General features: G+C 45.0%; 3 protein-coding genes across 7 annotated transcripts; 2 read left to right on the plus strand and 1 right to left on the minus strand.

Moving 5' to 3' along the window:
- Positions 1 to 1,785: 1,785 nt before the first annotated feature.
- On the plus strand, positions 1,786 to 107,915 carry LOC119656933 (chloride intracellular channel exc-4). 4 transcript variants are annotated; one of them, XM_038063627.1, is made up of 8 exons: positions 1,786 to 2,224; positions 94,510 to 94,611; positions 100,833 to 100,997; positions 101,069 to 101,311; positions 101,381 to 101,491; positions 101,657 to 101,680; positions 101,833 to 101,850; positions 107,150 to 107,915. In XM_038063627.1, exons 1-8 carry the CDS (start codon positions 2,153 to 2,155, stop codon positions 107,225 to 107,227), a joined length of 813 nt encoding a protein of 270 aa, XP_037919555.1. In that variant the 5' UTR covers positions 1,786 to 2,152; the 3' UTR covers positions 107,228 to 107,915. The 4 variants fall into 4 exon arrangements, with proteins under 4 accessions (XP_037919555.1, XP_037919557.1, XP_037919558.1 ...); XM_038063629.1 differs by lacking the exon at positions 101,833 to 101,850; XM_038063630.1 differs by lacking the exon at positions 101,657 to 101,680 and having other exon boundaries at positions 107,150 to 107,273.
- Positions 107,916 to 115,017: 7,102 nt separating this feature from the next.
- On the plus strand, positions 115,018 to 116,751 carry LOC119656976 (nucleoside diphosphate-linked moiety X motif 8). The gene is made up of 2 exons (XM_038063710.1): positions 115,018 to 115,387; positions 116,279 to 116,751. Exons 1-2 carry the CDS (start codon positions 115,099 to 115,101, stop codon positions 116,698 to 116,700), a joined length of 711 nt encoding a protein of 236 aa, XP_037919638.1. The 5' UTR covers positions 115,018 to 115,098; the 3' UTR covers positions 116,701 to 116,751.
- Positions 116,752 to 123,295: 6,544 nt separating this feature from the next.
- LOC119657692 (vacuolar protein sorting-associated protein 18 homolog) lies at positions 123,296 to 133,563 on the minus strand. Of its 2 annotated transcripts, XM_038064724.1 has the most exons (8): positions 133,188 to 133,563; positions 126,194 to 126,516; positions 126,067 to 126,114; positions 125,823 to 125,978; positions 125,600 to 125,761; positions 124,141 to 125,539; positions 123,914 to 124,065; positions 123,296 to 123,837 (listed from the first exon to the last, which is right to left on the minus strand). In XM_038064724.1, the coding sequence occupies exons 1-8, from the start codon at positions 133,444 to 133,446 to the stop codon at positions 123,370 to 123,372; spliced, it is 2,967 nt and encodes a 988-aa protein (XP_037920652.1). In that variant the 5' UTR covers positions 133,447 to 133,563; the 3' UTR covers positions 123,296 to 123,369. The 2 variants fall into 2 exon arrangements, with proteins under 2 accessions (XP_037920652.1, XP_037920653.1); XM_038064725.1 differs by lacking the exon at positions 126,067 to 126,114.
- Between the last annotated feature and the right edge of the window lie 10,616 nt (positions 133,564 to 144,179).

Consider the following 144,179-nt stretch of genomic DNA (forward strand, 5'->3'; position numbering starts at 1 on the left):
CTGGCTTGTGTATTCAGAATATTGCCGTGGACGAAAACCGATCTGGAAAATGTCCAGTGAGGATGCGGACTACTAGACCAAATTCAGAGTGCATCATCTAAACTTTGCCGTGGAGCGGATTAGGCTGCCTCGTGACATCGGAAATAGGGGCGTGGTTGACGAGGCGGCATAACATGACCGTCAAATCGACTTCGCTGCGATTTTACTTTTAGAGCAAAGAGCAGGCGAGTTCCTTGCAAGCGGTTGTTTCTAAGGCTGTGGGCTGACTCCACTTACCTTGAAGGATGAAGTGGGGTGAGGTGAGGACCAGGAACGGATCGATGAATAGTAGTCGAAGGTAATGCATGGTAAACATGTGAGTTGTCTTTGGTAATCATTTGTTGATTAACGTTTGTCGAACAGATGGCTTTGTGCTGGGGATTTTATGTGTACCATTCAGGATGGCGTGGTCACCACCCGAGCTTAAAAAGACTGGGTGGAGGGCAACCAGTGCAGAATATGTGGTTCGGGGTTAGAGACGTTGGACCATCTCATTTCTGGCTGCACGGTTATGGCATCGATGCAATACACGAACAGGCATAACTCTGTATGTAAGGTGATCCATCAAAACCTTGCATACAAGCATGAGCTGATCACGGGAACATGTCCGTTTTACTGATAGGAGCCGCAAGCAGTTCTGCTTACAGCATGTATTGGGACCGGTAAGTTCTAAGTGATGACCACATACCACACAACAAGCCTGACATCTTGTTAGTTGACAAGACGGGTCGCTCCGCGTATATAACTGATGTTGTTATCCCCCATAACAGCAACATTGAATGGAAATACGTGGTGAAGAAGGTGTACTATGAGCCACTGACTCGGGAAATCGAAAAAAATTTGGCGTCTCGAGCCGGTGCTTGTGAGAGTCCTGGGACTCTCACACAGTCTGGTTCAAACCATGCAGAAATATATCATTCTGCATACGTACTCGATATTGCGGGAAGTTCTTGACGGATTACCTAACCTAACCTACTATTGGCTACCACCACTAGCGCCTCTTTATATTTTAATTAGGTAGGATCGTCCGAGACTAAGTGCTTGGCACTTAGTGCTAGTATCAGGTAAAATTCGGTATCTGCCGAGATTGTGACAACTCGAACAACTCGATAATAATAATCGTTGGCGCAATAATCCATATTGGATCAGGGCCTTAAGGTGTGCTAGAGCACTTCATTCAATACCGTAACGGTACACTCAGGATTACAGGAGGCAATATGGACAACATTGCGCTGGCCCGAGATTATTATCTTGATTTGACTCAGGTATTCATTCACAGCTGAGTCGACTGGTATCCGACGTCAAATCACGGTACAAATCCCACTGCCACCAGGGAGATTTGAACCGCGACCTTCCGTACGGCAACCTTGTGCTCTAAATACTCAGCTATCCGGACACTTGTGGCCATTTAGATTAAATTTTTACTTGCTTTACTTATCTAAGAATCTGTAAATGGTCAAAAATGAAGGAATTTTTAAAGCCTAAAAAATCTGAGTTATCCAAGATTTCAATTTCCTGATAGATAATTTAACAGAAAGGGATATGGCCACTTTAAGTTTTTACCATCTACAAACGACTAAAATCATTTTAAATAAATCTGTTAATTAGGTTCCTCCAAAATAGTCTTCAAAATTCCCGCTCCGCTCTCCATTCCAAACTCGACGCCATTTTTAATTCATTTCACCAACGCTCATTTGCACTGCACAACAACACGTTCCGTTTCCAGAACATTCCGTAGCGAATTGCCCAGAGATTCCGTCAGTTGAAGGAAAGTCGTCGATTTGTTCGTTTGTGATTTTGGTTGCTTGGCTCGTTCGCTGAATTGTTTTCTGCCGTCGTCACTCGGTCGGTTCTCGTGACTTGTGTGCCGCGTTCAGAAGAAGTTTCCCCAAGTGTCGCCGTCGCCGCGAAGAACACAACGGAAAACCTCACTTTCACCTCAAGGTGCTGTTGTCCAGTTGCAGGAGTAGCTGCGAGTTGTGCATTTTCTGCTGTGGGCGGTCGAGTCCCGGTCGTTGTTGTTTTGCCGAGGAGAACGGGTTCGAGAAGTGCCTTAGAAGCTCGCGAGACGTGAGATCAGTTCGTTCGGCTCCAGTTTGAGACTCCAGTGAGAATGTCTGAGGATAACCAACAAGAAAATGGCACGGCCAATGGCGATGTTCCAGAAATCGAGCTGATCATCAAGGTAGGCGGCTGTTTGTGATTTTGGTAGGATTAACTGAGGTACGGGCGTGGAATTGGTAGTTTCAGGACGAGCGGTGGACGCGTGCGGGGTCAGTTTAACGAAAAATAGCAGGAGCGGCACGTTACCGCATGACCTTGGCGTTTTGCTAAGTTTTCTTTACAAGTTTCCAGTCGATGCCTAACGAAATGCAATTCGAGTCGCCAGTGCTCGAGTGGAGCTGCATGCATTATCGGCGCTACGCTGTTTTCCGCTCTACCCGAAGAACTTTGTGCCGCGTGTGGTGGGGGTGGCAGTAGGCGCCCGCAAGTAGTTGCTGTTGCGTTTTCGTTACGCAATTTTCGCCTGACGATGCTCGGCGCGACCCAAGTGCCCGAGTTCGGCTTCAAATTCGAGCGCTTGGCCAGATGCTGGAAATGGGGGAGCACGTCACAGTCTCGGACTAGCAAAGTTGGCTGAAACCCGGACTGGGTTTGGCGAGAGGCGGCGGAAGGCACCGCGGCATCACCGCGCCTTGACGATGCGTCATCAGCAGGTCTGGTCGCAACGGCAAACCTTCTGTCGCCGTCGTCGGTTATGGGATTGGGCCCGTTCTCGCAGCAATTCTCACAATTCACACGAGCGATCGTAGATAGTGTCCACACGATGTTATTGTGAATGGCTCCCAGTTGGACAGGTTCTCAGACCGACGACCTGCATATTGGATTAGGCGTCCGGCGGTGGTGTTGGACGGGAGTCTAATAAGTTCGGGAAAACCTTTCTGAGGACACCCCGTGCGCAACACCTGTTCTGGGATGATACGTGACAGGTGGTTTCTGGAAGTTCGTGGCAGTGATGACTTCTTCCGGGGAAGAAGGTTCCTTGTCCGTACAGTGCCCTTGATACCTGCAGACCCGCACTTTTCGAATGCGGATGGTAACATTTTATGCTCTTGCGTTGCACCACACAAAATATTTAGTAATGACGCCAACAAGAAAAGATACTTTCCGGTTTCCATTCAGTTACTACGTGGGTATGGCTTACAAAACTGCGGACGTTTTGTTGTCGGTGGCTCGCGACCCTATTTGAGGTGCTACGTTTCTCATGGATCGGTGCATGCCTTTTCTTTCATGCGAGACGTATGCACACTTTCTCCGCGTTTAGGGGCTTATGTTTGTTTCGTCCTTGGTAGTGCTTTGCTCAACTTTGAGGCTGAAGTGCTTTAAACGCTACTCAAACAAAAACTCATCTATTTTGACGCGTGTTTGAGGGTAATCTGTCTGTTGTTGGCAATCAGCATTCATGTTGCATCGTCCGAGACGGCCTGCAACAGCAGTTACTGAAGAAAATTTCTACTTATTGAAGAAGGTGTTGCTCGAAACTCACCATTTGAGATAGCTTTTGCAAGAACTCTTTAGATCTCACAAATAAGTTTGGCGTGTGGGATTTTTACCCACTAAAACCACCCCCGACTTCCTCTCTGCCCCGCGGAACCACCATAAGGTATTACATCACGGGGCGGAGTCAGCTCACTCTAGCTTAATCCCATTTCTTCTATACGCGGCGCACGTGACCACGCTTTTCTCCTTTCCTCTGTCTTTCGCAATTTATCTTGAATAGATGCGACCATGAAGTTGACCGCATTCCAATTCTCTTGATGTGCTAGCATTTTCGGCACCAGATTTTCTGGTACCAGCACCTCTCCTAGAGTCTCCTCTAGGTTCCTCCTTTCTTCCACAAATCTCGGACAGTGGAAGAATACATGCTCTGGGTCCTCTGGGACTCCATCGCAATTTGGACAGTCGGGTGAGGTCTCCAATTTAAACCTGTGAAGGTATTGGAGATATCCTCCATGTCCCGCGAGAAACTGGGTGAGATTATAATTAATCTCACCGTGTTGTCTCTCCAACCACTCCTTGATGGCAGAAATAAGTCTGTGAGTCCACCGACCCTTTCCCGAGTGTTAACACCGCTCTTGCCATCTATTTATGGATCTCTCCCTCTCAGCGTTCTTCGTCTGCGATAAGGGCGAGATTGGCTTCGCATGGTATATATTCGCCATCTCATCTGCCAAGATGTCAATCGGCATCATTCCAGAGATGACGAATGCTGCATCATCTGAGACAGTCCTGAAGGCAGAGCATACCCTCAGAGCTGTCCTCCTGTAAACTGCATTCAGTTTGCTAGTGATTGAGGTCACCACCCTGGCTATAAGCAACCTAGAGGTATGCCGTGGCCCTCCCACATTCGGCATCATCCTCGCCAGGGCCATACTAACAGTGGATGATTTATCACAAACATACTGTACGTGTTACTTATAGCTGAGCTTCCTGTCTATCACCACCCCCAAATATTTGATCATTGGCTTGGGAGTGATGATATGATTCCCGATTCTAACACAGGCGTAATTTCTCTTCCGGCGCTTCGTGATGAGGACCGCTTCTGTTTTTTCCTCCGCAAGCGTCAAATCAGAGCTCTCCAACCAGAATTTGACAGCACTGATTGCCTCACTTGAGTATAACTCAGCATCTTCAAGATGCTTTGCGACAACAACCAGTGCTATGTCGTCAGCGTAACCCACCACTGTGGCTTCCTCCGGAAGGGGAAGATTAAGTACATCGTTGTACATGATGTTCCACAGTAGTGGGCCCAATACGGAGCCCTGTGGGACACCCGCGGAAACAACATACTCCTGGGGTCCGTCATCAGTGTCATACCAGAGCCTCCTTTCAGTTAAGTAACTATCGACGATAGCAGCGAGATAGGCGGGAATACCAACCTTCGCTAGGGATTTGCGTATTAGATTCCAATTGGCCGAATTGAATGCATTTTTCACGTTCAGGGTTACTACCACGTAATATTTGCTGGTACTACCCTTTCCGTGAATTGCATCTTCGGCCAAGCCAGTAACCAATTTGATGGCATCAATGGTTTATGTCCGCTTCTGAGCAGAGCTCCTTAAAGCATTTCGCCTTGCTTCGTTGGATGGCGAGCTTGAGGGTTTTGCGGGCTGCCTTATAGGCGCACTCTTTCTGCCCCTGATCGACTCTACCTACCGCCCTCTGAGCCGCTCTTCTGGCTCGATGACAGGCTTATCGAAGGCCGGTCAGTTTATCATACCACCAGTAGTTTGGTCTTCTACTGGGGAATGAGCACCTCCTAGGCATAGACGCGTCACATGTTTTGGCGATGCATTGAGCCAGATGGACGGCTCTTTCCGTAGAGGCGCCTGCTTTATCAGCTTGATCTAACCACACCTGTGTGAAGGTCTGCTCATCCGAAGATTTGCAGACCAGCCTGAAACCTTTTTCGGTTCCGGGCATGGTAGCTCTTTGCCCTGTGGCTCGACACATGTCTCGAAGAAGATTCAAAGAAAATTGCCTGGTGATCGCTGTGGGTGTAGCGTTCGCTGACGCACCAGGGAAAGGCTGATAAAGGTCAGGTCTACAACCGAGCCTGACCCCCCTTTCTGAAAGGTGTTTACAGCACCTTCGTTAGCCAAAACCATGTCCATCTGCGCAAAAGCCTCTAATAGACTGCGCCCCTTAGCATTTGATTCTCTGCTACCTCACTCTAGGGCCCAAGCATTGAAATCACCAGCAATCACCTTTGGACTTCGTCGTGGTCCGTCCGTCGAACGTGGTCTGCTCAAGTAAATCCTGAGCGACCCTGCAATGATTGAGGTTTATTTGAATAAACCTCATTTTGTCATTGCAGTGAGCGCCTTCCTAAATTCCGGACATTTGCCACTTCCGGTTATCCTGTCCCTCTTTTGCTTCGCACAATAGGCATTTGGGGTCCCTATTGCACTCTCTGGCAATATGGCCTTTCTCCCCACACCTTCTGCATCGATCGGACCGATCAATGCTGCTGGTGCATGCCTTCGCGAAGTGCCCAAACATGAGGCATTTAAAGCACCTCTTTAGTGAAGTTTGCTCCCTTAAACGGCAGACAACCCATCCAATCCGAACCCTTCCGGCAGATAACAACATCTGCGCTGCCTCCGCTGGCACTCGTATGGTGGCCGTTTGAGTGCCACCATAGGCTTTCCGTAGACCGACAACAGACTCCTCTGTAAGTTCTTTCAACTTGAATTGTTCCTTCAGAGCAGTGTAAATTTCTCCTTTCGATTAACTTCATCGAGATCCTTACATTGTATATAGATCTCATGTTTTTGGGCACGCATTGCGGCATTCTTCCCAAGTAAGTTTTTCACTTGAGTTCGAAAGTCATCAGTTTTGCCACCGCTGGATCTTTTCAACTCGAACATGAGATCCCCTTTCTGGGTTCTTCGGATTCTGTTCACATATCCGCTCATATCTTTTAGGTCGTGATCAGCTTTGACCTTTTTGAGTATCTCCGCGTAGGACAGATTACCCTTACTGGAGATAACAATCGCATCTGGACGAGTTCGCACTTTTGCTTTTCGTTTCGCTTTTTTGTTGGTAACTTTAGTCCATCCATCGTTTTCGTTCGTTTTGGGCTTCGCAACGCTAGTCGAGTTTCCTAGATTCGCTGTATGCTTTCCTCCTTCTGAGCTGTTGGTGTTGATTTTCAGGATGTCCTGTCCGCCTTTTTTTCTCTTAGACGTCTGCTGATTATTTAAAGGATCGCCCTCTTTTTCACGTACTCGCTTATTTCGCTGGGATTCGATGGTAGTACGGTTAGGCGTCACTTGGGTCGCTTGTGATACTGTTGGCACAGCGGGGTTCGGCGTGTTCTTATTATTCTTTTCCTCCATCTGTGATCTATTATAGAGGACTCTAATAGCCCTAAGCATATTCTTTATGGCTTGGTGCACGTCGTGCTTGTCCTTGATAAACTCGGACAGCTCAACTATTTTTGCCCCAAGCTGGGTGAAGGGTAATTCCTCCGGATCGGGACTCTGTCTGTCTGTCCGTCCGTCTGTCTGTCCGTCACACGCATTTTTCTCGGAGACGGTTGTAGCGATTGACACCGAATTAGGTAGAAAGGTGGGAATTGTGAACGCTCATGCATATAGTGAGTTACATCCTTGTACGACGAATTTAAGGGGGGGTCCTCATACATGCAAAAGGAGGGTGTACATTTTTTTTTTCATCAAATATAGTCATGTGGGGTATCAAACAAAAGGTCTCGGTTAGTACTTTTCGAAGCCGGTCTTAGTTTTGACTTTTGTTGAAAAGGTGGAGAGTGCGGGGGGTTGAAAGTGGTCATTTTATTAACGAATCCATTCTCAGGAACTACCTAACCGAAAAATCTGAAAAAAATCAGGGGGCTGCCACTATATGGTGCCTAGGCTCCGAAATACCCTCCATATGGATACCTGTTCAAATAAAGTTAATAATAGTATATTACTATAATTTTTAGTAATTGACAGGAAAACCCACCTTAAGTTCACCCTAGAATCACAGAATTTTGCAACAATGTAGGCTAGGTATGGAGCATGATCCTGCCAAATTTAGTGAAAATCGCACTATTACTAACAAAGTTATATAGGTCGAAACTGTCGCTCCTCTGCAAATTCAAGACTATGAATGTCAATATCACTTGAAAGTGGCTATTTTCACATAATATATGCATATTTTACGTGCTACATGCTAATGGGAGAAATGCACACTCAAATCTCTTTATAAAAGAAACACAAAACCTTTCATACCTGAAGCGTCTAGCTTCCGGTTTCCCGACTTGTTTATATTTGATGTTGGTTAAATTGTTGGCATTTGCTAATGATATTAAACTCAGGGTGTGAAGCGTATGAGGTTGACTATTTCAATTCAGTGCTTTCCATCAAATGATTTATTTAAATTACTTTCTAAAAAATAGATGCCAATAGAATCTTTAACTATGTGACACGGAACTGTCATGCTCATCGCTCCTCACATCTTCTTCTTTTTCTTCAGCCTTCATTTCACAAGCGGGGTCGGCTCGTCGTGATCGGTTTTGTCATTTTATTTTATCAAATGCCAGATCAGGATGTAATCACGAGACTTTCAAATCCCCATCCTGTGTATCATGCGACCATTGTTTTGGCCGGCTTTTTGGTTGCTTACCATTGACTTCGATGTTCTTACCAATATTGGTTGTTGAATTCTCGTTAGCGTGAATTACGTGACCACACCGTCGAAAATGCCTCTCTTGCAGTTTTTCCACGATCGGTGCAAACCCATATCGATCGCGGATATTCTCATTTCAGACGTAATCAAAACGTGTCACGCCACCAGTGCAATGCAACATCTTCGTCCCCATTACTGCAAGACGCCGTTCATTGTCCTTTATAGTCGGCGAACACTCAGAACTATAGAGAGCGGCAGACGGACGGCATTACAGTAAATTTTAGATTTGGGACGTGCGCTGATACGTCGATCACAAAGAATACCAGTTGGGGAATGCCACTTCATCCAGGTTGCGTTAATGTGTGAAATAATTTCATTACGCAGTCCTCCATTGGCAGATAGCATTGACTCGAGGTATTTAAATCGCTGTGTTCCGGCAATGGCAGTAACCTGCTTTTCGAGATATTTAAATCGCTGAGTTCTCGCAATGGCAGTAACGTGCCCTTCGAGGTATTTAAATCGCTCAGTTCTGGCAATGGCAGTAACCTGCTCAGAACTGAACGATTTCAATATCTCGGGTCAATGCTATAAGTCAATGGAGAACTACGTTATGCTCCTCACATAGGGAAACACAAAACCTTTTATACCTGAAGCGCTCAGTTTCCGGTTTCCCGACTTGTTTATATGGTAGTTTAATGATCAGCGTCTGGTTACGAAACCTACTAAGGGTCTCATGTTCTTCTTAAGTCCTTGCGTCTTGGCGTAAACCTCTCTTCTGAGCGAACTTGACATTGAGTGACCTAATATCAAATGCTAAACCGCCATTTTTTGAAAGTATTCTTCTTCTTTTCTATATGAAATATACGTAGGCATCATTTTACCAAGGGATGAGGCCAGTTTTACAGTCTGTTACATAAGAGCGTGGTCACTGTTTTATTTAACAGTGACAACAATTGATTTTTCGAAAATTCGCAAATTTATTGATAATTTGGTTGTCAATACTCAATGCAAATACCTCAGTAGCAAGTCCAATCTCCTGCATTGTCAATTATGGCCTGGCACCGTCGGGGCATACTTTCCACTAGTTTTTCTGCATATTCTAACGGAAAAGACCTCCAAATTTTCCGAATTTGTCGAGAAAGTTGATGTAAATTACATGGCTTGCGTCTGCGAAGCTGCATTTTCATCAGAGCCCACACATTTTCCATGGGATTTGCTAGACCGGTGATCCGGTGACTGAGATGGCCAATCTAAAGTGACAACTCCGTTTTGCGCCTTCCACTCGCTACACGCTCGACTCCGATGTTTCGGATCGTTGTCCTCTTGAAGGATCCAGCTTTCATTTTTCTTGATATACCATTGCTTAGCAGATGGTAACAAAGCCTTTTGATATATTTTATTCATTTTTTCGGCATTTAAATTCTCGGTAAATAAGGACAAAGTACCGAAATCTTTGTTTGAGAAGCACCTCCAAACATGGACCTTGACGGGGTGTTTAACAGTCCGTTGAAGCATCCTACTGGTGGAGGTTGTCCAGGCGTGTTTGATGCTTGGAAATGCCCAGAAGGAGGATTCATCAGAAAAAATTACGTTGCTCCAATCGCCGCCCAAGTTTTCCTTCGCCCATTCCACTCTTTTTTCAACGTGTTTTGCACTCAACATTGGTTTTTCCAAAATACTGCGATATTTCAGTTTATTGGCAAGCAAGTGCCTGCGAATCGTTCCGTAAGATATGTCAACACCTTTTGCTTTCAATTTCACAGCAGCTCAACGTAAAGTCAAAGTTGGATCTTTCGAGAACAATGCGAGAATCTTTTTTCGTCTTTTTTTGAGACTTTGCTTGCACTTCCGCGATCAGGAAAATCATCAACGTTACCGACCTTTTTATAGCGATTTATCCACTTGCTAACGAACTGCTTCGACTTTCTCATATTTCGCAGCAGCAGTTTGCGTTAATTTGGCTCCTTTTTCATGCAAACATAGAAAAATTGCCTCAAAGCGAGAGGCGTAGACAGCACTCATTTCGAAAAACCACTCAATTGAAGACTAAATTTGACAGAGAGCTGACTTTTTACAAAAAGCATGAAGGACTGAGGTGCCCTCTATGTAATAGAGAAATGTCCAACACAAACAAATGAGAGGGCCGACAAGTCATTATGCGATGCCAAACATGCCTCGGTTACTGAAATCATTTCAAAATCTATTTAGCGGCTAAGATTCCCAGGAATTATAATTTCTTTGTGTGTTGGGGTCACCCAATTTATCATGAAAGATCGTCTGAAAAGTTTTTCAAGTGTAATTGATTCCGTTCATTAAAGGCACGAAGGCCCCAATACAGTGGCTCGAAATTACAGCACGTTCAGCGGACAATCCTCACTTGCGCCCGTAGCTCTCATTTCCATTGAAGACGCAAAATCGTGAAAAGCTTTACTGCAACAATGACTGTCATAATAATCACATTCGGACGAATGAAAACAACAAATCATCTTGGGTCTAAATTTAAGCAGATGAAAATCGCAACTTTCTACTTTTTCCCACGACCTCAAGCTACACTGCCGCTGCCAACTGACAAGGAAATTCAAAATAAGAATAAAAGATATTCATTGGAAATAAATTCAGCCATACATGTCTGGGGAAAATGGCCTCATATTTTTGACTCGTGCAATTGAATTTCGCAGGAATGAGCCACTGAGTGAGTCCCCAGTTGTTTCTGCCAAGAATTGAGGATCCATGGTTCCGCTGGCAATAATAATAATAATAATTTGCTGCTTTGGTCGATGATGCTGTTGCTCAGCAAAACAGGTGGCGGTAAATCTTTTTATTTTCGGAAAATTTCCATTTCCTCTGTGCGGTTGCCTATTTGAAAATAGGAAAATCATGTTTACACTAAGAACGATATGTTTTGTTTAATCCATCAGTTTCCTCCGAAGATTTTCATCTGCTGCGCATGTGGATCGCTTAGTGGGATGATTGTGGAGAGCGAATGTTTGGAGTGGGTTGTTTTTAGAGGCGGCCTTGGAAGAAGGTCAATCTGTTTTCAAGATGTGAATTTGAAAATGATTTATACCCTTCTTGGCAATCTGATGAATTGCAGGCTTATTCTGACGTAACTTTTATCTATAATTAAAAATCGATTTGGAAATTCATCAGAAATTTAATTGAATTTTGGAGATCTACAGTAATTAATTGATAAAAGAAGTTGGGATTGGTCAATATAAAGCGAATAGATAAGGACATCAATGGGATTTCACTTCAATTATTTGGATCTACTGGAAGCTGGATTGATTGATTTGATTTATTTTCAGAAGTTCGAAATGTCGTAGTGTGTTTTTTCGAGAAAGCATCGGTAAAAGTTGAATTTCCAGCTCCACCCGGTTTCAGTGTTCAATTCCGAGAGGAGAGAAGATGAGGAGGATATGTAGAAGAAAGATGAAGCTCCTTCTTGCGGATTGCGGCGATTCTTCCTTAAAAAGCCACATCGTCTCAAAGTAAGCCCCATTTTTCATATCCTATCGACAGGGTCTAATCCTTGCCTCTATCTCGCAAAGGTAAAACTGGTTATGATGGGAGAAGCGGGAGGGTCTCCCTCTTTGGAATTTGAAATTTAAGTATATTCTCTACTTCCAAGTCTTTCAACATTGCATCTGGTATTAAGTATTCTTCCAGGTGCCTCGACCTATTTTGCAAAAATGTCGTACACTGTCCCAGAACGTGTATAGAGGTTTCAACACACTCCGCACAGAACCTGCAGGCAGTGTCCGTAGATATCCCTAGCTTCCCTAGGTGATAGTTCAGCCGACAATGACCAGTGAGAATTCCCACTATGATTCGGAGGTTCTTTTCGGTGAGGTTTAAGCAATCCTTTGTACGCATGGGTTCGTATCCCCCAATAAGCACCCTGGACTGCTCCATCCCTGGTAGGCCCGCCCAATATAGTTCCCTCAACCGTTTCTCTTCGTTTCTTAGATTCATAGCCATGAAACCGTTTCCGACTCCACAGAAGGGTTCTGGCCCGTGTAAAGGCATCCCTGCTCCCTTCTTGGCTAGTTCATCCGCTGCCTCATTGCCTTCCAACCCAGCATGGCCTGGAACCCAAAGTATCCAGACCTTGTTGGACGAGCCGAGTGTATTCAGTCTCTCAAGGCACTCCCATACCAGTTTAGAGTTCACCTGGTTGGACCTAAGTGCCTTGATCGCTGCTTGGCTATCGGTAAGAATAGCTATGTTCTGCCCCCTGTAGTTCCTTTGCAGATTAAAGGAGGCACATTTGTCTATGGCGTAAATTTCCGCCTGGAATATGCTAGTGTACCTGCCCATTGGCTCAAAGTACATTTTCCTTGGACCAATGACACCGGCACCCGCTCCCTCTGCTGTGAGGGATCCGTCAGTGTACCAAGTAATCAGTTGCTGGTTTAAGCCGTATGTCGCAGCCACGCTCTCTCAGTTTGCCTTGTTACTCCAACGTGTTTCAAACTTCTTATCGAAGTGAAACCTCGTTGTCATGTTGTCCCTCGGTATCATTAATTCGGGATACCGCCTAGAAAGGATATCAATCTTCCTTCGATTTAGGCAGCTCCCCGCTTCACTCATGCCATCCTGAATATTGATCTCCTTGCCTGCATCTGTATGTGCAGATGGAGAGGAGTCAATCCCAGAAAGACCTCCAGGGATGCCGTTGGGCATGTCCTCATTGCCCCACAGATACAAACGCAAGCCAGCCTTTGGAGCTTATGTAATTCCCTGGCTTGTGTGCTGAGTTGGGTTCTTTCTGCCCAGATTACCGCTCCATAGGTAATCATTGGCCTTACTATTGCAGTATATATCCAAAGTAGTATTTTCGGGCTGCAACCCCATTTTTTTCCTGCTATGGATCTGCAAGTCATCAGAGCCCTCGTGGCTTTCCGACAAGGGTTTCCGACATGTGTCTTCCAGCGTAATTTTTGGTCTAGCGTGATTCCCAAATATTTGACCTCTGTTTCTCGTTTCACCTCCATATCATGTAATGTTATGGCTTTGAGGTGATCCAGCTTACGCCTCCTAGTGAATGGTACTATGGTGGTTTTGGTTGGGTTGATCCGCAGTCCCACCTTCCTGCACCAGGCACTAGTAACCCTTAATCCAGTTTGGATTCTATCACATAGGGTATCTTCATATTTGCCCCTACAGATTAGAACAATGTCGTCCGCGTAGCCCTGGACTTGTATTCCAGTATTTGTTAACACGTCCAGGAGTTCATCCACTACCATACTCCACATCAGCGGCGATAGTACTCCACCCTGTGGACAGCCTTGAGTGGTGTTCATGATAATAGAATTTGCACCTGTTTGTACCTCTATTTGTCTGCTTTCTAGCATTTTGCCCATCCAGAGTGCCAGGGTGTTTCCCACTCCTTTGCGCCTCAGGGCATCCTGTATCTCTGTGTGCGATGTGTTGTCGAATGCTCCTTCGATATCCAAAAACGCGCACAGTGCAATTTCTTTTGTTTCTATGGCGTCCCGTAGTACCTCTGTCAGCTGATACAGAGCAGTTTCAGTTGACCTTCCTGCCCGATAAGCGTGTTGACAGTGATGTAAGGGATTACGCTTTAGAACGTTAGTTCTAATATAGTTGTCTATGACCTTCTCCACCGTTTTGAGTACGAACGATGTTAGGCAGATTGGTCTGAAAGATTTAGGGTGAAAAGGATCCTTTTTACCCGCTTTCGGAATAAAGACCACTTTTGCCCTTCTCCATGCCCTTGGTATGTAACCCAGTGCTATGCTCCCCCTTGCCACCCTCAGAAGAGACTCTAAGATAATTCCTAGGCCTCTCTGGATAAGTGCTGGGAAAATGCCATCTGCTCCGGGAGATTTCATTCGTTGAAAGGTTCCCACTGCCCATCTTGGTCTAGCTTCTGAGCATACCTCTTTTGCTAGTTTCCAGCTCTCTTTCCTTCCCCTTTTATTCGTTGTTGGGGTGTCAGGCAGATTATTGTCGCCTTCCGCCGAGGGTAGGACCCCGGGAAATGAGTTCTGAGAAGCAGGTGTACCCTGTCCTCCTCATTCTCGGTGAATGTCCCATCTTCCTTTTTCAAGCAGACAGAGGATATTCCCCCGTCTTTGGCTACAGCCTTGTACAGCCTGGTTGCTTCTGTGATCTGTTCAATCCCTTCACAGAATTCCCTAAAACTGTTCCGTTTCGCTTCCCTGATGGCGTTGCTATACGCAGTCAGTGCATTTTTATACCTCCGCCAGTCCTCGGTTCGTTTTGCCCGGTTAAAGAGTTTTCGTACCTCCGTTCTCATTCTGGCTAAGTTCCTGTTCCACCATGGTACATCCCTTGATGACTTGACTGTCTTGGCCGGACAGCTGGCCTCATATGCGTCGATGACGATTGTGTTGAGGTCTTCCACCACCGTTTCTAATTCTAATTCGCTTCTGATGTCACCGCTCCCTTGAAGGTGGGCAATGTTGTTGCTCAGGTGCATTGTGTAGGATTCCCAATCCGTTCTCTTGGGATTCCTTATTATTCTTTTTATTTCGGAGTTACCCTCAATGTCGAATCTGATTATCCTGTGATCAGACATTGAGGGTTCATCCGACACCCTGCAATTCCTGACCATCCCATTCATTAGGGTATTTCCTAAAGTTATATCTAGTACCTCTTGTTTGGTGCTGGTCACCAATGTTGGAGTGTTCCCTACGTTGTATATTTCTAACTTATTACTAAGAATAAATTCGAGACAGTACTCACCTCTACGATTAGTGTCACTGCTTCCCCACACTTCGTGGTGGGCGTTGGCATCGCAGCCGAGAAGAAGTGGTAACACCCTCTCCTCGCAATACTCCGTCAGCTTTGCGACTTGTTCCGGTGGAGCCCGGCTCTCGTCTCCTGGAAAGTATCCCGATTCTACAACTACCTCTCGAGTGCTCCTCCCGGCTTCCAATGAGACTTGGATAGCCACAAGGTCCCCGGTTAAGAACTCTGAAAGACATATGTATTTTAAATTACGTTTGAGAATTATGCAAGCTCTTGGTTTTTCACAAGAGGAGTCCCAAATTACCTGCATGTCTCCTCCTTGCAGACCGCGAATCTGCCCCCGGTACACCCAGGGCTCCTGAGCCAGCACTATTCCAATGTTCTCCTTGGAATTTACCCTTGCAATCACTGCAGATGCAGCTCTCGCATGGTGGAGGTTTATCTGGGCTATCCTAGTGCTGGCCATTGGCTCCGTTATTGTTTGGAGCTCTTCTCCACTGTCGGAGTGTCACCCTCCTCCTCCGACATGGCGCTTTCCTGCGCGTCGCTGTCCATTCCGAGCCCTAGGAGTCCTAGGTCTAGGTCGTCCAGCTTCTGCTCTTCACTGGGCAGCAGGTCTATTTCCCTCGTTGATCCCGTTTTTTCCGCCTCTATGGCTTCCGTGACTTCTTCAGGGACATCGGTAAGTTTTCCACCCGATGCCTCCTCCGAGGTCTCTTTCCTTGGCTTTTCCTTGTACACATGCACGGGTATGTTGCCAAATCGGTAGTTGATATGACAACTCCGACGTTTAATTGCCTCTAGGGATCGGTCATCTACCCCGATCGTGAGGAGTTTACCCCTTCCCTCCACCTTGCTTCTGAAGACTCTCCATAGTCGAGTATGGAGATCTTCGTTCTGAGCAATTAGGAGTCGCATAAGGTCTTCTGTTACTATTGCCGCGGCCTTTGGGAGAAAAACTGTCACCATGTGGGCTCCTGGTATATCATCTCCAGCACATGTTGACAGTTCCACCTCTTCCCAGCCTGGCAAGCTAGGAATTATGGTTCTAACCCATTCTGCGGTACCTTCCGTCGCGCTGTTCACCAGTATAAGGCCTGGTCGAAAGCGTATCCCGGTGAACACCAGTTTCGACGTCCAACCCTTGATCATCTGCTTGACGACAAGTTCTTCAATGATTTCCTGTTCCTCCCGAGTGAGTATTTGCTCGGGAAACCTTTTTGGCAGTATGGCCAGTCGAATGCCCTTAACCGCACTAGCATAGCTAATGCCGGGCTTCCTGGGTCCTGCTTTCACTCCTGACCTGCCCGGGTTTTCTCCTCCCTTGGGTTCAGGTCTGGGTTTTTTGGGAGCATTCCCTTCATGCGGGCTGATCTCTGCTGCTCCCCGCTTTCTCGGCTCCGGTAGAGTGGCTTAGGTCTGTCCTAAGCTGCTGCTGCATCTAAGTATAATTTCAAAGGAATTTAGAGCCGAAATCGAGAGTTCGTTAGATTTTCATTTTGCCTTGGCTGGAGGACGCGGAAGGATTGACACTGATGACATTTTCTTGTTCTCTCACTGAATCATGATTAAATGGCTGTGGATTTGCCAAAAAGGAGACAAGCAGCGTTAGATAGTATATAACCGGCAATAAAATCAAGGTTCTCAGTCTGACCGGTATGTGTATTCTCTCTATTGGCACTAATGGGGAGAATATTAAGGACGTCAATTAGTTTTGTGTTTCTGTCGACTGTGGTATCGAACTTGATGTTGCTTGACTTATCAACTAAATCGACCATCGTGTTTTTTTCCGAAGCCTGGAAGTGCAAGTATCTGAGCAACAACATCAAGTTAAGGCCGTTCCGCTCCAATGTTCTCCCTGTGCTTTTATATGGGAGTAGTACATGGAAGGCTGCTCACCACTGCTATTCATGTCTGGGTTTATAACCCGACAATACTCTGGGCTGAGACAATAACAAACAAACTTAGGCGAACGGGATACCCTTGGACGTGATTATGAGAAGGTGGAAGTAGCGATGGATAAGTCAAACATACATAGGTCTCATGCAGTGAAATTGGCTTTCCTGAGATGGCCGGCACGTGGAAAGCTCTGCGGAACAGTGCAGGAAGACGAGCAGGTTTCTCGGAAAGTGCTGGAGGGAATTGAAGGGCATCATCGTTGCCACGTGTAACTATATAACTAATTCCATCTCTCTGTCTTCTGCTTGACGCATAAAAAAAATCCATATAATGCTGCTCTGAGGGCCTAACATCACGTTTAGGAAATTTTCCCGTGTGCTGTCTGCTGACATCTCATATTAAAAATTAATTATCGACAGTCTAAGTTGATCATGTTTGCAATGTGTGAATTGCTTGGAGTTCGAAAATAGAGTTATCGCAACTTTCGGCACGTTGGTATGGAATGCAATCAAAACAATCAGATATTATCTACTCTAGTTGGAATTTTTCATTTGATTGAAATATTGCCCTGAATATGCGTGTATGCAGGTAGTAAATGGAAGGCTTATAAATTGGTGTTGTATGAGGAAATAATCGGCGGTTGATAAGACATTTTACAAGCCAAAGGTTTACCGCTTTAGAAGAACACTCGTGGGCGTAGATATTTTTTTATCAATGTTTGTGTACGACCTCTAAAATGCTTTATCTATTGCCTTGAAATTTGATTGATTGGTGGTAATTTTTTATCCGGTATCTAATTTGGAAAATATTAAAGCTCCCCCTTCAAAGCAAATAGTCAAATCCACATAGTTCTGACATATTGCATACCATTCTGTCTTCTCAGTCACGGCTGTCCCCAATACGGTGTCGTAAACGGCCGCATGATGCTTTCAAGGTTACTGTAATAAATTTGCTTTGCAATTCACTTCGTAAGGACGTCTAATTATTGGACAGCTTTGTACATCACCTAAGCAGTTTGAAACCCAATCCGCATTTGTAACTTTGCTTTTCCATGGCATATTTTCAGAAATGGGAGTAAAAACGGAGATAAAGCGGGCTGTTATTCCGCTTCCTCCTTATACGACCGTTGTTACAATTAAGCGCTTCTTTGGGGCTTTCGCAGAAAAGTCACTCGAGGTAGTCACTGCAAGGGATCATATCCTTTTTCGATGCTCCTCCTGTCTCAGATATTCATGAGGCGCGGCTTTTGGGGTTCCAACCTCCCCTTGACATTCTCAAGCCGTCAAGTCACAGGCTCGCATCTTCAGAGCAGCTAGAAATCTCACTGAGGTCCCCAAAGAATGGTTTACCCAGTGTCCGCAGCCTGACTCGAGCCAGAGCTGGGCAATTGCAGAGAAAGTGCATGAGGGTTTCCCTTCCTTCTCCGCAGCTTCGGCAATGCGAGTTGTAGGGTAAGCCGAGCCTAGCGGCATGGTCCCCTATGGGCCAGTGCCCCGTGCAGACCGCCGTAATCTTGAATGCATTTGCACGCGTCTGGCACAGGAGCTCTCGTGATCGGGCTATGTTATAAGCGGGCCAAATTCTCCTTGATTTGGCACAGCTTGTAAGCCTTCGCCATCTCAGGCCCGCGGCTGCTAGGTAGTGCGAGTAGACTCGGCCCCCAACAGCCGCCAGCGGAACACCGACTGTATTCCCCGAGGGACTGTCAAGAGCAGAGCCTTGCCTGGCCAATCCGTCAACCCGCTCATTCTCCTCTATGTTCCCATGCCCGGGAACCCAGAGGAGAGTGACCTTTAGCGTGCCGCCCAGACGGTTGAGCGCGTCTCTGCACTGCCCCACCAACCGGGAAGATGTCGTCGTTGAGTGCAATGCCTTGATGGCCGCTTGGCTGTCGGTCAGAATGGCTATGTTACGCTTGGGGTTCGAATGACACTCCAGCCATCGACAGATTTCTTATATCGCCAGTACTTCCGCCTGGAATACACTGGTGAAATCTGGGAGACCATACGACTTGGATACACCGTGTGTATTCGAGAAAACCCCCGCGCCGACCATCTTTAATCCGTCCGTAAAGAATACCGTGTCATAGTCTTGCAACACGCCGCCGGTCTTCCACTTTCACCTGGTTGGAAGGTCCACAGCAAAGTTTCTCGTGAAGTTCAGCTTGCGTGTAACATAGTCCATGGGGGATGCTCAGATTTCTCGAGGTATTTCATCTAGGATGTTGTTGTGGCCGTAGGACTTCGCTACCCATATTTGATGTGGAGGTCTAAGGGGAGGAGATGCAGGAGTAAATTGAGAGCATCTGCCGGGCAGGACTGCAGAGCCCCCGTTGCACCTGCACACGCGGTTCTTTGAATCCTATTAAGCTTCGTTCTATTGTATTTCTTCTTCAAAGCCTGCCACCATACAATAGATCCGTACGTCAGGATCGGACGCACTACAGCGGTGTACATCCAGAGAACCATCCTCGGTCGGAGATCCCATTTCTTCGCAAAGGTTCTCTTACAGGCATAGAAGGCTATACAGGCCTTCTTAACCCTCAGTTCTATATTCAACCTCCAATTTAGCTTAGGATCCAGGATTACACCCAGATACTTTACATTAGAGGAAAGAACCGATCTTTGTTCTTTCAGCCGTGGTAGATGGAATTCAGGTATCCTTGTCTTGGTGGTGAACAGCATCAGTTGCGTTTTGGTTGGGTTTATGCTGAGTCCGCATCTTGCGGCCCACAGGCACACCTTTCGCAACGCTCCTTCCATGATGTCGCTCATAATGGACAGAAACATCCTTGATACTAATATCACCAAGTCGTCGGCATACGCCACCACCTTCACCCCGCTGCTGTCTAATGTACGTAAAATTTTGTCCATTACTATTAACCAGAGCACCGGTGAGATAGCACCACCCTGGGGCGTGCCTCTGTTCACAACTCTGGTCAAGTGGTTGCCTCCCAGATCGGACTGGATTATCCTGGTACTCAGCATGGATATAATCCATTGCGTGAGATACCCCTCCAATCCAATGCCGGTCAAGGCTTCCTTGATGGCGTTGGTACTGACGTTGTTGAAAGCTCCTTTTATATCCAAGAAGGCAGCAAGGGTATACTGCCTGTACTGCAATTACCTCGTGGAGGGCGGTTTCTGTGGATTTTCCTTTGAGGTAGGCATGCTGGGACTTAGAGAAAGGCGTTCTCTCCATAATCGTCCTTAAGTGTTCTAGGGTCTTCAGCACGAAAGAGGTTAGGCTGATTGGCCGAAAGTCCTTCGCAGACTCATGACCGCGCCTGCCCGCTTTCGGTATGAAAACCACCCGTGCGCGCCTCCAGGACTGCGGTACGTATCCTAAAGTGATGCAGCTCCGGTAAATCTCAACAAGCGACGGCACAACCCTTTCCTGCTGCTTCTGTAGCATGACTGGCATTATGCCATCTGGGCCTGGAGATTTGTATGCGGAGAAGCTGTTTATAGCCCAGCCGATCCTATCCCTGGTAATTACCGATTTGATAGTCTCGCACAGCTGGGGTTGCCGCAAACCCTCCAAGCGAGGTTCTGACTCACAGTTCTCCTCGCTGGGGGGAAAGTGCAGCTCCAAGGTGTCACTAGAAGATTCCGTCCAGGAGCCTTCCGACTTTTTAAGGAAGGATGGATTCTTATGTTCCTTGGACAGAATCTTATTGAGCCTCGCGGATTCACTAGTGCTTTCAATGTTCTGACAATAGTCTAGCCAAGACCTGATGGTCCTGATGGCCGACTTGTACTTCTTTAGGCAGTCCTTGTATGGCTGCCAGTATTTTTGCCTGTAGCAGATGTTGAAAATTTCTCTGGTCAGCTTCCTGAAACTAGAGAGATCTTCGTTCCACCACGGTGGCAGGGTCTTTTTGCTGTACTTAGCAGGGCACGAGACTTTGAAGGCGGTATCAAAAGCCTTCTCCAGAGCCCCGACCTTTGACTCCAGTTCGTCTGTCGTGCCAATCCTACCGATTTGCGTTAGAGTTTGTTCTTAATTACCTGACCAAACTTTCTCCAGTCGATCCTCCTGGGGTCTCTAAAGAGCTTGAGCCGAGAAAGTCCTTAGAGAACTGGTCCATGCAAGCTATTACGTGGAACCCACGGACCACCTGAGATGAATCAAAGTGGGGAGTGAGTCCCGGGTGCTTGCCTCCGGTCTCCACGAGATGTTCATAGGCAATGCCCGATAGCCTAGCCTCAACACTGGTCCACACCTCCAGCGTTAGTTTGCCGCTAGCAGAATTGTCATCCGCCAGCGCCACACGTAAGTGACTCCTGGCCACGTCGCTGAAGGGCTTCGCAGTACATGGCCCGCCGGCTGACTGTTGCTGTACAATTTCCTCCGTATGTTGCTTGGCGTCTGCGCTCTTGCCCACTCTGCTCCGCTTCTTATCTTGTTCGACCTCGTCTTGAAATCGGTTCCGTTTTAGAGCGATGGGCTTCGCTTTCTGCTCGTCAGCCCGGCGTTTGCTGTTGTATTCATTAACAATCGCCTGGTATTTAGCGAGGTCTTTTTCATCTCGCTCGTCGACAGTACCGGCCTCCTTATTCTTGGAAATCTTGAGAGAATATGCATGGCCTTCTGGTACTGGCTCTTGAGCAGGACACCCGTGGACCTTCGCTTCTTAGCCGGTTTCCGGCGACCGACATTCTTGTCGATTTTCGCTTTCGAGGGATCCCCCGACGCTGAGGGCTTCGGGTCAGGATTACTATGTCTGGTACTCGCTACACCCAGCTTGACGGCAGTGGGTTCCAGGCTGGAAGCCACTAGTCCGTCTGACGCCTCGCTCCGGGAGCTCTTTGCGGTTGGTTTCAGCACAACGGTGCTACGGCTGGCACCGAGTGTACTGCTCTCGACGGCCACTGTCTCCTGGCTGGAGGCCAGCAGCTCGTCCTCCGATGATGCGCCTGGCATCATCGCCTCCTCTTCTATCGTCGTTTTAGTTTTTTTGTTAATTGAGTCCATGTCTTGGTCCCACGAGTAGTCCGGGAAGAATGTCCACCCTGGCTGGCCCGGCCACCAGGGTAAGGGTCTTATTTGAAACTGAAGGTGCCCAAGGTATTCAGAGTTCGCATACTAAAGACCAAGCTCTCCATTGGCCACGCAGCCCTCGGCGTATGCTGTTCCACCTTGGCTTGGGGTCCTATTAGCACCTTCTCCGGTGCAGGGAGGACAATCCCAGGGCTGTTGCTTCAGTCCATCCCCCCGCCAGATCTACTTGCCCCTAACACATGACCAGCAGACAAGCAGATTCTCGTCAGTTGGGTGGGCCTACTCCCAGCCCGGCCCTACACACTCTTGGCCCGCCCGGAGACGGTTTCCAGCGGCCACCACGCGGAGGTTGTGTGAGGACTTGCCGAATTATGCAACTTTAACCTGGAGCATAATCAGACCAGGCCGCCGTCGCAAAGATAATAGCTAAAATAATATTCGGACGCATCAAAGAATACCAACGATTGACAGAGAGCAAGCTGGTTTTCGCTCCGGATTCTACTGAATTCACCACATCAATATGCCATGGATCATTTTGAAGTAGTGCGCAGAATTTGGATGTGTGCTTCATCTGTTTTTCATCGATCTGGCGTGCTCTGTGTAACTAATAGCTATTATCAGAGCGACATATGATGGTACAAAATGTCACTAGATAAAATCTTAGAGGATTTTGAGGTCCAAAACGCTCCAGGGTTGCATCTTTTAACCGATATAATTTCTACTTGTTATCGGTGACGTTCTTCATAGTATCTTGCCCGGACGATATGAAGGAGTTCAATGGACTATGATACCTGGACTACGCTGATGGCATCTGTCTGCTCTCTCTCCAGATCAGGGACCTTGGCTCGCAGTGGCAGTAGATAGGTCACACGTTAAGAAGGGGCATTGCTGGTTACACCATGCAGTGGATATCACTCTCTCAAGATAGTCGACAGGTGGGTCTAAGGGGGCACTTCGCACAGAAAGCGATTCCTAGTTTCAGAGTTTTCTCGCGGGCCAGATGTAAGATGAGAGTTTTTTCTACGGTTCGCTACCACAACCTCTAATCAAGAAGCAGCAACTGACGAGAATTTGACCTCTCAGAAATTGTGATCTAGATGTCTATGATTCCGATTTCAACCTTCTAAGCCCAAGCCTATATTTAGAAAATAACTTGCAAAGGTTGAGTTGGGGAAACGGTTGGCATATAAGCGCGTGCGCATTTATACATACAAAAGTATATTCGACACATGACACATCCCAACACAATGATATTTCCTTATCAGGTCTCGCTGTTTCGCTGATCAGTTTTTCAGATATGAAACCCACAATTGTACAATTGGAAATTCATCATTTTCTCCCAACGTGTGTTCGTTGATAAAGCTAAATGAAAAAGCGATAAATAGGACGACAATCGACACATTTTACGAGTATATGCGGCATTATTTCGCCAGTTTCTTTGAGGAATGTCAAAATGAAACGCCAAACATATTTTAATCGCGATAACAAGAAACAGAAAATATTTTTATTTGGCTCATTATGTCATACACCTGGCCAGGTTGGGGTTACTAATACCACGTACTTTCAGTATCAGAACGTGGAAAGCAGATTGTAGATAGGTAAATAAATGGAAGAGCGAATGTGCGCTATACTCGTTATGTATGCTTCCATATATGGGAGGCTTACTATCATATAATGAATCTGGAAGATGATAGTATCTAGTCCAGGTAGTAAAAGGCGGGAAGTACTGTCATATTTCACTAAACTATCAAATTACTTCCAAACATATTCCAGCTTATTTTTTGAATTAAAAAGTCTTTTCTAAGGAAGTCTCCATCCCACTGTAGTAGAGACTACGAGATTAGATACTAACTCTTTTGAAAACAGATAAAAGATGAAGGCATGTCATATTGTGTAAGATATTCGAGTTCACTACGGCATGCGACATGCGACAGAACAATAAGGAAATCTAGTAGTACCAGTAGTAAAAAATGCGTGGTAAGTTCAACAGCGTATCATCATAATATCTTTTTGTCGTAGTAACCGTTTTTTTTTAATGAACAGTTGAGTCACGTATGCACCTGCTTCGTATCTGAAATGTAAATAGGAAGATTGTATAAAAGCACAACCATATTCTACTAAAAATAGATTATTCTAATCATACTTTCAATGACATTACGGCGCATCTATATATTTGCGCAAACAATCTTAGATGAACTGTCACTTTCTCTCTCAGAGTCTAGTGGAATTATTTTGTTTAGTTTGGTACTAATATCTTAATCCGAAGAGTAAAGATAGATGTTTAAAGGGAATTATTTATTGAGATTTATCATGGATTTAGTATTTATCGGAGCTCAATGTAAGTGGTCACGTGCTGCATCAAAGTAAATATGCATTTTGTCAGTGTTACTTTCTCTTATCGTGATCGCTTAAATCCTTCATGCTGCCTTAGCTAGGGACCGTGGATTAGTTCAATGGAGGATGTCATTTTTTCTTAAACATATTGACTTGCTGATGACATCTGCTCACTCTCTCATCGAGCCATGAATCTTGTCGAATGGTTTTGAATTTGGAGAAAGATGCAAGTGGATTTGGGTTGAAGATAAACACCAACAAAATCAAGATCCTCAATTTGTTTGATCATGGCACCCTTCCAGCTGAATTTTGAATGCGTCATTTAATTTCTAGGATGCGTTGTTTCTGTCGGTGGTGACACTGAATCCGCTTTCGCCGCTCTGTATAAAAGCTAGAAATGCTGGTACCTAAATACCAACATCAAATTGACGCTGTTCCGGACCAATGTTCTCTATATGTCGTTATATGGGAATGACACATAGAAAGTGCTACCACTGTTACTCGGAAGCTCCAGGAACTCATGCTTGGGTCGTGAGTTGTGTCGACGAGCTATTCTCATCTGAATTTGTTAAATTAAAGATATCGTTAAGGTAATTATTGGCTAGATACTCGTGGACCTGTTGACGTGAAGGCGGAAGTTGCAGTGTATAGATCACGCAGAAAGAGTGACCACTCCAGTCTCGGTCATGCTATGCAATGGAATCCCTATAATTGGATGTTAATGTTGAAGGAAAAGTGTGTAACTCATCGAAAAATCTTAGATGGAGCTAAAACACTTTGCCAAAAACGGACAACGATGACCCATAGCTACGGTTGAAGTGTTATGCTCCACAAAGGGTTTATGGCTACCACATAAAGTGCAAGTTGTGGTATGAGAGTTACAAGTATGGAGTGTAGTGCTAGGAGACTTAAGCGTCTACTTTTTTTTTAAATAGTTAAATTTGGTATATATGTGGTTTGTTTTTGTTAAAAGACAACACTAGAAATGTTTTTCACTCGTCTAACTTTCAGACATTTTTCGTAGTGAATCAGGCTGTATTTCGTCAATAACGTGCCGAATGTTGGTTCTCAAGTTCTAAAATGTTTTTGTTTTGTTGGCGTATGCATGGGACTTCACATATCCTCGCAGAAAATAAACTAAATCAGTGAAGTCATAAAAAGGAAATGGTCAGCGAACAGGTCCATTACTTCCAAATGGTTCACTTTTTCAAACTTATTGACATTCATACTTTAAAGCGAAGTCTTAGCTGCGATCTAGGGTTTATTTCAATATCCTAGCTCACAGTTTTTGAGTTATTGCGTTTTAGTGTTTTAAAGACGATTTAAAAAAATAAAATGAAAAACTTGTGGCAGCTAAAGGGTTGAAAATCGAAAAAATACTTCATAGCTAATAGGGATTCCTGTTTTTTCAATGACAATCCCTACGTGGCTCATTGGACACAAATCAATGGGTTAAAGCTCAAATTGTTCTCCCATGTAGGATATTCATTAGATTTAGTCCCCAGCGGTTATCATTTGCTTCCTAACCCAGACAAGTGGCACGGAGGTAGAAAATTTGGGGACAACATGGAAGTTACCAATGCTATGAATGCGCATTTTGAGGAACTTTATCTTTCATACTAGAAAAATGTTACCGCTGCATATGAGCTCGTTATAGAAAATATGTGTTCATGGAGATCATATTGAAAAACAAAATGAGAAAAACTCACAAAAAAACTATTTTTCTATGTCAGCCCGGGGATTTTTTCCCTGCCTTCGGTATAATAATCGTTGGCGTAACAATCCATATTGGATCAGGGCCTTGAAGTGTGTTAGAGCACTTCATTTAAGGCCGAAACGGCAAGTATACTGTAGGAGGCAATGTAGTCAGCATTGCGCTCGTCCGAAACTATTACCTTGATTTGACTCTGGTACTCATTAACAGCTGAGTCGACTGGTATCCGACACTGGTGGAGATGCTGGGCAATGATCCCAGTACCTCTCACACGCCCTCGGGATGTTCCACTCAAATTATCTGGGATAGACTTCTTGCACATCGAAGTTTTCAAAATGCAAATGCTAGAAAGCGGTTGACCGTGTGCACACGAATTCATTTGGTATACTCTACTTCAACATTTAGTACCAGAAGAACTCGTGCACTGGATTCAATTGTTCTACTACGATCCGAGAAGTAAAGCTCAAAGTGTGTGGCGAGTGGGACAAAATCGCTTCGTGTCTCTGTTGGTGTTCATCAAAGAAACGCTCTCTCATCACTCCTCTGTGTTCTTGTTATGGACACCGTCACACGGGACATCCAACGTCCAGCGCCCTATATACTGCTCTATACAGATGTTTTCCTAGCGTCTCATAGCAAACATGATTTTGAGCAACTTGTCCAAAAATGAAATGATCGCCTCGTGCAGCACGGTCTCAGATTGAATCTGAATAAAACTGACTTTTTGACGACCGATCGACATGAAGAAGGCACAATGACTGCCAGTGAAAGTAATCTGCCCAGAACTAAGCGATTTAAATATCTCGGGTTAATTTTTTTTTTTTTTTGGGTAGGGTAGATGAATGCGTTTACGCACAGAGTGTTGGACTCCTGCAACAGCACGCTGGCGGACTACCAACTAAACACCTCCCTGTCATCAGAGAACTAGCCTGGAACCGTTTGACACATTACTTCGGGCTAGCCCTCCCGCTCTCCCGGCTTTGGGAGCCTTCAAGTCAGGGAATTCCTTTCACCAACGAGAGGGGACGGGAGGAAGGGAGTTGTTGTTAGTTCAGAGAACCCCTTACCGTCCGATCCCTCTGCCGGTCGAGTTCAATCTTCTTCGTAGTAAGAAAAGCCCGAACATAATGCGCAATACGATTCCAGCTGCCAGCGCTCTTCAGCATCTCTCTGATAATGTTGTCTGGAGAGAGCTTCCCTGTGTCTGCATAAAGCTGCTGGCGGAGGTCGTCCCACTTCTCGCAAGAGAAAAAGGTGTATTCAGCGTCATCCGCCACTCTATTGCAGAACACACAATCAAGAGATCGCGCCTTCCCAACCTTGTGCAGGTAAGACTGAAAACCTCCATGCCCACTTAGAAGTTGGGTAAGGAAGTAATCAATCTCACCGTGCTTTCTGTTCAACCATGGGTCTAATTTGTCGATGAGCCGCGCAGTCCACTTGCCCCTTGGCTCATTTTACCAAGGAAGTTGCCACTCGCTAAGGGTGCGTTGACGTTCTTCACGGGCAACCACTTCTCTTAAGTTTTCGCCCTTACGGCGATAGATAGCTTTGCGCTCCTTGGCAAGGAGGGCAACGGAGATCACTCCCGCAATCACCATCATAGCCGGTTCGGAGACGGTGTGATAAGCAGACGCCACTCACAAAGCTCCCCGCCTCTGCACTTGGGTGAGGCATATACGATGCACCTCCTTGTTAAGGGCATCAGCCTATACCTCCGCACCATAGAGAAGAACGGACTGCGTTGCTCCCATGAGGAGACGTCTCCTAGCATTAAACCAAGGTATTTAATCGCTGGTTTTGACTCTATAGTCAACTCGGGTCGGGATTCTCCTTCTGGTCAGGATGACTACTTCGGTTTTTTCCAGCGCAAGGTTGAAACCGTGAGCAGTCATCCATCCGCTTACCCGTCGCATCAATATGCCAAGTCTGCTTTGCGCCTGTTCAACAGTGCGTCCGGCAACAAGTGCCGCAACGTCGTATGCATAACCGACCAGGCGCGACTCTTCGGGCATATCGAGTCTCAGCAGACTATCGTAGGAAGCGTTCCAGAGGTGCGGCCCTAGGATGGATCCCTGCGCTACTCCCGATGTGATTTCCATCCTCCTCTGGCCCTATAGCGTCTCATAGAACAGGGAGCGGTCTTTCAGATAATCCCTCAATATCCGCAAGAGATAGCTTGGCACGTGAAAGGAGTTCTCTAGTGTACCTAGCATATCTGTCCATCTTACGGAATTGAAGGCATTTCTGACATCAAGCGTTATGTAGAGCACTATCCGTCGAGATCGGCGGCTGTGTGCCCCGGCTCGATTAAACGCATCTACGACCTCCATAATAGCATCCACTGTAGATTTCCCTGTTCTAAACCCGAACTGCCTTGCGGATAAGTCGCCGGCAGCACGGATCGCTTCAGCGAGTCTACCCCTGATGAGCTTCTCGAGCACTTTTCCGGCCGTGTCAAGCATACACAGCGGTCGGTATGCAGACGGGAGCTCCGGGTCTCCTTTACCCTTACTGATCAACGCGAGTCTGGCCACTTTCCTGCGACAAGGAAAAATGCCCTCCTTCAAGCACGCGTTGAACGCTTCGAGCAGCAACTCTGGCCGTTGGCGGAACACCAGTTTGTAAACTTCTGCCGAGATGCCATCAGGACCTGGCGCCTTCCTGTTTTTCATAGTGAGAACCGCTTCTTCGAGTTCTCCCATTGTGAAAAGGGGGCAATCCACGACGCTTTCCGCGCTATTTACATCAACCCGTATAGGGTGTCTGGGGAACAATGCCCGCACAATGCGGTCCATCTGATCGGTGCTCAATATGCAGGGCTTCCGCAGAGCCCCGATTTTCCGAGTGACAAGCTTATAGCCAAGTCCCCACGGGTCATCATTCACCTCATTAACAAGATTTTGCCAGCCGCGAGCTTTGCTTTTATTTATAGCGCTGCGGAGTCTCCTTTTTGCTGATCTATATTGTGCCTTTATGGCACATGCCTCCTCGTTGGCGTACAAACGTTGTGCCAAACGGCGGAGCTTATGACACTCCTTCCGTAGGTCGGCAATTTCCGCCGTCCACCAGTACATAGAAGGCTTGTCGCGCCTGGGGCTTCTCCGGGGCATGGAAGCCTCACACGCCGCCGTTATCAGATTCATCACTGAATTTACGACGGTGTCAGCTGCGACACCACCACCCCCCGGAGTGCCCCCCAGCGCGGCCCTACCTGCTCCAAGAGGTTCGACGAACCTTCCGATGTTCACCCTCGCGAGATTCCACACGCAGGGGGAACGTCGTGTTGGTGCTCACCGGCAAGTAGCGTCAAACACTCCGAACGCAATGTACTGATGATCACTTGTCGAGAAGTCTTCTAGGACTCGCCACCCGTCCACCGATGATGCCAGAGATTCCGACGCAAAAGTGATGTCAGGAATGCTTCCTTCACAACCTGGGCGCCGAAACGTTGCCGTGGATCCGGTGTTTAAAATTACGAGCCCGGTTCTCGCCGCCATTTCCAGAATCCGTTTCCCTCTGGAGTCTGATTGAAGCATGCCCCATTCAAGAGCCCTGGCATTAAAATCACCGCCAACCAGCATTCGTCCCTCCGTGCTCGAAACGGCGTCCTCCAGAGCATCAAGCCGGCGCTGAAAGTCCGGAATCGACTCATTCGTCGTCAGGTAAACGCTAAAAAACGTTATCCCTAAACACCGGATCCAGACAAATCCGTCCCCCCGGCCTTCGGCAAGAACACGAAGTCGAACGTCGTCCCGAATATCTCGGGTTAATGCTATTAGTCAACGGAGAACTGCGTTATGAAATTGCTTCACGCATTAACGCAACCTGGATGAAGTGGCGTTCCACAATTGTTGGTCTTTGTGATTGACGTATCAAGGCGCGTCTCAAATCTAAAATTTACCGCAATGTCGTCCGTCCTATCTCTCTCTATGGTTCTGAGTGTTGGCCGACTATAAAAGATAATGAACGGCGTCTTGCGGTAATGGAGACGAAGATGTTGCGTTGGACTAGTGGTGTGACACGTTTTGATCACATCCGAAATGAGGATATCCACGATCGTTATGGGGTTGCACCGATCATGGAAGAATTGCGAGAGAGGCGTCTTCGATGTTATGGTCACGCTAACGAGAATTCACTTGGCAAGATTGGTCTGAACATCGAAGTCGATGGTAAACGACCAAAAGCCCGGCTGAAACAACGGTGGCTTGATACGCTAGATGGGGATTTAAAAGCCTAGAGTTTGCACCCAGATCAGGCATTCGATAGAGCCAAATGGTGAAACCGATCAAGACGAGCCGACCCCGCTTGCAAACAGGGCAACGGCTGAAGAAAAAGAAGATTTTCTCTTTTTTGCGTACGTCCAGCCATGTGACTATAACCCTTCTTGTCCATATATTTCGAATCCATATCAGTACAAAAACTCTGGAAAATGAAAATTGTACAAAATTGGAGCGTTTCGACACTGAACGTAATCAATGGATTTCCTATTACACAATAGAAAGGCACACACACATTAAAAAATGAAAGAAATAAATCCCTTATAAGAATCTATATCTGGAAAAGGTTCAGCGCGACCGCGAGTATTTTAGAATAGTGAGATATTTTCTTCTTCTTGGGAAATTTGGGAGCGAATTTAATTGGGTAATTAACGGGGAGACTATTCTAGCTGAAAGCTAAATGCTGAAAGAATCTTAACATTGGTACTATTTGCAAACGAAATCTGCACATACAGATGCAGGCAAGGAGGGCAATATTCAGGATGGCCGGGAGTATTAGTGAGACGGGGAGCTGCCTAAACCTAAAATTCATAGTCTTCCTAGGCGGTATTCTGAATTACTTATGCCAAGGGATAACATGACAACGAGGTTTCACTTCGATAAGAAGTTTGAATCACGTTGGAGTAACAAGGCAAACTGGGAGAGCGTGGCTGGGACATACGGCTTAAATCAGCAACTGATTACTTGGTACATTGACGGATCCCTCACAGCAGAGGGAGCGGGTGCCGGTGTCATTGGTCCAAGGAAAATGTAGTTGGAGCCGATGGTTAGGTACACTAGCATATTCCAGGCGGAAATATACGCCATAGATAGATGTGCCTTCTTTAATCTCCAAAGGAATTACAGGGGGCAGAACATTGTTATTCTGACTGACAGCCAAGCACTGGTCACTTGGACCAAACAGGTGAACTCTAAACTCGTATGGGTATGCCTTGAGATACCGAATACGCTCGGCTCGTTCAACAAGGTCTGGATACTCTGGGTTCCAGACCATGTTGGGTTGGAAGGCAATGAGGCAGCGGACGAACTAGCCAAGAGGAGAGCAGGGACGCCTTTACACGGGCCAGAACTCTTCTGTGGAATCGAGATCGGTTTCATGGCTACGACATTAAAAAATTAACAGGAACGGTTGAGGGAACTATACTGGGGGGGGCCTACCAGGAATGGAGCAGTCCAGATTGCTTATTGGGGGCATAAAGCATTGCATTGCAAACCTCACCAAAAAGAACATCCGGATCATAGTGGGAATTCTCACTGCGCACTGTCGGCTGAACTATCTCCTAAGGAAGCTAGGGATATCTACGGACACTTCCTGCAAGTTCTGTGCGGAGTGTGATGAAACCTCTATACAAGTTCTGGGACAGTGACATTTCATTCACATCTTTTTAGGATCAGTATCTGTTACTCATCGAATCGCAGTCACTTTTACTATCAAATGTACTTGTAAATTTATTGTCAATGAACACGTGAGTCACGAGTTCGCAATTGACTATGCGGTCGAAGAACCATTTATGTCTGGAATAAGTGATTATTCCATTGTTGAAATTTATTCTATTCCATACTTGGTCATCCGATGCCTGTATTATCATTTTTGGCTTTCGACATGAAAACTTCGATTTTCGCGGCACATCATTATCAGCAGCACAATAACTAAGGCCATGTAATCAATTGTTGGGGAGCGTTCTCGCTTTTTGATGCGCACTTTTAATTGCCGTTTATCAGCGGGGTCCGCTCTGTTATTACTCAAATTAAACAAAGTAGATAATTTCCGATAAGACCTATTATTCTCGCAATGAATGATTGGGTCTGTGTTTACGGTGGTTGTATTAATAAATGATATTCTACTTAGAGTTGATGAATAACAATGTTAATTTCTAATTTCCAATTGCCGCAATTTTTCTCTACTTTCAGGTAAATTAAATGTTTCGGGTGATGGTTTACAAATTTGTCATGCATAGAGAGAAGATATGTTGAGCGCGATCGATAAGTAAGTCATGTAGTCACGTAATTTTCTTAGCGCTTATTTCCCTGGAAATGATGTCAAGCATTACTGACGTCATTTTTTATGATCACCTTTATTGTAGTCAAAAACACATGTTTGTATGTAAGCCTGCGTACAGACGTAAAATACGATATTGCCAATATATGTTGGTGGCTAATAAAAGTTATTGGAATTTTATTGAAACAAATGGCCCTGCCTTTGACAAACCTTGAAGACAACGACAGTAACACGATTGTACGGTGCTTGGGTATTTTGACTAAGCAACAGGTCTTTGGGTCTTATAATGTCATTTTCCACTTCCGGATAATCTGTCTGGGACAATGGATCATAACGTGCTCCGGGTCCTCGAGTGTAGCACCGCATTCAGGACAGTTGGGAGACTCGTCCATCTCGAAGCGATGAAAGTACTTCCTATAGCCACCGTGTCCCGTAAGGAACTGTGTCAGGTGGTAATTCAATTCTCCGTGCTTTCGGTTGACCCATTTCTCGATACACGGGATCAATGTATGGGTCCACCTGCCCTTGTCGGAGTTATCCCATCGTTGTTTCCACTTGCCACACAACTCTCTCCTGATGGCTTTTCGGAAATTCGCATTCATCTCGGCTGGATTTGGCTTCCGTTTTTCGTAGAGCCAGTGTGCCTCGCTCGCTAGAAGATCTATAGGGATCATTCCTGCGATAATACACATTGCCTCCGTCGACGCCGTCCTAAATGCGCTGCGCACCCTTAGCGCAATTGGTCGGTATGCCGAACATATCTTCCTCCGGTTGACAGCGTGGTTCAACGCTCCCGCCCAGACGGGGGCCGCGTATAGCAGGATTGACCTCACCACTCCCGCGATGAGTAGCCTGCGACTATACTTCGGCCCTCCCAGGGGCATCATCCTTGCAAGGGATGAGCTGGCATTTGCTGCCTTCTCTCGCGCATAATCCAAGTGTCCCTTGAAACTCAGCTTGGCATCGATCATCACCCCCAGGTATTTGACAACCGATTTTGAGACGACCTCACGATTACCAACCTGGATGGTAACCGTGTTGTTCTTCCTACGGTTGGTAATGAGGACCGCCTCCGTCTTTTCGTCCGCCAGGTCCAGCTTGGCCATTCGTAACCATGACCATGGTATGAATGGCTTCATTTGCATAAAGCTCCACGTCCTCGGGATGCTTTGCAATTGGAACTACCGCCAAGCCGTCCGCAAAACCAATCAGCGTTGTCTCTTCCGGCACACGAAGGCCAAGCATTCCGTCGTACATTATGTTCCACAGCAGCGGTCCCAATACAGAACCTTGAGGCGCACCTGCTGTCACAATGTACTCCTTCGGCCCGTCGTCCGTCTCGTACAAGAGAAGTCTGTCCGAAAAGTTACTCTCGATGAGCCGAGCCAAGTAGCTAGGAACACCCAGTTTGGCCAAAGCGCCCTTAATCCAGCCCCAGTTGGCTGAGTTAAAAGCATTTTTGACGTCCAGCGTCACCACAGCACAGCATTTGCCCATGGCCATTGCATTTCGAGCCAATTCCACGACCTTTGCTACTGCATCGACCGTAGAACGGGCTCGCCGAAACCCATATTGCCGCTCTGAAAGACCACCCGCAAGCTCGATGAACGGGAGCAGCCTGTTGTATATCACTCTCCAACATCTTCCCCATGGTGTCTAAGAGACAAGTAGGGCGGTATGAAGAGGGCACGCTGGGTGGTTTTCGGGGCTTCGGTAGCAAGACCAGCTTCTGCCTCTTCCACTGGGCGGGAAACACTGCTTCCGCCATGCACGATTCGAATGTGCTTGCGAATCACATTGATCTGGCCTTGACCGCCACCTTCAGAGCCCTGTTCGGAATTCCGTCCAATCCCGGAGCCTTGCTGTCCCCAATACATCTGCAGATTTCCCAAAGTTCCTCTTCGGTAACATCAGGGATCGAGAAGACGTCCTGCTGAGCTGCCAGTTGGGGTTCTCTTTCGTCCTGCTCCTGCTGCGGGAAAAGAGTTGTAATTATTTGCAACAAGAGCCGTGGGCATGTCACCTGAGGTGATTTTCGCCCGCGGATCTTCTTCATTACAACTTGGTAGGCTGTACCCCACGGATTCGTATTAGCCTCCATGCAGAGCTTCTGGTAGCATTCCCGCTTGCTTCTCCGAATGGTCTTCTTAAGGTTGCTTCGCAGATCCCTGTATTCCTCCTCACGCTCCTGGTGCTCCGGCCTTCCTCTTGTCCTGTGGGAAAGTCTCCTCGCTCGGAGACAAGGGGATCTCAAGGCAGCGATCTCCGTGTTCCACCAGTAGTTTGGCCTCTTGCCGTGGTGCAAACGTCGTCGTGGCATCGTAGCGTCGCATGCTTCGGTTACACGCTGAGACAGCTGTGTGACCCTTTCCACCGCTGTTCCATCTGGATCATGGGCTCCCTCCAATGCGGCCGCCGAAAGCTCCGACAGACCAGCCAACCGCCTTAGCCTTTCCACCTCCAGAGCGTCGTTGACTGCTTCCCCGGTTCCCAATGCGGAGGAAGATGGCCTGGTGGTCACTGTGGGTGTAGTGCTCACTCACTTGCCAAGCCATCTCCCTCACCAGTGAAGTGCTAACAAATGTCAGGTCAACGATCGAAACCGACTCTCTTCCTCGAAAGGTGGGCACGCATCCAACGTTGTGGCCAGCACGATGTGTCCAGCTCCGCAAATGACTCCAACAGAATTTGACCTCTGGTGTTCGTCGATCGGCTTCCCCACCCCAGGACCCACGCGTTGAAATCGCACGCAATTATTTTAGGGCTGCGCTCTAGCGTCCAACACCAAACTGTCTAACAACTCGTCATATTGTGCTAAGGTTGCACTAGGAGGAGCGTAGCAGCTGTAAATATGGACACCGTTGACCTTCGTCCTTATAAAACCAGCTGCCGGGGGGGGGGGGGGGACTTCCTGAATGGCCTGTCTTCCGCACGCCCAGATTGCGGCGTTGCCAGACGCATCCACCGCCCAAGTCGCACCGCCGTAGTTTCTGTACCGCTCGCAAATAACCGCGACATCGACATTCGACTCTCGAATGGTTTGCGAGAGCAGGTCCTGAGCTGCCTCATAGTGATTGAGATTGATTTGTATCAATCTCATTTGCCTGTGCGGTTCAGCTCCCTCCTATATACCGGACATCTGCTGCTTCCCGCAATATGCCGGCCGTCCACGCCCTCTTTCCCACTACATAACATACACCGTGGATCTCCGGTGCAATCTTTGATGAGGTGGCCCTCTTCCCCACACCTCCTGCAACTCCTCGACCTATCATGCTGGCTAGTGCATGCCGCCGCAAAATGGCCGAAATCGAAGCATCTGAAGCATCTCTTTAGAGATATTTGCTCCCTGAGCCTGCACACGACCCAACCTACTCTTATCTTGCCCGCGGTAATTAACTTAATTGCTGATTCCGCCGGCGAACTAATAATAGCGGTCTGTGTGCCACCATATGCCTTCTTCATCCTTTTATGGCACTCTGGGCTATATCGCCAAGGTTCAACTGCTGCTTTAGCGCAGCACAGATGTCCTCCCGTGAGGTGACTTCATCTAGGTCCTTGCATTCAACCACTATCTCCTGTTCCCGAGCTCTTACCTCAACTTCCTCTCCAAGTACACTTTCCACCTTCCCGCGGAAGTTATCGGCCGACTTGTCGGCGGATTTACTTAACTCCAGCATCAGATCTCTGTGTTCGCCTGATACGGCTCACACTATCCCCCAAATCCTTCAATTCCGGGTCTGACTTCACCTTTCGGAGGATGTCGGCATAGGACATATTTCCCTTCTTGGAAATAATTATTATTTCCGGGCGGAGCTACTTTTTGTCCTTTTTCCTCTTGTTGCTCACCTTAGTCCATTGTTCGGGCCTCCGGGCGTTGGTTTCTTCCACTTTTGTAGGTGTTGTGGCTGCAATCGTGAGGTTCGCTGGTACCGTCTCTAGCTCGTTTTCCTGTCTTCCCGCCTGCTTTATCACGGGGAGGCGTCACCTGCGTTTCCCTTGTGACCTTGCCAATCGACCAGTTGCTTCAGTCCTTTCCTGGGATTTCCCCTTTTCACTAAATGGTCATATAGCTCTCATCCGTTTGATTAGTAGAGATGGTGAATTATTCATTATATAACAAGCCAAGCTTTCGTTATTTTGTCAACTAAAAAATTTCGGCCCCTGACTCAAAGGGAGGCGAACGTTCTGTAGTCTAGCCACTCATTTGCTTTTGGCTTCATATTTTCTGAAATATTGAGTATTAGACTCTAGCTTTATGTGTATATTCTCAGTTATATTAAGAATCGATTGATGCAAAAAATCCATTCTTTTTAATCTCGTAAGGCAGACTCCCCCCTTAATCCCTCCCTGCTACATTTTGCCCATTTTTGAGGGCATGGAGGGTTCCGTTAGAAATGATTTTTTTCTTTAAACACCCCAATCGCGCAGAAGAGGTGTATTTGCCATTTTAACAGGGGCATGAACCTTGAGAAAATGCTGCGTTTCGACAACCAGGTAACCAAAATCGAACTTGAGATTAAGGTTAATAAAATAAAAGTTATGATCAGACGATTTTTGATTCTCCTGTTGGTATTGATCACCTCAACAATGCAAGGGTCGTCCAGTAAGTCCAATACGTCCGCTCGTAGTATCAAGAAGTTTTTGCTTTCATAAAAATGATCTTCAAAGATACGATCGAGGCAAAAAAATTTGCTCAAAATAATGTAGTTCGCTCATTTAACACTCAAATTTCAAAAGTTCAGCGCTGAAATTGATTAAACTTGTATCTTCAGTGATTCCCAAAAATGACTACATATATAGTGACTCTGAAAACCAACCACGCTTCATTTATGCAACATTGACAGAGGTTAACTTTTCGATGCAGGTTTTTGGTATGCCCTTTTGACGCCTCTTCCTTACTTTCCGCCTTTCCAGCAACCTCTTTAAGATTTCCTGTAAGTGTTCTATGGGGTCGAGGTTTGGGGATTGGGAGGATCACTTATTATTATCAAAGTACGCTGTTGTTGTTTTGGCAGTTTGCATACGGTCGTTCTCTTGCTTGAAAAAAATATCTGAAAAATTCACATCCAACGCAGCATCCTCAGCAGGTCACAAATCGGAACACAATCGTCCTACCTTTTGACATCGTTCCCGTTATCAACGAACCTCCACTTCCAGCTGCTGCTCTATACCCTGGTACTTCATTCACCAGTGGGCCCGGCTCAAAGGCGGCCTCCCCACCAAAATAGCTGTTTATCTCCAGGCTAGCGTTCGCTGTCAACAATTTCTTAGCACCTTTTTCAATATACTGTTCGATCTCTTCTCCTTTTATGTCTCTTCTTCTCCTACTTGTCAGCGTTTTTACCCAACTTGGTTCACGATGAATATCCTTAATATCATCCGCCTGAAACATATATTGCGAAAGAAGTTTCGAGCTTCTAAGAATGATGAAAATCTTGATCACTTCAAGGCTATGTGCTCCACTGGGAAGTCCATGATTAACGTGCATAAAAAATATTTGTTGAGCGTCGCGACTGCCTTTGCCCGCGGTGATTTGAAACCTCTTTGGTCCCACACTTGCTTTTCCCGTAACTCCACCCAATCTCTCTCTTCTTTCATCAGTTTTGCTAACCCCACTGTCAACTCCCCACAACAATCTCGCGACCTTCTTTGTTCTTATTTCTATTCCGTGTTTACCTCATTGACCATTGCACCCTCTTCGCTTCTTCTAGATGCAGACTGCTCCGAATCTCTGGCCATTCCTCCCGTTACGCCTTCCTTGGTTGAGTTCCACATTGGTAAGCTTGACACCAATGTCGGATCTGGTCTCAATGGGCTTCCTAATCTCTTCCTTCTAGCTGTAAACAACACATCTGTATAATCTTCAAAAAAGTCTCGAAGAATGTTATTTTCCTCATCTCTGGAAAGAGGCCTCCTTATCCTCAAGAGCAGAGACCCTTCTCTAGCTGTGAATTATCTACCACCCATATCTCTTTGCTCCTCCTGCTCCGAAATCCTTGAGAAATACCAGATCGACTGGCTAGCCACAGACTGTAATCACTTCATTGTCAAAGAACAGCATGGTTCCGTGAAACATCGATCTTCTGCTTCAAACCTTTGCCAATTTCGTTGCTAAATGCTTCAATTCACGGCGGGTGATACACGCTAGTTATCATCTCCTTCTGCCTCTCATATCATTCCTGCAGAGTTTCTTTCCATGGTTACTCATCTCGTTTCTTCTCCCCTTCCTCTGGTATTCCCCCAAGGCTCTATACTTGGCTCCCCACTATTCTCGTTTTTAATCAATGATCTCTACTCTTACCTCACCTGCCCGTGTTTGCTTTACGTAGATGATCTTAAATGATTTGCCTATGTTGTGTGTTCTCTTGTAAATTAATATTGATGCTTTAGTCTGTTGGTCCTTGGTTGACTAGTCACTAGATGTGAGCAAATGCCACTGGATGTGCTATTCATTTAAACTCTCCTCAACATCCTTTTCCTACTCTCTTGATAGACAACCCCTTTCACTACTGACCTTTCAAGATCTGGGTGTAATGTCCAATGACAAACTTCGTTGAAATCTTCAATCGAGCTTCCAAAATATCGACTTTACCTCAATCCAACCTTCCTTAACGCTTTTCTTTTCAACTCCCTTGTCAGAAACATCCTTGAATGTTGGTGTGCATACTGGTCCCTCTTCTGCAACCGTGGCTGTCGCGTACAACGTAAATTCACCTGGCCTCTCTTTTACAAAGAGACCTTCAGAGTTCATACAACTCATGGTTGTACCGGATGCGCTATCCATCACGGTCGCGAACTGCCCCAGAAATCCGCCGAAGGACTTTTTTTTCGAATGTGTTTGGCAAATTTTCGGAAGTTTGGGTTAGGGTCCAGGTTTTGGACCACTGGTCGTATGATGATTTTGTATACGCAGAGCTCCGTGTTTCTGTGCACATGCTTCGATTGCATTATGAGAAGGACCAAGAAGAAAGTCTTATTCGCTACCTGTATCTGTCGCTTGAGCTCGTCAGTCGTCCTTTGACAGGCCCAGGACCCAGGTATATAAAGCTGTCTACGAATTCGATGTTGAGGTCCCCTAAGTTGATTGCATCATTATTTTTGTTTTGTCCTCATTGATACGTAGTCTAACTACTTTCACAGCGGTTTGCAGAAGTTCCTTTGCGTCGGTGAGTTTTCGACACATGATATTGATGTCATTTACGTACGCTAACAATTGTGTCGACTTAATTAGTAGCGTCGACTGGTGTTGGTATCCATTGTTCGGATAGTGTATTCGAGAGCTAGGTTCAAAAGCGTCGCCAGTCCGCCGCCCTGCATCAAACCCGTACATGCTTCGAACGGATTAGTCAACCTGTTCTGAATCCTATTTATTTTCGTCAGTCTTATTAGTTTAGCTGGTATACCTAATTGCAACATTATGTTGTGCAGTACTCCACGATCAATACTGTCGTATGCCTGCTTGAAGTCGACAAAGATTTGTTTGTTGCAATTTTAAAATTTCGTCGTACATTATATCCACAGGAGAGAACCGAGTATTGATCCTTGTGGAACCCCGCAAGTTGTTCTATGCGTTTTAGGTTCATCGTGCGAAGCGTAACGCCATGGCCTCTACTGTCTATCTGAGGGACCACCAATTCAAAAAGTTTCCCAGCTCTATATAATAGGTATAAGGCCGAAGGATAACTCAAAGGTTTATTTGGCCTCGGGATTAGGACAAGCTTCTGTTTCCTCCACTTTTCCGGGAAAATCCCTTCTCTAGAGCAACTCGTAAATGTTTCAGCGACCCACTTTGGAACTATTTTCACGGCTACAATCACAGCTTTATTCGGAATGCCATCTAAGCCTGGGCTTTATTTTCGACAGTCTTCTTTGTGGCTTCCAGGATTACTTCAGTGGTTACCTAGGGAGCTTCATTGGAGTCTATCTGGATGTGGGCAGGTTCGATTCGTTTGAAACTTGTGGAAAGAGGGTACCAATTATATTTCGCAGCAAATCAGGGTTGGTGACCGGAGGCGAGCGTTTACCCTTGATTGACCCCATAAATGCCTTGTCTGCACCTCTCCATGGGTCGGAGTCAACTTACTTGCATAACTTCTTGAATTGTTCAGTTTTACTTCTGGAGTTGCCTGCTTGCAGTTCTTTCCTCGCCTTCTTATATCGGTTGAGCAATTCTACACACCCAGGCCGGTTTTAGCTACATTGACTGTGTCTCCTGGCTTTAAGACAAACTTAGCGAAGTTCATCGATATCGGCATTTCACCAGAAGTTGGGTATTCATTTCTTGAGTGCATGTGGCGTGGCATGGTGGCAACGTCACATGCTTTTTGTATTCTTTCAAAAAGCTGCGTCACCTTTTCTTCTGCGTTTCCCATCAGCGTCGTTTCCTGCAGAAGTATTTCCTCGAACATTTGCTTGTCAAGTTTCTTGGATGTTAAACCCGCTACTGCAGTTTTCTTGATACGTTTTGCTGCTGTCCTACGCTCCATTTAGAAGATGATACCCTGATGGTCGCTGTATGCATATTTCTCGCTCACCTGCCACTGGAGATCCTTAGATAATGTGTCGCTAATAAACGTATGATCTATCACCGATCCCATGTCCCGTCTCTAAAAGTATTGACGCCGCCAGTATTTGACAGAACGACATTTAAACGTGAAAATACTTCGAACAATATGTCGCCTTCATTTATGCAACATTGGCAGACAGACATTCCAGTAACCTCTTTAAGATTTCCCGTAAGTGTTCTATGGGGTCGAGGTTTGGGGATTGGGAGGATCATTTATTATTATCAAAGTACGCTGTTGTTGTTTTGGCAGTATGCATAGGGTCGTTCTCTTGCTTGAAAAAAAAAAATATCCGAAACATTCACATCCAACGCAGCCTTCTCAGCAGCTCACAAATCGGAACACATCTGTACCACCTTTTAACATCGTTTCCGTCACCAACGAAGCTCCACTTCCCGCCGTTGCTCCACACTCCTCCTGGTACTTCATCCCCTCGTCCCAGTCGACCCGACTAGAAGGTGGCATCCCCAACAAAGGAGCTGTTTTATCTCCAGGTTAACGTTCGCAACTTCTACGGACGAGGTACTGAAGTATATTAAGAGAAAAGTTAGTTTACTTTTATCTTTTTCCTGTGTCATATTGACGAAGGATATCACACTAACCGCGACTTTCAAGGTCACTTATCCTCTTAAAGTGAACATCATCGGCAATCCTTCTTTCTGGTAGGTTCATCAAGCCATACAAGCGCACCAATTTGCGGGTAAATTTCAGGATAGCCCGCCTGCCTCGCCGATCAATGTAACTAAATTCGTGTTTACTGTCTGTCTGTTCTATTAAAATGTTAGGGTTATAAGAACCAAGCTGGGGTCTCCAATTTATCCGCGCTGGCTCAGCAACACCATGTTATCTGTATCTTCGGAAACTGGCTGGGCGATGCCGTATTAAACTCGCTGCGAGTGAGACTGGGATGCATAACGTAAATCCACTGGCGGTGGGGTCCTAACTCCAGTGGGCCGAACTCGTATCCTCCTTTTCTGGCTTTCCTTAGGACCCTCCATATCTCCGCGCCCAACTCCCGTTCATTGTATCTTGTATATACGTCCTCTGCGCTTGCCCTTCTCACCTGTACGAAGAATTGTTTAACAGTTTGTCGGAACTCCTCACTGTCAAATTCTGTTCCCCTCTTTTCTTATTTTGCAGAGAATTTAACCATCCAATCGGAAAGCATTGGGGGAACTGGATTCAGTTCTCCCAATAACTCTTCCAATGCTCTGTGCTCCCCATGTTCATTGTTTCCCCATATATCTAATCGAATTAGTCTATGAGCTGCTCTCACTGCAGTGCTCTGAATAAATAAATCCAAGGCCTGCAAACTGAATAATGCATTCAGAGCTGCGCCGGATGTCGTGTTCATAGCACCGGTGGTATCCAGACATACAGTTTTTTGCAGTGTGGCTAGTTTACAGTGAAAACTCTTTTGGTTCACCTTAATCCCACACTACGGATGCATAAGCGAACATAGGCCTAATAATAGCAACATATATCCACATTACTACCGGAAGGCCAAAGTCCCCATAGCGTGGCAAAGGTCCGTCCTACACAGCCCATAAGCTTCGAGAGCTCATTTCATCTTTATCTTTACATGTTTGTTCCAAAGAAGTTTCTAGTCTAGATTAACTCTCAGATTCTTCGGAGAGTTGAAGGGTTGTACCCCTCATCTCTGGAAGGCAAAGACCATTCAATTTTCTTCCTTTTTGTAAATAATATCATTGTGGTTTTACTGAAAGTTTGGGATTTTACTGAAAGTTTATTGACAGATTTTGCAGTTCGCACATTAGTGAGTTGATCAGCATACTCCACAGAATTGGCGACAGCCCGCCTCCTTGAGGGAGCCTTTTGTTACTTCCGTTGTTAGGTGACGATCAACATCCACTTCAGCACTTAGCAATCTCTGCGCAGCATAGTGTTGATTTAGTTTATTAGAGTTTCGTCAACACCATGCTCTCTGGCGGCATCACTGAGGTTTTCAAAGGGCGCATAGTCAAACCGCCCATTCAGTGTCCACGAACACCCCCATCACGTATTCGTCTTTCAGAATTGCGTCCTCTATCTTTGAAAGCAAAGAATGAAGAGCAGACGCACGGGACACTCCACGTTGGTAACCATGTTGGTTTTCATTTAGTTGGTAGGACCTTAGCGCCTTCTCGCGAATGTGACGCTCAATCAGTCTCTTCAGACATTTTAGCGAAAATGATGTTAAGCCGATTTGTCTTATGTTCTTTCATCATCATCATCATCAACGGCGCAACAACCGGTATCCGGTCTAGGCCTGCCTTAATAAGGAACTCCAGATATCCCGGTTTTGCGCCGAGGTCCACCAATTCGATATCCCTAAAAGCTGTCTGGCGTCCTGGCCCACGCCATCGCTCCATCTTAGGCAGGGTCTGCCTCGTCTTCTTTTCCTACCATAGATATTGCCCTTATAGACTTTCCGGGTGGGATCATCTTCATCCATACGAATTAAGTGACCCGCCCACCGTAACCTATTGAGCCGGATTTTATCCACAACCGGACGGTCATGGTATCGCTCATAGATTTCGTCATTGTGTAGGCTACGGAATCGTCCATCCTCATGTAGGGGGCCAAAAATTCTTCGGAGGATTCTTCTCTCGAACGCGGCCAAGAGTTCGCAATTTTTCTTGCTAAGAACCCAAGTTTCCGAGGAATACATGAGGACTGGCAAGATCATAGTCTTGTACAGTAAGAGCTTTGACCCTATGGTGAGACGTTTCGAGCGGAACAGTCTTTGTAAGCTGAAGTAGGCTCTGTTGGCTGACAACAACCGTGCGCGGATTTCATCATCGTAGTTGTTATCGGTTGTGATTTTCGACCCTAGATAGGAGAAATTGTCAACGGTCTCAAAGTTGTATTCCCCTATCCTTATTCTTGTTCGTGCTTGTGTTTGACCAGTGCGGTTTGATGTTGGTTGATTCGTCTTCGGTGCTGACGTTGCCACCATGTATTTTGTCTTGCCTTCATTGATGTGCAGCCCAAGATCTCGCGCCGCCTGCTCGATCTGGATGAAGGCAGTTTGAACGTCTCGGGTGGTTCTTCCCATGATGTCGATATCGTCAGCATAGGCCAGTAGTTGGGTGGACTTGAAGAGGATCGTACCTCTTGCATTCACCTCAGCATCACGGATCACCTTCTCGAGGGCCAGGTTAAAGAGGACGCATGATAGCGCATCCCCTTGTCGTAGACCGTTGTTGATGTCAAATGGTCTTGAGAGTGATCCTGCTGCTTTTATCTGGCCTCGCACATTGGTCAGGGTCAGCCTAGTCAGTCTTATTAATTTCGTCGGGATACCGAATTCCCTCATGGCCGTGTACAGTTTTACCCTGGCTATGCTATCATAGGCGGCTTTAAAGTCGATGAACAGATGGTGCAACTGTTATGTTCTTTGGATTTGAATAGTCATCTTTCCCAGGCTTTGGTATGAAGACTACCTTTACCTTCTGCCAAGAGGAAGGCATGTAGCCCAGAGCAAGACATCCTTGAAATGTATTTCTTAGAAGTTGTTCTAAGTGCTCTATACCCTCCTTTAGCATCGCTGGGTAGATGCCAACCATGCCAGGTACTTTGAAGTGTTCAAATGATAGTATAGCAACTCTCGCCTTTTCGTTGGTAACAACCGCTCTCGCAGTGTTCCGAATTCTCCTTGCAACACCTTGTGTTGAAGAGTTTGCAGAAACCGCCAATTCACTTTTTCCCACTTCTGAGACCTGTTCTCCCGGGCGGGTTCTTCTAAGAGAGTCTGTATAGACTCAACTTTGGAGTTCGTGCAAGTCCCATCCCGCTTTCTAGGAGAGTCCAACTTGGTCGACTCATCCTTATTAAGGACTCTGCAAAGCCTAGAAGTCTCCCATTCACCTTCTAGTTCCTCACAGTATGCTCTAAAAGAGTGTCGTTTCGACCGTTTTACGAGACTCTTATATTCACGCTGTGAGCTCCAGAAATTTAACCAGTGCTTTTGCAAGCACGATTTAGAAGTCGTCTGGTTGATTTCCTAAGTCTTTGCAGTTCTCGGTTCCACTATAGCCTCGGGAAATAGGACAAGCCTCTTCAAAGCACTCTAAAAGTGTGCGATTCAGAGTTTCCAATTGATCTTAGTAGCCTAGCGAACTCAACTCGCCAAGACATTAGCTAAACTTTGTCCAATCCGTTTTCCTAGGATTCCGTCTTTGTATTACAGGTGGTTCGCCTGCAATAGACATTCTAAGTAACGGTGATCTGAGACTGAGACTTCATCTAGCTCTCGCCAGTTTTTAATCAACTCTAACAACTTTGAAGTGCAGATGGTTAAGTCAATTACTTCACTTCGATAACTATTTTACTTGACTTTTTCTTGGCCCCACGAACGTAGGAGCGTACACTACTTTTGCGATCATCACAACCTATTAAAATTTCAAGGCCACTTGGTTGAGCATACACTACCAGATCTCTTAGTTCTTGCGTCGGCGGACGACACAAATCATAGGGTAAGTAAGCAGAGGCAACTAGGACGTTTTTCCTCTTACCAACCTGGTATTGTAAGGTGACGGTCCTGGGAATAGAATTGTCTCAGAATGGTTGCCTCTAACAATTTTGACATCAGAATGCGGTCTCGAGGATCTTTCATCGAAGAAGACCCTAGTTCTCTTGGCTGATCCAATAACACAGATTTTGTTAAGACGAACTCATGGCTATATATAAGGGCAATCCTATAACTTTGCCAGCCTTGCCGCCAGTAGATAGGAAGAAGCTTTGGCATGCTGCAGTTTGATTTGATTTACTGTTATGTTTGTAGCCATAAGTACAGTCTAATATGAAAACCGCCGCTAACTGAAAAGTCTGCTGCGTTCAATGTGGATCTCACTGGGCTTACCAGTTTGTCCTCACCTTCCGCCGAAAGTTCCACTTTCTTGCGGCCGATTTCTCTTGATAGCGCCATACTTGGTGATGTAGCAACGTTCATGTCCTTAATTTCCAAGAAACTTCGCCTTCTTTTGCAGTGCCTTCCGCTGTCGTCGGCTAGGATTCTTCCCAGGTTCGCGGTGTCCGGTATCATACCGGCGTTAGACCAGTTGCGTCCATATCACCAGCTTTCTTTTCTTTCGTTTTTCCTGATACAGGTGAAGGAGAAAATTCTGACAGGCAAGCCTGTAGTCCTTTCTCTTTAGCGGCTAAAGTTTCCTTCTGCCGAGCCTTCTTCTCCCGTATTTTGGAAGAGTTAGGCAACAGTGTCACCGACAGGCCAGTCGTAGTCAGGTTTCCAGGTTCTCTCATTGATGTACTATCCTTTCTGGCTGACCGTGTCCTAGACATCGGGTGTAGGTTTTCCAATGAAGAGGATAGCCTGTCTTCCACGGATTTCTTCGTGGGGGAACATGAATTTGGTGAAGCCTCCAAAATCCGTGTCTCGGCCACGACCTGATTTGTCTAAGTGGGTGGATTCGAAGTTTGACTTCTTATCACTTGAAGAGTTACAATTCTTTGTTTCCATCATCATGTCTCTTTGAACACCCTTAGTGTAGTAGTAAGCTACCACAGGCTCCCTCACCACGACAAGGTGGTGTCCGAGGGGAGGCTCAATAGGGTAGTTTCATAAAAAGAAGCATCATATCTCCAATGAGATAAGGCGTTTATCTTAAAATTATTTAAACAACTCAAACCTTTTTTACGAGAATAATCTAGTTTTTCCTTTCCTTTCCTTTTTAAGGTTTTGTGTAAATGCAAAACCTTATCAAAATCGGTTTGCTGTCTGCCTGTCTCTCCGTCACACGCATTTTTCTCGGAGACGGTTATAGCGATTGACATCAAATTTGGTAGAAAGGTGGGAACTATGAACGCTCACGCCTAGTGAGTTACATCCTTTTACATCGAATTGAAGGGGTGGGGTCCCAATACATGCAAAAAAAAAGGGGGGGGCTATACATTTGTTTTTCACCAAATATAGCCATGTAGGGTATCAAATTGAAGGTCTCGGTTAGTACTTTTCGAAATCACTCTTAGTTTTGACATTTGTTGGAAAGGTGGGGAGTGCAGTGCAGGAATAGTCTTTGTGCTTGTCTTCCTGCCCTAGGCTTATCATTTGCACAGGGTTAAGTGTGAAAATATTGAAAATAAAGGCGAAAAGAAACACAGAGATGTGTGGATATATACGGTATATACTTTGAGGAGAGGGGAACTTATACCAACATGGATGATATTGAAATGTCTATGCATATTAAAGCGAGAGAAAGATGAGGTCATGGATCATGGTCATGTCAACGAATTTGAGGTGAAGATTAGATGATTTATTGTGAAGATGATGCTTAACTAATGGCGACTGACTTTAGCTTTTAATTTTTTTTTTTTTTTTTTTTCAAAATGAAGGATGGATATATTTATAGCAAACAAGAACATCTGCATATGAATAGGGAGAATCAAATATTTCTAAAAAAAAATTGCCTAAATATGCAAATTGCAAATTCCATCTTATGGAAACTGTTCATGGCAATTTATTAAAAAAATCCCGCATTATACCTTCAAGACTTGTCTCCAAGCGGTCCCATGTATCGTTCATCTCCAACCAAATCTCCTCAACCCATTCATTGCATATGTTACTTCTGCCGGTTATTCAACTTTCTTCGAAAATTTCTCCGCATGTTTACCTTTCGCATCAATAACGTTGACGTTCATGTGTTCTTGTTGCTTTGATTAACATATGTGGTTTGTTAGTTGAGTAACCATCGTGGATGATGGCTACTACGACAAACCGAGAGAGTGGAAAAAATTACTTGGGTACCCAACCAGCCAACCATACTGACATGCATACACAGTCACCTGTTTCGACCAGTTTTTCTTTTTTCATGCTTCTGCCTCTTGATTTTCCCTTCCTCTTACCGGACTAACTTCTGAATGTTACTCAGAAAGTTGAACCAGTTTTGCACAAGTCGGAATAGCTGGTGCTGCATGCTCCTGTGCCGAAGATACATTTGGAAAGAATTCTAGCGATAAATGCTGGTCAGGTTGTTAGTTAGGAGCAAGTTAACTGCATTTGTATTGTGGTGTTGCACGGATATCAGAAGGTTATTATGCTATTGAGCATCTGTAATTTTACCACATTGTACCCGTGATTTTCTGCCTTTGATGGAAGACGCGGGGAAACTGGGTAAGAAGCAATTGGGAACTCTGAGCTATTAACGTACGATTGGCATTCTTCAATTTGAGACCTGCAATCTGTGGCGATAACGAAATAATTAGAAATGTGAGCATGTTTCAGCGAAATAACTTTTGTTCGAATCATTGTAAAATGAGAAAGTGGAAAATATTACATTTTCATAGACGTAATTGGAAATTGACTTCTCCCTTTTGCTCGTTGGACTGGTGGATTAGTTCCAATGAAGGCAAGTCGAAAACTTGGATACGTTGGAGAGGAATTGAAATGTTTAAGTCGTAAAATCAAATTACTTCAAATCTAACTGAATCCCAGTTAACTGATGGTTTCAGCCTATAGGAAAAGCTGGTGGCTATATATAACACTTTAAGTAGAGGTATCTGAGAATACTCCCCTACATGAATTATGCAAAATGATATTGTTTAACGTATGTAATCAAACGATATTTGGTGGCAAAATAAACCCATTTTTCATGTACTAATATTGATAACATCTGCACCAAAGTTTCCATTTACATCGCTCTAAAAAAAATCGAGAGTTTCTCATGGAATTTTCAAAGTTTTGGACAACTTTGTTATCATTGATAGACACGGGGTAGCTTCCTCCAAACTACAATTTTTAGTTTTCAATGTAAATATATATTTCGGGAGCAAACTTACCCCCTTATCAGTAAAAAGCCACTCTAAGAAGGAAACTTGTTCCCGAAATATATATATATATATTGAAAACTAAAAATTGTAGGTTAGAGGAAGCTACCCCGTGTATATCAATTTTAGGCTAGACTAAAAATAACAGACAAAAATCTAATTTCTTTGTTATCATGCTCTTTGGAATAATAATAATAATCGATCGTGCAATGGTCGAATTTGGATTTAGGGTTTGAAGCGTCATTTCTATATCGTAAGCGTACGATGGAATTCTGTTTAGCCACCATTGAATTCGATCGAGATTCTTACCTTGATTTGACTTAACTATTCACCACTGAGCCGACTAATGTCCGACATCCACCTTATGATTAGAATAAATTGAGAAAATCTATATTAGGCGAAGATGGCTTTACGGTTTTTTATTAGGGCAGAGGCAGATCGTCAGACGCTGCCTCACCTCTGTCCTGGGAGCAGTGTGACCAAAGCGGGTCGCAGATGGTGAATGCTCATTTATATAATTCACAAAACACGACATGACTGCGAATTATATTGAGCGGTGAGACAGCGTCGTTGGGGGCCCTATATCTATTAGGAGACGTCTCCTTTTGCGAGCAACGCAGTCGATTGCGCCGTTCATAGATAATTTAGATCCATGGCTGAACCGAATGCACGGTGATATTGATTACTTCCTTACCGAACTTCTAAGCGGGCATGGAGGTTTTAAGTCGTACGTGCACAAGACTGGGAAAGCGCGACTTCCTGATTGTGCGTTCTGCAATGAACTGGCAGATGACGCTGAATACACTTTTTCCTCTTCCGAAAGGTGGGACGGTTTTCGTCAGCAGTTTTGTGCAGATGCAGCTCTCTCCAGACAACATTGTCAGAGAGATGCTGAAGAGCACTGGCAACTGGAGTCGTGTTGCGAATTATGTTCGGGCTTTTCTTATTGCGAAGAAGATTGAACTCGACCGGGAGAGGATCGGATGGCAAAGGAATCTCTGAACTAACAACTCCCTTCCTCCTCTCCTCTCCTGTTAGTAAAAGGGATTTCCTGACTTGAAGGCTCCTAAAGCCCGGAGAGCGGGAGGGCTAGCCCGAAGTAATGGCAAGAGGCAAGAAGGCAAGAACCATCAGCTGCCGACGCACTGAACTCCCACCGACACATCTGGCGACCTGTCAAATGTTCAGATTCGGAAGAAGAGGCGACCAAAACATCATCTAATGTAGACGAAACAGAAGTTTAACTTTTGACGGACAGAATGGATGAATCTCTGAAATGTCTCCCATTCACTGACAAACTGCCGTGTTTTCACGACTTTGGATCTGGCCAAGGCGTATCACCAAATCTCTGTTGGTCCTAAAGACGGTCCTGAAAACGGCTATTTGCACACTTTCCAGACTCTTCGAGTTCGCCAGGATGACATTTGGCTTATGCAACGTTGCGTAGACTTTTCAGAGATTCATCGACTCTGTCTTACGAAATTTAAACTTCTGTTTCGTCTACATGGATGATGTTTTGGTCGCTTCTTCTTCCAAATTTGAGCATTTGGACCATCTCGAGTGCATTTTTCAATGTCTCCTTTAGGCCGTGGTCGTTCTAAACTTTGTAAAAAGAAAATTCCTACAGAAGCAGGTCGAATTTCTCGGCCACATGATCAGCCCTGACGGAATTCCAGCAGACCCAGACAGGGTTGAAGCGATCAAAAATTTTCCAACTTGTCGACCTGTTTCGTTCCCCTCCTAACGCAGATAGCGGCTTGTCATGGTTGTCGATCCAGTGAATCAATCATCGATAATAGCGCCGCCACAACAGTGAATCTGAAAGTTTATTGAACAACCTGGTACATATTTACTAGTGAAGTAGATTGATTGTGTGATACTACGAAAAAATGGTAGTTCCTTGGTTTTGTACGCCTTTTAAATAAAAAAACAGCAGTGAAATGTTTCTTCCAGGGAATTGTTTCTTCAGATTCAAATGTGACAGCTTTACTAGTGAAGGGTGCATCAGTGTACCTAAGACATATCCGCAAATCATATCATACACTTATTTAGATATTCTTTGGTAAGGAAGGAAGGAACGTCGTTATAGAGGCTACGGAATTGTCCATCCTCATCTAGGGTGCCAAAAATTCTTCGGGGGATTCTTCTCTTGAACGCGGCCAAAATTTCACAATTTTTTTTTTTACTAAGAACCCAGGTCTCCGAGGAATACATAAGGACTGGCAAGATCATAATCTTGTACAGTACAGTGCAGCCCGATATCTCGCGCCGATTACCGTCTGCTCGATCTATATGAAGGTAGACTGGTTGACGGGTTGTTGTTCTCCCCATAATGTCAATATCGTTAGCGTAGGCCAGTAGTTGTGTGGACTTGAATAGGATGGTCCTCTCGCATATTCACATCTGTATCACGAATCACTTTCTCCAGGGCCAGGTTAAAGAGGACGTATGATAGGGAATCTCTCGTCTTAGACCGTTGTTGATGTTGAATCGTCTCGAAAGACATCCTACTGCTTTTATCTGGTCTCGCACATTGGTCAGGGTCAGCGTAGTCAATCTCATCAATTTTGTCGGGATATCGAATTCTCTCAAAGCCGTGTTTTACCCTGGTTATGCTGTCATAGGCGGCTCTGTTGTTGATTTGCCTGGAGTGAAGCCTCTTTGGTATGGGCCAATGATGCTCTGGGCGTATGGCCTATCCGATCTAGCAAGATAACGGAGAATATCTTATAGTAACGTGATACCTCTATAATTGCTGCATTGCATAATATCCTCCTTTTTATGTATGCGAGAGTTAAGTCCTTGAGAGGTTCTGGAAGACTTAATCCCACGATCTTCTTAGGACACGGATTGATTTTGTGACCACAACCATAGCCCCGCTGAGACAAGCAACAACGGTACCAGTCTATACCAAGTGCATGGCTTAGCATTCATACTGGTGGATGCAGGACCTACCTAAATCTCTACGGCACTCGTGTTGAAACGCAACACCACGCCGAGGCCCGAAGGTCTCTTCTTGCTTGAACATAACCAGAACCCCCATGAAACCCCAATAGGGGGTCAATCGCAAACAATCGAGCTGTACTCACATACAACGAGGGTTCACCCGAAGTATGTGACTCCAGGGGCTTTCCCGGTTCCCATGGTCCCAGTATACCCCTGGTAAGGTTTCGTGACCAAATTACCACTTCAGATGAGTCCCCGTGCAGACTCGGGTCTGATCGCCCTGATTAGGCCTTTAGAGCATTCGCCTACTGCATCATGGCCGGCAAGCCAAAGTGAGTACAGCGTCTCCCGGTGCCATCACTATGGAGGTTCTCCTCGGCCACTTGGTTTTGGTTTGGCTTTCTGACCGCCACCTCTGAGCACCTATATATGGGACATAGTTATAATGCCCCGTTGTCAGTCGTCTGGCATTGATTTTCTGTCCCACACTGAGCACCAGTTGGTGAACCACTTGATGTAGTTGGTCGCCTCCATATTTAACCAACTCGGCTGTAATTCCATGGGATCCTGGTGACTTATGGTTTTTAAGCTGATAGATTGCACGGACTGTTTCTTCTATGCTTTGTGGTGGCAGTATTTGCCCGTCGTCTTCATTTGGCGGGACCTCCAACTCGCCGATATTTTGGCTGTTGAGCAGTTCATCAGAATACTCAACCCATCGCTCCAATATGCCTATTCTGTTGAAAATCAGATTTCCCTCTTTGTCTAGGCAGGATGAGCATCGAGGTGTATAAGGCCTCATCCTGCTGACTTGTTGGTAAAACTTGCGTGCCTGGTGCGGTTGCTCCCTGTACTATTCCAGTTCACAGATCTCTTGGTTCTCCCAGGCTTCCTTTTTCGTCTGTGAAGTCGCTTCTTCGTGTACGGGCTCCGTCCCTACTTAACTGTTGAAATCTCCATGTATGATTTTGATATCATGCTTGGGACAGGCTTCGAGGGTCCGGTCAACTGCTTCGTAGAAGGTATCCTTTTTCGGCTCTGCAGTCTCCTTTGTAGAGGAGTCAACGTTTATTTTTGAATTTGGCTTCTGTTGCTTCTTAATGTCGGTTTTCCGTATAGGGTTGTAAGCCCTATCCAACCCTGCACCTGGAGGACCAGTTGGTACAATTTGTCCCGTTTTTAGGCGCGGAGACTCCCCTCCATCCTTCTCCGCCTGCAGTTTTTCATTAGAAAGAACTCCCTGCGATCATCACGTGGAGGTGGAGACAGGGTTTGATACTAGAGCTGTTGGTGTTGGTTCAACAAGCATTTCCCAGATTTTATACTCCATCGTGGGTACCAATCCATGTTTCGTCCTGGGACCTAAACTACCGCCAACATCCATCCCTTACCACAATATTACTTGGATTAGATCTTCATTTCAACAAACGTTGTTTACTTTCTTACCTTGATTTCACTTCCTCCCTTTGAATCATCGATGTACTGTTGCCCTATGTCGTGTTAGAAATAATGCTTGATTCATCTATCAGATAACATTACCTATCTCTTCCGTTGTAGGGCGAAAATTCAGAATGAAATCATGACTATTTTTCTAGTTTTTCTTTCCACTTCAACGAAAACATGGAGATAATGAAAAGAACAAATCGAGGATATAAGATTTGCGTTGAGCGAGTGGCTCAGAAATGGCGTAAGCCTAAAGAAATGTATAGAATATGCGCTGATCAATGGCGTGTTTCAGATACTTCCATAATTGTGATTTTAGTGAGTCACTTCACGCATTTAACGAGTAGAGAATATTTCAGATGTCTCATGCGAAAACTGAAGCTGCAAATACCGAAAAGCATAAGCAAATGAATGATGCATTCCTATTCGTAGTAGGGATGGTGTCACCAAGTCACTTGACCTATAGTTGATTTGTATTAACAGAATAAGCTTACAAGAAAGATACGTGGAGAGGAGAAAGTAAGATCAATTGGTCGTAATTGTTCGTTAATCCGTTCCCAAGTGGGAGCGTTTTCAAGTAAACAAGAAACAAGATACAAGTATACCGTATGAAAGATTCTTTGATGAGGTCATTCTCCGAAGGTGTTTTGATAAGCGTACACATGTCCATTTATAGATACTTCCATTCATTTTGATCAGAGATTACAGACTTAGATTGGATATTGCGCATCTTGAATGTGTAGCTGATTTTAGAAATAACTGAATGAATAGCCCGAAAATACGCGGACCGATCGGCATGTCCTAAATTAAACCTGTTTACTATCGATAAAACTTAAATAGCGTCTCGTTTATTATTATAAAAAATTTGTTATGGAAGTTGCCGGAACGGTATGGGGCGAGCGTTTTTCAGCCCCGATAAAAGCTCAGACATGAACTTCTTTAATGGCGAAATCTTTATAGCTTTTATTATATTGTCTCAAAAGAAGTTGACGGATGTATCTATAAAACAATTTGCTTTACAAGAAATAACTTTCAGAATTCGAGATTTACCAAGAACGAACAGTATCGACTATGCCTACTACATAAGAGCAAAAAAGTATCATCCTCAAGAAAATAACTACATTTGTGAATAACAAATTGATAAAGGTAGCGTTGCTGTGGCTCAAGTAATTATCTTTTTCTTTCTCGAATAGTTAGCATGGTTGCAATAAACCTTGTATTTGAGCAGAAGCAATTAAATATTTAAAATAGTCACTCGGGAAACCGGTTAGGGATGGCATCATTTCTACATGTTCGCATGGACAAGTGATGTAATTTTAGGTTTTCACTAATATTCATATGGAAATGTTTACAACTCTTTCAGAAATTTGACCCAAATACGAACATAGATATTCGATTAAGCTGTAAGTTTTGAGTCTTGCTTAAGATATTACAGGTTTCTGCTAATTGTATTGCAATAAATAAAATGCAATATTCATAAGTTACCTCGATCTTGTCTCTCTGTAGAGCTTCAATATATCCTTACCCTGACTCAAAAGATTCAACAAAAATAGATCTAAAATCAAGGAATCATTGCCTTTTTTTTCAAATCATCATCATCAACGGCGCAACAACGGGTAGGCCTGCCTTAATAAGGAACTCCAGACATCCCGGTTTTGTGCCGAGGTTCACCAATTCGATATCCCCAAAAGCTGTCTGGCGTCCTGACCTACGCCATCGTTCCATCTCAGGCAGGGTCTGCCTCGTCTTCTTTTTCTACCATAGATATTGCCTTTATAGACTATCCGGGTTGGATCATCTCCATCCATACGGATTAAGTGACCCGCCCACCGTAACCTATTGAGTCGGATTTTATCCACAACCGGACGGTCATGGTATCGCTCATAGGTTTCGTCGTTATGTAGGCTACGGAATCGTCGATCCTCATGTAGGGGGCCAAAAATTCTTCGGAAGATTCTTCTCTCGAGCGCGGCCAAGAGTTTGCAAATTTTTTTGCTAAGAACCCAAGTCTCCGAGGAATACATAAGGACTGGCAAGATCATTGTCTTGTACAGTGGGAGCTTTGACCCTATGGTGAGACGTTTCGAGCGGAACAGTTTTTGTAAGCTGAAATAGGCTCTGTTGGCTGACAACAACCGTGCGCGAATTTCACCATCGTAACTGTTATCAGTTGTAATTTTCGACCCTAGATAGGAGAAATTGTCAACGGTCTCAAAGTTGTATTCTCCTATCCTTATTCTTGTTCGTGTTTGTGTTTGACAAGTGCGGTTTGATGTTGTTGGTTGATTCGTCTTCGGTGCTGACGTTGCCACCATATATTTTGTCTTGCCTTCATTAATGTGTAGTCCAAGATCTCGCGCCAATTACCGCCTGCTCAATCTGGATGAAGACAGTTTGTACGTCTCGGGTCGTTCTTCCCATGATGTCGAAATCGTCAGCATGGGCCAGTAGTTGGGTGGACGTAAAGATGATCGTACCTCTTGCATTTACCTCAACATCACGGATCACTTTCTCGAAGGCCAGGTTAAAGAGGATGCATGATAAGGCATCCCCTTGTCTTAAACCGTCGTTGATGTCGAATGGTCATATCTGGCCTCGCACATTGGTCAAGGTCAGTCTAGTCAGTCTTATTAATTTCGCCGGGATACCGGATTCTCTCATGGCCATGTACAGTTTTACCCTGGCTATGCTATCATAGGCGGCTTTAAAATCGATGAATAGACGGTGCAACTGTTGTCCATATTCTAACAGTTTTTCCATCGCTTGCCGCAGAGAGAAAATCTGATCTGTTGTTGATTTGCCTGGAGTGAAGCCTCTTTGGTATGGGCCAATGATGTTCTGGGCGTATGGGGCTATCCGACCTAGCAAGATAGCGGAGAATATTTTATAGATGGTACTCAGCAACGTGATACCTCTCTAATTGCTGGACTGTGTGATATCCGGATCCCTCACAGTAGAGGGAGCGGGTGCCGGTGTCATTGGTCCAAGGAAAATGTACTTTGAGCCAATGTGCAGGTACACTAGCATATTCCAGGCGGACAAATACGCCATAGACACATGTGCCCCCTTTAATCTGCAAAGGAACTACAGGGGGCAGAACATAGCTATTCTTACCGATAGCCAAGCAGCGATCAAGGCACTTAGGTCCAACCAGGTGAACTCTAAACTAGTATGGGAATGTCTTGAGAGACTGAATACACTCGGCTCGTCCAACAAGGTCTGGATACTTTCGGTTCCAGGCCATGCTGGATTGGAAGGCAACGAGGCAGCGGATGAACTAGCCAAGAAGGGAGCAGGGATGCCTTTACACGGGCCAGAACCCTTCTGTGGAATCGGAAACGGTTTCATGGCTATGAATCTAAGAAATGAAGAGAAACGGTTGAGGGAACTATATTGGGCGGGCCTACTAGGGATGGAGCATTCCAGGGTGCTTATTGGGGGATACGAACCCATGCGTACAAAGGATTGCTTAAACCTCAACAAAAAGAACTTCCGAATCATAGTGGGAATTCTCACTGGTCATTGTCGGCTGAACTATCACCTAGGGAAGCTAGGGATATCTACGGACACTGCCTGCAGGTTTTGTGAGGAGGATGACAAAACCTCTATACACGTCCTGGGATTGTGTCCGGCACTTGTGTAAAGTAGGTCGAGACATCTGAGAGAACACTTAATACCAGATGCAAAGCTGAAACATCATTCAGGCCTGCTTGATATACTATGATCAATAGCTACACTATAACCAGTAAAAGGGACACAATAGTTCTTCAAGGACGCGGTGCGACTTTTCCTTAACAGAATAATAATAAGCCAGGAGTGATGATCGTTCCGAATATCACTCACTCCGTAATAAGGAAGGGTAAAGTGGAACTTAGTGACAAGGCGAAGCGTGCTAGAAAGACGCTTAAAATGCAGTCCTCCCCGCAAAGTAATGCTTTGCGGCGGTTTTATAGCAAAGGACAAACAATAGAACAATAAATAACCAATATGGACGAAGGCAGAAAGTGTAAACTTACGGTGCAGGAGCTTGAAGCCCCAGCAATGGTGACTTTTGAGAGTGGCAAGTAGGCTACCAGTCGTCGATATTTCTAGACTGCAGTACCTCGGTGATGGCCGGCTTGGCCACCGTGACATCTAATGGCTTAGAAAAGGAGGTATTTCAATTCAGTATATTGCAAGCTCGTCATCCATAAAAAAAACACGTCACAAGCCATATTGACATCAGCCGCATCCGAGCGTAAGGGGTTACAAATTTCAAATGCATGAAATCTCTATCCAGTGCCAGGACTTTTAATGCAGAAATCTTCATTCCATTAGCAGAGTAGTTGTACAACCTTCAGGTGGCATCCATTGTAGGGCCCAAAAACGCATATCTCTACACACAGACGGCGATCACCTTACTACTATCAGAAGCAGCGCACAAGCTGCTCGACGTCGGAAAGGTCCGTATTAGGTGGATAGTCTGTTGCTTTAGAAAGCGGATCTCTTTCAAGAGGTGCTTCAAAGGCCTCTGGTATGGACATCTCGCGAGGGCATGATGCAGACGGTGTGTGGAAAAGGGTCATATTGAACGGGTATGTGATATTGATCTGCACCCTGCCGAAGGATGCAAGTGTTCTAAGTTCAAAAAGACGCTAATGAAAGTAAGCCTTCTAATGTGGTTTTCTCCCTTAAGGATTTCAAAATTGGCTGCTATGCCTTGAGCTTGAGAAGTAGGTCGATTCCGGAATGATCACTTTTGTTGGGGGGTAAATCTTGAGACCATTCAGTTCTTGGTACGGTGGCTTGTTGTTTGATTACGGCCTAGTTTTAGGTTTCTCCTCCAGTTCCTCAAAAGATCTTCTTTACCGAGCTAGAAAAAGAACCGTCATAAGGTGTTTTGCCAAAAATTCATGAGCTCTCAGTGCTGAATTGACTAGGACGTTGTCGTCATTGAGAAACTAGACGCAACTATATCTTTTTGGCTTTTTTTTCACAGATGATGATGTTCGTTAGACATGAGAGAACTTGACATTTTTTTTTTTCTTGAAGACCAGCCTAACCATCGGGGCGACTATATCATCGTTTGTCATAACTGTAAGCCCATGATTCATTGCCTGTTATGATCTTTGACAAGAAGTGTGCGTCTTTTTCTGAACAAACAGTCACCATTACATTTTTCGGATGGAGGCTCGGTTCCGCGTATGCTTCAGTGGCTCATCAGCATCTAGCCATTGTGCTGATCGGCGACGATTGTCGTATAATATTCACTTCTCATCACATGTCACTATTCTGTGCAAAAAGGGATCGCTTCTGTTGCTGGAGAGTAAAAAACTGCAAATTTCCATTCGAAGCGCCATGTTTTGCTTCTTAAGGGCTTGCGGTACCGATTTGTCGAGGTTTTTCACCTTTCCAATTTGTTGCAAGTGCCGGGAAACTGTCGAATAGTGTACGCGTTTCTCTGCAATGTCTCTCACAGACTGACATGTGTCGGATTCGGCTAGCAAAGGCAGCTCGTCGTTATCAATCGATGGTCCTGGATGTCCACGTGGCTCACTTTGAAGGTTTACGTCGCTGACCGGAATTTTTCGAATCATCGCCGTGTGGTTCGTTCGCTTACCGTATCATCTCCAAATGCGTTGTTAATGTTCCTGGTCGCCTCCGCTGCTTTATGACCCAGTTTGAACTCATACAGAAGAAGTGTACAGTCTTCGCTCTTTTCCATCCTTTTTTCCTTTTCATTCACTGTTATCACAATGATGGTCAAAACTGGAATGACTCCTTGATTAAATGTAGGAGTATTTATACTTCATTATCCGACACTAACAGCGCCAACTGATGGTGGTTTGATACAGCAAAATCGCAACTAACTTCACTTTATTGTCAAATCGGCCATTTCATATGCAACAACCTAATGATATGGTAAGTTACAACATGTTTCTTTAATTTCCTGGGTATTAACGGGTTCGTTATAGAACGTAGATCCAGCAGGTTGTAGTACACTGAGTTGCCAAGAGATAGCGTTTTGCACAATTGAGCTGATCCATCCGACCGTTGAAAACTGCGTAATCGGATCCGTCGATTTAGAACATGGAATGACAGATACGCTAGGTCCTGTGTCAAGAAAATACAACTGGATGAACACGTCTGACACAAACAAGCGGACTTTGTTGCATAGATTGCTGTTTGCCGAATCCAGTGCCTGTCTTAAGGCTCCAACTGGTGAACCGATGATGGCGTCGTGAACGATCAATATGGCAGGAATCGCTTTTTGGTTGTTGCTGCTGTCGGAGACGGTGAATTTGAGTACGCAACTCTTCAATTTCTTGCGTTGCTAAGGGCTTTACGGGTGGTGATAAGGACGGCGAAATTTTCGCGACGTGGTCAGAAAACGGGAAATTCCACTTTCCGCAATTCGGTCCGCGATTTTGGCCAATTCAGATAAATTGTTCTAACTATAGACCGCCAGGATGGACTGCACTCGTGAGGGCCAACGATATAGCCAAAGTGACTAGACGACACTGTCAGATATCCCATTTGTCTTCATCTGCATCCCTTGAAGCACCTGTGCAGGTTTCTGATCGCCGATCCCGAATGCAGTGAGGAGCTCGCGGATTTTTGCCTCTTCAGACGGCGCCTAGATAGAAATGAACCTGCTTTTGACGTCAATGTATGTCTGCATCAAGCTCACTAATTTTTTTGTCAAATTTTACGCGATAGGCGCGAAATCGGGCTTCCAGCCGAGTAAACCACAGACTAAGGCGCGACTTCCAAAGGTTAAAGCATTTAACTGTGCACTGCTTACCGCGCTGTTGTATTATTGACAGCCTTGTTGTTCCGATGGGCAACGGCGTCTGTAAACAAATTTTGGGTCGCCATGTTGTTTTTGAGAGCGTTGCTTAATACTACTTACTCGATCTTCCGTGCACCTATTGCTGAAATAACTGGGTTTACCAATATGTAGGCCAGTGAAACGGCGTTGGCGTAGCTGAGGTGTTGCTGGAAATTACCGCATTTAACGCGGTATAGCGGGCGTGTAGTTGAACGCTCGCCTCCAGCGCTGAAGCAGAAGAGAATTGGTTCCTACTTTTTATGTTGGTACAAGTGTCAAAACTTGCTGAGGAGAACGACTTGGAGCTGGCGGCCAGTCCCTGCACAACCATACAATACAATGGGGTCTAATGGTTCCGTTGGCATACAATAGGTCAGCAAATTGGAGTTCAAGCCCCTAATATTGATACTAATAGTTCATAGTTCTTGTATGAGGTATGTTGTGAAGCAATTGATCAAACCACATTAATAAAGTGGCCGTTTTGAAATGTTCTTTGAAAAATGTAATTCATTATACTTTAGATGGGCTGGACGTCCCCTTTAGTGAACCTAGGAGCGGGCATTTGTAACCTGACGTTCCTAATCCCGTAGTAGCGTTGGCACCCAGTTTATTCTTGAACCTCCTTAATATCCAGTTCCGGGAAAATAATATGTAGTAAGAACGTTTCCGAATGGGTGTTTTTTTTAGCTCTGTTACCTAGAATCCAAGTGTTGATGCTAAGGTTGTTCTGGATATAAAACTATTCCTTATTACCATTGCAATCCTCTGCTTCAAGAGGAAGAAAGCACAATGATAGCTCACAGGTCCTCGTTAGAGTAAACCGTACACTGCCACACATCGTTCACGGATCACTTCCTGAGCCAACGGTTTGATGCCTTGCCAAAAAACGCTCCTTCCAGTTAGAAGAAGTTCCTTCCTAAGCTCGTAAGGTGATACAAGATCTATCCATCGGCTTTAATAGCCTTGTCTGCCAATGAAGAAATGAATGTTTCTACACACAGACGGCGATCATCCTACTACTATCTAAAGGTCCGTATTAGACGGATAGTCTGTCGCTTTAGTAAGCAGATCTCTTTCAAGAGGTTCTTCAAAGGCCTCTTATGTGGACATCTGGCGTGGCATGATGCAGACGGTGTACGGAAAAAGGTCAAATTAATCGGGTATGTGATATTGATCTGTATGCGGTACAATGGAAAGGAGGGCCTAGATATCAAGCATTCTGCTGAAGACGTCTAGTGTTCTAAGCTCAAAAAGGTGATAATGAAAATTAGCCTTCTAATGTGGTTTTCTCTCTTAAGGATTTCTGAGTTGCCTGCCATGTCTTGAGCTTGAGAAGAAAGTCGATTCCGGGATAACTCCTTTTTGTCGAGGGTAAATCTTGAGACCAGTTAGCTCTTGAACGGTGGTCGCATTTTTAGGTTTCTCCTCCAGTACCTCAGAAGACCTTCCTTTCCGAGATCCCCTGCTTGAAGAAGAAGAACTGTCATAGAGTGTTTCGTCAAAAACTCATGAGCTCTTAGCGCTGAATTGGCTAAGGTGTTGTCGTCATTGAGAAATTAGACGCAATTATATCCTTTTAGCTTTTTGTCACAGATGATGATGTTCCTTAGACGTTTGAGAACTTCAATGAAGCAAGTCTTTGATTGTAGGGCCTTCGAGGAAGTACTCGCTATGAAAACTGTATTGAACTTGACAAGTTTTTTTGGGTCTTGAAGATGTTTCTCCTACCCATCGGGACGATGGGTATCATCGTTTGTCATAACTGTAAGTCCATGATTCATCGCCTGTTATGATCTTTGTCAAGAAGTTTGCATTTTCGTCTGAACGATCAGGCAGTTCCCGGCAAATTTGGACACGATTAGCATTTCGGTGTTTCGTAATGAGGCATGACAGGAACTTCGTAGTGACACCAGTGCGTCTTCAATTTTCAAATTATATCGTTTTCTCCAGTAAGCTCTCCAATGGTAAGACGTCAATTCAGCCGCATCGGGGGGTTGATTTTCGTTGTCGTCAGTTGACGTGAAGAGACGTCTAGGGTGCTTATCACCTTAAATCGACTGTCAACCCTCAAAACGGTAATGCCATTTGAAGTAAATAGTACCCAAGTAAGAAGTAATATTATCATTGGCCAGATATCTGCAATCGTCAGCTTATCTTGGCAATATCAAGCCGATTTCCCTGGTTTTTTTTTTCAACAGATCTCGTAGCTGGAATGTTCATTCAACCAGGCAAACTGTCATTAGACTGTTCGATTGTGATGAACTGTGAAACCATCCATCGATCTTTATATCCATCAAATCACTCAACTGTGATTAAATGAAAACCTGCTGCCATTGAGGCAACCAAGTCGAAAAGAAGGAGAATAAACCTATTATTGCAAGACACTTAGCATTCATTGAAAATGCCACCCACTCACTCTCTTTAAGTTCGCTTGGCCGTGAAAAAAATTCAGTGCTAAACAAATAGTTGAAGCCATAATTAAAAACACGTTTTTGCTCATATCGTGTAGTCGCTATTACGCGGAAGTAGACGTGCGCGAAATTGTCTATGGTCTCGCGGATTTCGGCAAAGAAAAAATCAAATTTCCACGATGAGCTCATCGCAGCCTGGCCTATGTATTTACACCATTAATCACCGTAAACAAACAGTGGATAATATGAAAATTATTTAACTATCGTAACATGAACCCGATATAATTTCGATTACGCGCATTTGTAGTCAATGAACTCATGGTTTTCAATGTTTCCCGCGCCAACCGCAATCAGATACATATTTATAATTGTTTAAACAATAAATTGCGGCGTTCTTTTAATAACGCTCATTAATTTTTGAAATTAAGTCATCGGTGGTTTTCGCACGAATTTATATGCGTAGATAATTTTCTTTCCATTTCCTCGCATTTCAATTCTACAAATTTTCGAAAGCAAAAGTCGTTAGCTAAGCGCTCAACAGTTTGAAATTGGAAAGGGGGGAAAACTGTGATGGCATTTCCACGGTCTAGTTAGTGAGATGCAATCATTGCAGACGACCCGTGTTCACATAACTTTAAATGCAGGCGACAGTGTCGCACTAATGAGAAAAGCGAAACGAGTTTGAGTTGCTTCATATGGGAAATGTTGGGAAAATGTTAGAGAAAATAAATTCCGTCCAATTGATCGACAGGAAAAAGAATGAATTAAGCTCTCGGCGTAATAAAATGGAAAACGTTCGTGGTGCATACAATTTTCTGCGGAACAGTCGGGGGACGCTATTGGAAGAGTAGCCCCATAGTTGGGCATGGTATACTAACACTTACAGGTTAATATGTAGTAAGGGAAGGGCTAACATATTTGTTGGGGCAGTAGCAAATGCAATCCAAGAGGAGAGAAGATATTTGATTTCATCACTTCAGCTGGTCTTATGACTGCAAACGTAGGGTGCGCCCCTACGTTTGTGGGACCGAGAAGAAGCGAAGTAATTGACCTAACAATTTGTACCCCAAAATTGTTAGAGTTGATTACACACTGGCGAGTGCTAGACGAGGTCTCACTATCAGATCACCGATATCTAGAATTCAATCTGACTATTGCGGCCGAACAGTCAGCAGTACAAAGACGGAACCCTAGGAAAACGGATTGGGCAAAGTTCAATGAACTTCTTGGCAATAAAGTACAGTTCCCTAGGCGACTAAGGACTCCTTTGGTGCTGGAAGATGAATTGAAAACTCTGAACGGCACACTTTTAGAGTGCTATGAAGGCTTGTCCTATTTCCCGAGGCCAAAGCGGTAAAACGGTTCCTTGGTGGAACCGAGAACTGCAAAAACTCAGGAAATCAACCAGGCGACTTCTAAATCGTGCTTGCAAAAGTAACAAGGACGAAGACTGGTTCAATTTCGGGAACTCACAACGTCAGGGCTGCAGCTGGAGTCGCGGCCTTGAGTCGGCTAATGGCGAATGTCGGAGGCCCTATATCAACTAGGAGACGTCTCCTCATGGGAGCAACGCAGTCCGTTCTTCTCTATGGTGCGGAGGTATGGGCTGATGCTCTTGACAACGAGGTGCATCGTAAACGCCTCGCTCAAGTGCAGAGGCGGGGAGCTTTGCGAGTGGCGTCTGCTTATCGCACCGTCTCCGAACCGGCTGTGGTGGTGATTGCGGGAGTGATCCTTGCCAAGGAGCGCAAAGCTATTTATCGCCGTAAGGGCGAAAACTTATGAGAAGTGGTTGCCCGTGAAGAATGTCAACGCACCCTTAGCGAGTGGCAATTTTCTTGGCAAAATAAGCCAAGGGGCAAGTGGACCGCGCGACTCATCGACAAATTAGACCCATGGTTGAACAGAACGCATGGTGAGATTGATTACTTCCTTACCCAACTTCTAAGTGGGCATGGAGGTTTTCAGTCTTACCTGCACAGGATCGGGAAGGCGCGATCTCCTGATTGTGTGTTCTGCAATGGAGTGCGGATGACGCTGAACACACCTTTTTCTCTTGCGAGAGGTGGGACGGCCTCCTACAGCAGCTTTATGCAGACGCAGGGGAGCTCTCTCCAGACAACATTGTCAGAGAGATGCTGAAGAGCGCTGGCAGCTGGAATCGTATTGCGCATTATGTTCGGGCTCTTCTTACTACGAAGAAGATTGAACTCGACCGGCAGAGGGATCGGACGGTAAGGGGTTCCCTGAACTAACAACTCCCTTCCTCCCCTCCCATCCCGTTGGTGAAGGGAATTCCCTGACTTGAAGGCTCCCAAAGCCGGGAGAGCGGGAGGGCTAGCCCGAAGTAATGTGTCAAACGGTTCCAGGCTAGTTCTCTGATGACAGGGAGGTGTTTAGTTGGTAGTCCGCCAGCGTGCTGTCCAACACTCTGTGCGTAACGCGTAACGCATTCACCTACCCTACTCCCAAAAAAAACCTGATCGGAAACGATACCGTACAGGCCAGATACCCGTGTACTTTTTGATCAGAAGGCGGAATTGATAGGTCACATATTGGGAAAGGCCAAAGTCTCCGTCGCGGGATTAGCCATGCAATGGAATTTACTACTCCGGAGATAGATGAGTGGGTTGTTCTAGAGGTACCTGGCGTAGAATATTTTGGGAATAGTGTATAAATCTCCAAAAGTCGTGAAGGAAGTTGAAGCTAATTGCCAAAAATCGATAGCGACAGGTATGAAGGAATACGAGCACCACTACGATCGAAGTTGATCAAATATAAGTGTTGATTATGACGGATAGGTTTTTCCATTATTATCGGATTGAATTTGTGGGTGCTTGCTTCGGCCACCTACTGTTGAGGGAACAGAAAAAAGCCGAATAATGGATCTTTGTCTTTTATGTCGATATTGGGTGGATTCGTTTGGTCCCTACACTACCCTCTTTTGAATATTGAGGTTGCGGTGCAATGTCGTCGTGCAGGAGGGCATGTTCTTGCGGCCCTCGGTGAACTTGGATCGGAAGGTGACATGCCGTTGATTCTTCAGCGATTCTGGCGCGATTGCTTAGTAGTTGGTGGTGTAGTTGACGGAGGAGGCAGCAACGATATGTGTTGAGTCGGTTCAACCTCTTCTGAAGCGACAAATGCAGCTCTCAATCTCTCTGTTGAAATGTTGATTTGTTTGATCTCCACTTGGAACACTATCGGGGATAATCGTCTTACCAAATGGTACGGTCGTGTGTATGGTTGGACCAGCGAATTTCGGACAGCGTCGACTCGAACAAAAACATGCGAGCAAACTGCCAGGCTTCCTGCCGTGGTGGTTGGCTGGTAGTGGCTGGATATCTCGCATATGTTCACGTAATTTGGCTACGAATTCGTGAGGGTCAATGGATACGTCGTTGTCGTCGAAGAATTCTCCAGGCAGAGTAATTGTTGTTCCATAGAGAAGTTCTGCGCAATTTCGTCCAACATTGGGTTTAAAAACGGTTCGCAGTCCTAACAAAACGGTAGGCAAGATTTCGGTCCACGGTTCTCATGGGACATTATGGCTGCTTTCGAGAAACGGTGGTGTCGTTCGATTATTCCGTTCGACGCTAGATGGTACAGAAACGTTCGCTTGCGTCTGCACCCAAGTAACTCAGTAAAGGCGCTGAAGAACGCAGACTCGAATTGCCTGCCTTGATCTGATGTCACGATCTCTGAAGCTCCATATCGCGCTATGCAGTTTGTGTAGAAGGCGTTCGCCACAGTCTCAACTGTTTGATTTGGCTTCCGGCCAATGATAGAACCTGTTAATAATTGTAAGGCAATAGCGATGGGCTTGAGACGGAGGAAGAGGTCCTACGATGTCGTTGTGGACTTGTGATCTTTGACCCGTGTCGACAAACGGCTGAGCTGTGTTTTGAACGTATCGAATGACTTTGCATGCAATCTCGAAACGGTTTGTGTAGCCATTCATGCGCGTGTAGCATGCCTGCCTACACACACCGTTTCCAGATTGCATGCAGAGTGGCGTGTGCAAATCAAAAACCTTTCTACGGAGTAATGTTGGGGCGAACGCTCTGTTGATTCCAAGCGGCGTGTCGTACATAATATCTTCACCGATGGGTTTTAATACTAGCGACATCATGTTGCTGCGCCGCAACTGTCATACCTCCGGGTCCACGGCTGTTTCTCTACAAATTCAATAATATCGAAGGCGGTTTGTAAGTTGACATCGACTGCGCGTTATAGTGAGGCTCGTGAGGTCCCCGAAACGAGACTCCTTTAGAGCGTACTGTGAGGAACTGGAAGGCGAAAGAGAGACTTCAAGGCTGTGAAGAATCCTCAAAAGGGATGAGTCGGCCAAGTTGGATTCTCTTAGAAAACCCGACGGTACTTTCACGAGCTCCAGACTGGACTCAGTACAGACCCTCCTGGAAGTACACCACCCGGGAGAACGGGTGAGAGAAGTGGTAGGGGGAGAGTTGACGGTTCTTGCAACCCCTTCAACACGCAAGCGTTGCAAGGGGAACTGGAACACTGCGAAAGCGGTTGTTACCCATGAAAAGGTGAGAGCTGCCGTACTGTCCTTTGAACATTTCAAAGCACCTGGCATGGATGGCATCTATCCGGCAATACTAAAGGAGGGTATGGAGTATTTAGAGCGACCTCTAAGAAATATTTTCGAGGATGTCTTGCTCTGGGCTACGTGCCTTCTTCTTGGCAACAGGTCAAGGTAGTTTTCATACCGAAACCTGGGAAAGATTACTATTCTAATCCAAAGAACTTCAGACAGATCAGCTTGACTTCATTCTTGCTGAAAGGTTTGGAGAGACTGGTGGAGCCTCACATTCGTGGAAACGCACTTAGGTCATACCCAATTGGTGAAAACCAACATGCTTACCAACGTGGAAAGTCCTGTGAGTCTGCTCTTCATTCTTTGGTCACAAAGATAGAGGATGCAACTTTGAATGGTGAGTACGCGATGGGGGTGTTCGTGGACATTGAAGGGGCTTTTGACTGTGCGCCTTTTCAAAACCTTTGTGATGCCGCCAGAGCGCATGGTGTTGATGATGTTTTAATTAAGTGGATCCATGCTATGCTAACGCAAAGACTGTTGTGCGCTGAGGTAGGGGTCGATCGCTACCTGACTACGGAAGCAACGAAGGGCTGCCCCCAAGGAGTTGTGCTTTCGCCGCTTCTGTGGAGTATGCTGATCGACTCACTCCTATGCGAACTGCAAAATTTGCCAAAACACGCTCAAGCTTATGCTGATGACGTGGCTGTACTTGCTGTTGACCGGGATCCTGGTACGGTGTGTAGGAATATATAGCGTGCCGTTGATTTGATAGACAGCTGGTGCCTTAGACATGGTTTGTCAGTTAATCCAAATAAAACCACAATGGTTTTATTCACAAAAAGGAGAAAACTGGATGGACTTTGTCTCCCTGAGATGAGGGGTACTACCCTTCAACTCTCCGAAGAAGTGAAATATCTGGGAGTCACTCTAGATAAAAAACTTCTTTGGAACAAACATGTAGAGGTAAAGATGAAACGAGCTCTCACAGCTTATGGGCTGTGCAGACGGACCTTTGCCTCGACATGGGGACTCAGGCCTCATGTGGTAATGTGGATATACGTTGCCATCATTAGGCCGATGTTCGTATATGCATCCGTAGTGTGGTGGGTTAAGGTGAGACAAAAAGGTTTTCACCGTAAACTAGCCGCACTGCAAAGAACTGTTTGTCTGGGTATCACTGGTGCCGTGAGCACGACATCCGGCGCAGCTCTGAATGCACTACTCAATTTGCAGCCACTGGATATATTTATTCAAAGCGCTGCAATGAGAGCAGCTCATAGGCTAATTCGATTAGATCTATGGGAAAACAACGGACGTGGGGGGCACAGAGCATTGGAAGAGTTACTGGGAGGACTGAATCCATTTCCTTACAATGCCTTCAAGCCTTTCAAGCCGAAGTTTATGCGGTCCTAAGGGTGGCAAACTGGGTGATTGACGAGCGGTTGAAGGGCAGGCGCATCGCAATCTGCAGTGACAGTCAAGCTGCACTGAGGGCATTGAGCAGTCCTTTGGTCACCTCGAAAATCGTTCAGGAATGCAGAAACCATTTGAACTCTATGTCTAGAATCAATACGGTGGAACTACTCTGGGTACCTGGTCACTGTGGCATAGAGGGAAATGAAATCTCGGACGCTTTAGCGAAAGAGGGGCCAATCTCCCCTATGCCGGGACCGGAGCCAGCAATTGGGGTATCAGTAGCATTGGCTAAATCTGTTTTCAAAAACTAGGAACAAGTTTCCCATAATGACAGGTGGCAGAGCCTAAATGCTGCTCGACACACCAAACTTTTCCTGCCAGAACCCAACATACGTACCACAAAGTTTATCCTGTCGAAAAGCAGGAGGACCTGCAGGTGTATTGTGGGCATTCTGACAGGCCATAATTCACTAGCTGGGCATATGTTCAGAATAGGAATTACCGAAGATGATACGTGTCTCTCCTGTAATGAGGAAGCGGAATCCACGGAGCATTTCCTATGTGAATGCCCCGCCTATGGACGCATCAGGCATCAGATCTTTGGTGCCGATGTCCTCCAATTGCGACGGGTAGCATCACATCCACTAACGGAAATCCTGCGATACGTTAACGAATCCGGAATATTCCGTTAGACGGGGGTGGCGAGTACAATGGACCAACACGGCCTGAGTGCTCAGAAGCTGTAGCTTCTCCCCCACCATACACACACCCACACACACACACACACAAGGGGAGGGCTTAAAATTCAATGGCACCTGAGTTACATAAGGGTCACATACTACAACCGAAAAACCATTACCGTGATATATTGGGTTTGGAAAAAAATGTCGTATTTGTGATCGAAACTTGACGCTTTATTTAACATGCTTAGAATTATCCGATTTAAGTCACATATGCGCCATTTTGTTCGCAAACTTGTTGCCATTTAGAAGGCAACTTCATTATCCTCCCCTTATAAAATCCCCCTTCCTTATTTGCAAAAAACTCAGATAGCCAGTTTTCGCAAGCCTCTTTTGAGGCCAACTTAGTAGCACCAAGAGCGTTTTGCATGGACCGGAAGAGATGGTAATCACTTGGTGCCAGGTTCGGACTATACGGTGGGTGCGATAGGACATCCCATCCGAGCTCCCGTAGCTTCTGGCGGGTCATCAAAGATGTGTGAGGCCGAGCGTTGCCCTGGTGGAACACAACACCATTCCTATTGACCAATTCTGGCCGCTTTTGGTCAATCGTCTGCTTCAAACGGTCGAGTTGCTCACAGTAGAGGACCGAATTGAGGGTCTGGCCATAGTTGAGCAGTTCATAGTGGATGATTCCCTCCCAACCAAATCAAACCAAACACAGAGCAAAACCTTCTTGGCTGTCAATTCGGGCTTGGCGATGGTTTGGGCCGGCTCGCCGCGCTTCGACCACGATCTTTTTCGCTTGAGGTTGTCGTACGTGATCCACTTTTCATCATCAGTCACCATCCGCTTCAAAAATGGGTTGAATTCGTTCCGTTCCAGCTGTGCATCGCAGGCGTTGATTCGGTCCAAGATATTTTTTTCCGTCAACTCGTGCGGCACCCAAACATCCAGCTTATTTTGGAATCCAATCTTCTGCAAATGGTTCCAAACGGCTTTATAATCTATACCCAGTTTCTGGCCAAGCGAGCGAATGCTCACATGCCGGTCTACTTGGATGATTTCGACGATTTTATCGGTTTCTACGACGATTGGCTTACCAGTACGGGGTGTATCTTCGACATCCACTACACCAGAACGAAATCGATCGAACCAACGCTGTGCTGTGCTACAGTATCGGGCCCATAAACTTCACAAATCTTTTCGGCCGCCTTTGCTGCTTTTTCACCTCTCAGGTAGTAAAAATGTAAAATCTGACGAATTCCTTGCTTGGTGGACTCCATCTTTGACGCGGTATAATCTGAGGCTGAATCATACGATCATAAAACTGCCAAAGAGACACTTGTAGCACAGATTGTCGGCTTCAAATCGCCGTATAGCATGACCCGATGCGATAAGTACAACACAAGATATGTTTAAGTGTCGCCATCTATTGACAAAATACGACATTTCGTTTTCCCCAACCCAATATATCCAACCAGAAATTGCAATTTGTTCCTCTAAATTTCATAAAGCAAAGTTCAATCTGAATCACTCGAAATTCTGAGGCTACAACAACTACTGAAATATCACGCACAATAGTCGTAAGTTGTGTTTGGATATGGGGGATTTTTCTATGATGAAATTCACGATAGTGAATTGTGATAACGATTTTCTCTATCAAGCTTGGAAGTCTGAGGGCCTGGCCTCTTCTAGGAGGTTCTTTGGGGATCCACATTTTAATTGCAAACTTATTTAGTCACTACTGGAGCAATGAGTCAGTAAAATGGGTTGAAAGGGTTGACGAAAGGAACAGTAAGACCAAATCTTTTTTCAGAAGTCCAGATAAACGTCGTGTCCATCACAGAAATAAACATCCTCAGAGTAAGGAAGCTTTTTGAGGAATACTAGCACCTCGCTGTTGGCGAAATTCTTTTATGGGGGTTAACGACGGTTTTCCCATTAAACGCGAAGCAAAGAATAGTCAATATCTTTTATCTTTATACCTGCAATGGATTATTATTATTATTGTTCAGGATAATGAGGGATCCTAAGTCCCCATCCATTTGATGTTGGACCGTGCCAAATGGAGAGCAGCTTACTCTCATCCTTTTTTTGGTCCATGGACCCCTCATTTGAGACATTGCACCCAAGCGTTTAAAAATAGGGAGTAACGGTTTCGTCCAGGGCAGAAGCAACTCATCAGGCGCTGCCTCACCTCTGCTCTACTTTATTTATTACAAAGAGACTTACGCTAATGTATCCCGGACCGGTCTTTGCTGTTTGTCGCGTGTGTGTTTGTTGCTCGAAAGAGAAGGACACGTAGGCGACATTCGAGGTAAAAGACACGTCAAGGCTTACCCGATGATGATGATAGGACCACCGGGGAAGGTACGATTCGGAGATCAGTCGCGCTGGTCGCCACAGTACTCCCCTGCTAGTGATGAAAACGCGGAAACAAAGTGAGAATAATGCTGTTCTCAATTGAATCCTGCCTGGTAGGACCCCCTGTCCAGATCGACGTGGTTGCTGTTGTCCACCTTGCTCATCTTGGAATTGTGGCTCGACGGCTTGGGGTTGGTGGATCCGTGGTAAGACCATGTTATGCGCCTTGTGATTGTTGCTTTTGGTGAAAATGAAAACAGGCTTGAGTCGATCTATCGAGACGGTCATACTGTTGCCTCGAATGTTAAATACACACGCTTTCTCGGATCGGCTAACTACTGCGTACGATCTGTATCTGTAAGGAATTTCTTACAGCATCGTGTCGGACAAAGACATGCGACGATGGTTTCAAATTATTGAAAATGATCGGTGTCGTAGTTGATTGAAATGCAGGGGAGGGGGGGTCCTTGAAGAACGACGTTTGGTCTTCGGATTTATTCTATGAACTTAGCAATTCATCTGGTAGCCGAATGGGCGGCTCGGATACCCAATAGTACCGTTGACAGTACTCGCGCCCATTGCTCGTCCTGATGGCTACGAATGATGGCTTTCAGTTGACGGTGCGGCTATTTGCTTCGGGATGCCAAGCTGTCATACCGATACGATTCGTGCCTGCCAATCGATTCAGCGCTTGGTGAAGACGTAATTCAAATTGCCTACCTTGGTCAGCTGTGATTCGCAGTGGTATACTCGGCTTCCTGGTCTGGCATTGGGAAGGCTTCCCGTCGACGCTCGTTACGCAATATTGCATTCCTTCCGAATGCGTGTTCGAAACGTGAAGAGGGTTAGATATTGCCTTCTATTTGTAGTCTAGCCTAAAATTGGTAGACCTTACTCCAAACTACAATTTTTATTTTTCAGTGTAGATATATATTTCGGGAGCAACTTACCCTCTCCATCAGGACAAAGCCAGCTTTATACTAATGAAGGGGGCAAGTTGCTCCCGAAATATATATCTACACTGGATTGTAGTGAAGCGGGTTGTTGAAAAGTGCTCGTCGGGGATTTCATGTGTCTCGAGACCTTCGATGGTTGACAAAGAACGCAAGCTTGTCCATTTTCGACATTCAGTTTTGATGCGTCGCCAAATAAAACGCTGCATTGCTAATTTGACTGTTGACCTCGCTTCAGGATGAGACAATTTATGTACCAGAGTGAAAGCTTGTTTCCGAAAATCGCGGTTGAGACACTTTGGTTGACGTGTCGCAGTAGATATCCACCTCGTCTCCTGGTATAGGCACACGTTCGAGCTTCGTGGCAGTTCGGCGTTCGATGAGTGCCTTGAGGTCCCTGTCGACAAGTTCAGCTGCGACGAGCGTGGAATAATTTCTATTGTCCTGACCCGCGATAGCCTTTCGGCAATAGTATTTTCCATACCAGAGACGTACTGGATGTCGGTGCTGTTTTATCCGATGAAATGAAGGTGCCTAGATTGGCGAGGAGAAGATGTGTCAACCTTCCTGGCGAATGCGAAGGTGAGCGGATTATAGTCGGTGAAAATAGTAAACTGCTGACCCTCCAACATATGCTTGAAGTTCTTAATGGCGCTGTAGACGGCAAATAGTTCTCTGTCGAAACCGCTGTAGTTTAAGTTTGGTTGGACTCAACTTTTTCAAGAAAGAGCATAGTGGCTCCCATATGTCTCCGTTACATTGTTGAAAAGCGATAGTTGATGTTCGCGCTGACTTTATCCGGTGACGGGACGATTCAGGCGCTTGAAATTAAATAGCCGGGAAAATAGACCTGCGATTTACCGAACTCACACTTCGGCAGATTGGCGACTACGCGATATTGAAAGCAGAACTGCAATCGCTCGAACGACTTTTTAAGGTGGTGTGGTGTCCTTGGCTGATTGAAGTGGTGAGCACGTCGATATATGCGTAGGATGCCGTCGATGAACCCCTTGAACTTCTGCGCGGCGTTTATGAGATCAAAGCTAGCTCAAGAATGGAAATTCGAAGAGACTGAAAGGCGTAGTAATGGCCGCCTTCGGAAGCAACGGGCACTTAGTTGTACGCGCGACCCAGTCCTAGACCACTTTAATGCTCGAACTGTCGTATTTGAGGCCGCGCAAAGTGGCGTTTGTCGTTTTATCGGTCAACTAACTAGGTGTTGACTAACAATCCGTAAAGGAACAGAAAGTTTACACTAATAATAGGCTGGTTCACGTCCGCGGTGACAGAGTTCCCGGGAAAAAGCCGCCGTAGACCGAGGTCGAGTGTAAGGACGACTGTTCCGAAAGTATTTATTATGGAGTTACTCGCCGTCGATAGTTTGTATCTTGACAATTCTGCTGCACTTTGTTGTGCGGCAACGAAAACGTCATGGTATCAGCAATAGTCACTCGTTTGAGATCGTGATCGTGATCATGATCGCGGGCGCGAATGACTACGGTTTCTCGACCCCGATCGTGTTTCGTTTTTCCAAGATGTCCTGTTTTATCGTCGTGATTTCTTGGCGGAGGTCGAGCGTGAGCTTGGCTATCAGCGACGCAATGATGGCTTCCGTGCCCGAAGGTTCGATGCACTTGGCTGGTTTAATTAATCTTGATCGAACTCATCAGACGCTGCCTCACTTCTGCCCTGAGAGCAGTGTGATCGAAAGGGGCAACAGGTGGAAAACGCTCCTTTATATAATCGTAAAAACACGACAAGGTTGCGAATTATATTGAAGGTGCCAATAGCTTGGGACTAAGCTAGGCTAAAGCTAGGTCATTGTTTAGGATATGGGGATCCTAACTCCACATCCACATGATGTAGGACAGGACCAAATGGAAACCAACTTACTCCCACGTTTTTTGGTCCAGGGACACCTCGTTTGGAGCATAGTACCCAAGCATTCAAAAAACAAAAAGGACTAACGGTTTCGTCCAGGGCAGAAGCAACTCTTCAGACGCTGCCTCACCTTTCTTAGAATTGACCATTTATTCGATTTCTGTGGTTTCGAAAAAAAATTCAACCCCGGAGGGACGGTGCCACACTCCTCCCGGGGGGACATGTAACTAGGCGCTATATAACTTGTTTCCTGTGCCACCCTCTACCTTCCCACCCACCCTTGTCTATAGATAGTGACGTTGCTACAGGCCAATGAGGGAAGACATTTGATGATATCTATGTTCTACAATAAGTACTCCTTGCTTTATAATTTGCAAGATTGGTTTCGAACATTTTCAATTTTGTGGAGAAACTAAAATATTTTCAGTTTACAGTTCATCATTCCATGATACGATATTACCCTTGAAATGAATAGTTATTTTTAGAAAACCATTATACGATGCAACCAAAAACAATGCCAATTAGACATGCAAATGCTATTAAAATGAGTTAACATAGCTGTACGAATGCATGACTATCGCGGGAACAAAGTAATGTATCTTAATGTGAATTTATTGAATAGTATTAATACATATGTAAATTTTGAACAGTTTAAGCTTAGCAGTAAAAGATGAATTGACGCATCGCCACGAAGTTGGATGACCCCTGATGAGCTACGAATCTACGTTAATCTTTATAGCAACTACTTTTTAGGGAGTATCGAGCTATGAGTTGTCTGAGCTTATAATTGCTCGTTTAAGATATATGTGAATGAAATTTCAAAGATTATCTTTTTTTATATCAGAGGATATTAATTCATATGACTGCGATTACTGGAAATTTTGTCACTCTTTTCCTTACCGATTTGAAAAAATTAAGGATCTTGTTTGCCTCTGTACAACACCTTTAATCATTTTTGTTGAGGATGCTGGGAGTCCTGAGTCCGCACTCACTTGGTGATGGACCGGACCACTTGGGAAGCACACTAACATCGTGTGCTCTTTTCAAATCTTAACGATTATCTCTTATTCCACTCCCTGGGAAAGGTCTTGGATAACCAAGATTTCCGTACGGGTTGAAGTAGTAGATCTGCAGTAACTGCAAGTGAAGCGATAAATAACTATGCGGGGAGACCGTCAAACTTTACCCCATTTGCGTATATTGATGGCCGAAATGATTTTTGTTCGCGACCCAATGCTCATTGACTTTTTCAGGCGCGTTAATCATTATATCTGCCGTTCAGTCAGCAAGACTGCTCTCTCGCTGTCGAGTGACAGGTCGATCATACAAGCGGTCGACGTTGCAGCTCCCCAACCCTGCCAGAAGTCGCAACACGCAACCAAACGTAAGCGACCATCATATGCTAATCCCATTCGAGGCTGATGTCAGTGCCTTACTTCACACATTAAGGAGACAACTTCTAAATATACTGCTGATCGCGAAGTGGTCCATCTGATTGCCCGTACAACGTCGGTCAGTGTAAACCTAACTGACCTTTTGGCAGGCTCTGTGCTCGAACAATTTTCCGCCAATAATGTGGTAGTGGAGGTTGCAGAAATTGGTCGCCAAGACCATGTTTCCCCATCACAAGCCGGAGGAAAGTGTTAGCAGATTCCACCTTGGCATTCAGGTCACCCATCACGATCACAATGTCGCCTTTAGAAAGCTTCCACTGAACTGCGTTTAATTGCTCGTAGAAAGCTTCGTTCTTTACTACATCGGAAAAAGTCCCCGTTGGTGTGAAGTATTGTACAATTGTGATGCTCCTTAACCTGGGCCGAAATCTTGTAGTTAGAAGTCTGTCAGAAGTTGGCTCCCAGGTCAAGAGAAACCAGATGCAACCCGTCACCGGATTCGCGTCTGCTACCACTTGGCTTTCCAGAGTACGAAAGCACATTGCCCTAAGTGTGGCAAGAGTTAAAGGAGTACTCTCAAGAATCCCACCACCTTACTTAACTTAGGCCCGAATATCCAGTTTATATCGCTGGAACTTCCGTTCAAGTTAGAGAAAGCGAGCATTCTGAGGACCCCACTACAGTTTTTGAGGAGCGTGTGCACATTCCAGAAAAAATCATAGTCCGTTTTCAATAGCTAAAGATTGTTGTCGTGAGGTCAGTCCACATCTGATGTGTTGTTGACGTTTCGGTAGGAATAAAGTTCCAAAATTGGCTGGCTACTGGCTCACAATTTCTATCCCTTTTAGTCGTCTCTTACAACAAGCAGGGAGGACTTTGATTGTATTCTTGAGCTTGAGCTTTGTTAGTAATAGTGCTATTTCCACCAAACTTCGTAGGATCAGGCTTTATAGTATAGCGGAATAGGACCACCTAGGATGTTCTATGATGAACTTAAGGGGGGGGGGGGGTTAGAATCAGTTACTAAAAATTGTAGTAATATATTATTGTTACCTGTATTTGGAGAGATATCAACATGGAATCCGTGAAAAAAATACCACTTTCCAGCCCCCGCCCTCCTTCCTTTTCCATTAGATGTTAGGCCAGCAGTACTAATCTAATTTACTATCTCACACGACTATATTTGGCGAAAAAAAATGTACACCCCTCTTTTGCATGTATGAAGACCCGTTACGTTTCACATAGATCGATGTAACACGCTGGATGCGTGGGCGTTTATAGTCCCCTCCTTCCCATCAAATTTCGTGTCAATCGGTACAATCGTTTCTAAGAAAAATCCGCGTAACGGACAGACAGACAGATCGACCGACAGATGGACAGACACCTCTTGTGAAGAGTTGCCAGATCTCCCATTAGGTGCGACCCCAGGTGGCGGATAGGAGCATACCTATTGAAGTGGAAATATGTGTTCATGTACTTTCTTTTCTGTCTGACCATGGGCTATTGTTTGCTCATCTCTGTGCGTGGACCAAAATGGCTATGGGAAAGATACTCAGAAAATAAAATCAACACGGAAGATGAGAAAAAGAGACAACTTACGATGCAAAGGCTCGGAACCCTAGTATCGGCGGCTTTTGTAAGTGGGCAAGCGGACTCCCGGTCGTCGATATCCCTCGACCGCAGTGCCTCGGTGGTGGACAACCTGGTCACCGTGGTCATTCTACTTATTCTACAAGTGATTTAGAATTGGAGAAGCTAAACCTTGCCGAGAACAACAATAACGGAGGCAGAAAATGATGAATGAGCACGATAAATATTACGATTAAAGGTGCGTTAAGAAGGAGTAATCCGACCAAGACTCATAGAGAACAGAGCATTAACCCGAAGGAACTGCCTTTCAAGCAGCTTGGAGCGAAAATATTTGAGCTATCCGAGTTCACTAGAAACAAGCACAACGTGCAGCAAGCTATTAAAAACATGGCGAGAACCATTAGGAATCCCTACAGTAGTCACGGAAGGCAGAAACGGGTCCGGAGGATAAGCCGATACCTGTCGTTCCAACAGTGTCAGAGACGATCAAAGTGACACCGAACCGTAGTGTAAGCGACCTGCCAGAAGAGAAAAAAGTCCGAAAGAAGGACGGTGTCCTTCTAGGGAATCAGTAGGCGCCAAAGAGGAAAAAAGTACACTAGCACTTCCGAAGAACGGAACTAAAAGCACGGAGGGTAAAAAAACCTGTGCCCCAAATGCAAAGGAAATGGTGGATGGATGAAGATCGTTAATAAAAAGGCGAAGAAGAAAGGAGAGGTGCGAATTAGTCCAGAGGCAATTGTTATCTCCACTAAGGGCAATTTGTCGTACGCGGAAATTCTAAAAATGGTGAAGTCTGACCCCGAACTATAAGAGATGAGTGGAAATTTCAACAAGGTCCGCAGGATCCAGAAAGGCGATCTCATGTTTGACTGACAGTTTCGTCCAGGGCAGAGGCAACTCATCAGACACTGCCTCACCTCTGCCCTGCCCTTCAAATGAAATCCGTCATAAGTTCAGATCTAAACTAGGCCAAAGTGAATTTTTTGTTGAGGATGCTGGGAGTCTAATGAGTTGCCTCTGCCCTGGACGAAACCGTCAGTCAACCTTTCCGTTCTTTTTTGAAAACTTGGGTCTTTAACCCAAAAAAGAGGAGTACATGGACCACAAAAGAGGAAGTAAGTTGCTTCCCAAGTGGTCCGGTCCATCACCAAGTGGGTGCCGACTCAGGACTTCCCAGCATTCTCAACAAAAAATTTACTTCGGCCTAGTTTAGGTCTGAACTTATGACGGATTTCATTCAAGGGCAGGGCAGAGGTGAGGCAGTATCTGATGAGTTGCCTCTGTCCTGGACGAAACCGTCAGTCAACTTTTTCGGTCATCTTTAATTATTCGCACATTCAGTTCCAGTTAATTCAAACGTCAGATTCATGTCATGCCTTATTTAATGAAAAACCTTATACTTGTAACATAAAACCATTTTCGGAATCTCGACACTGTTCTCAGTTCTAGTATTACGTAAGCTTAGGTCTGAAAGTCATAAATTATTATCCTCATTGTATAACAAGTAGCATTCTGAATTCAATTAAAGTTGCGTCTTTCTGTGGTTTGTTTTTAAATCAAAATGATCCACAGCTGACAGTGAAACTTCAAGGTGAGACGTATATTTTAATATATTAAAAGTTTTATTTATCGGGGAGTTTTTATATTCTAAATTTGGATTCGAAGTTTATCTTATTTACGATAATGTTAAAAAGAGTTTATTAATTTACTATGGGAAATAAATGTTAATTTTCGTATTTATAAACTCAGATTCCTTCAATGGCGTACAGAGGAAAAAAAAGAAAATATATATAGGCATAAATTTCAGTGTTTTTTTTTAAATATACTTCACAGAATTTCTTGAATAAAATGTCTGGAAATATGTGGAATATTTACACAAGGTGGTATTTGCTCAAGCGCAAGTTTCCATTAGAAATAAAAAATAAATTTCATCATCAACGGCGCAACAACCGGTATCCGGTCTAGGCCTGCCTTAATAAGGAACTCCAGATATCCTGGTTTTGCGCCGAGGCCCACCAATTCTTGACCCAACTCGGCAGCCTTCTGCTCCTTGAACAGAATGTTGTTGGTCTCGAGGTGCGCATGAATCCTTCAACTAATAATGGACGGTAAGCAAGTAATCAGTCTTGTGTCTGCGGGGTCCTGCACCGTATCCTTTTTTGGGACTACGTAGGCAATTCCTGCAGTGAGGAAGGGGGGAAATTCCTCCGGCCAACTAATGACCTGATTTTCTATGTGTCAACCGACTGTGTACGCTGGTAAATTTCTTATACCAGAAATTCTGCACCCGATCCAGACCAGGGCCTTTCCAGTTCCTCGAGCTGTTTATGGCTCATTGAACTTCCTCTTCGGTAACATCCGCAAAATTCATAGCAGGTGTATTATAGCATGGCGGGTGGTTTCGACTGTGATCCACGCAGCATGTTGGGTGGGTAATCCTCAAAGTCCACCCCAATACTCTTTCGTCTCCTTCACTAAAAACTGCACTGTCTGGATGCTCTGTTGGGATTCGTTGACTGATCTGAAAAAACTCCGCTGGTTCCTCGCGTACGCTGCATTCTAGATACGTCTGGAATGACTTTCGCCATATCGTCGCAACCGACTGTATATGACTGAAAGTTTCTGCTTTAGTATGTTCAGAATTGGGGGACGATATAGTTCTGGTAAACCTTCTGCCCTTTATTCTTCACCCGTCTGCTGGCATTGCTGGAGCTGAATTGAGTCACCCTAACAATTTCCTGCCTTAGTAAGTCACGCCGACGTTCCAGATGAATTCTCCATGTTGGATCTCTTCAGTCACTCAAACCAACAACGTGAAAACGAATCTTCTGACGGTGCAATTTGACAGCCGCAACTGCACCACAATACACAAGGGATTGTAGTTGCAGCAGCGACATATCAGCACATAATCGAGATGCAATCCCATCATTGATTTGAGATAGAATTCTCGGAGTTGCTGGAGATGCATAGAGTCTGGGAATACCTGGTCTATGCAAAGGATCCATTTCTGAGATTTTTATACACGCTCCTTGGAATTTGCTCCCGAACCTCAGCGGAAACCTCGGTTGGACGATGGAGAAGAGTACTTTGGCGAATACTACAACTGTTACCTGCAGTGCGGCGTTGTGTTGTTGATGCTGCCGCCTTTGTCTGCATCGACCCTTGGTCACCAGTTTTCGCGATGACGTCAAGTCGAAAAGGTTCCCTGGCCGGGATTGTGTTGCTGCCGGTAATAGAGCGGTCCTGGTCTGTGTCTCACTGCACAATCACGTGCGCGAAATGCTCGATGAATCACTGGTGCAACAATTGCTCCCGCCGTTATCTCGTAGTAGGAGCGGATGATGAAGAGGTTCATTTCCTCAGTCCACTTCAGTGAAGTGGTCGTCACAGATTGTGGCGAAACAGTTGGTCGTCGTGACGCCTAGACGTTGAACTGCCCAACGAATAGCGGTTTCGTGTCCGTCACGAGAGCCTGATCCCTTCTTCTCGTTTGATAGATTTGAATTTTATACCAAACTCCCAGGTGTGGTGATGTTAGCTTCCTCAGTGAGTAATCTGCAAGACTGCATAGTTCCTGCACTTTCCTTATCTGGTCCCTGAGCACGATGGCGACTGAAATTATCTATCTCACCTCCTTTCACAATCTGAGTTGGGACCGGCTACGGTGGAGTTTTATGTTATTATAGGTACAATGCATGTGGATTGGCAAGATCACTGTCTTGGACAGTAAGAGCTTTGGCCCTGTGGTGAGACGTTTTGAAAGGACAATTGTAATTTGTAAGCTGAAATGGCGGCCAACAGATCACTTTTTCCAGGATCAGATTAAAGAGGAGAGCGTATCGCCTTAAACCGTTATTAATGTTGATTGGTCTCGAGAGTGATCCTGCTGCTTTTATGTGGCCTCGCACATTGGTCAAATTCAGCTTAATTAGTTTTAACAAAAAAAGACAAAAAGTTGATAGACGGTTTCGTCCAGGGCAGAGGCAACTCATCAGACGCTGCCTCACCTCTGCCCTGGGAGCAGCGTGACCGAAAGCGACGATCAATGGAAAATGCTCCACTTGCTCCCCAAGTGGTTCGGTCCGTCACTACGTGGGTGCGGACCTAGGACTCCCAGCATCCCTCAACAAAAAATATTATTTAGTTTTGACAATTTCGTCAAGATATCGAATTTTCTAATGGCCTTGTACAATTTTACCCTGGCTATGCTATCATAGGCGGCCTTGAAATTGATAAAAAATAAAAATAAAAATATTCCAACAGCAGGAAAAATTTGATTTGTTGCTGATTTGCCTGAAGTGAAGCAGGATTGCAGTGAATACCTTGTAAATGGTACTCAGCAACATAATACCTCTATAATTGCTACACTGCGTGATATCTCCGTTTTTATGTATGAGACAGATAATCCCTAACACAGAATTTTTGACGACCGGTCTCCGTGAAACAGGCACTATCACTGATAATAGCAGTGACCTGTCCAGAACTAAGCGATTTAAATATCTCGGGTCGATGCTATTAGCCAATGGAGAACAGTCTTATGAAATTGCTTCACGCATTAGCGCAACCTGGATGAAATCGCGTTCCACAATTGGTGTTCTTTGTGATTGATGTATTAACTGAAGTCCCAAATCTAAAATTGACCGCAATGTCGCTCACCCATTCATCCTCTATGGTTCTGCGCGTGGCCGACTATAAAAGGCAATGAACGGCGGTTCGCAGTAATGGCGACGAAAATCATATCCGAAATGATGACATCCACGATTAATGTGCGTCTTTGATGGTATGGTCACGTAATTCACGCGAAGGAGAATTCACTTGTCAAGATTGGTCTGAACATCGAAGTCGATGATAAGTGACGAAATGGCCGGCCGAAACAACGGAGGCGTGGTACGCTGGACGGTGATTTGAAAGCCCCGTAACTACATCCAGATCAGGTCTTTGGCAGAACGAAATAACACAACTGATCAAGAGGAGCCGACCCCTCTTGTGAAAGGGACAAAGGCTAGAGAAAAAGTAGTGTAGGAATTGTCAACCCTATTCGACACCCAAACTGCAGGACCAGTTGGTACAATTTATTGAGTTTTTAGGCGCGGAAGACTTGCCTTCATCTTTCTCCGTTTGTAGTTTTTCGTTAGGAAAGAACTCCCGGCGATTATCAAATGAAGGTGGAGATATGGTTTGGCGGTAGAGCTGTTGGTGTTGGTTCAGCAGGCGTTTCCCAGGTTTTATGCTCCATTGTCTACACCAATCTACGCTTCGCCGTGGGGCCTAAACTACGCTTTCATAGCCTTTTGCAGTACACTCCCAGCATATTCTGCTTTCAAAATATAAATAAAAGAAAAACTCGGATTTCGGAAAACCGTCACACAGGAAAACCTTAATGGCGTGTAGATGCCGGTGAGACCATATATTTTTAAAATATGCGGGACCGTATGAGCGGTGTGGCAAAGGATATAATGTACCTTCAGTATTGACCGTCCTACATTCCTCTAAAGGCACTGTTGTTACATGATCAATTTTCCGAAAAATAGACGACTGTTTATTTCGTAGTGCTTCGAGACGTCTGTACAGGGGCCTACTGCCTAGTTTCCGGCTCACACGCATAGATTCATGATTGTTATAGTTTTTTTCGCATCTGTTGATGCTCCGCCCTATATTCCTTACATAGGTACCTGTTTAGCACCAATTGACCTGAGGAGGAAATTGTTGAGATCCTCTGAGACCCTTTTCCCCCTTCTATGATTATGAAATATTAGTGGTGGAAACAAAGCCTAAGGGGTGTCTCAATCTCACAGTATGTCTTATGCCGTTTTTGCATGATTCGTTTTTACAGGACAACAATGTTTGCCGAAATGACACCTGATTTTGGTCAAACTTCGCAACTTTTTTTTGTTTAATGAACGGGGACCACGACTAAATTCGGTGTACCAGCTTTTTATAGTGTCAAAGGATGGGACATCCTTCATCGTCAAAGGTGAGAATAAGTTCATCGATGCACCCTTATCTTGATAATGCAAGTCGAAATTCGTGATAATTCATTGCACGAAAATTTCCATGAACTAATTCCATTTTTTGCTGAGGCACAATTTTCAAGGGACTGCAAACAAACCGCGTTTAAATAACAAGACGTCCTGAAGAAGGCCATGGTGACAAAAGTATTGTCAAAGCTCAAAACATAAGCCAGGGGGGTCTATGTTGAATATTTCTGCAATAAATCTAGTTTTCATGTAATAATTCTAGAAAGAGATTAGGCCAATTATCTCGCTCATTCACGTCTGTAATCTCGAATATTTCAATTCCACTAATAATTTTTTAATTCGCAAAGAAAAACAATAATTACGTATTCATAGCATAACAGTATTCCCATCGGAATCATAAGTTTCGTGTTAAAATTATTAGCGACTCACCGCTAAAATTCCTCCAATAACAAGAAAGTGTTATCATGGTTCGCTCTATCTGCGCAGCTAGCCACCGAGTGAAAATTAAAAATATATCGCATTCTTCAGATTCCCCATCAGAAAAAAAATTAGTTCGAAGTTCTATATCGTTTTCGAAGTCTGATTCAGCTTAGCATTCATAACGAGTGTGAGTTGAATCGATAACGTTGCAGTCCAGTTTTTACCTCTATTTTATATTCTTTGCAGATACGTATTTTGATTTCTTTTCTGAAATGTTTTTGAATAAAGAGTGCACATTTCTCCCCTAAGCACACTGTGGCCTGCATAGAAATTTTAAAACTGTAATGCACTCACATTTTATTGCAATCATGGCACAGTATTTTCTGTTTTATCTTTTATGGACCCAAAATGGTGCCCCAGGATCGATTTTTTTAGTTTTGGGAATATCCAAAGGCTCACGCTACTACATCAATCGAATGAAGTTGAATAAGGTCGAAATTTTAACGAACGTAAGTTAGAGATCTGTCAAAACTCATTCTCGTCCATAATCGCATTGACTCGTTTGAATACTTGACATTTCGAGTTGATGCTTCCAACATCTCACTTCTCACTTGCCTACATCACTTTGCAAAAGCAAATTTCGAATGACATTTCCTACGACATCTGTTTGACACTTCCTACGCTAAATTCGTTTTTTTACTGCATTTTCCGTTTTTAACGCAAGTTTAACGAAACTCTCGGAGGGAACATTTCACGACATACGTCCAATATAGACAGCCACATTTCATTCTTGTTGAGGGATTTAGTGTAAGGCAGCTGAAGACTTTAGCATATGAGAACTCTTTTAACATATTACGATACTTATTTGTCTTAACTGACGTTTTGTGTTTTATTGACGTGACTTAAACAATCAATCACGACAATGTGGTATGTACATATGTACTTGTATATTGCGTGCCATGCGTTGAAATTCAAAGAGTGCCAAACTGAACCCGGTCAATTACACTTAGTTGCTTTTCTCCATCCATCACATGGACGCCATAAACAGTTGTGCAATACCACATACTCGCAACCACGAGACCGCGCACACATACACGGCACTAACATCAGGCCTAATGGGCGGCATTTTTCTCGCGCATTTGCCGTAGATGGTTAAACATGCGCAATGATTTTTCTCTATCATAAAATTTCGAGCAATGCACTGGGAGTTTAATTTTCGTGCAGTCTTCTTGATTCGTGAGAGCATAATCGCAATGCAAAATTCAAATGCTGGATTTTAGCGTCCAAGAGGATTATTTAATGCGTATGCGTATATAAAGCGGAAATTACTTAGTCGGTCAGAAATCACGACAATCTGGAGAAAACTATTTTGTTGCAGCCACTTTGTGTCGGGTTCATTTATTTATTGTGTTTTGTAGCATCTTCATATCTAAAGATCACCCTGATTCGTCAGATTTATCTTCCCATTGTTGATATTTATTTTTTTGAAGACAAGATAAGATTCAGTGCGTCGTCGACCACAACACACCTCTTCATTTTCAATCTAAAATTCATCTGAAATTTCCGTTTTTAGTATTCCTAATATTTTCCACTGTCTTCAAATTTCGTGTTCCCGGTATGGGTTCCGAAAATTTTGCGTATTAGCACTTCCACACAGCGTAAAATGGAAAAATGTGCAAATCGACAAACAAGCCGGGATTCTCCATTGTCTGCCCGAGAAGGAAAATGGAACAAAACCGTAAAGTCTTTGTCTCTTTTTTTGATTTTTCACGTGCTAAGTTCAAGAAGAGGGGCGCATGTACCAAAAAAATTGGGAGCAGATTTTCTTTCCTTTGGTCCGGTTTAACATCTTCCTGAGGGCAGTAAAATGCAATGCAACATTGGAACAGATACCATGGAAGCGATCAAATCTTCATTCCAAAAGCGAGTAAAAATATCGTTTTCACCGTAAATCTATTAGACCAATTAGTTGATGAGCTCTTAGGAGAGTTAACAAATACTGAAATAAAGGTCCAGAGTAACCCTGACGATTCAGGGTAATTTAACTTCCATACATATTCTGAGATAATACCCGATGCAAACCGGGTTAATACACCTGAAAGAATACTTAATACCAGACGCAATCTGACCATATTCAATTCCTCTGTCCACTCTTTAATTTGTTTATCACGGGCACTTGAAATGTTCACTTCCAATGCCAAAAATCGATGCCACATCAAAATTGCCTATAACGAAATCAAAGGAAAAGTAAATCTTCGAACTGGCCTGAAAGTATTCCTTTTCCTCAAACGGCGCTGACATACTCAGGAACCGATGTTCAAGAATGCACGCGTGGCCAGTTATGAATCCACTACGAGGAAAACTTCCCTGCACACAATGCTTATCAATACTACCATCAAGCGGATTGCCATTCCAAAGGGTTCTAAGTCTTCCGCTAATACCACTGTCGCCGCCGCGAGTAAATCCAATGGGGACGCGGGATTTTGATTCCTTCACAGATCACTTAGGAGACCACCTAATTTTGTTTTTACCTTCGACCTTGACCTCTCAATGTCGACTGGGACAATAGCTAAAGCGGCTTCGGCGTCCTTTACAATTTGTATGCCTCGAAAAAATTTTGTTACAATATTAAAGTTCATTTGCATTCGCATGTCGCCTTAGTCAGAAATAAACGTTAGGATTGCATTTCGCAATATGCAACATGATTTCGAATTAAATATAACCAACCAACTAGAAAGATGAACGAACATTTTTAAAGTTTTCTGTGAAACAAAATCTTATTAGAATCAATTCAATGTCTGTCCGTCTGTCTGTCTGTCAGTCACACAAGATTTATTCGGAAACGGCTGAACCAATTGTCACGAAATTTGAGGAGAACATATATGTGAAAGAGAGGTGTAAAATTTTTTTTCGCTAAATATGGTCAGGTGAGGTATCAAATGTAAGGGTTTGATTAGTACTTTGCAGAACTGATCCTACTTCGGAGATTGGGTGAAACATAGGGGACTGAGGGTTGAAAATGTGTGACGAAAAGTCTAACAGGTTTCGTTTTCAGAATCTATCCAAACGAAAAGAGGTAAGCGAAACGGAAATATGTTATATACCAGGGAATGAATTTCTCATTCACTCTTCATTGAACACAAAGAGCTAAATGACGCAGATGCCGAGATGCCATGGACACTACAATCTCTGCATTATGTCAGACGGAATCTCTGGTCCACTTTATGCCAGTTGTTTGTTGTTTCAGTTGTTTTCCTAATGTCCTAATAGGGCTCATAGTTTAAACATAGGATTCATGGCAACGTTTCAGTGCCCAGATTGAGATGGAAAGATTCTCTATAGAATGGTCGTCAGAATCTGCGCTTTCGGGAGGCGAATACTGTAAGATTTCCTGACGAGCAACAAAGTATACATCGCATTCGAAATGATTGACTCCATCTCTCAGCGTACATCAGCCCGTCACACTCCCAGCATTTGAAATCTCGCAAAGATGAACATCGGACTCTTAGAACAGGCGAAACCACACTGGGGGACACTTCAGAGCATGATCGTGCTGCAACTTGCACTATCATGAATTCAGTTGTGAAGGTGGTAACGACAGCCTGCGATGCTTCCATACCCCGATCATGACAAGCCTTCCACCCATTGGTGGACCGCGGAAATCGCCGTTTTGTGCCCTTTGGCAAAACAGTTAGACGTCCGCAGGTAGACATGCATCACAATAACAGGGTCCTGATTGACCAAAAGGGGACTTCGCAGTGCGATAAACAAAAAGCAAAGCTCGCTAGTTGAGCTGGTCGATGAAGAGGATGGGAATCTATGAAGATTTTTCTATAAATTGATCACTCGAAAAATCCTGGGTCTGAGAAACAGATGGATCGAATCGTTGATATTATTCCCTACAGATCATCACTGGGTTGATGACAAAAGCATGGAATACGTCGAGAATTGCGCACTGTCTGCAATGAGAGAGGTGGAAAAGGTAGTCCTCTCTTTGAAAAATTAGAAGACGCTAGGACCATTGGCCGGACCTATTGCTCGGCATTGTTATTTGTCGCTGGAGATTCTTCCCACGCATGACTTTTAGTTCTGGAAGCAGATAGAAGTCGCTAAGAACCAAATCTGGTAAATACGGTGGCTGCTCCGACAATTCGAGCTTAATTCATGGATTTTAGCCATTGTCAAAATGCTCTTGTGACACGGTGCATTGTCCTGATGAAAAAGAATTTTTTTCTTCTTCAAACCGGGTCTTTTTTGACGAATTTTTCCCTTCAGTTGGTCTGATAAGTTGCAATAATATTCAGAATATATTTTTACCTGTTTTACCTGTTTGCAATAATAATAATAATCGTTGGCGCAACAATCCATATTGGATCAGGGCCTTGAAGTGTGTTAGAGCACTTCATTCAAGACCGTAACGGTACACCACAGTACACTGTGGGAGGCAATGTGGTCAGCATTGCGCTCGCCCGAGATTATTACCCTGATTTGACTCAGGTACTCATTCACAGCTGAGTCGACTGGTGTCCGACATCCAATCACGATAACAAATTCCTCTGCCCCCAGCGAGATTTGAACCGCGACCTTCCGCTACAACAGCCCAGCGCTCTAACCACTTGAGCCATCCGGACACATGATGATTTAGCGTACCTTGGGACACCTGTTTGCAAGTAATCCACAAATCAAATTCCTTTTGCATCCCAAAAAAATGATGCTAACACGTTTTTGGCCGATTTCTCGATACGAACTCATTTCGGAGCCGAAGAACCAGGTTCACACCACCCTTTAGCCTCTTATTTTGGTTCAGGATCGTGGCGTTAGACGAAGTGAAGTCTTCTCCATAGTGTGAAATTTTTCGACGCTAGAGGAAGATGAAGATTTCATTGGGAGTAGCACATCCACGTATCCCCTAGAGTCGGACCGCTCAAAGTCATTTCACGATAGTCTGTTTGGACTCGACATGTCAGAAAAGTCGCGCCTGGTCGGTTATGTAGATGATGTTGCCCTAGTTGCGTTTTCTTGTTGGACGAAGGACTTTAGTCGAGCCAAGGAGACCTTTTTGACCGTGCCTTCGACGTTGAGGCTATAATGTCATAAGGTGGCTTCCGAGGAGCGTCGTCCGTCCGTAATTAGGACATACGTGCAGGATTTCGCGTAGTTGGTGGCGGCTACAGCTTTGGCATTGCGTCCTTAAGCAGAAGCAATGGATCGGTAGCGTTGAGTCCCGACTTGGTGCCGAGGATGCTGGGGAGTCTCAGTTGCTCCCCATATATCAGCTCCGCGGGGATTACAGCGAATTCTTCTCGATTGGCTGTCCGGAAGCCAAGTAGGACGGGTGCTAGGACCTGCGGCCAAGAAGTGTTGTCTTGGGCCATTATAGCGGCTTTCAGCGTCCTGTGCCACTTTTCGAGCATCCCGTTGGGGTGCGGATGGTACGTGGTATTCTTTATTTTATGTTAATTTATTTACAACTTTTAAGATATGCTTAATTGGAATAAACTACACTACTAAACGAAAACGTGTCACACGGCACACATCAGCCAGAAATTACGACATTCTCGAGAGGAAGCCGCTTCGTGTCGTGGTTATTTATTTATTTAAGCTGTTACCCAACCAAACTTCTTAACTAAAGATACCGTTGATTTATCAGATAATGTTGACATTGTTGATATTATTTTTTTAAGACAAGGCAAGGTTTTATGCTTTGTTACGTATGTAGCAACTGTGGCCCCACGTTGGGCGCCAACTTTGTTACGATGAGAGTCCAGCGTTGCATCACCTTGGCACCAAAACGGTCACCAAGGCTGTTACCCAATCAAACTTCCCCAACAGGTTTGCCATTTGTGAACACCGACTGCGCAAGATAATATATAGAACCTGACGGCACATGCAGGAGCTAACCAGAATGTTAGCAGTCCAGTGAGATGTAGGCCGAGGTTCTTGGTTCTCACAAATTATCTGCCTGTCAGGACACAGATTTAATCATGTGCCCTGACTCAGCAGTCAACAAAACAAAACTCACGCCTACTCTAATAGAAACGTGAAGTCTCGTGGCGGAGTGGTACCACCGAGGATTTCATTCCCAAAGGAGCTAAAATGCCTAACGGCCCGGGGAGAGGACTAACTCACAAAAACGCAACGAGCAAGGAATGGACGAGGAAGGAACACCTCTGAGCTGATTCGGACATCTACGCGACGGGTGGTCCCGGTCTTCCTTTCTTCTTCATGAGGGGCCAGATGATGTGGTGGCCATGTGGCGGCCCAGGTCAAGACGCTACTGGGGCACACCTTGACGTCTGCGCCAGATACGGCCGAATTTAGCGCTCAATAGGGCTTGAATAACCGGTTTTTCTATTGAGCTTAAACTTGGAAATTACCGGACATTTTTCAAAGTGATAGTGCAGCACAACTTATCACAAATAATCGTGAAACACTTGTGAAAATGACGACGTTTGCTTTTGCACTCGATACGGAAACCGAATATGTCCACCGCACATCGCACTTGACAACCTTCTTCTCTTCTTCCTTCTCTTTTCTTTTTTTTTCGGAAAACCAATTCCCCAGCCATGTAGCGCGGGAAAGCGGAGCAGGGTGCCACACGGATAAATTTCCCTTCCATGGCCGAAGTCCGAAAATTCAAATTTGAACAAGTCCCTATCGTCTATCCAGTCCAGTTGGAGAAGACTCTGAGCAAGCTTTTCGTTTGGGGATAGGTACTCCCTGCTCATTCGGGAACCGACCTTGAATTGGTCCACTCGATCCATCAACTTCAACACATCAATCTGAACCTTCTGGATGAGAGTAATCGAGCGACGGTTGCACCGGTGGTGACGACTTTTCGATCGCCGCCGTATCAACTTCGTCAGAAGCGACAAATCGATGTGCCGCAGTTTGGCTCCGAGGGGGTGTTGAGTTGCGAGCTGCCTAGAAGTATCCAGAGAACCAGACTTTATGCCCTTTCCATGGAACACCCTTACATCTTTCTCATGATCATCCGTCAACCGGTACAGATGGGCGCCCTCTTTCACTACACTGGGCAGGAACTCCAGGTCCAGCTTGGCGTTATTATGTCTATTAAAATCGCTTTGCCGGAAATTCCTCTGGAGCAGCCTGTCACTCACCTCGAAGGTAGATGGTCTTGCCCTCAAGTTGGACCAATCGCAGTTTCTCTTGGACCTCCTGTTTTAGGAGCTCCGCCTTCGCATCACTAGAGATGACAGAGGAAGGATCCTGAACAAGGTGCAATTGGCGCAACAGAAAGTAGGACCCTCCGTGTGAGTGATCATATTCTGACCAAAAGTCAAAAAGTATCGCGTGTGTCCAGTGGCTGAACGTACGGATGATCTCAGCGCAGAGCAGATATCAGGGACCTTGCGGTCTCAGTCGCGCTGACCAGGAGAGACATTAGCTCATATGACAGCTATTAGGAATCGGTTAACCCGTTCGGAGGCATTTGCTTGAGAGGAATACAGAGCGGTGAACACGTGTTTAATGCTCCTTTGCTTCATCACCCGGCCGAGGTGAACGGAACGGAATTGTACCCCGTTGTCCGCCATCATCGATTCAGTAGTACCAAAGACGTTAAACATCCGATCCATGCGAAATCGGGATACCACATCCGTTACGAAGCGCCGAAGCACCTCCGCGAAAACGAATTTCATTAAGTGATCAAGCACGGCGATAGCTTTGACGTTATCCGACTTACTTCGTGTATACGGACCAATAAGATCGATGAACAACTTCTGGAACAGCCTGTCGGGGAGCGGAGTGGGAACCATAGCAGGGCGAACGGTTTGATTGGGCGCCTTCGTGGTCTTGCATCAGTATAGTTGTCCACATATGACTTTCAAATTGGAATATTCGAACCTCAAAAGTGGCCAGGAAAATTATTATATATATTCGGTCATCAAAAAACAACCAACCAACAACATCAAATCGTACAGGTCAAACGACAAGAATAAAGATAGGACGCTGCCTTACCTCTGCCCTGGGAACAGCGTGACCGAAGCGATTAGCAGATGTTAAATGCTCCCTTATATAATTCGCAGAACATGACATGATTGCGTAAATCCGTCCATGGACCCAAAAATAGGGAGTAAGTTGCTCCCCATTTGGTCCGGTCCGATATTAAATGGATGTGGACTTAGGACTCCGCAATTCTTAAAAAAAAGTATACTCCCCTCTGGTCAATCTTTGGCCCCTGGTAAGAAACCGTAAGGCGGTCTTCGCCTATTAATTAAGGAGAACCTTTTGATCGTGCCTCCGACGTTGAGGCTATAATGTCGGCTTCGCTCAAGGACTTCGAAGGGGCTCTCACAAGGCGGCTGCAGCGGTTTCCGAGGAGTGTCCGCCCTAATTAGGACATGCGTACAGGCTTCGAGGTCCCTGCGAACGTCAACCACGGTTTTCACGTGGTTGTTGGCGGCCTCAGCTTTGGCAATGCGTCCTTGAACAGACGCAACGGATCGGTATCGTTGAGTCCCGACATGATGTCGAGAACAGAACCGCTGGGGAGTCTCCGTTGCTCCCCGTATATTGGCTCCGCGGGAATCACAGCAAATTCTTCTCGATTGGCTGTCCGGAGGTCAAGTATAACGGGTGCCAGGATCTGAGACCAAGAAGGGTTGTCTTTGGCTATTATAGCGACTTCAGTGTCCTGTACTCCCTTTGGAGCATCCCATTGGAGTGCGGCTGGTACGTGGCATTCTTTATTTTAGATTAATTTATTTACAACTTTTAAAATATGCTTAATTGGAAGAGGTAAGAATCCTCGCTTGTTTTCTGTACTCGAACTCTGTCTCCAACTAACTGAATTCTGTCAGGAAACCGAAAAAAAAATTTTCCCTGTCAAAAATTGTTTTTCGATGTCATGGCCACCGCGATTCGCACTGGTGTGCGTCCGATACGCAAGTTACTCGCTCCACCACACCTGGTCTCAGGCACCTTGACTAAAGAAAGAAGCTCGACCCTACATCCCATATAAATTGGCAAGTTGATTATAAAGTTAAAACTGTTCAGTATCTTAGATTGAAGCTCGACTCGGAGATGGGATTTTTCGAACAAATAAAAGCTACAACGGACAAGGCCGCAGCCGTAGGTTCGGTCTTATGTCGGCTAATAGCAAACTCTGGGGGTCCTATCTCTAGCAGGAGACGTTGTCTTATAAGTGAAACGCAGTCCTTCCTGGACTACGGCGCGGAGGTTTGGGCTCTTGGCAAGGAGGTTTATCGTAAGCGCGTTGCGCAGGTGTACAGATGAAGGACTTTGCGGGAGACGTCTGCCTACCGCGCTGTCTCAGAACCTACTTTATTTTTTCTTTTTTGACGACTGCCACCAAATCGTCCACATATTTGATCCAGAATTTCGCGGATACAGTGACTTTATTCTTCGTGAATGTTTCATGCAAAACCGGGGAGGGGAGGCTGCCCATCGCTGCCTGTAAGTTAATTTGCAGAATTCATTTCTGAATGTGAAGTAAGACTCACTCATACATGATCAGACCAAGGATTTTCTATCGGATTGAGGGCGCTCTGAGTCGACATTCATTTGACTTTAGATCGGTTAGGAAGAAAGTGCCCCCACATTTTTGAGGGGGATTCCCCCTCAGTTTTGTAAAAAGCAGTATCTTTAGTGAAAGTGAACTGCGGTTTCGTTCAGATGCTTTCGAAACCCTTGATAATATATTTAAGATTTAATAAAACCATATTTTTTAAATATCCAAAAAATGAAATATGTGAGGCTGAATAGAGTGCAATTCCGTCCGCCAGTTTCAGCTTCTACCAACCGTTGCAATTAGAGCAAGTATTTCACCTTAATATTTTCAAATAACGTCTTAATTAGAGAAAGGTCTAATGCGCTCAAGGTTGTTATTAGCAGTTAAAAATCAAAATTTCTCATCGTTAAAACTCAAACGTGTAGAGAGCCACAAAGGCACCTTTCAGAGGTAACTGCTTTACATATTTGCCTACTTTTCCAGTGAGTGCACATCCACCCGTTGCATGATTCATAACACTATCAGGTGCGAATTGAGGGACTCTTTCCGAAAAAAGTGTGTTAAACAAATTCACAATCTATCAAAGACTGCAATCAATTCGTCGCGAAACCATGTGCAAATACTGCATAATTTGTTGACATTACGTTGACCCATTAAACTACAAAACCCAGTCATTGTACATTCTCATTCCAACCGACCCGTCTGTATTCGTATCTCGTATGAAGCGAATTATTGTGCCGCAAGAGTACTTTTTCTTTTTCTCAGTTTCTTTTCCTTCACTGTCATTTCTTTAAAGTGCGCGAAGAATGTACAAACAATAGGAAAACTTGATTTAGCCGAGAAACATTTTGCTGGTATTTTTCTTGCGATTGGGCCGACTTGTCTCCGGGAGTCAGCGTGAAAACAAAACTTGAAAGGGTAAAATGCTGTTTGCGCTGATGCAAGAAGGTTTGGGTCTATGCACGTTGAATGTTAAAATAAGAGATTGGGCCTGGAAAGAAGAAGTAAACCCAAAAAGTGTTTATTACATTAGTTATCACTGAAGCTTGCTCTTTTGAATATATCATTTACTACCTTGCCTCTTCTTTCTCTTCAGCCTTTGTCCCGTTGGCAAGCGGGGTCGGCTCGTCGTGATCGGTTTCGCCATTTGGCTCTATCAAATGCCTGATCTGGGTGCAAACTCGAGGCTTTTAAATCCCCATCCAGCGTATCAAGCCACTGTTGTTTCGGCCTGCCTTTTGGTCGTTTACCTTACCAAAGTGGATTAAGCTCCGAGTTGTCAACGAACCTCACAAAAAAACTAGAAATATCTGCACTTCATCTGGATATTCAGATATTTCATTTCAATCTGCAAGTTTCAATCGTTGGAAGATATTTCTTGTCAACAATCTGTTTTCTCCTCACCCAGACTTAAATCTTCTTTGGACCTTTGCGATGTGCTACTTCTGCTCTTTCATATTCATCTAAAAGATACAAATTACCTTGCTCGTGTAAAGAAGAAATGTTCACTAATTTGTATCCACTTAACCCTAGCTTATGACAAATAATGACTACTACAATGCTTTCACATCATAAACAATGATTAATTTCTCTTTCTCTCTTTTCAGGCTTCTACAATAGATGGACGGAGAAAGGGAGCATGCCTATTCTGTCAGGAATATTTTATGGACTTATACCTGTTGGCCGAATTGAAAACCATTAGCTTAAAGGTAAGAAGTGTATAAACTCGTCAAAATGGTACCTGTGAGTTGGGGCTCAAGAATACACTCAAAGTCTTCCCTGGTTATCGTAAGAGGCGACTAAAAGAAATAGAGGTTTGTGGGCTAGAAACCTGCAAATTTCGAAACCGAAACGTCAACAACGTTTCGGATAGGCTTTGGCTATCAAAAATGGTCTATGACAACGTAGCTAGAGTCCTTAGAATGCTCGCTTTCTCCAACTCGAGCGAGGATTCCAATGATATAAGTTGGAGATTCTGGGTCTAAGCGCAAAAAGTTGATGGGGCTCTGGAGACTTCTCCTTACCATCTTGCGGCAATGCGCTTTTGTACTCCTCTGTCTGGTTGTTTCTAAAGACTACCGCAAAGCGCGCTCTCTTCACCTGGAAGCCAGTTTCTGACAGCCTTGTGAGCAGGATTCCCGTCCAGGTTAAGGAGTATTACAATTGCACAGTGCTATGCACCAACGGAGATTTCGATATAGTGGAAAATGATGTTTTTCACAAATAAATACACATAGTTCAGGAGAAGCTTCCTAAAGGTGGCATTGTAATCGTGATGAGTGATCTCAATACGAAGGTGGTCTCTAAGAACACCTGGTTCAGACATTTCATGGAGAAGCACATGTCTTGGCGACCATAATGGTAATGGTGGAAGGTTTCTGGGTTTCTGCAACTTTCACGGGCTTGTCAAGAACTGCTGACGCAATACACGCCGCACACTTACTCATGGAGAAACACCGTGAAAGACATCGCTCTCTTTACATTGCATTTCGGGATTTAGAGAAGGCGTTTGATCGTTTATGCGCTACGACAACACCTGGTAACAGAAGAATTCGTGCGCTGGGTTAAATTGCTTCACCACGATCCGAAGAGCAAAGTTAAAAACGTGCCGGATATATCAAAACCGCGTCATGTCTCTGGCGGTGTTTATGAATGGAGCGTCCTCCTCTTTGTTCTTGTCATGAACACTGTTCCAAGGGAGATTCAAAGTCCAGCGCCCTATACACTGCTCTAGGCAGATGATGCTTTTCTGGCGTCGCATAACAAAGTTGATATCGAGAAACTTGTTCCAAAATGGAATGGTCGCCTCATGCATTCAACCTAAATAAAACATTTTTGACGATCGATTCTATTTGAAACAGGCACTATCACTGTTAGTGGCAGTGATCTAGTGAGAGCTGAGCGATTTATTTATATCGGATTAATGCTATCAGTCAATGGTGAACTGCATTGTGAAATTGCTTCAAGCAATAGCGCAACCTGGATGAAGTGGCGTTCCATAACTAGTGGTGTTTGTGATCGACGTTTCAAGGAACGTCTTAAATCCAAAATTTAGCGCAGTGTCGTCCACTCTATCGCCCTCTATGGTTCTGAGTGTTGTCCAACTATAAGTGACAATGAACGCCGCCTTGTGATAATGGAAACGAAGACGTTGCGTTGGACAGGCCTTGATCACATTCGAAATTAGGATATTCGCAATCGATATGGGATTGCACCGATCGTGAAAATATTGCGAGAGAGGTGTCTTCGAGAATTCTCGCGCCAAGATTTGTCTGAGCATCGTGGTCAATTGGAAACGACCAAAAGAACGGACGAAACAAACGATAGCTTGATACGCTGGATGGAGATTCGAAAGCCTCGCGACTGCATCCAGATCAAGCCTTCGAAAATGGCGCAACCGATCACGACGAGCCGACCCCACTTCTGAACGGGACAAAAGCTGAAGAACAAAAAGAATAGATGAGTAAAAATAGTTGTTGCAAATAGCAACATGCACAATAGAGCTGCCGAAAATTTGAAGATCACTATTCTACGTCATCAGGTAGGGAGGGGAGTACTTGATTTAAGAACTTTGCATCACAGTCAAGTGTAATTTTTCTTTGGAAAACAGCTAGCTAGCCAATTATATCCGGCTACCGTCATAGCTATCTGCTATAAATTGTTTCCTTCGAAATTGAAAAGCAAGAAATGGGATCGCTCGTTTGATGTAATTTCAGCTAAACAGAAGATCTACATTTGGAAAGCATCATTCACGGAGGTTATATCCAAAAATGTCTTGTTGCCAGGCATTAGCATAGAAGCCTCCAATAAAAACATCTCATTTCCAAAATGCTTCACTCCCAACGAAATATTATAAAGGATACATCCTTCATGACTCCTCAACTACTAACTCCAGTGTAAGTAATATAAATGTGAAAAGGATACCATCCAGCACATAACATCTACACGCGTTAATGGCAAACTACCGTCCTTATAAGTATACTCCGCAGGGAATCTTGAAAAATGATCGGGTCAAACTACTGTGATCATATCATTGCCAGCAACCACAGTGTTGATCAGACTAGGACTGATTTAGTTCTCCTTCTAAAGGAAGAACTAGCCTACTTCATAATCGATGTAGCCATCGGAACGGAACGCTTTTGAAAAACAAGGAAAAAATCCGGAACTACAGCTCTTATGGTGACAGCAGATATAGTGACTATGAAAGATCTAAGTGTAGTGTCTATTGTAATTTCAACGCAGGGGATAGTCCCGCAAAATTTGCACAAAGCGCTGAAAATGTTCGTTCTAAAGACCGCGCCTGTACATGGAAATGCAAAAAACTGTCATCCTTGCAATCTATGTTGTAGTCCGAAGAGTTCTGTCCGGTGATGGTTTGGTGGGCTCTACTCTAGATTTGCGCTGACATCTACTTAACATCTATGTGCCTCTCTAGTAAAAAATCACCGCGACACTTCTTGAAGTGTTTACGACAATCGGAACTATAGCAATACATTTTCGTATGGTCCCACATAATACTGTGCTGGATCGCCTTCAATCTATCCTGAGGTTAGTCGCCCCTAGGTCTGGTTGACCGGAAAAAGGCTCTAGGGCTTTTTTTGCTATATATATATTTCCTTTAATGCCTTGAATTATTCTAAACGCTTTATGCCATCGCTCCATGTGGCGCAGGGTCTGCCACGTTTTTTTTTTACCATAGATAATGCCCTTATCCGAGCTGGACGAACCTCACCCATACGAATTAACAGGACCACCCACCGCAATCTATTGAGCTAGATTGTACTCACAATCAAACGGTCGTGATAATTCTCATAAATTTCGTCGTTATGTAAGCTGCGGAATCATCCATCTAAGAACCGCAATCTCCGAGGAATACATGAGGACTGTCAAGATCATTGTCTTGTTTACATTATTATATGATGAGAGATTTCGAGTGGAACAATTTCTGAAGATCTGTTGGCTGCCAATAACCGTGCACCGCTTGTAATGCGGTTAAAGTAGCGCTATATTAGGACAGGGTATCGACTAGCTGTTGTGCAGCATTCGATCAATACGTCCGTTTTCGTTGCCACGTTCGTCGTTGTCAAATCCATCCAGTCCGAGCCTCCTTTTGTAGTTTCGTAACCAGTTCTTTTCCGTGTTGGGTTATCAGCCTTACCCAACCACCAATCTGAGGGACACAATGCCTTTTGGGAATTACTTTTCCGATAGATCCGGTGTTTATGGAGTTGGAGTTAGAGCAAATGCTTCACGTTTTTAACCGGGTTAAGGTTTACCAATTGGCGAAGCATATATAGCCGAGGATATTATATTATAATCATTCTTATCTTAAGTGGGAAGTGTCTTTGCTGTCGATGATCTGCAGGTCTTTGGTAATAAAAAGACCAACACAAGTCATCGGCACCGAACTATTGCATTCCTAAATCTAAAGGAAAGTCAGTTTCTGTATGCGTGTTTAGCGTTTTTTGCTATTGTTTTCACGTGGTCGAAGTGACCAAATTGCTTCGGCGCTGCTACGAGCTCCTGAGTAAATTGACGAAAATTAAGTAACAGGTTTATACATTTTAGATTGAATCTGAGATTAAAATATACGACGAAATTACCGACATGTCTCATATAGTGGATGCAGCGAGCATGTCCCTGGGGGTGTCAACCTCTGCCTGAGCAAAAGCAGCATCCTGGAGTCGCTTAACTCTGCTCTGATATCCAGCATAGGGTCGGCGGGAAGTCGCGGATTCTCCATGTGAATTACTCTCGTGAGTAGCTCACGATCGTAGGTGCTGTAGTTACGTTGAACGAAAAAAGCTCAACGAGTGCCAGATTTGATTCACCCGTTGGTGAAAAGCGCTGCCTACCGCTGTGTTTGAGGCATCGATAAAGATGGCTAGGGGTACATCTGGCGGAGGAAATGCTAGTTCAAAACGCCTGGACGGCCCCAGTAGACCACGAAACTTCGCGGGACTCTTTCGTTTTGGGCCCAGACAAGTAAGCGTTGAGAATCGCTTGGTAATGTGCGACCTTGGGCAGAAAACGACAATAGAAGTTTAACACGCCCAAGAACCTTCACAGATAATTCACCGTGGTTGGCAGGGGAAAGTTTTTGATCGCTTCAACTTTGTCTGGGTCTGATTGAATTCCGTCAGGGGTGATCATGTGGCCGAGGAATTTCATCTGGTTATGTAGGGGTTTGAATTTTTCAACGTTTAGAACGAGCTCGGCCTCAAGGAGACGTTGAGAAATGTTTTCGAGATGGTTCAAATCCTCAGATTTAGAAGAAGGGGTGACCAAAACATCATCCTCTTCTTTTTCTTCAGCCTTTGTCCCGTTCACAAGCGGGGTCGGTTCGTCGTGATCGGCTTCGCCATTTGGCTCTATTGAATGCCTGATCTGGGTGCAATCTCGAGGCTTTCAAATCCCCATCCAGCGTATCAAGCTACCGTTGCTTAGGTCTGCCCTTTGATCGTTTACCATCGACGACGATGTTCAGACCAATCTTGGCAAGTGAATTCTCGTTTGCACGAATTGCGTGACCATACCATCGAAGACGCCTCTCTCGCAACTTTTCCACGATCGGTGCAACCCCATAACGATCGCGGATATCCTCATTTCGGATGTGATCCAAACGTGTGACGCCACTAGTCCAACGTAGCATCTTCGTCTCCATTACCGCAAGACGCCGTTCATTGTCTTTTATGGTCGGCCAACACTCAGAATCATAGAGAGCGACTGGACGGACGACATTGTGGTATACGGATCCTATTTTGGGACTCGGCTCAACCTGGGTTGAATTGTTTCATAAAAAAGCGGTTGTTCATCCGTTGGTGAAGAACGGCGCCTACCGCTGTGTTTGAGGCATTGACAAAGACGGCCGATGAAATGCCAGTAGTGTAGCATCAACAAGGTGTTGTTGGACAGTTTCAAACGCCTGAACGGCCTCAGTAGACCACACAACTTCGCGGGAGTTGTTAACGGTCTTGGGCAGGAAACGATAGAAGTTTAACATGCCCATGGACCTTCGCAGATCTTTCATCGTGGTTGACAGGGAAAAGTTTTTGGTCGTTTCAACCTTGTCTGGGTCTGGTTGAATTCCGTAAGGGATGATCATGTGGCCGAGAAATTTCACCTGCTTCTGTAGGAATTGGAATTTCTCGATGATTCGAACGAGCCTGGCCTCAAGAAGAAGTTGAAAAATGCTCTCGAGATGGTCCAAATGCTCTGATTTGGAAGAAAGGGTGACCAAAACATCCATATAAACCAAACAGAAGTTTAAGTTTCGTAGGGCAAAGTGGATGAAAAGAGGAACGAAGACGTTGCCTGACAACACCTACGAACCGCTTCGGTCAAGCTGTTCCCAGGGCAGAGGTGAGGCAGCGTCTGAGGATTTGCCTATGCCCTGGTAAGAAACCGTAACTGTCTTCGTCCCTCTTTTCATTTTTGAACTTTAGGTGTTAACCCAAAAAGAGGAGTCCGTGGAGTGGAAGCAAATTTCTCTCCACTTGGTCCGGTCCGACATTAAATGGATGCGGACTTAGGACTCTTCAATTCCTAAAGAAAAAGTAGATGAATCTCTAGAATGTCTGCACTGCGTTACACAAGTTGAATGTCATCCTGGTGAACTCGAGGAGTCCGAAAGGTGTGCAGACAGTCGTTTTCGGTATGTTTTCAGGAGCTACAGGGATTTGGTGATACGTCTTGGCCAGATCCAAGATCGTGAAGACACGGCAGTATGCGCAAAGTCATGGCAATGAATGCGCAAAGTCATGTATGAGTGGAATAGGGTATCGGAATTTGTCAATAGTTTTGTTTGTTGTTGGTGTTTGTGGAATTTGTTAATAGTTTTGTTTGATTAAGTGATTTTTTTTAAAGTGTTCAGCTTAAATCGTATTATATAAAATTGTTCTTAAACAAACTTTCCATTTTTTATTTCTAGGTAACAACAGTTGACATGCAAAAGCCTCCACCAGATTTCCGTACCAATTTTGAGGCCACACATCCGCCAATCTTGATTGACAACGGCCTTGCTATCCTGGAAAATGATAAAATTGAAAGGCACATTATGAAAAATATCCCAGGCGGATACAATCTTTTCGTTCAGGTAAAATTCCTTTGGAAGAATCCACTTTCAAAATGATACCTTGGTTTGAATGCATTTTTGAACAATTCTAGGACAAGGAAGTTGCCACTTTAATTGAGAATTTATACTCAAAATTGAAGTTAATGCTAGTAAAGAAGGATGAGAGCAAAAACAATGCCCTATTATCGCATTTGAGGAAGATCAACGATCATTTAGCATCACGAGGGACTCGTTTCCTAACAGGCGACACAATTTGCTGTTTTGATTGTGAATTAATGCCACGATTGCAACACATTCGAGTGGCTGGAAAATATTTTGTTGACTTTGAAATTCCTGTGAGTAGAGAGCCTTTGACTTGAATTATTTAAATGCGGATTTAATTGAAATCTTTTTTTCTTTAATAGACTCACCTGACAGCCTTGTGGCGATACATGTACCATATGTATCAGCTAGATGCCTTCACACAGTCATGTCCAGCCGACCAGGACATTATCAATCACTATAAACTGCAGCAGGTATTACATGAAATTAATTTTATTACGTAGAGGAGAAAGTTGGCTCATTATCGCAAGAGCAAACAATTGATTGCGCAATGTGCCAAACTTTTCTTCACAAATTATCCTTCCTTCCTTCTTCTTGCACTGAGTTGATAGTTGTAACGTGTCCTTTTCATTTAACAGAATGCACTCCAACTATCAAAACAGGTAAATCTTTCACATCTGAACTTTAACCAAGTGAAATTCACAACTAACACTTACACTTATTACATTTTCCTTTTCCATCCGCCCATTCGAAAAATTCCTAATTTGATGACAAACAATTTGCTGATATTCAAAAAAAAAATCAAAAACCAAAGACTAAAGGCGACACAAAGGTACGTTTTAGTTTTCCTGATTGGGAGTTGAGCTGTACATTGAAAGGCTTTAGTGTTGGTATCATCCAGACATTTGCTCTTTTCCGTCGAACTGGTTGTCGACATCTTACATCGAAGCTATCTTAAATTGGATACCATTACTCGCTACGCTATTTTTCACAAACCCTCATACAACATTTTTTTCTCATGACTTTGTGTGTAATCTAACAGATTTGCTGATGTTGGAATAATTTCATTTATAACGATTATTTAATTCTAATCGAGGAGGAATCCATACACTTCATAAGGAAATTATCACATTTTTTTCTTGAAATTCTCGATAATTAGACTTTTTTTTATATTTTCCAATAAATCATTGCTTATCTCAGTGCTAAACTAAGCGGGAGAAGTATTGTTTTCCGTCTCATTTTTTATTGCCATCTACATAACACTTTGTGCTCCGATAACAAATATTGTGTTAATAATATGCGTTACGATGCGAGCTATCTTTAGAATCGGCACATTAATAGTCATGTTCTCATCGATTATGGAATGAGCTAATTTCGAAAATTGATCTTTGATAAGTTTGGGATAGCTTATCTTTTTGCTTTGCTGCGCTCTCGCAATTGTTAGCTTCGAGAAAAATGGAAAACTGTTTGATGTTAGGATCATGAAGAAGTCGATTGCAGTGGATTATTGTGCTTTTCCCAACGATGTCCCAAAATTTCTAGTCTTTATTTTTAATGTTCTACAATAGCATCGTAAATTGGATCAGATTTTTGACCTGCAACATAAGGAAGTGCAACATTTTTCATTCTTGCACAAAATTAAACCATATTGCAATTATTTTCTATTTTAATCAATATACGCAGGACTCATTCCGTTAATTTTACGAGGTGTACAAGCTTACATCCGTTGTTTGCTCACAGATGGCATCAGTGAGCGTATCAAGCTGCTATTAGCATGCCATACTTTTTTTTAGTATGACATCTGTCAACAATTGTCAGTCCATATCATCAGCAATTTCATGCAAAAACATATTTTTTCTCTTCAATAATCATGTCCAGTTTTGTTCCCGGAAAAGAGGCATTTGCGGGAAGTTCTACTTTTCTGCTTTAATGTGAAGAAATCAGCCGCTGAATCGCATTGAATGTTTGTGGATTAGGATTAGGTTCACAAGAAAATGGAAAATGGGTGCCGCATGAATTGAATGATAGTTAGATGGAGCGGCGCCAAAACACATGCGAAATCTTGCTTGCCAGACACAAAAGAAAGATGTTTTTGCATCGGATTGTGATTGGTTTATTTCAAGGATCCTAAACGAAAAAAATCGTGGGTTGATGCCGGCCAAGCAACGACATCTTCTGCAAAATCAAATCGATTCGGACTGAAGACGATGCTGTATGAGTGGTGGGATCAGCGTGGTATTGTCCACTATGAACTGTTGAAACCTGGTGAAACTGTCGATGCCCACTAAGAACTTGTTTCGCAGCGGCATGTTGCGAATGCAAGCAGATAGATGGCGCGCCGAACTCTCTACTATTTAGAACTTGCCACGGGTGTGGAGGACTAGCGGTGAGAAGGTGCCGTTGGTTGGGACAGGAAAAGACCAGGAGATCGAACTCCCAGCCAATTGCTGCGCGAAATGCGACAATTGGGTGGGAGCAAGATCGGCGACGATTTGATCTTTTCCTGTCCCAACCAACGGCACCTTCTCACCGCTAGTCCTCCACACCCGTGGCGAGTTCTAAATAGTGGAGAGTTCGGCGCGCTATATATCTGCTCGCATTCGCAACATTCGAAATAAATTTCGAATCCCACTGCGCCACAAACTCATTAAATTGCATCGTGCTCTGGATCAATATCGGTCGGAATATCAGCAAAGACGTGAAAAACTGATCCTCCGTGATAGTGCTCCGTCGTACACGTCGAGAAAAGTTTGAAACTACTTAGAAACGCTCTACTGGGAGATACTATCCCACCCCGTTTGTTCACCAGACCTGGCCCCCCATCCGACTATCATCTGTTTTCATGGATGAGCCACTCGCTCGCTGAGCAGCATTTCGATTCTTACGCAGACGTCCGAAAATGGCTTGATGGCCTCGAAAGATCAACAATTTTATTGGCATGGTATCCATAAATTACCCGAGAGATGGAAAAAATGTGTTGATTGCAAGGGCCAGTATTTTGAATAGTGTTTTTTTTTTTGTGGTTCCTATAAAAAAATGTGATTTCTTGAAACAAAAAAAAACAGCGGATTTTAGCTTGTACACCTGGTACTATTGCACTGTCAACCACTCAACAGAAATATGTAATGACCAATATGATGATCTAAAGATCATCCTTAGTGGCCGAAGACGACCAAGAGGGAAGAGCTTACCCCAAAAAACTAAAAAGATGGTGAAATTGATCGTGGAACATTCATCAAAGCTGTCTAATATGCCAAAAGGTATGGGTGTAATAGCAGGATGTGATGTCAACCTTCACGACATATGCTGGGGAAGTTCCAACATCAATGCATGCTGTCTAGTAGGAACCGAATTGCAGATCCTTAACTTGAATAATGAACCCACTTTCTTCAACGTATTTAGGCGAGAGGCCGGCCACCGACATCACGGTGGCATCCCCTGACATTGCGGCTCTGGTCGGAGAGTGGAGAGTATCAAACGATATCACGCTCTCAGAACACAGACGCATTGATTTCATAATGGGCATGGATCCACCTTCACCCACTCGCTTTCGAAATCCGTGGAAGATAGATTAGCGACGTATAAAATAGAACTGGTCGCCCGAGTCACGATCCCCGTGAAGCGCGTCAAATCCACTGCTGGAATTGCGAAGACAACCCAGATGATCACAACTAGCATGAGAGAAGCTTTCGAAAAAAGCTCTCCACTCAAGATGCCAAAGAAGAGTAAAATACCATGATTAAACTCCGATTTGGCAAAGCAGAGGAAAACGACAAGGATGCTCCTCAATCGTGCTCTGAAGTGTGATTCAGCCGCTGGCTGGAATCGTTATAAAGAGGCACAGAAGGCTCTAAAGAAGAACATAAGATCGGCCAAACAATCATTGTGGAGACGCTTTTGCAAAGAGTCTAACTCTCTTGAGGCAGCCTCAAAGCTGAAGTGGTTTCTTGTTAAAGAACGTAGCCAGAAGCTGGTATATTTACGTTTACAGAACGGGTAGCACACAAAAAGCGATGAAGAAACGGCAAACCATTTGCTTGAAGTGCATTTCCCAGGCAGCATCCAAAATCTAATCTCGGGGCCAACAGGTGAATACAGCCCTCAACCGAGAGACTAGAATCTGGCATGCAAAGTAATATCACTGGAGCGAGTAAAATGGGCATTTAACCCGTTCCATAGATACAAGTCTGAAGGTCCAGATGACATCATTCCTGCGCTAGCAGCAGAGGGAAGGGATGCCCTGGGTCTACATATTCGGAATATATATGTGCATGCCTAGCACACGCTTATATTTCAATTAACTGGCGTGAGGTGGAGGTGATGTTTATTCCCAAACGAGGGAAGCCTACCTATACGGACGCAGAAAGCTTTTGACCGATCAGTTTAACGTCTTTTCTGCTAAAAGGACTAGAAAGACTAGAAGATCGGTTCATAAGGGATACACACATTCGTAAGTGGTCACTTCACCATAGTCAACACGCCTACCAGAAAGGCAAATCCATGAACTCGCGGCAAAAATTTAAAAGGCGATGTCCGAAAAAGAATACGGCTTGGATGCTTCCACAGTTTAATTTTTATTTGAATATATATGTTCTCTGGTCTTTGTAGCTCTCAGTCTTTTAGTTTGTCCAATGTAGACCAGGTCGCATTTCGGACAATCGATATTGTAGATCCCATTCTCCCATTCCTCTCATTCTTTGGCTGCCAGCCTTTTGGGGAATCCAAGTTTTTGTCTTAGCTGTTGTTTCCTGCTTGTTGGTATCGGCATCAGATTAGTTCCCCCCGCCCCCCTCCATTAATTTTTTAATGTAATGCGTTGCCCTTGAATAGATTTTTTGTCCTCTGAGTTTTGTTGTTGTACGGTTAGGTGTGTTTGTTCCACCCTCTTTAGTTGTCTTTCCGTTTGTCTCATTGGATACTTCACTATTTTATCCTTGTAGCCGTTCATCTAAGCGGTGCTGAGGATGTATTCTTTCTTTTTCTCGAAATGTTCCTCGTTTAGCGGAACCGTGTACATTCGATGGATCGCGGAGGTAAAGAGGCCAGTTTTGACCCCATGAATGATTGGAGGTTATCGGGATGGTTCTTTGGGTGTGGGTGGCTTTTTTGTGGATGTCAAATTCCACAATCCCCGTCCCTGTTTATTATTTTGGCAGATTGTGGTCCACTCCCATCTCCATTGTGAAAATAACCTTTTTGTGGATGTTGTTGATACTTGCCAACACGGAGGTTGCGTCTTGTCTCCTGACCACGACAAGGACATCATCCAGATAGCTTACCCAAAAAGGAGGGACTATTTCTTCTTTTTCCACCCTCTCTTTCATTTTTTTCATGAAGATTTCGCGGGGTAGTGATGAGAGGGGGTTACCCATTCTAGATCTACTGTCAGGGAGGGGGAGGTCAGTCAGTCAGTTTTATGTATTGACGAACCTCCTTCCTCCACCTAGGCGAACCTTCCCTCTTCAGAAGGTCTTCTAGGTAGCAGAGCGCCTTCCTTACACGGATGCTAGAGAACAGCGATTATCTCCCTCTTCTCATTTAGAGATTTGTGGATTTTAAGTAGAGATCTGATCCTTGGAACAGTTGGTTTGGGCAATATGCACTGTTAATAGGGTTCCAATGACACCTTGACATTACCATTGTTCAACTTTTCCATGACTGCTTGATCGTACATCAAGTTGAGTGTCTTTTTGTGTTGCTATATAGGAAAGCTTTTGAAAAAAAAAGAAAGTTTTTGAAAAAAAAATAACAATCAAGTTGAAAAGCCCATTTCGTTGGGACACGTGTCCCCTTTATGATATCTTCGGAATAAGCCAAAAAACAAACATGCAACAAATTAGTGTATAAAGTTGTCCGACAATAGACCATACAACGACAATTCCGAAAACCTCATTCTTAAAAACGTAAAATAAGATCCATTCCAAACATATGCCATGAATGCTAACTTCAGAGATATATTTTCCACATTCTCAACATGCTGTGTTGTCCTTAATCCACGACGCTTTGAATCATTTACCGACTTCAAATAAAACTCGGGAAAGTTTGTTTATTAATTCGCTAAATTTTGTGTGTTCTCACTAGTGCAACTCGCAACGGATTTTAACACTTTTTTCGCTTGAATTCCTTTACAGATGCTCAAAATGAAGAAACACGAGGAATTGGAAACGCCGACATTCACCACCTCGATTCCGATCGACATAACGGAGTAATTCGCCTGAGACGAGCAACTTTAACATAGCAACACCTTCGTGAAACTTCCATTACGATTTTTTTTTTTCACATTTCCCGTTTACGTTTCCCTTTAATTATAATTTTTTGTTTTTGTTTCTTTTTCCGTTTACAATTAATAATCATAGAAGGCAAAGTAATATATAATTATAATTTTTGTAAGATGTTATTACAAAACAAGAAGAACACAACAACAAAAACAATTACAAGTATATTTTTAACGCGTCGCTAATTACCTTGGACGCGCATTAGTCTAAGCTTAACGTGAGAAAAAAATGAGAAAAAGTACATAACAGCTAATTTGATAAGCATTACTTTACTTACATTAATTGAATTCGTTTCCGAGGAGCAATTCAAAGAACAGAAAGGCAATCAAAATTATTTCGTAGCTTCCGTAAATTTGACTTTGAGGAGAAATACTTAAACAAAAAAAAATGTCTTTAAATATTATTCAAGGAGAATCGACAATTTTCTGCGGTGTTGACGCTGCTTATGCCTAGCACATTTGGAAAACCATTGAAGTGAGGAGATTCCTAGTTTCGAAACGCTTTCATATTGGCCAACTTTTAAAAGTATTTATTAATACTGAAAATAGTAATTCAACTTGAGCAATGTATATACTTTTATACAATATTTGATACATAAAAGCAAAAAATTAGCTACTAGTTATCTGTCGTCTTTTATTTTTGTGCAATATTTCATGTTTCAGCGCGATGAAAATGTTTGTTTTGACATCAAAGCCGATAAGAGTAAGAGAATGATTTTTTTTAGTTTAGTTTAGTTGGGAGTTTAAGGAGCAGTATCCCGATAAAAGTCCTACTAGGGTTTTCGTGTCCCATTTCTTGAGGGGCACAAAAATGCCACTCTACCGGCCCCAAGTTCTTTCACAAGGATTTTCGCTTGCCGGCAAGAGTTCAAATTTCTCCACTCGACTGTGTGAATCCATGCAATTTCAGCCTACAGAGTAGACTTGATAGTGGATGGCTGGATGCCAAAAGCTGGTTCTGGCCCCATCATCGTGGATTCGGACCCTTGGCGGGCCAGTTTGTCAACGTCCTCATTACCAGCAATGTTTGAGTGCCCCGGCACCCACATCAGGAATGTTTCGTTTCGTCTGCCAGCTTTAGCTGCATCTGATGACAACTTGACACCAACTGGCTTGATATATCGTTGCTGTTTAGTGCTGGTAATGCTGGCTGACTGCCGGAACAGATTCGAATGGTGTGGTCCCTCCATATTTGTCGCAGATCGGTCGGTACTATCATAGGTACTTTGGTAGTCTCGATCCTCTTGCATTGGTGTTGGAACGTTCCCAACATATCTGGTGGGCATTGACATCACATCCTACGATTACCCCTATGCCTTTTGCCATATTGGATAGCTCTGATGAATGCTGCACTGGGAACTTCTTCTGCGTCATAGGGGAAATATGCAGAGCACCATAGTATCTCTTTATCTTCCTGTTGACTTTTTATGATTAGTTTAGCCGACGTGGTGTCGCCATCACATAGGTCGTTAGTCAAATTAGCCTGGAAGTCCTTTGAGACTACCATGCAGGAGCGGGGTCGACCACTTCCATTGGCTTGCGAAAGGTCAGTATGCTGCAAGTTTGGGCCTTTGACTACCCCACCAACAACTTGCGGTTCTTGTATCATCATCATCTACGGCGCAACAACCGGTATCCGGTCTAGGCCTGCCTTAATAAGGACCTCCAAACATCCCGGTTTTGCGCCGAGGTCCACCAATTCGATATTCCTAAAAGCTGTCTGGCGTCCTGACCTACGCCATCGCTCCATCTTTGGCAGGACCTGCCTCGTTTTCTTTTCCTACCATAGATATTGCCCTTATAGACTTTCCGGGTGGGATCATCCTCATCCATACGGATTAAGTGACCCGCCCACCGTAACCTATTGAGCCGGATTTTATCCACAACCGGGCGGTCATGGTATCGCTCATAAATTTCGTCATTGTGTAGGCTACGGAATCGTCCACCCTCATGTAGGGGCCGAAAATTCTTCGGAGGATTCTTCTCTCGAACGCGGCCAAGAGTTCGCAATTTTTCTTGCTAAGAACCCAAGTTTCCGAGGAATACATGAGGACTGGCAAGATCATAGTCTTGTACAGTAAGAGCTTTGACGACCCTATGGTGAGACGTTTCGAGCGGAACAGTCTTTCTAAGCTGAAATAGGCTCTGTTGGCTGACAACAACCGTGCGCGGATTTCATCATCGTAGCTGTTATCGGTCGTGATTTTCGACCCTAGATAGGAGAAATTGTCAACGGCCTCAAAGTTGTATTCTCCTATCCTTATTCTTCCTGTTTGACCAATGCGGTTTGATGTTGTTGGTTGATTCGTCTTCGGTGCTGACGTTGCCACCATATATTTTGTCTTGCCTTCATTGATGTGCACCCCAAGATCTCGCGCCGCCTGCTCGATCTGGATGAAGGCAGTTTGTACGTCTCGGGTGGTTCTTCCCATGATGTCGATATCGTCAGCATAGGCCAGTAGTTGGGTGGACTTAAAGAGGATCGTACCTCTTGCATTTACCTCAGCATCACGGATCACTTTCTCGAGGGCCAGGTTAAAGAGGACGCATGATAACGCATCCCCTTGTCGTAGACCGTTGTTGATGTCGAATGGTCTTGAGAGTGATCCTGCTGCTTTTATCTGGCCTCGCACATCGGTCAGGGTCAACCTAGTCAGTCTTATTAATTTCGTCGGGATACCGAATTCCCTCCAACAGTTTTTCCATCGCTTGCCGCACAGAGAAAATCTGATCTGTTGCTGATTTGCCTGGAGTGAAGCCTCTTTGATATGGGCCAATGATGTTCTGGGCGTATGGGGCTATCCGGCCTAGCAAGATAGTGGAGAATATCTTATAGATGGTACTCAGCAACGTAATACCTCTATAATTGCTGCACTGTGTGATATCTCCCTTTTTATGTATGAGACAGATAATGCCTCGTTGCCAATCCTCAGGCATTGATTCGTTGTCTCATACCTTGAGCACAAGTTGATGAACCACTTGGTGTAACTGGTGGCCTCCATATTTAACCAATTCGGCTGTAATTCCATCGGCTCCTTGCGACTTATGATTTTTTAGCCGGTGAATTGCACGGACTGTTTCTGCTAAACTTGGTGGTGGCAGTATTTGTCCGTCGTCTTCAGTTGGCGGGACCTCCAACTCGCCGATGTTCTGGTTGTTCAGTAGCTCATCAAAGTACTCAACCCATCGCTCTAATATGCCCATTCTGTCGGAAATCAGATTTCCTTCTTTGTCTCGGCAGGATGAGCATCGAGGTGTGTAAGGCTTCATCCCGCTGACTTGTTGGTAAAACTTCCGCGCCTGGTGCGGTTGCTCCCTGTACTTTTCTAGTTCACAGACTTGTTGGTTCTCCCAGGCTTCCTTTTTCCGTCTGTGAAGTCGCTTCTCCGCTCGACGGAGTTCGTGATAAGTCTCTGCGCGTGCCCGCGTTCTTTGAGAATGTAACATTACTCGGTATGCAGCATTCTTCCGTTTCCGTTGCTAGCTTACATTCATCGTCAAACCAGCCGTTCAGCACGAGGTGCACGCGCTTCCTACATTATCTGCCATAGAGCAGCCCACCGAGAAATAGACTTCATTAAAACGCGACGTTTAATGCTAAGCGTTCGGAGCAACCTATGGACCCAGACATATTTTGGTACCATTGTAGATTCGGGGATAAAACTACGAGATGTAGACTACTGTGTAACTTCGCGACCTCTACAAAAAAATAGGCCCGTGGGGGGTCCTGGCGACGGCCACCCAGAACGCAGCGCCACGTCGCCTCACTATTCAAGATCCTCTTAGCAGGTGCAGCTACCTTGTGGATATCGGCGCAGAGGTTGCGGTTTCTTCCATGCCCCGGTATCACCGGTTAATACCACAAAATTTGAAACTCGCGCCCTGCAGGGATTACCAAAGACTAAACGCCCAAATCTTTCCAGACCGGTACCCCATACCACTCATCCACGACTTTGCGCCCCATCTCGCAAACTGCCGCATCTTTTTGACCTTGGATTTAGCCAAGGCCTACCACCAAATCCTTGTAGCTCTCGAAGATATACCAAATACGGCAATATGCACACCCCTTTGGACTGTTCGAGTTCACGCGGATGACTATTGGGCTATGCAACTCGGCGCAAACCTTTCAAAGGTTTATCCACTCGGTCCTGCGAAACCTTGATTTCTGTTTCGTATACTTGGATGATGTTCTGGTCGCTTCTTCCTCAGAGTTCGGGCATTTGGTCCATTTCGAGTGCATTTCCCAACATCTCCTTGAGACCGGACAAGTCCTAAACGTGGACAAATGCAGGTTTCTCCAAAAGCAGGTGAGATTCCTCGGAACGGAATCCATCCCGACCCAGACAAGACGCAAACAATTTCAAGCTTCCCGCGTCCTAAGACAGTGAAAGAGCTGCGGTGGTTCTAGGGCATGCTAAACTTCTATCGTAGTTCCTGCCAAAGGCCGCCCACCACCAGTCTGTTTTGAACGCGTACTTGTCTGGCCCCAAAACCAAGACCCGAGTGATTGTGTGGTCTGAAGAAGCTGTCCAGGCGTTTAAAGATTCTTGACAGCACTTGGTTGATGCTACACTCTTGGCAGGCCGTTCACAGTGTTCACGGACCACAAGCCTCTAACGTATGCTCTAAAACAAAAGCCCGACAAAGCATCCCCTCGTCAGCTTCGACACCTGAGCTTCATAAGCCAGTACACTTCTGACATACAGCACGTGTCCCGCAAGGACATCATAGTTGCTGACGCTTTGTCACGGATCTCTGAAGTAACCATCCTCGCCTCAGTCGACTTTCTGGATATCGCCAAGGCACAAGAAGGTGACGCAGTACTTCAGAGCCTCAAGTCCAATCCCAAATACAAATTTCGGGAATTGTCTATCTTCGGCTCAAATCTCACTATTTTCTGCGGAGATTCGGAGAAGGGACCTCGGCCATACATTCCGACCACTTTTCGCAAGGAACTGTTCCATACAGTTCACGATTTGGCGCACCCAGGCATCAGGACGACGAATCGATTAGTTACCGGAAAATACTTCTGGCCCGCTATGAACAAGGACATCAGCTCCTGGGCCGGAGAATGCATCGCGTGTTAAAAGTGTAAGGTCACCAGGCATGTAGGAAAAGAAGTGGGCTCATTCCCTCGAACGACCAAGCGGTTCCACATGGTCCATCTCAACCTCATAGGCCCTTTGCGAGATTCGCAAGGCTTCAAGTATTGCCTCACAATCATTGACAGGTTCACGCGGTGGCCTGAATTAATACCTCTGGCTGGCATTACAGTACAATCTTGTGCCGAAGCCCTCTGTCTAGAGTGGATCCCGCGATTTGAAATCCCGGCAGTGATAGTCATTGATCAGGGAATGCAGTTTGAGTCCACCCTTTTCTCGGAGCTAGGCAAACTCATGGGATTCAAGCGCCGTAGGATCGCTGCATACCACCCGAATCCAATCGGATCCAACGGGATGCTAGAATATTGGTACCGGACGATGAAATCCGCCATCATGGCCCGCGACGATCCCTCCTGGATGCAGGTCTTGCCTCTCGTCCTACTTGGCCTCCGAACAGCCAGCCGGGAAGAGTTTGCTGCCAGCCCCGCAGAGCTGCATCCGCGGTAGCCAGCGCACCCAAAGAGCTCGATAAATGTACGCACGTCCTGGACAGGACGGATGCCATCCGGAAGCCGCTGCAACCACCTTATTAGGGTCCATAGCGTGTGCTCGAGCGGGGAAAGCATTTTTTCCAGCTAATCGTTTGTATATGAGTCCGTTTGCCTATACGGAGGTTTTTTCTAGATCCAATGCACAGGCTACGGTTGGTTTATTGTTGATATAAAGTCTAGAAATGACAGTGTCGCGAAAATAGCTCAGTGCATATTGCGTTCCATGTTTATAACGGAAACCGAACTGGTGATTGGGAATGATATTTTTGAGATTACAATACTGAACAAGTTCAGTTGTCCAGGCAGAAAAATGGGTCTGAAATTGTTTGGCTTGGAGGTGGCTCGCTTCTTTTGGATCGCAACGATTTTTACTACTTTCCAAGTACATGGAAAATAGCCGTTATTAATGCAGTTATTAAAAACTGCTAAAAGAAATTTAAAGGAGACGATGGGTAAATTTTTAATGATGAAATCAAATCTCGTTAGGTTCGGCTGATTTTTTACCGTGTAGGTTGTGGGTCATGGTAGTGAGTTGCGAAAGACTTAAAAATTGTTAAAAATCCACTGGTTTGACTGCGGTGTTCGTAGCCGAAAAAGTTACTAACTTATTGGAATGTTTAGAAAGGAATTTTCTAATTGTCGCTTCAACAGTCGCAGTTGAGGCCGGATCGTTTCAAGGTGGAGAGGTATTGAGCTGACCCTTAAATGATTCCGCAAAAATTTGTCCTTTTCTAGCGTCATTGCAGACAGTTCTTAGTAAGAACCTAGTTTCGGGACTTGCGCTTACCTGGCATGTTTTCCTGTGAACTTCGCAAAAATGAGGGTTCTAACACCCCTCGTTTTTTGAGGTCGCCTTTAGGCCTTTGATCTTTAGTGATTTCAGTAGCTGCGGGACTTATTGTATGCCAAAATTGGAGAAATTTTCTCCTTTTTGGGCTTTAAGGCACTAACAGAGGAGGCACTGACAGTTGCCACTTAGGGGGCACTTACATTTTTAGCACTCATCTGCTGCTTTTTAGGCTTTTTTTCCGCCGTCAGACGAAGTTGAAAGGGTTGCTTCCCGTCGGCGACCTCAAGGCATCTTTTTTGCTTCGGGTTAGGCTCACTTGCGGACTCTTCCCGCGTTGGACGGGCTGGCCAAGTCGCTGCTTGACGTGGCTCGCGCACTGGATGATAGTCAGCTGGTACCAGACACAGTAGCATGCTGTCCCACGATCATAGCCGGAAAAACTGTCGCAAGCATAGATTGGAGGGATTTCACTGTGTCCCTAAGTTCGCTGATCCTTTTCGTCAGCAGCTCGATTTGAGTACGCTGATTTTCACTTTTCTGCTGGACATCAGCATACTTAGCTCGCATTTCGTCGAGCTCACTGGTCTCCGTAGGCATTTTTTGCTGTTTTTCGAAGTCACTATCATCGTATGAGTGGTTCTGTGTACTTATGATAGCCCTTTGTGTCGAGCTATCTTTCCTTCACGAAACTATTACTTCGTCATTCTGTAGTTCTATATTCTTAAGTTTATTGACCACCAGGTTTCACATAGATATCTCCTAGTTTGTTGATTTCTTCGATTATCCACTTTGCAATGTTGTATGTGGGTGAGTTGTAGTCGTCAATAATCTCCCTCATTTTTGTAATTCAACTCGGAATTAGATGTGGTCAGAATGACCATCCGGATTTACTATAGTCAACCATGAGGCCAGAGCTACTCCAAAAGCCAAAAGAAAAGGTGGTGAAGTGGATGTTAAGCAGCAGTCAGAGCTGAAGTGTCCCGATGACATGTTTTTTTCTTCGTCCTAGCCAGTCTCAGGCGCTCACATGACATGTACAACACTGCACGGGTACAGATTGCGTTGGGATCATACCCGCTATCGTTAACTGGTACCGCAGAGAACGCTCAGATCCCCAATAGTTTTATAAACTTTCCCAATTTCCTCACAGTTACTCGACCCTTTCCTATAAAATTATAAGAATTATTCAGAATTTTCAAACAAGTGTACGTTATACTAACGGAAATTATGTCCTACACGCCTCCCATCTTGTGGGAAATATCAAAACTACTCAAGTGGCATCGTTGACAATTCGATGTCAAAATGTAGAGTGTTTCTATCTGGCGGACTTTGAATGTTGGCCAACAGTGGAGTTGAGTGAAGGATGTTATATCACTGTGCCAAACTATGCCGCACGGTACAGTGCAGATACTGGCATCAAACCCGGGTTGCGTCGAAATTATCAGCTGCCGAAATTTTGAGTGCCGAACGTTTCAACAAGTGCATTGAATGCACTCGGGTATCTCCGGCAATTTCAATGCAGTGGGGTAAAACGGGAGTGGAAGCAGCTGTTCTAGTTCCGGTTTGTACTGACGAAAAGGGGGAAGTGTCTTTGTTGTATACGAGGCGTTCTGGAAAACTGAGTAGACATGTTCGTCAAGTTTCGTTTCCCGGTAAGGGTGAACTACATATTTTAAAAAGAGACACTTGGGGTACCGCTTGAATAATTACAATCCCAACGCCTTTAAGTTGTACTTTTGAAACCCTAGGGCACTCGTCCGAGCCTAAATGCTAGGCACTTAGTGCTAGTATTAGGTAAAATCCGGCATCTGCCAAGATTGTGATAACTCGGAATAAATAATAATCGCTGGCGTGACAATCCATATTGGCTCAGGGCTTTGAATTATGTTACGAGCACTTCATTCAAGACCGCATCGGTACACTACAGGATTACAGGATCCTGTAGGTGGCAATGAGGTCAGCATTGTGCTCGCTCGAGATTATTACCCTGATTTGACTCAGGTACTCATTCATAGCTGAGTCGACTGGTATCCGACGTCAAGTCACTATAACAATTCCTTCGGCCACCAATGAGATTTGAACTGCGACATTCCGTTTTCCAGAATGGTTTTTTTAAACGTTGAAGCAAGCAAGAACTTGTTAGCACTGAAGAAGGGAACAAGTGGTTCCCGAAATATCGGTATTTGCAAGAATAAATACCCATACCAACGAAAAAAAAAACAAGTTTTTATTACTTCAATTAATTAATCGTTGGAAACACCGCATAATTTCACTCTGAATAAAAGATCATTTATCATAAATTATAGTGAATGATTAAATACCCCAAATCAAGGGTAGTCCTATAGTTTTAAATGCATGGATTTTGCGTGCAAATAATGTAGAAATCTATTTCCTGATAATTTCTCATTTGTCCCTGGGATATTTAGTTAACCGCTGACCGATTGCACAAGAAGCCCTTAGTAGAGTGAAAAAAAAATGAGTTTACAATTTGACTATATATCCTCCATAATAACCATTATGCATGATGCAACCATTTCTTCTAGGTGGTATCAAAGATCCAACCGATGCATCGTATGAAGACTGTGCCTTACGTGAAACTGAAGAAGAGATCGGATTACCGCGATCACGGGTTAAAATCTGCGGTATTGGAAAACTTCTCCATCCACCACGAGGCGCTGCGATAATGCCTGTGTTCGGGATAATAGAGAATTTCTCAACGAGCGAGCTGACGATAAACCCCGACGAAGTTGATGAGGCTTTCACACTACCGCTGAGCAAATTGTCATCAGAAGCCCACAGATATCACACCCAATTTCGTGATGGATATAGTGCTCCTGTGTTTCTAGTCGGGACCAACAAAGTATGGGGAATTACTGGTGTTATAACACATAATTTTCTATCTTGTCTGTTACCTGATATTTATAGTAGGAAAATTCCATATGTTAAATCTTATAGAACCGCATGACATTTTGTGTTTATGTTCCAGTTGAAATATATTTGTTCGTTAAAAATATAAGATATTGCTTTTCATTGAATCTATTATAAAATAAGTGTCCGGATAGCTGAGTGGTTAGAGCGCAAGGCTGTCGTACGGAAGGTCGCGGTTCAAATCTCGCTGGTGGCAGTGGAATTTGTATCGTGATTTCACGTCGGACACCAGTCGAGTCAAATCAGGGTAATAATCTCGGGCGAGCGCAATGCTGACCACATTGCCTCCTATTGTACCGTTACGGTCTTGAATGAAGTGCTCTAACACACTTCAAGGCCCTGATCCAACATGGATTGTTGCGCCAACGATTATTATTATTATAAATCCATACGAAATTAAGCTAGAGAAGATGGAAGTGGCCGTCGTTTCTTTATTGATTCCGGGAAGGATCACAACAAGGGAGAGTGAGGTCAAAAGTTCGATTTCGAGAACCAAATGTCCGCTCCAGCATTGAAGAGGACAGTTGGTTTTCGAAGATTCCTTACAAAGAATTTTAGTCAATAAGGGAAACTTTTCTCATTCCACCTCTTTTGAACTTATTTCTTTCTTTAGGTTTTGTCCCGTTCACAACCGGGTTGGCTCGTCGTGATCGCTTGCACCATTTTGTTCTGTCATTTGCCTAATCTGGATGCAGTCTCGAGGTTTTCAGATTCCCATCCAGAGTATTAAGCCACTGTTGCTTAGGCCGACTTAGTGGTCGTTTACCATCGACTTCAATATTCAGATCAATCTTGGCAAATGAATTATCATTAGCGCGAACTACGTGACCATGTTACCATCGGAGCCGTCTCTCTCTATTGAGTCTTGAAATGCTCAGTGACGATGTGGCGCGGCAGGATTCGCAGCATTCGAAATTTATTTCGAATGTTGCGAATACGAACAAATAGATGGCGCGGAACATTCCACTTTGTAGAGCTCGCCACGGGAGTGGAGGACTAGCGAGGAAAGTGTGCCATGAGTGAGGGGCAGAAAGAAACACATGAAGGGAGATCGTTCTCTTCTGCCTCTAACGTTTGGATAGTCGGTTATCACGCGGTGCAGTTTTTAATTAATTTAAACTCATTCATTAAAATTAATAAAGTCTAATTACTACATCTATCGAGTATTGATTGTAAAAACTGTTAGTCTATGCTCCGGCGTACCTAAAAATTGTAGTTTGCAAAAAATGGACTATTTTAGTTAAATTGGTGACCCCGAAGAGAACCACAGCGCCAAACATCAGCACCGCAGCCCCAGACGCCAGCACCGCAGCGCCAGACGTCAGCATCACTGCCGCAGCCACCATCGTTGCCGCCGCAGCCGCAGCCATCACCATCTCAAACGTCGTAGCTGACACCAGCATTACTGCCGCAGCCACCGCTATCAGGCAGAAGCGGAAGACTCCGCCACCATCGCTGCCGCAGCCACTATCGCTGCCGCTGCAGCCACCAGAGACGCCGTCGCAGCCACCAGAGACGTCGCCGCAGCCACCAGAGACGCCGCCGCAGCCACCAGAGACGCCGCAGCAGTCACCAGAGAAGCAGCCGCAGCCACCAGAGACGCCGCCGCAGCCACGCTCGCCGTCTCCAGCATCGACGCCGTCGCCACCTTCACCATCAACACCGCAGCCGTCGTCACCATCGCCGCCGTAGCAGCGAATCATTGTTGTAATTTGTTTTAATTGAATTTTAATTTGTTTTAGTTGAATTTATTTATTTAAAAAAAAAAATCAATAAATAGTATACCCGCTGCAAGAGACGGCGTTCAGGCGTTTTAGGTGCGGATCATCGTTGGTTGTCCGCTCTCTGGGCAAAGTTCTGGGAAGTGGTTTCGGTCTGCGCTGAAAAGCGTCCGCTTCGGTGGTGATTTCTTTGTACGTGTGTGAATTTGTGGGTTCGGCCTGCCGTGTAGTTAGAACAGTTTCACTGCGTTTTCGTGTGGATTTGGAACCGCAGTTCCAAATGTCCGGAATCACATCGGACGCGACCCGTTTTAATCACGCGGTGGTCGACCTGGACGAGGAGTCCATCGTGCTCTTGTCTGACGTAGTGAAATCGGCATCATATTTACTGCTCAAGACTGAATTAATCAGGCGCCTGTCAGTAAGTGAGTCAGCAAAACTGGATCACTTGCTGGCAGGCCTAACGTTGGGAGATCGGACTCCCAGCCAATTGCTGCGGAAATGGGGACTCTTCTATGTTCTGTTTCCTATCCAGAATAAGGCACCATGAAGCATATTTATAATTATACAACGCCATCTACAGTCCCAATAGGAAAAATTTTCAAACGGAAGTTCTTCGAAATTTTCCTATTGGAAGTGCAGATGTAGTTGTAAATGAAACTTCATTTTGCCTAACTCTGTAACAAATTCAATATCTTCGCACTCTAAAAAATGAACACGTTCAATCTTTCTCAACGCCAAAAGTCTGTACTCATTTGAACATTGGGCTAGCAACCTGAAAATTTTGAAACTTTACTGCTACCGAAACGTCAACAACGCCTCGGATAGAGGCTGACCTTACGGGATCGACCTTTGGCTATCGAAAACGGACTATGATTGGTTTCTGGAATCTGCGCAGGCTCCTTGATAACGGTAGGAAGAGTCCTCAGAATGCTCGCATTCTCCAACTTGAGCGGGAATTCCAGCGATATAAGCTAGACATTCTGGGCCTAAGTGAAGTAAGATGGTGGAACTCTGTGGGAGTATTCCTTTCCCTCTTGCGGCAGTGTGCTTTTGCACTCTGGAAGACCAAATGGTAGCAGACGCGAATCCAGTTTGCTCAGTTTTCTTCTGCGCACTCTCTTGACCTGGGTGCCGGTTTCTGGCAGATTTTTAAGTGCAAGATTCTGATCCAGGTTAAGGAGCATCGCAATTGTGCAATGTTACGCACCAACAGATACTTTCGATATAGTAGATAAGGATGCTTTCTACTAGCAATTACACACAGTTTGGGGGAGGCTTCCTAAAGATGGCATTGTGATCGTGATGGGTGATCTTAATGACAAGATGGGATCTATCAACACCTATCTCGGACATTTGATGGGGAAAGACGGTCTTGGAGATCGTAACGGTGATGTTAGAAGGTTCGTGGATTTCTCCAACTTCTACTGCCTCGTCATTGTTCGAGCACAGATCCTGCCATAAGGTCAGTTCGGTTTCAACTGTATAACCGTATGAGCAATCAAATCGGCCACTTCGCGATCAGCAGTAGATTCAGGGGTTTTTTTCTGGATTTGCGTAACAAGAGAGGCGCTGGCATCGGCCTGGCAAGGGATCATCATTTGATGGTCACTTACGTTCGCTGGCATGTTGCGTACTGCACTTCTCATAGGGTTGGGGAGCTGCGACCTCCTAAGTTCAATATCGACCTCTTGTATGACCCAACTGTCGCTTGATAGTCGGAGAGCTATCTTGTTGTTGAACGGCAGATATATTGAGTAACCTGCCTGAGAATATTGATAAGCATGAGCAAAAATGCTCTTTCTTCGGGTGCTAAACAGGTTGTGGGCTACGTTCCGAAGAGGCATCATAAGATTTCACAGACTGCGGAATCGTGGAAGCAGATCGATGAACGGTTGAAGGCTCTACTAACTGCTGCGAGTGTAGTAAGTAGTGTTAGACTGAAGATAAACACCAACAACAAGGTTCACAGTCTGACGGGTCATCGCACTCTCCCTATCTGCATTAATGGGCAGAGCATCGAAAGCGTCGATCAATTTATATATCTAGGAAGTATGGTTTCTGTCGATGGTGGCACCCAACTGGATGTTGCCCAATGCATTAACAGCACTAGATCCCCTTTCGCTGCCCTGTCCAAAATTTGGAAATGCAGTTATCTCAACGCTAACATCAAATTGAAATTGTGCTGTGCTAGCGTTCTTTCTGTGTCATAATGTATATGGGATTAGCACATGGAAACTGAACTCAACTGTTACTCAAAAGCTACAAGATTTCGTCAATACCTTTCTGCGTCGTATCATCGAAGTGCGCTCGACTGACACTATCTCGGCGCACAGGCCTGTCACTTGTAGTAGCCATGCAGTGGAACCTATTCTCCCAATTTGACCAAGGGCACTAGGCGCAGAACAATAGAGTAGGAGTTCGAGCGTCTCGGGAGGTCGTGGGGGGTGCTGAAGAACATTCCAAGTAAATGCGAATGATATGTGGTGTTAAACTTCTATCATCGTTTCTTGCCCAATGCCGCTCATCACCAAGCGACCTTCAATGCTTACTTGTCCGGGCCCAAAACCAAAGGCTCCTGAGAGGTTGCGTGAACTACTGATGCCGTTCAGGCGTTTGAAGCGGTCCAACAACTGTTTGTTGATGCTACACTACTGGCATTTCCTCGGCCAGATGCATCCCTAGCTGTGTCCGTCGATGCCTCAGATAAAGCGGTAGGCGCCGTTCTTCATCAGAAGGTGAATCAAACTGGCAACCGTTGAGCTTCTTTTCGAAGCGACTCAACTCAGCTCAACGTAACTACATCGCCTACGACCGTGAGCTACTCGCCGCGCACCTCTCCATCAAATACTTCCGTTTCTCCCTTGAGGGCGGGCCGTTCGCCGTGTTCACGGACCACAAGCCTTTCACTTTGGCGTTTAAACAAGCTTCAGAGCCTGAAGGGAAATTCCAAATACAAGTTCGTGAAGTTTCCTATCTTTGGCTGAAACTCCTATTTACTTTGCGAGACCTCAGGCAAGGGACCAACGCCTTTCATTCCGGCCGATTTTCGCAGGAAAATATTCTTGCACACCCATCAGGGCCTCGAATCGATTAGTCACTGGAAAATATTTCTGGCCGTCCATAAACAACAGTGCATCGCAGCCTAAAAGTGAAAATTCAGCAAGTACGTAAAAAAGGCGCGTCCACACCATCCATCTCGACATCATCGGCCCTTTGTGAGACTCGCATGGGTACAAGTACTGCCTCACAATCATTGACAGGTTTACGATCCCTCGTCACCGCTGGACATCAGGGCAGGGTTAAGCGACTCCGGCAAGCTGCGTCTGCACAGAGACGTGGTTTCGAGGCTGTGGCTGATTCCACCTTCCCGACACCGGAAGTCGACACCAACAGGAACCTTGAGACATGCTCACAGGTCCTCACTCGGGTGGACGCTTCTCGCAACTACCATACGAGGGCCCCTTTAGAGTTATGCAGCGATGGGGGGCACCTTCGATGAGTCAGTTTCGCTCAGTGACTCCATTACGGGGATCTCGTTGTTGGTTTCCTCCATTGAACTACCATGGTTTCAGCTTGGGGCGAAGTGATATGGCGGCGCATCGGAGGCACGAACCGCGGATGCATCGCTGCGGTGAATTTGCCTCTGCCGACGCACTGAATTGTCGCCGCCACACCTAACGGCCTGAGAGAAGGCCTCAAATACGAAGTAACCGACGAAGCGAGCTGTCACAGAATTAAAAATCGAATTAACCACAAAAGTAGTAATTAAATTAAATTAAGTATGTCTGTAGAATTGTTAGAGATATAAGTGAGACTGAAAGATTTTGAGAGGCATGAATAGATTAATGTAGAGACCAAAACGTTAGAATTTGATTTCGTAAAAGAGTGGGATGGGAGAAAATCTCAAGCACCAACCGATCTCACCTCCTTCGTTAGTAACGCGCTCAATAGAAGACCATTTTGGCGTCGTTGGAGTACAGAGTATTTGCAGGAACTACAGTCTCGTCTAAAGTGGTGTACGGACTGCGCGGCTCATCGGCAACTTAGGTGCGTGGCTGAATCGGAAGCATGGTGAGACTGACTATTTCCTTACCCAATTTTTAAGTGGGCATGGAAGTTTTCAGTCTTACCTGCACAAGATTGGAAAGGCGCGTTCTCCGGATTGTGTTTTGCAATGGAGTTGTGGACGATGCCCACCACACTTTTTTTTCTTGTGGAAGGTGGGATGGGGTTCGTCAGCAGCTCTATTTAAACACAGGGGATCTCTCTCCAGACAACATTGTGGAAGAGATGCTGAGGACTGCTGACAGGTGGAACCGTGTTGCCCATTACGTTCGGGCCCTTCTCGTTGCTAAGAAGATAGAACTCGACCGGTGGAGGAGCCGGATGGCAGGGGGCTCCTTGAACTGACAGTTCCCTTCCTCCTCTCCCCTCCCGTTGGTGAAAGGAATTCCCTGATTTGAAGGCTCCGCAAGGCGGGAGAGTTCGGGGGCTGGCCCGAAGTAATGTGACAAACGGTTCCAGGCTAGCTCTCTGACGATGGGGACGTGTTTAGTTGGTAGTCCGACGACGTACCGTGGTTTCAATGTGAAGATCGGTGCTTTGTACCAACTTCGCAGCGAACAATTACCACCATACAAAAGGCCCCTCGCCCGCGTCACGGTGGAGGAGGATCTAGTGCCAGTGGTGAGACTGGACACTGCCATATCAATTTTTCTTCGCCAGATGACTAAAGCGTGTTGCCTTGCATATTCAATAATTCGCCAGAATCCCGCGAAGACGGACGGGAAGTTTCAGAACCAGCGGAGGTTACCAACGCATGTACTTTCTGTTTGTCGCCTTAAGCCGTCGGCTATGCCACTCTTTCTCTCTCTCGCGCAACACTTAGTAAAGAGTATTACAGAAACGTTTGAGATTTAAAATAATGAATTTATTATAATTATAATAACTTTTGTTCACAATAATATAATTCATCCAACACTTTATTGCCAATCGATATTCACTTGATCCCAGTCTTCAATAAACGGTTGATCAATCGAATCAATCATTATCCCGCAGTAAAGGCAATCCGGGGCAATGATGTTTTCTATATCAACTTTTATTTGTTCTCGGGACGAGATTCCGTAGGCGTTCTGTTGTTGCTGATCGTTTGCATTCTGCGGGACCATATTTTCCAATTGCTGTTTAAGGCTAATCAGTTTCCTATTCTGTTCAGGAGTCAAATACGGGATGATTTGCTTCTCAAGGCAATCACTGTGGAATTTATGGCCACAGGGAAAGATAAAGAACGGTTTCAACAGCAAATAGATCTCGCATATCGAACATGGTTCTTGGGCACTAATTGTAACGGAACGATTACGAAATGTTTGAAGCTCGGCCCGAACACGTTCAGCTGCTTTGGCAGACTCGTCCATATCACGCTGTTGGTCTTGGATTTTTTCGTTGTATTCCTGGAAATTGGGAGGTTTGAGTTAAGTTGAATTGATAAAGGTGTCAAAGCTAAATTATTGAACCAATTGCTCTTACCTTCAACGCATCACAGATGGCTTCTTTGAAGTCGTCAATCTTTTGAAAGTCTGAGAAAAATGGTAGTAAATCTTCAATGCGCAAAAGGTCGCACTCTTTCAATAGATCTAGAGCTTTCTTCACGTCGTTTTTCCCTTTGATCTCATGCTCAGCTAGCGAAGTAAACGAATATGTGATGTTATGCATTCCGTGTACGTCCTGTTAGTTTTTCAAACAATCTAACTTACCAATTCTAAGCCACAATTTCCTTCGTAACTCTCGATTCGTGGGTTGTGATGCAGTTTCTTGTGCTAGGGCAGAGCTGAAAGTCAGAGCCAATTCAACCGCCGGATGCCATAGCTCCAGCAGACATTGGAGAAATACGCAAGCAGCTTTGGCCGAGTGTTCCTCACACACTCTGAGTGCATAGTACACATCATAGTGGACCAAAGTAATATCACGTCCTTGCGTCTCTAAATATGTCTCCAATTCTTCTTGCTTGTGCTTGGCATAGAGTTTAATCAAGAAATTGTGGAGGGCGGTGTCTGTGATGCCTCGCGAGTGGACAGCATACTCCAAAAACTTTATCACTTCTTGCACATGCTCATCGTTATCCGTACAAATTAATGTAGGAATCAATTTCAGTGGGTCCAAGCCTCTTTCAGGGTTCATGATTGCCTTTATTGTATCCCGCGGGATTTCTTCCATGAGAATTGGACAGTATTTGTAATATAACTCTGGCTTGTTTTGACTCACTAGGATCGATAACGCCCCCGAGAAGTTGTTCTGATTTATATATTGATTAATAACCGACTCGTAATCTTCATTGACTTTCGTGAGCATGGTTAAATTATGGGTGTCACCATGTGATGCCATCAAGTCGTAGATCACTGTTCTGTTTTTACGGACGCAACTTGCCACTCTCGGTAAATTCATGAAGCTATCGAAATTCTTTTGTAGATTGCGCACTTTCTGGGGGTCGTCCGAGTAGCGTGCCTTTTCCGTGAGATACAATTCAACCATCCACACGACCAGCATTGTAATCTGTGTTTGATCCTGCTCAGTTAGTTTTTCCAGGCGGTTTTTAAGGTAAGCCATCAAAGCGCTTTTATCATCAATTTCCAAGAATTTTAGACAAACTCGTTCGAAACTTGCTTGGGTCTCAGAGTACATCAGAGCACTTTGGATGTAATTTTCCTCATCGAAATATTTTTCAGCCTTTTGTCTCAGCACATGGTCATAGTGCGCCGGATTGTCTTTACTGTACTTCTCAGCCAAACTGAAATCACCGCGGTCTAGATACATTTGCCAAACGTTCCTTTGTTCGTTGGTAACTTTGTAACGAAATATCGCTTTGGAACTGTATACATAAATGGAACCGCTCAAGCAGTCTTTGATTATATCAACCAACTTTCCATACTGCTCCGAGAAATACTCTTCATAAATAATTTGTTGGTTTAGCAATGATATAGCGGTTACATGATCTGAATAGAGTAGTATCGCATGGAAATTTGTCAGAATAAATGTTTTAGGAGTTTCGGATTTTTTCTGAGGAGTATGTTCGTCGTATGAAGTATTCATATTGGAGGGAAAGGAAATATTCTCAGCGTTAAGAATGAAACCAGGGCCTTCCGCCTTTTGATCAATCTAGTAATGAAGAAAGGGTTCAAAAATTAAGTTTACAACTCGGACACATAACAAACTTACGTCCCCAAAGTAAATGCCAACGCCAGTCATCCAACCGAAATGATTTGGGAACTTTGTGTTCATATCAAGATTGAAATGTAGCTTTGAAAATTTGATATCATGAACGATCTCTTGATAGTCTTGGGTATGCTCCGGAATATTCAGATACGCGCTGAATATATTCTAGATAGGAGAAATGGTGTCATTAGCCAATTTCAGGACCATTATTCAACCCAATTTCTACCTGCAATACTGGTTTCTCGTCCGGTTTGAGAGCCTCATGGAACCGATACAGACGATTTACGGTGGTCACTAGTACAATAAACCGCGTTGTATTTGCAGCTCTAAAGAATTGGATACCTGTTATGGGGCAGTGCTTGCCTTTTCCGATGTCGAAGACCTAATCAAAAGGCAATGCAACGGATCAGATTTAAGTAAAAAAACAAGAGACAATGAACAGAGCAACAATTTATATCAATTTGCATTACCAAGCCTTCAATTTCCCTTATTCCATAAAGGGGTAGATAGTTGGGAAGCTAAGTTATTTATAAGCGAATAACAGTAAACGTTAGTTTGGACAAACATATACTACGAATTATACCAGAATATCATTACCTGCTTCCAGTTGTTATGAGTTACTTTTTCACCGCTCTCGATTCCGAATTCCGTCTCAAAAATCAACCCTTTGCTTGTACCGATAAGGATGGAGCCTGTTGAAGTGTCAGATGTATTTTCATAGTTGAATCCTACGGCGGTGATTTCATGATCACGGAATTTATCAATTCGTTTGGGTTTGCTCGTTTTTCGATTCAAATAGAGGAGCTCTGGCGAAATGCTTGTCGACTTCGGGGTCAAGGCGATTAATAGATGATTTCCGGTGGGATCCAGAAACAGTTTTGAAACACTTAGTCCAGGCAAGTATTTTTCCAAGAAGACCTCTGCGAAAAAAGGAAATTAAACATAGAAAATGTTGTATTTATTGTAGTGTTAACATATTGGGAGCTATATAGTTTGTTATGGGATCGTGGCCCTGTGAGTTGGGGCTTAAGAATATACTCAAAATATTCCCTGTTTGTCGGAAGAGGCGACTAAAAGGGATAGAAATTTGTGAGCTAGCAACCTGCGAATTTTGAAACTTTACTGGTACCGAAACGTAAAGACGCTTCGGATAGGGGCTAACCTCACGACAACGACCTTTGGCTATCGAAGACGGAATATAACTGGTTTCTGGAATGTGTATACGCTTCTTGATAGCGGTAGCGAGGGTCCTAAAAATGCTCACTTTCTCCAATTTGAGCGGGAATTCCAGCGATATAGCCTGGACATTCTGGGTTTAATCGAAGTAAGATGGTGGTACTCTGGAGAATACTCCTATCCCTCTTGCCACACTAATGGCAATGTACTTTTGTACTCTGGAAAGCCAAGTGGTAGCACTTGGGAACTGGTTTCTGACAGACTTTTAACTGTAAGGTTCCGGTCCAGGCTAAGGAGCATCCCAATTGTATAATGTTACTTTCGATATAGTAAAAAAGGATGCTTTTTACTAGCAATCAAACGCAGTTCGGGAGGATTCCTGAATGTTAAGATGAGATCTGACAGCACCTTGCTCGGACATGTGATGAGGAAGCAAGGTCTTAGCAGACGTGGGGAGGTGGGAGGTTCGTGGATTTTTGCAGCTTCAACGGCCTCGTCATTGGTCGCATATTGTTCGAACACAGAACCTGCCATAAAATCAGTTGGATTTCAACTGACCGCCAACGCCGTATGAGCAATCAGATCGGCCACTTCACGATTAAGAGTTGTCTCCTGGATGCGCGGTCACTTACGTTCGCTTGCATGTTGCGTCCACCACTGCTCGCAGGGTTGGAGAACTGAGACCCTTAAGTTCAATATCGACCGCTTGTGTGACCTATCCACCTATCTTACTGATCACACGGTAGCTATACTGAATAACCCGCCTGAGAATATCAACTAACATTGGGGCGCCATTAAAAATGGTCTTTTTTCAGGTACTACACAGGTCGTCGGCCACCCCCCGAGGGGGTGTCATAAGATCTGGCAGACTGCGGAATCTTGGAAGCGGATCGATGAACGGAAGGGGTTGAAGGCTTTATTGATCGCTGCGAGTGATGGCGGGCGTGACTCGCCCGAACTCCGATACCGAGCGAAGTCCCGAGAAGTTCAGCTATTGCACTGATCAGGGAAGTGGAAGATGCCGCAGATAGTAACGATTTCAGGATTGTATACTGCATCACAAAAGCGTTTGCATGTATTTGAAAATTTTTCGATAGTCCTGTGAAGGACGTCAACGGTCAACTTGTCATCCACGATGATGAACAACTGAAGAGGTGGAAAGAACAGTTCATTATGGTTCTATGGTATCACATCCGGTGAAGTTCCTCCTCTTGTGGATGAAATGGCTAGTCACTGTAACATGCGGATATGGGATGTTCCTCTAAGCAGAAGAGAAATCATTTCGGATATCAATGCACTCAAACGGAGTAAAGCCGCTAATCTTGACGGTTTTCCTGCAGGACCTGCAGTTATAATAATAATAATAATCGTTGGCGCAACAATCCATGTTGGATCAGGGCCTTGAAGTGTGTTAGAGCACTTCATTCAAGACCGTAACGGTACACTAGGAGACAATGTGGTCAGCATTGCGCCTGCAGTTACTGTTCGGAAATCTTGGGAATCCAAGATTTTTCGCAGAGAATCCGTTTTGAGTACAACAATTGGAGGGGCATCTGGTGCCCCCTGCTGACAATAGCTAAAATAATCTTGGAACACATCAAAGAACATCTCAAAAGCTTGATCGACAGAGAGCAGTCTGGTTTTCGCTCGGGATCTTCCTGCATTTACCACATCAACATCTTACTGATCATTTTTGAACAGTGCGCGGAGTTTAGATCTTCGCTGCATCTGCTCTTCATCGATTTCGAGAAGGCTTTCGATAGCGTAAACAGGGACTGTATTTGGAGTGCTCTACGCAGGAGCGGCTATTATCAAAGGAATATATGATGGCGTCAGATATCACATACTGCATCCAGGTAAAATCTCGAACATGACACCGACATTATTTCTTCTTGTTATCGGTGACGTTCTTCATTCTACCTTGTTCGGAGGATGTAGAAGAATTCAATGGCCTATGAATTTGGAAAGAGAGGCAAGTAGAGTTGGACTGACTCCCTTGACGATTAACTACCTTGTCGTGGTGAGGGAGCTCAGTAAGGAAGGTCCTCTAGGAAACAAGAGGTTACACGTTAAGCGGTGATCAAAACCCCGAGCCAATTCGTAACTACTGTGCACGGGGTTAAGATGTGGCCGCGAACGGTAACTTTGAATACCGCGTGATCCCCAGTTTCAGCTAGCATTATCGCGGCAAAAAGGGGCTCTGCCGAGATCAACTTTGGACTTTCCTCGATAAAACTGAGACCATGGCAGCCAATTATGAGAAATAGAAACAGAAAACCTTTTAGAAAACCAAAATTAAATCTCGATCGTGACGATTCAACCCTGAGTGAAGGGGCATCCCTAAGCTCATCAATGGAGAACCTGAGTCTAGACTCAGATTCTTTACTTACACTAGTGAGAATTAATCTGATTGGGACCCAATCCCTAACGAACGTGCCGAAACAGGCGCCTTCCGTCAACACTCCTGGCACCGGTCTCCCATCGGCGCTGCTGAGGCTAGAATCGTGCTTATGTGTAAGCATCTGTATTCGGACGGCAAACAGCTTTCGGGCAAACCAACCGGCTGAGTTTGAGGGGAAAGGAGCATCCGGGGCACCTGTGGCTAAGGCAAAACCGAAGCGGCAGCGGTCCTCGGATGGATGGGTCTTGTTTGATGACACTAATCTATCCGGTTACGATACTAAGCAGTGCAAACAGCTTAGTAGGAAATTCCTTCTAACTGTAAGGACTGCATCTTCGTAAGGCATTAAGTTTTGCTTCGAGTTGATACCGAAAAATTTTACGGCTAAAGTTTTTGCCGAGGAAAACAAGAACGAGTGGCTTTGGCGAGACTGTTCCACCCTCAACGATGTGTGGGAGAGTGCGCGACTAACCCTGAAAAGGATTTCTGAGTTGCAATCTTTCAAAAATTGCTTCTTTTGGATTTCAGAAGAAAAGCATAATGATGCTGAGGTTTGGAACAACTTGGTGCCCATAATAACCTCACCACCTTCATCTGGATGCTTCTAGGCATCAAAACAGGAGAGAGAGAGCCGATAAGAAGGGAACTTTCTTTACTATCGGCGTTCCCGAACCCGACATTAAAAAGGCTTGGGATCAAACGGACTGCCAGTTTTACTACGCATTAGGGACCGTCACATTACAAGTGTCGACTCCTAAAACCATTGAAGTGGACGCGCAGCCCTCGGCATCTTCATCTGAAGCGTAGATGATGTGGCATATTTCCCAAATAAATTTGCGGCATTGCAGAGCGGCGACTGCACTTATTAGTCGTCGGATCAATAGCTGCAAGACATTTATATATCTCATACAAGGTATATGGGTAGTCAGGGGACTAAACTTCCAACATGTTGACCTGTCGTATGCCAATGAAAATGATATACCCCGCTCGTGGTCTCAAAGGACCTCCAGGCTAATTTGGTTAACGACCTATGTGATGGCGACATCACAACGGTCAAACTAATCATAAAAAGTCAGCAGGGAGATAAAGAGATTCTATGGTGCTCAGTATATTTCCGATATGGCGCAGAAGAAGTTCCCAGTGCCAAAAGTATAGACATGGGGATAATAGCAGGATATGATATCAATGTCCACCACATATGCTGAGGAAATTCCAGCATCAATACAAAAGGATCGAAACTATTAGATTATGTAGTAGAGACGATCTGTAGATCGTCAATTTGGGCAATGAGCCCACTTTATTCAACGTGGTCAGGCGAGAGGTCATTGACATAACGGTGGCATCTCCTGACATTAGCTCTGGTGGAGAGTATCAAACGATATCACACTCTCGGAATATAGGGGCATTGATTCCGTAATGGGCATGGATCAACCTCCGGCCACTCCATTTCGGAATCCGCGCGAGACCGCGGAAGTATAAAATAGAACTGAGCGGCCGAGTTACAATCCCTGGGAGGCACATCAAATCTATTGTTGGAATTGAGAAGAAAACTCAGATATTACAACTAGCATGAGAGAAGCTTTCGAAGAAAACTGTCCACTTAAGACGCTAAGACAGAGGAGAACGACAAGGGTGCTCTTCAATCGTGCTTTGACGTCTGATTCAGCCGCTGGTTGGAATCGGTATAAAGAAGCAGAGAAAGCCCTGAAGAGGAGCAGAAGATCGGCTAGACAATCATCATGGTGACGCGTTTAAGAAGAGACTAACTTTCTTGAGGCAACCTTGAAGCTAAAATGGATCCTTGTTAAAGAGGCGGAGAGACGTCTTCTTATGGGAGCAACGCAGTCGGTTCTGCTTTATGGCGCGGAAGTAGGGGCGGATGCCCTTGACAAGGAGTGACGTCTGCGTATCGCACTGTTTCAGAACAACTTACTCCCTCTTTTTTTGGTCCACGGAACCCTCGTTTAGGGCTTAGCACTCAAACTTCCAAAACGCTGCTCCCAGGGCAGAGGTGAGGCAGCGTCTGACGATTTGCCTCTGCCCTGGTAAGAAACTGTAAAGCCGTCATCGCCTAATATTTTGGGAGTTTGGGTGAAAAGCCCAAAACGAGGGCTCCGTGGACCAAAAAAAGAGGGACCAAGTTGCTCCCCATTTGGTCCGGTCCAGCATTAAGTTGATGGGAACTTAGAACCCCACAATTCTCAAAAAAAAATATTTTCAGTTCTGGCCAAGCTCTGGTCAATAGGCGGATTTGCGCTCAATATAATTCGTAGTCATGTTATGTTCTGCGAGCATTTAACATCTGCGAGTCGCTTAGGTCACGCGGCTCCCAGGGCAGAGGGGAGGCAGCGTCTGACGATTTGCCTCTGCCCTGGTAAGAAACCGTAAAGCCGTCATCGCCTAATATTCTAGAAAGGCAGTTATCTCAATACCAAAATCAAGTGAGGACTGTTCTGCGTTGGTATTTTTTCTGTGCTGCCATATGTGAGTAGTGCATGGAAAGTGATCCCCCGCTGTCACTCGAACGCTCCAAGCATTTTTCCACACCTCTTAGTGTCGTACAATCAGAGTTCGCTGGCCTGATGCTATTTCAAATGAGGAACTTGGTCGGTGCAAACGCCTGGCATGTGTACACGATGTGATCGGAAAGAGGAAGATTAAGCAAGAGCGGTAATTGGATTGCGGGCTACGACATGTGGTGGAATCCACTCTCCCAAGATGACCGACGAGTGGATCGTTCTAAGAGCACTTGGCGTAGAACAGTAGGGAAAGGGTGCGTACGTCGCGTGAAGTGCTAGGGCAAGCTGAAGCGCATTTCGTGACGTGTATAAATTTGACAGCTGTCGGAGTATTAGTTTGTGGGGTGGAGCACTTTCAGTAAAGCAACTTTTATTAAAGGAAATGGACAAAAAGGAATTTCGTGTTACTAAAGTATTTTTTTTGGGGAAAAAAACTGTTGAAGCCAAGTCTTGGCTTGACAAACATTGTTCGGACTTTGCACCAGGAAAACCAACCGTTGAGGAGTGGTTTGCTAAGGTTGAAAGAGGCGACATGAGTACCGAGGTCGATGTAGTGGAAGCTCCAAAGAGCCTACGAAAACATTAAAAAAAGGTTTATAAAATAATTTTGAATGAGTGAAATTGATCGAGATAGCTGAGGCTCTAAAGATATCAAAGGAACGTGTTGGACGTATCATACATGAATGTTTGCGTATGCGAAAGCGCTGTTTAAAGTGGGTGCCGCGCGAGCTCATAATCGGCCAAAAACAACGAGTTAACGATTCTGAGCAGTGTCTGAAGCTTTTATCCCACTGGACGAAACACGGCTCCGTTATTTCTGCACCAGAATCAAAACGATCGTCATCTTAGTGGACTACACGTGGTGAACCGACTCCAAAGCGTGCAAAGATGCAACAGCAAATTGATGGTAAGGTTATGGCATCAATATTTTGGGATGCGCATGGTATAATATTGAGAAGGGAAAAACGATCTCAACTCAATTCTCGGTTCACACCTTTGTACTCTTCAAGCATCGGCTCAGCTGTCCTTCATCGATTCGGCATACACCCAATAGTAGCCTCGTCACGCATTTGCAAGTAGAGCACTGCCTTAGCCAGAAACAAGCGTTAGTAATTCGTAATATGCAACATGATTGAATCTATGTGCAAACAACAATAAAATAAAGGGCTACGGGCATTGCAGGCTGTAAGTCCTAGGCGAAACACATAATATATATCCGCAAAGCCCAAAAATTACTTTGAAATGAATTCCATTTCTAGTAAAGCGTTCAGTTCCGACAATCATAATTCCTTCAGTGACGAATCTTCCCAAAGCGGAGCCCTAGGGGAATAAGGAATCTACATAAGGATGGAAGAAATATAGGGCACCTTGCACTCATCCACTTGCCGGGAGAAGGGAATTATCTTGGGCATTGATTGTTGGTGTTCCCAATCGTAATTGGGTAAATGGTTGGTATGTTTTTATGGACATTTCTCATTTCTCAACTTTGACTCACCGTCCTGACGATCCGGTTGCAATAAGAACAGTCGCAGCAGAACATGATGAGACATTAAGCAGACCAGCCAATTGTTCGCCACCGTCATGTGAACGATATCATGCGGTAAATTTAGTTTCATTTTCTGTTTGCTGAAGATTGGAGCCTCCTCCTTAGTTCGAATAGTAACGTAGCCTCGGCTGGCTGGATCCCGACCAAATCGGGAACTGGGGTCCGTATGGCCCCCAGCAGTCCCATTCTGATCCAACAGCGAAGTCATTTTCTGCACTCGATTCCCAACTGTAGCTAATAAATCCAATTCAATGCATCACTTTGTACTGAAAATCAATGCAGGGTGAGATAAACTTTTGTTTTGACGTAGATGTCAAGTACGGTCTACTCCCCTCAAAAAGTCAACTTGGTCGATGGCAGCGCCAGAAAGTTTTCTAGCGGTAAAATATCAAGGATGGAAAGTACACTGTAGTTTGGGAAACACTTTGTATTTGAATGAACATTAACCCAAAGAAGTAGTATTTTTACAAACTTGAGCCTTGAATGAAATAAATAATCGTTTCTCGTTTTTAGACAAATATTTATTCATCCAACATTCCTCTGATTTGCTTCGGTATAATCAAGGATACACCCACTTTCACTTTTCACTTCTGATGTGGAGATTTTTCTAAAAACAAAACGATTATCCAAAAACAAAAAACTTTCTGTTTTCACGTAGTCCTCCTGATTCCTTTAGTTAGTTTCGTGTTATTATCCTGACAGAATTATGTTAAAAATAATATTGTGCGGGTTTGACAATTTTGATTTATTTTATTTATTCATAATTATTTATTAATTGTGATTTCAAGATTCCATATTTTGACGGTTGTATACCTAATTAAGAGGAGTTTGTATTATTTATCCTAATTTCCATCTATAAGTATAGTAAGAAGCGTCGCAAGTTGTTACGAAGGGAGTACGGTGTTGCATTACCTTGGCACTAACGTGGCGTCCGGTTCCATATATTAAATCGCGCAGTCCTTGTTCATGACTGGCAAATCTGTTAAGAGAGTTTGGTTGGTTGACAGCCTTGGTGAGGGGAGGGGACTAAATTACAAAAAAAAAAACTAATGCGCACAATGAACGGGGAAGGACTACCCCTGCGCTGGTTTTGGCACCTACGCGGCGAGTGGTCCCCGTATTCCTTTCCTCTTCATGAGAGGACAGATGGCATTGTGGCGGCCCACCCCAACCTAAATGTTCACCCCCTGCCGCTTCAAATATAATGAGGAAATCCTAAATAATGTGGAGGAATGGCCCCTTCCTGGGGAGGGTTAGAGCAGAACTCAACTGCGATTCAATGCATGATTATACATATTTACATAGTATTATTTTCCTCTATTTCCTTCTTAAATAATTTGAGTTTACGCTGTTTGGTTTTAAGGGCGTCATCCCGTGTGTCGGGTTGGAGAAATCGATTTTTTTTCGCATGAATTGTATCTATATATAGTGGAGAATATGTGGGCAAAGGGATTTTCCGATATTCCGAGTAGTTCAGAAATTATAGTGTTAAACAGGTTAGGAGTTTGCAGCCGTGGCTAGAGTACTCGATGAGAAAGAGCATCCAATCTTTTTTTACCTGTTAGTTTTTTATCTGAGCCTTATAAATTCGAACACAGGTATAAATATAAAATATATGAGGGAGTGGTGAAAGTATGGGAGGTTTTAGTAGGTAAGAATCTGGTATGCGTATCCTAGACTCTCGAGCGGAACAGTCTTTGTAGCTGAAATAGGCTCTGTTGGCTGACAACAACCGTGCGCGGATTTCATCATCGTAGTTGTTATCGGTTGTCATTTTCGACGCTAGATATGAGAAATTGTCAACGGTCTCAAAGTTGTATTCTCTTATCCTTATTCTTCCTGTTTGACCAGTGCGGTTTGATGTTGTTGGCTGGTTCCTCTTCGGTGCTGACGTTGCCATAGTATATTTTGTCTTGCCTTCATTGATGTGCAGTCCAAGATCTCGCGCCAATCACCGCCTGCTCGATCTGGATGAAGGCAGTTTGTACGTCTCGGGTGGTTCTTCCCATGATATCGATATTGTCAGCATAGGCCGGTAGTTTGGTGGACTTTAAGAGGATCGTACCCCTCGTATTTACTTCAGCATCACGGATCATTTTCTCGAGGGCCAGGTTAAAGAGGATGCATGATAGGGCATCTCCTTTTCGTACACCGTTGTTGATGTTGAATGGTCTTGAGAGTGGTCCTGTTGCTTTTATCTGGCCTCGCACATTGGTCAGGGTCAGCCTAGTCAGTCTTATCAATTTCGTCGGGATACCGAATTCTCTCATGGTCGTGTACAGTTTTACCCTAAATAAAGTTGTAAAAAAAGAAAAAAAAGGAAACTGCAGAAGCGTTGGGCTTGGGTAGTCGCCATTTTGTTTTTTATTTTTTTTTAATATACGTCAAATTGTTAACTTCAAAGTGTAATAAATGGGCGCTCCATATTTTAAAGGCCACAATTCGTGTTTTGACAGGGGATTATTTTTTTAAGGAAATTATTATAGGGCATACCGAACACAATCGAATGACAACAAAAACGACATGATCACGTATCGACATTTTTGTATAGAGAGTTATAATTGGTCTTTTGAATTGTTTGTAGTAAATCTTTTAGAACTGTAAAATTGCGGCACCTCTAGGTTTGATTTCGCCATATGCTCTAACCTTAATTATGGACACGCGTTGCGGACCATTTCGAATGTGAATGTCAACCCTTCCTTGACCTTCCGGTAAAGCGGAAGGAAGATAGTCGAACTTGACAATCAAGTTGCGGACATAGAGGTAACCCTGTAAATTCCACATGGATCATAGTGAATTATGATGCTTCTGATTTGAAAGTATTAAAGACTTCACTTACCATAAAAGGACATTTGTGGTCCAGGTTACCGTGAGTTCTTACGAATGGCCACATCATACTCATTAAAAAGCTCTTTGAAGTCCATTTAGAAACCCACAAAAATTTTCTTCTGAATCTACTATTAAACGCCGATAACCTGCGTTGCCTTTCATATAGAGGGTTATTTTGACCTTAGCAAACATATCCATAAATCCTTGAAGACTTAATGAAGGTAGATGCAAAAACTTACAAAGACTTGATTCAGAGTGACGTTCGGAAGGGTGGTTGCATTGAAATTATATGATTTAGTGGTTCGGTTTAAGATGCGGGTGGTACAGGAAACATTGGTGACTATGCTTGGATCAGAGTCCTCACAAATCACTCTGCTTAGAATGACATCGTACATTCGCTGTTCACATAAAACAATTAAAATTATTTAATTTTGAATTAATACCAAAATTCCGTCTTACGTTGGAGATGCATACAGGAAAATGCCAAACTATAAGATAGAAAATAAGGAAATAAGGAGCGAATTCGACCCGAACCATTTCGGATAACTGAGGAGTTTTCCACTTGGTTGTACCCTTAAATCCATTTAAATGGTTCAGTGCCTTGAATAATGTAGGAAGTACGCACTTATTATGAAATTGCCTATAAAATGCTTTGAAATCTTTGAACTGGTTACCGCTAATATGTAAATAATGATGCGGATGGCAACCGAATACGCACTAACCATATCATCGAGCAAAATAGTGCGAAGTAGTAGTATTTCGCATAAAACAAAAAAACGGGCCCGATGTAGAAGAGTTATGAGGAAGGAATAACGTAGGCGTTTCACCAGGATTTATGGAGAGGAAAATGCAGGTTTTGTTTGAAACAAAATCTTATTAAAATTGATTGAATGTCTGTCTGTCCGTCCTTTTTTTTGAGGAGGTGGAAATCTTCAAAAGACACTATCCTAGATACGCCAGTGTGTGGGATTCTTATCTACTAAAACCACCCCCGACTCCCCCCAAGCCCCGTGGAACCACCATAAGGTATTACATCACAGGGCGGAGTCAGCTCTCTTTAGCTTGGTCACCTTTTGTCTCTACGCGGCGTAAGTAACCGCACTTTTCTAGTCTTCTTTGCTCTCCCCAGTTTGCTCTGGATAGATGTTAACATGGAGTTGATCGCATCCCAGTCTTTCTGACATACTTGCATTCTAAGCAACAGATCTTCTGGTACAACCGCGGCCTGGTCTGATTATGCTTCAGGTTAAAGTTGCATAATTAGGCAAGTCCTCACGCGACCTCCGCGTGGTGGCCGCTGGAAACCGTCTTCGGGCGGGCCAAGAGTGTGTAGGGCCGGGCTGGGAGTAGGCTCATCCAACTGACGAGGATCTGCTTGTCTGCTGGTCATGTGTTAGGGGCAAGTAGATCTGGCGGGGGGATGGACTGAAGCAACAGCCCGGGGATCGTCCTCCCTGCACCGGAGAAGGTGCTAATAGGACCCCAAGCCAAGGTGGAACAGCATACGCCGAGGGCTGCGTGGCCAATGGGGAGCTTGGTCTTTAGTATGCGAACTCTGAATACCTTGGGCACCTTCAGTTTCAAATAAGACCCTTACCCTGGTGGCCGGGCCAGCCAGGGTGGACATTCTTCCCGGACTACTCGTGGGACCAAGACATGGACTCAATTAATAAAAAAACCAAAACGACGATAGAAGAGGAGGCGATGATGCCAGGCGCATCATCGGAGGACGAGCTGCTGGCCTCCAGCCAGGAGACAGTGGCCGTCGAGAGCAATACACTCGGTGCCAGCCGTAGCACCGTTATGCTGAAACCAACCGCAGGGACCTCCCGGAGCGAGGCGTCAGACGGACTAGTGGCTTCTAGCCTGGAACCCACTGCCGTCAGGCTGGGTGTAGCGAGTACCAGACATAGTACTCCTGACCCGAAGCCCTCAGCGTCGGGGGATCCCTCGAAAGCGAAAACCGACAAGAATCGCCGGAAACCGGCTAAGAAGCGAAGGTCCACGGGTGTCCCGCTCAAGAGTCAGTACCAGAAGGCCATGCATATTCTCGGCAAGATTGCCAAGAATAAGGAGGCCGGTACTGTCGACGAGCGGGATGAAAAAGACCTCGCTAAATACCAGGCGATTGTTGATGAATACAACAGCAAACGCCGGGCTGACGAGCAGAAGGCGAAGCCCATCGCCCTAAAACGCAACCGATCTCAAGACGAGGTCGAACAAGATAAAAAGCGGAGTAGAGTGGGCAAGAGCGCAGACGCCAAGCAACATACGAAGGAAATTGTACAGCAGCCGTCAGCCGGCGGGCCACGTACTGCGAAGACCTTCAGCGATGTGGCCAGGAGTCACTTATGGGTGGCGCTAGCGGATGGCAATTCTGCTAGCGGCAAACTAACGCTGGAGGTATGGACCAGTGTTGAGGCTAGGCTGTCGGGCATGGTCTATGAACATCTCGTGGAAACCGGAGGCAAACACCCGGGACTCACTCCCCACTTTGATTCATCTCATGTGGTCCGTGGGTTCCACGTAATAGCTTGCATGGACCAGTTCTCTAAGGACTTTCTCGGCTCGTGCGTCGCTAAGATCAGCGACGCTTGGGAGGGCGTTAAGCTCAAGACTATCCCTTACGACGAGATTCCCAGGAGACCGGTCGCTCGCATTTGGTTGCCGAAGATCCGCATGGAGAAGGACAAGCTTGTCCATTTCCTGCGCCTTCACAACTCCGGGAGGAACCTCAGATAAACAGCCAGCCCGTACTACTCCGCATAAACGAGGAGTGCCTGGAGGCACTGAAAAAGGCCGATTACAAAGTGTGGTTCGGAGTCAGGAATGCCAAAGTAAAAGTGTTCCGCTCTGCAAAACCGGACGACGACCTTGACCCAATCGACGCCGCCAACGAGCTGTTGGAGGAGATGACGATCGACGGTCCGACGGGGGCTGACGAACCCCCCACGCAAGCAGATCATGCTGAGGGTAACGCAGATAAATCTGCAGCACTCGAAGTGTGCCTCGGCTAATCTGCTCGTCTTCCTCTTAGAGGAAGACATCGACATCGCGTTAATACAGGAGCCCTGGGTCGGAAGCGACCGAACCATCAAAGGGCTCCAAAGCAAATATTTTAATTTATTCCACAGCACAGGAGACGCTGATCAGGCTAAACCTAGAGCATGTATTCTTGCGAGGAAGAGTCTGCACGCTTTTTTGTGCCCGGACCTGAGTTCCAGTGACCTAGTTGTGGTCAAGCTGGAGCAGGTGGGGGCAGAGAACGTGTATATTTCCTCGGCGTACATGGCTCACGACCGATCAGCTCCGCCACAAGAACTACAACATCTGATGAACACCATAACACCAAAGAAAGCCAACCTGCTGATAGGCTGCGACGCAAATGCAAGGCATACGCTTTGGGGCAGCTCTGAAATCAACGAAAGGGGTGAGTCATTCTTTGATTTTATTATTACTTCAAATCTATCGGTGTGTAACAGGGGCAGTACACCAACCTTTCATTTCCCCTGCTCGGAGAACTGTGGCGGTTGGGAGGAGGTCCTTGATATCACCCTAATAACCGACAACGGGGTTCTTAGGGTGGAGGACTGGAGAGTGTCTGACCAGAGATCCTTCTCTGACCACAGTTGGATACTCTTCAGTCTAGATCTCGCCGCAGAGGTCTCCAAGCCCTTTAGAGACCCCAGGAGGATCGACTGGAGAAAGTTTGGTCAGGTAATTAAGAACAAACTCTCCGGTGCGCAAATTGGTAGGATTGGCACGACAGACGAACTGGAGTCAAAGGTCGGGGCTCTGGAGAAGGCTTCAAAGTCTCGTGCCCTGCTAAGTACAGCAAAAAGACCCTGCCACCGTGGTGGAACGAAGATCTCTCTAGTCTCAGGAAGTTGACCAGAGAAATCTTCAACATCTGCTACAGGCAAAAATACTGGCAGCCATACAAGGACTGCCTAAAGAAGTACAAGTCGGCCATCAGGACCGCCAAGAGGCGGTCTTGGCTAGACTATTGTCAGAACATTGAAAGCACTAGTGAATCCGCGAGGCTCAATAAGATTCTGTCCAAGGAACATAAGAGTCCATCCTTCCTTAAAAAGTCGGAAGGCTCCTGGACGGAATCTTCTAGTGAAACCTTGGAGCTGCTGGTGCAAACGCACTTTCCCTCCAGCGAGGAGGACTGTGAGTCAGAACCTCGCTTGGAGGGTTTGCGGCAACCCCAGCTGTGCGAGACTATCAAATCGGTAATTACCGGGGATAGGATCGGCTGGGCTATAAACAGCTTCTCCGCATACAAATCTCCTGGCCCAGATGGCATAATGCCAGTCATGCTACAGAAGCAGCAGGAAAGGGTTGTGCCGTGGCTTGTTGAGATTTACCGGAGCTGCATCACTTTAGGATACGTACCGCAGTCCTGGAGGCGCGCACGGGTGGTTTTCATACCGAAAGCGGGCAGGCGCGGTCATGAGTCCGCGAAGGACTTTCGGCCAATCAGCCTGACCTCATTCGTGCTGAAGACCCTAGAACGCGTCCTGGACATTCACTTAAGGACTATTATGGAGAGAACGCCTTTCTCTAAGTCCCAGCATGCCTACCTCAAAGGAAAATCCACAGAAACCGCCCTCCACGAGGTAATTGGCACGGTTGAGCGGTCGCTGCAGTACAAGCAGTATACCCTTGCTGCCTTCTTGGATATAGAAGGAGCCTTCAACAACGTCAGTACCAACGCCATCAAGGAAGCCTTGACCGGTGTTGGATTGGAGGGGTATCTCACGCATTGGATTATATCCATGCTGAGTACCAGGACAATCCAATCCGATCTGGGAGGCAACCACTTGACCAGAGCTGTGAACAGAGGCACGCCCCAGGGTGGTGCTATCTCACCGGTGCTCTGGTTAATAGTAATGGACAAAATTTTACGTACATTAGACAGCAGCGGGGTGAAGGTGGTGGCGTATGCCGACGACTTGGTGATACTAGTATCTGGGATGTTTCCTTCCATTATGAGCGACATCATGGAAGGAGCGTTGCGAAAGGTGTGCCTGTGGGCCGCAAGATGCGGACTCAGCATAAACCCAACCAAAACGCAACTGATGCTATTCACCACCAAGACAAGGATACCTGAATTCCATCTACCACGGCTGAATGAATAAAGATTGGTTCTTTCCTCTAATGTGAAGTATCTGGGTGTAATCCTGGATCCTAAGCTAAATTGGAGGTTGAACATAGAACTGAGGGTTAAGAAGGCCTGTATAGCCTTCTATGCCTGTAAGAGAACCTTTGCCAAGAAATGGGGTCTCCGGCCGAGGATGGTTCTCTGGATGTACACCGCTGTAGTGCGTCCGATCCTGACGTACAGATCTATTGTATGGTGGCAGGCTTTGAAGAAGAAATACAATAGAACGAAGCTTAATAGGATTCAAAGAACCGCGTGTGCAGATGCTACGGGGGCTCTGCAGTCTTGCCCGGCAGATGCTCTCAATGTACTCCTGCATCTCCTCCCCCTTGACCTCCACATCAAATATGTTGCAGCGTGCAGTGCCGTCAGACTACGTGAGTCCGGATGCTGGGCAGCGAAGTCCTACGGCCACAGCAACATTCTAGATGAAATACCTCGAGAAATCTGGGCATCCCCCACGGACTATGTCGCACGCAAGCTGAACTTCACGAGAAACTTTGCTGTGGACCTTCCAACCAGGGCAAAGTGGAAGACCGACGGCGTGTTGCAAGACTACGACACGGTATTCTTTACGGACGGATCAAAGATGGCCTATGGAGTCGGCGCGGGGGTTTTCTCGAATACACACGGTGTGTCCAAGTCGTATGGTCTCCCAGGTTTCACCAGTGTATTCCAGGCGGAAGTACTGGCGATATTGGAAGTCTGTCGATGGCTGGAGCGTGATTCGAGCCCCAAGCGTAACATAGCCATTCTGACCGACAGCCAAGCGGCCATCAAGGCCTTGTACTCAACGACGACATCTTCCCGGTTGGTGGGGCAGTGCAGAGACACGCTCAACCATCTGGGCGGCACGCTCAAGATAACTCCCCTCTGGGTTCCCGGGCATAGGAACATAGAAGGGAATGAGCGGGCTGACGGATTGGCCAGGCAAGGCTCTGCTCTTGGCAGTCCCTCGGAGAACACAGTCGGTGTTCCGCTGGCGGCTGTCGGGGGCCGAGTCTACTCGCACTACCTAGCAGCCGCGGGCCTGAGATGGCGAAGGCTTACAAGCTGTGCCAAATCAAGGAGAATTTGGCCCGCTTATAACATAGCCCGATCACGAGAGCTCCTGTGTCAGACGCGTGCAAATGCATTCAAGATTACGGCGGTCTGCACGGGGCACTGGCCCATAGGGGACCATGCCGCTAGGCTCGGCTTACCCTACAACTCGCATTGCCGAAGCTGCGGAGAAGGAAGGGAAACCCTCATGCACTTTCTCTGCGATTGCCCGGCTCTGGCTCGAGTCAGCCTGCGAACACTGGGTAAACCATTCTTTGGGGACCTCAGTGAGATTTCTGGTTGCAGGGTCGGAGAGCTGCTTTCCTTCGTGAATGCTACGGGCTGGCTCTGAAGATCCGATCCAGCTGGACTCCGCTTCCCTGTTCCTATAACAACAGTCACGGTCTTAGGAGTTTGTGGCATCAAAACGGCGCACCAAAGCGCTAATTGGGCTCCTCGGAGCGGCCACTGATACCTACGTACCTACCCTGGTACAAGCACCTCTCCTAGAGTCGAGTCCTTCGGGACTTTATTCTAGTTTGGACAATCGGGCGAGGTATCTAGTTTAAACCTGAACAGGTATAGGCGATATCCTCCACGTCTCGTGAGAAACTGGGTAAGATTATAATTAATCTCACTTTGCCGTGTCAACAACCACTCCTTGATGGCAGGGATGAGCCTGTGTGTCCACTGACCTTTTCCCAAGCGTTCCCAACGCTCTTGCCATCTATTTAGAGACCTCTCCCGTTCGGCTTTCTTCGTCTGCGACAAACTTCGTACAATATATATTCGTCATCTCTTCTGCCAAGATGTCAATAGACATCATTCCCGAGATGACGAATGCTGAATCATCTGGAGCAGTCCTGAATGCCGAGCACACCCCTAGGGCTGAAATCCGATGAATTTTCATTTTCTTAGACTTCCTTCGTACAACAACATCGTAGCGTGAAAATTCTTGGAGCTCTTGAATTTGGGCCTTTTCCTCTTTCGAACGAGATATCGCCCGTGGAAATTCGAGGAATTCCCATTTTTCCGGCCTGGGGGCCGAGGAAGTTTCCATTTTTTCGCATTTTCTTAGACTTCGTGCAGGTCAGATCGGCGCCCGATTTTCCGCAATATTTCGGGTTCCCGACATCGTAGCGTGAAAATTCTTCGAGTTCCTGAATCTGGGCCGTCTCCCGTTTCGAACGAGATATCGCTCGTGGAAATCCGAGGAATTCGCATTTTTCTTCATTTTTCCGACCTGGGGGTCGCGGAAGTTTTCATTTTCTCACATTTTTTTAGACTTCAGACCGGCGCCCGATTTTCCGAAATATTTCGCGTTTGCAACATCGTAGCGTGAAAAATCTTGGAGTTCCTGAATCTGGGCCGTCTCCGCTTTCGAATGAGATATCGCCCGTGGAGATTCGCCGGATTCGAATTTTTCTTCATTTTTCCGACCTGGGGATCGAGGAAGCTTTCATTTTCTTGCATTTTCTTAGACTTCGTACAGGTCAGACCGGCGCCCGATTTTCCGCAATATTTCGGGTTCCCGACATCGTAGCGTGAAAATTCTTGGAGTTCCTGAATCTGGGCCGTCTCCCGTTTCGAACGAGATATCGCTCGTGGAAATCCGAGGAATTCGCATTTTTCTTCATTTTTCCGACCCGGGGGTCGAGAAAATTTTCATTTTTTCCCATTTTCTTAGACTTCGTACAGGTCGGACGAGTGCCCGCTTTTCCGCAATATTTCGCGTTCCCAACATCGTAGCGTGAAAATTCTTAGAGTTCCTGAATCTGGGCCGTCTCTCGTTTCGAACGAGATATCGCTCGTGGAAATCCGAGGAATTCGCATTTTTCTTCATTTTTCCGACCTGGGGGTCGCGGAAGTTTTCATTTTCTCACATTTTTTTAGACTTCGTA

This window comes from Hermetia illucens, chromosome 5 (assembly GCF_905115235.1).
Source record: "Hermetia illucens chromosome 5, iHerIll2.2.curated.20191125, whole genome shotgun sequence".
NCBI classification, from domain to species: Eukaryota; Metazoa; Arthropoda; class Insecta; order Diptera; family Stratiomyidae; genus Hermetia; species Hermetia illucens.

Bases quoted from the DNA above. Each gene is read 5' to 3' on its own strand.
- LOC119656933 (XM_038063627.1), top strand. From the start codon at position 2,153: ATGTCTGAGGATAACCAACAAGAAAATGGCACGGCCAATGGCGATGTT. The intron at 94,612-100,832 runs GTAAGAAGTGTA...TTTTATTTCTAG, and splicing joins TGAAAACCATTAGCTTAAAG to GTAACAACAGTTGACATGCA. The intron at 100,998-101,068 runs GTAAAATTCCTT...GAACAATTCTAG, and splicing joins GATACAATCTTTTCGTTCAG to GACAAGGAAGTTGCCACTTT.
- LOC119656976 (XM_038063710.1), top strand. From the start codon at position 115,099: ATGTTATATCACTGTGCCAAACTATGCCGCACGGTACAGTGCAGATAC. The intron at 115,388-116,278 runs GTAAGGGTGAAC...CATTTCTTCTAG, and splicing joins TCGTCAAGTTTCGTTTCCCG to GTGGTATCAAAGATCCAACC.
- LOC119657692 (XM_038064724.1), bottom strand. From the start codon at position 133,446: ATGACTTCGCTGTTGGATCAGAATGGGACTGCTGGGGGCCATACGGAC. The intron at 126,115-126,193 runs GTAATGATATTC...TAAATAACTTAG, and splicing joins CTCATAACAACTGGAAGCAG to CTTCCCAACTATCTACCCCT. The intron at 123,838-123,913 runs GTAAGAGCAATT...CCCAATTTCCAG, and splicing joins CCATCTGTGATGCGTTGAAG to GAATACAACGAAAAAATCCA.